Source organism: Centropristis striata, chromosome 12 (assembly GCF_030273125.1).
Source record: "Centropristis striata isolate RG_2023a ecotype Rhode Island chromosome 12, C.striata_1.0, whole genome shotgun sequence".
NCBI classification, from domain to species: Eukaryota; Metazoa; Chordata; class Actinopteri; order Perciformes; family Serranidae; genus Centropristis; species Centropristis striata.
Genome location: NC_081528.1, coordinates 12,894,976 through 13,016,871, shown reverse-complemented (window position 1 = coordinate 13,016,871; position 121,896 = coordinate 12,894,976). Strand labels below are relative to the sequence as shown.

The 121,896-nt window shown below is 38.5% G+C and overlaps 2 protein-coding genes and 1 long non-coding RNA gene across 6 annotated transcripts; all 3 read left to right on the top strand.

The window, feature by feature from the left end:
• Nucleotides 1-2,231: 2,231 nt before the first annotated feature.
• glrbb (glycine receptor, beta b) lies at nucleotides 2,232-32,681 on the top strand. Of its 2 annotated transcripts, none has more exons than XM_059346654.1 (10): nucleotides 2,232-2,485; nucleotides 5,704-5,842; nucleotides 9,317-9,423; nucleotides 10,788-10,855; nucleotides 17,120-17,346; nucleotides 18,872-18,954; nucleotides 19,578-19,718; nucleotides 23,459-23,611; nucleotides 27,043-27,335; nucleotides 31,167-32,681. In XM_059346654.1, the coding sequence occupies exons 2-10, from the start codon at nucleotides 5,721-5,723 to the stop codon at nucleotides 31,461-31,463; spliced, it is 1,491 nt and encodes a 496-aa protein (XP_059202637.1). In that variant the 5' UTR covers nucleotides 2,232-2,485; nucleotides 5,704-5,720; the 3' UTR covers nucleotides 31,464-32,681. The 2 variants fall into 2 exon arrangements, with proteins under 2 accessions (XP_059202637.1, XP_059202636.1); XM_059346653.1 differs by having other exon boundaries at nucleotides 27,043-27,362.
• A 1,462-nt stretch (nucleotides 32,682-34,143) lies between these two features.
• LOC131982064 (uncharacterized) lies at nucleotides 34,144-39,733 on the top strand. The gene is made up of 3 exons (XR_009395348.1): nucleotides 34,144-34,464; nucleotides 36,864-37,037; nucleotides 38,706-39,733. It is a non-coding gene; the product is annotated as an uncharacterized LOC131982064 (long non-coding RNA).
• Nucleotides 39,734-44,540: 4,807 nt separating this feature from the next.
• On the top strand, nucleotides 44,541-102,153 carry gria2b (glutamate receptor, ionotropic, AMPA 2b). 3 transcript variants are annotated; one of them, XM_059345593.1, is made up of 16 exons: nucleotides 44,541-44,898; nucleotides 45,054-45,194; nucleotides 73,885-74,124; nucleotides 84,164-84,360; nucleotides 87,183-87,236; nucleotides 87,330-87,488; nucleotides 89,700-89,867; nucleotides 91,699-91,803; nucleotides 91,973-92,080; nucleotides 92,585-92,791; nucleotides 92,885-93,252; nucleotides 94,898-95,096; nucleotides 95,512-95,759; nucleotides 97,083-97,197; nucleotides 99,293-99,541; nucleotides 100,073-100,292. In XM_059345593.1, exons 1-15 carry the CDS (start codon nucleotides 44,814-44,816, stop codon nucleotides 99,536-99,538), a joined length of 2,640 nt encoding a protein of 879 aa, XP_059201576.1. In that variant the 5' UTR covers nucleotides 44,541-44,813; the 3' UTR covers nucleotides 99,539-99,541; nucleotides 100,073-100,292. The 3 variants fall into 3 exon arrangements, with proteins under 3 accessions (XP_059201576.1, XP_059201575.1, XP_059201574.1); XM_059345592.1 differs by lacking the exon at nucleotides 97,083-97,197 and adding an exon at nucleotides 97,695-97,809 and having other exon boundaries at nucleotides 44,544-44,898; nucleotides 99,293-99,427; nucleotides 100,073-102,153; XM_059345591.1 differs by having other exon boundaries at nucleotides 44,544-44,898; nucleotides 99,293-99,427; nucleotides 100,073-102,153.
• Nucleotides 102,154-121,896: the final 19,743 nt, after the last annotated feature.

Below are 121,896 nucleotides of genomic sequence, written 5' to 3'. Positions count from 1 at the left end.
AACTCCATCATATTAGCAGCTGTCGACATCACATCAAGCTGATCTGAGCCCAACACACACACGAGAATGAGCTGTACTCTTACTGTCTTTGGGCAGAAAGACACCAGCAGCAGACAGCTCCGCTCCCTACAGAATACTTTTAAGAGGCACATCAATCAAGTGTCGCATAAAAGCCCTATACATGCTTCATAAAACTCCTTTAACTCATTGTTTTTATATGAAATCGATGAAGCCATAATAAGAGATACTATGTGGTGTAAGTGTTTGGTCATTTGCCAAATGTTTTTAAGGAAGCCATTCATTTATTTATCACTCACTAACTGTTAGGTGACTGTTCTTTAATCGATTCACAAGCAAAAGCCAGATGTAAACAGAACAGTCACCCACCTGCAAAAGAATAAACACAGCACCCATCAACCTGCTGTCTACCGAATGGGTGGATGGATGTGTACTTAAACTGACAGACTCACACCATAGCTAAAAGCTAAAACTGAGTTATGACCTTCACAAAATGGCTCTGCACCACAAGGTCCATTTAGTACAATAACTGTTCTGGAGTTCAGTCATATCACATTATCTTTATCTTTATCAGCAGATGTACTATGTCACCTCTTTGTTCTCCATCTTCTGATGAGGATATGATGCATGATAAGATGTGATATGATTGAAAGCTCCCGTAGATAATGGGCCTTATTTTCTCCAATGTTTATATTATGATGGTTTGTTTAATCAGTTATACAGTTATACGTTTACCAATTTGAAACATCACTTCTATCAACAACACTCAGTATGCATTTAGCAAAGAGGACATTTTTTTCCCCAAAATCTTTCCTAATCTTGTTTGATGTATTATTTCACTTGCTCAACAGTCCAGGGTGTGTTCAGGCTGTCCCGTATTTTGTGCTTCTTAATGTGCCACACATTTTCAAAGGCAGATAGTTCTGGACATCAGACAGGCCAGTCTAGTACCTGCTCTCTTTTTCTTCAAAGTGGCTTGGCACTGTCTTGCTGAAATACGTAGAGACGTCCCTGGCAAAGATGTTGCTCAAAAACCTGTAAGTACCTTTCAGCATTAATGGTGCCTTCACAGATGTGCAAGTTAGCCATACCATGGCACTTACACACCCCCATAACATCACAGATGCTGCTGCTTTTGTACTTTGTGCTGGTAACAGTCTAGATGGTCCTTTTCCTCTTTAACCAGGAGGACACCACAGCACACTTGACTACTTGGAATCTCTTTTCATCTTAGAGGAGCCCGGGCCCTGAGAAGTTGGCAGTGTTTCTGGACTTTTGGCTTTCATTTTGCATTATAGTCTTAACTTAGGTTTGTTAATGCAGCGATGAACTGTGTTTACAGACAACAGTCTTCCGAAATGTTCCTGAGCCCATGTAGTAATGTTCTTAACGCAAACATGTCTGCTGTTAATGCAACACTGTCTACAGGATCAAAGGTCACGGGCCTCCAATTTTAATTTTTGGCCTTGCCACTTATGTGAAGAGATTTCTCTGGAAGAATTACGTAATAGATTGTAGATCATGAATTCCTTAAATTCCTTGCAATTTTATTTCTTTATTTTGACTTCAATATATGTCAGAAAGCACATTATTAAATTCTGTTTTGTTTATGTTTTACACAGCGTCTGAACTAATTTGGATCCGGGAGTGTGCAAATATTTACTGATGTATTGTCAAAAACGCCTAAATAATATTTTACTTATTTATGAGTTATTCATTTTTGTCATTCACTTTCACATTAAGGTCTAACGATCATTAGTTTTAAAAATCACATATAAATGAATCAATGTAAAGCGATTCTGGTCTTTCAGTACAACCAAATTCATAATAATAAATATGAGTGGAAGCCCTCAGTCTATATCACCCGGGCCTGAAGGAGCATATTGCATCCATAATTTGCAGCCTCTCTCTGCTTTATGATCTATCCAGCCCTCGCTTTTCACGTCAGTCTGCTGCTAAATACCACACGGCCACAGCCATAAATAGTGAGGCGTTTGCTCTCATCACGTAAATGAGAGCATCTCTGTTTTCCTTTTTTTCCCGGCCGCCACGTCACGTTTGAGCGTTGAGCAGCCTCTGTGTATGTGGAGGCTGTCCGCGGTGCTGATGGGAGGACTGATGCTCTCCGGCTCCGTGCAGCCGCTACTGCGCATGTTGCATGACAGGTACCACGCAAGCCTCCATCTTGGGCATCCCGTGCTGAGGCGAAAGGGCAGCAGCCATATACACACTGATTCCAAAATAACAACAAACCGGGCGCGGTAATAAAAAAAAAAAAATTGGCAATTTGCCGAGATGTAACTTTTCAACAAATCCATTCAACAAATCGCTTCAGTGGAGAGAGCGGAGAACAGCATGGGAAAGAAATACAGCGACTGGTCTGGAAGGCTCTGTTAACGACTGTTTACCACTGTCAGCTTTACTGCCTTTAGTTTTCCAAGGAATTGACAGGTGACAAAGCCAAACGGTAAGTGGGAGTGCGTGGCATGTTGTGAGATAAACGACTTTGGTGTTATTTATGTGCGTAACGTGCGCTCATGTGATCGCATGCTCGCGTTCATGTGTATTGGCGTCTCCCCGCCGCATCCCCCCGTCATGGTGGTCGCTGTTTGCTGTGTTGTTCACACGCGAGTCCCCCTGCTCCTCTCGTGCTCAGGCTGTGGGCAAGTGTCAAGTGCCTCTGCTACTTACTTTCTTCTTGTTCCAAAGAGACCCAATGCGACGAGCAGCCACAGGTTGTGAGTGCCCCTGTAGCCTGCGGGGGTGTTTTGTATTGGTGGCAAATTAGTATTTTGATGATGTGCATGTAGCATGGGCCTTTCCTCCTGTCATTTTGCAGCTGGATAAAAACACCAGATTGCTAGATTGAACCAGATTGAAATGCTTCATATTTTTTTAAAAAAATGTGATAAATGACATCTTTTATTGTATTACAGTAAACATAAATACCTGATAAATAATCACATTCTCATCATCTTACATGGTTTATTTCTGTGTATGATTATGGTCCAGAATCTGAAACTGCACAGGCTGGGGAAATTGTGTGAGCAGGGCAGAATTGCTTATTGACCTTGGACCCTTGGGGCGCACCATGTAAGGCTGCTTGAGTCAGTGTCAGCCACTTTATGACAAAGCCTCTGCAGTTTTAACATTGCCAGTAGTAAAACACAGCAAGGGCAATGTTCTTTAGTGGTGGCACAGTTGACTCAGGCAGTGCCAAGGTCAATTTATGGACTCGCTCTCTGCTGAACTTACATTTCTCTGCACAGGACTCAGTTTAGTATGGGGTGTGTATGGGTGTGCTCCAATATACTACACATTAGTCGCTCCCATTATAGAAAACAGCCCCTGATAGCACTTTGATGAGGGCCAGAGTCTGGGTAATAAAACATAGAGGAGTGGTGCAACTTGTTTAATTGTAATAAACTTATGTTGTAATATTTTGTAAATGAAAAACTCAGGAGTTGTTATGTTTTTATGACTGCATGAAGCCTAAAATACAGTGCTTTGGACCCTGCAAAGGATCACATGATACATTTAAGGGTGCACGGGTTGAGACAGGAAAGAAGAAGAAACAATATTTCTGCTGCACAAAATTGTGCTGTAGCTCATCTGGACACTTCTGTCAGTTCACATCCAGGCTGTACACTGTGTTTAATATGTACTTACCTGTGTAGTGGGTGGATTTTAACAGGGTAGTGTTGTCTCAAATTGAACACAACTTTGAACTTTGGCAATAATGATGATACAAACCAACAACTTCTTGTTCTTCTTTTTTAAATAGCAAATTACAAACAGGCAGAACCTTTTTGCCAACATTTGATTGCCAAAATATCTGCAGGCTTGTGTACACACTTGACAATTATATTGCACAGCTACTGCAGCTTTCTCAGCTGCCATTTTCACAAGTTTGTTGGACGTAACCAAGATGGCACTCTGTGTTTGACCATTATCAGCACACTATTCAGATACTGCATTTTGCCATATTTTTGTGTGAACGCACTTTTTCACTCAAAACAGCAGGTGAAGGTTCGGCAGAACATAAACTGAGATGCATTTTTATTTTTATGGTTTTTCTCTTTTTTTTTTCTTTCATCAGAAATTAGATCTTAATGTAAGTGAAATAAATGCCAAAATAGGCGAACGGAAGAAGAAATTTTTGATACCCACAAACTCATTTTTAAAAACTTTCTAAATAGGAAAACAATTTAAAAAAGGCAGTGACTCTTTGGCTAATCTGCTCACAACTTGAGGATATGTCATTTGTGATGTAGTGTTAAAATGGGGCTTGGTTCTTCTAGGGTTAAAAAAATCAAGAATTGGGGATTAAGTACCACAATATGCTGTATGTTCATGCCAATGGTCATATTTTGACTGACCTCAAGAGTTTAAAATGTGTCTGGGAGACTGGAGTTGCTGGTCAGAGATGAGCATTGTCATGTAGAGAAATGCTTGAGGGAAGATGGGACAGAGGAATTGTAGGTCACATAAGAAGCGGTTTCGAAGAAATGTGGTTGGCTGCCAAATGAAACATTCCCCTTCACTCCAGCTGCTGCCATCTGATACGTGCGGGTCAGTGTTGAAGTATGTTGCCCACTTTCTCCTCCCCAATGGTAACATCAAACAACACCACTTTTTGCAGGAATATTCCTGCAGAACAGAGCAGTTGAAACGATTTCCACTGGAGAAGATGATGATCAATGTGCAGGCGAGGAACAGTCAGGGAGTTACTGGGCCAAGGCAGTGAGAAAGTGAGAGAGAGTGTCTCTGTCTAGACAATAAACTGCTTCAGTTAATATACAGTCTTGCTGGAAGGGGTGGGGGGTGGGGGGTACTGTTGGCTTAGCTGTGGGTCTCAGTGTCCCTATGCAATGAAAGGGCACTGGTGTCCTAAATGGGGAATGAATCACACAGGTACTACGGCTGCGAGCTGATTAATGGCCCCTATCAAGAAATGCAAAAGTGCACCGCATGTGCTTAGAAGTGTGCATTTGTATATGTATGGTTCTGTTACTGTAAGACCTGGCTTTGGATTTTCTAACAAAGAGATTTATGGTAAACACAAAACCATATTATCTCCTACAATTTAGTCTTTGTTGTGCGAGAAAGGATTGAACTATAACACCACAGCTCTCATAGATCAAACAAAATGATATCGTTTATAAAGATCATGATAAACAACTGTGGCAATAGAAAAGGGAGCTGCATGCAAAAACAACATTATTATGCCTTTTTCTGCAGGTTCTTGACTGATGTAGAGGATGTTTCAGGGTCATGTTGTCCTGACGTGTCCTGAATGACCATCGTTATTCAGGTGCATTACTCCGCTGATTGGATTTATGCTTGAACTTGCACTACTTGATTAAACCATGTCACATTGATTAATTTATATTTAAGACATCTACTGTATGTGACATGCATTCAGAGTAAATGGGAATGTGTCGTGTCAGGAAAGCAAAGAGGAAATGTCACAGTGCTCAGGAAATGCTTTATACTCCCACAAAGGGCGAAGCTTAAGCAGCCTCTGTCTTCTGTCACATGTGCAAATGAATGCTGAGATTCGTTGAATGTGACGAGAATGCAATTCATTTTGGTTTATTTAATTGCGCACCATTAAGGCTGAGAAATTTAAATGCTGTGGCTCCTTTCCTTTTATTTAAACTGTTTGTTTTTCTTCCGCCACAGGCTCATCTCACACCAGAATGGGTATTAAGAAGCTTGCCATCTTCCTCCTGGTACTCTCTCTTTGTCTAGAGGGAGGATCTGCCAAAGAAAAAGGGACAAAGAAGGGAAAGAAAAAGGGGAAGCAGGTTTACTGTCCATCGTAAGTATGTGATAAACAACACCATGGGCTGTCGACAGTGCAGATGACAACATAAAGTGCTTCATGTAGCCCAACCTGTTCTCATTCCCCACTCATCACATACGAATGCGTGGCCCTTGGCATCACTTTTTAACCCACTGGGTAGCCCTATGCATTTAATTGTTATGCTCCTCAACAGTTGCAGTTTTAAAAATGTGGAAAACATGGTTAATGTTGTAAAAGAAAAAAAAACTACTCAACAAAACAACTAAACCTATTATCACTCCTAACCCTGAATCTCTTGGTGCCACTCACAGGGCTCCCTTAGCTCCCTTTTAGCATTATTTTTGATTTTGGAATTTGGAAAGCTTCCTGAGGAATTAAGGAAATGCAAGTTAATGGAGGAGTGGAGGTCGGGGTAGATGGGAGGGTTAAACAAACAGACTTTTACCCAGGAATCAGTGTTCAAATCCTGCATGAACCCGTCAAAAACCCAAACCACAACCTTTTCTAACCTTAGTTCTTTTGCTTCAACATAACCAAACTTGTGTAATTTCATAACATTAACAACATATTAAAATCTGTCAGACTACCCTGCATGTAAAACACTGATGCTAAAGGGGAACTTGTGCATTACAATGTGGTCAAGGGCTCCTGAACAAGCCTCTGTATGTGACAAGTTTGGAGAAAAAGTGAGTCAGACTGCTTGGTTTTGTTTAGTACTAGGTCATGGTTTAACATAATGTTTGTGAGGTAATTTAAATGGTACTTGGACTACATTTATATGGCACTTTTTTAGTCCTTGCGACCACTCAAAGGCTTTACACTACAGACAACACTCATTAATCCATTCACACACACATCCATACTGGTACCATCTGTCACCTTCTGGAAATTCATCCATACACTGATGAACACATCATCTGAAGCAATATGGGGTTCAGTATCTTGCACAAGAATACTTCGACATGTAGGCTGCGAACGTTGGGTCAGTGGCGACCACTCTACCAACTGAGCCACAGCCGCCCCATGTAACAATTAAGTTACATAGCCTACGTAAGTTGATGAGTCAATGTGAACAAGTCAACGTTGACTTGTTTCACATGGGACATGAACAGCGTTCTCCAGGGTGAAGGTCATGTGTTTGTTTGACTCACCTGTCCTCCCTGTCCCCCTCCCTACGTGGACAATTGCTATGAAACTGTCAATTAGGAACAAAGAGCATCCAATCAATGTCAAACACGCCAAATGCACGTAGTGTTAGACATACTGAAAAATTGCAATGTGACATGTTTTCACATTTTCAACTTCTTATTTACGCTTGTCTGACCATCTGCACCTATCTGGTTACATATGCAACTGTGTTAAATAAAAAGGTAAGTTGTCAGGTCATGGATAAAATGAAAAGTTCTGTCTTAAAACAGAACGAGCATCAACATGTCCTGACATGCCTTTTGGACCGTCCATTGTCTCTCTGCCATGGAGAGCTGCACCCCCTGCTTCCTTAAATGGTAACAAATGTCTTGACAATGAAAGTTCGTGAAATGAGGGAGAAACCGTTTGATGTAGTCCCAGTATTGGCAAGTGTAAGCTGTATGACATATTTCGAGTTTAGTGCCGCGGATGCCTTTGTGGATCAAGGAACCCACTTGGTTCCAGTTTAGCTGTTGTGCTTGAGGTTGTCAGAAGGGTCTGTTAAAAGAGAGAAAAAAAGAGGTTTAGTGGATGGGAATTATGTGTTTCACTTTGATCAGAGGAACCGCAGAACATACACACTCTGCGCAGCATTCCTGTAGAGCACTTTAACTCATCCTCAGTGCATGATAAGGTTTACATAATGATATGTAAAGTGCTTTGAGAAGGGGAAATTCTTTGGCAGGAGAATCATTGCCACCCACAAGGAGGCTTTCTTTTTCTCCTTTCTCTCCTGCCAGATCCTGTTCTCCCCTTTCCATCCTTCCATCCCATTGTTTTTTCATCAGTCAACCTCAGACAACAAATGATGTTTGGCTGAATGTCTCTGAAAGTCACCGCTTTATGTTATGGCAGTTATTTTTTGCAGACAGCTGTTTCTTGCTATTTTGCAGGATGGTTCAAAGGGAAACTTTCACTTTGGTTAAATAAAAAGTGGAAATACACAAAAGAATTATACTGTTTATCTTGACAAGTCTTGTGTACCCTTTGCCACCCACATGGCAGATGCATTGAAGGGGATAGTATTTTCAAGTGGGGTTGTATGAGGTACTTATCCATAGTCAGTGTATTACCTACAGGCAGTTGGCAAGCACCCAGGTAGACAGCAGTCCAGACACAGAAGCTAAGCAGTGTACTCCTGTAGACGGGGACAGCAGCTAAATGTATTTTAGCCACCTAAAAAAATCAATATCAGTTTAAGTGTAGGCTATATTTAGAATATTTCCAGCACTTTAACTTGCCATCAGACAGCCATTTACGACAGGGAGCCGAAGCTATTATCTGTGCTCTCTGCAAAGCATCCAGACTACTTTGAAAAAAAACAAAACTGAAATTTTACTTTGCAGGACATTGGAGTTTCTGGTCTACCGCTGCCTTGATTGGTTAGTTTGTTTGAGTTATTGTGCGACTTTGGTGTTTTAAAAGGTTATTTCAGATTAACGGAAAATCACATGATAACACAAATAAATGAACCAATCTTGGCAGCAGTAGACCAGCAGCTCCTGTGTTCTGCAAAGTAATTACTGTTCATGTCAAAGTGGTGTAGAGAGCAAAGATGGATATAATGGCTGAAGCTCCACGTTGGAAGGGGTTGCCTGACAGCAAGGTAAAGCTGTGAAAATATTCTAAATATAGTTGCTGCCCCCTTCCACAACACAGCTTCCGTGCCGAAACTCCTGCCTGCTTGGGGGCGTTCCAACCGCCATCTACTGTAGATAATACACTGTCTATGGATAAGTACCTCACACAACTATCACTTTAAAGGGTTTTTACAAGGCAAGTATTGAATATAGAAAATGGGGCAACTGGTCCAGTTGTTTACTTTCAAATGTACTTGTTCATTCAAGCATTTGACCCCCATATGTTCATCAAAAAAATCAAAAACAGTTTTCTTAGACAAACCAGCCTCAGCTGTAACACATTTAATGCTAAATATCAAATACTATCATGACAACACACTAACATGTGAAAACATACCTATGACCTATGACCATATTAGCATCCTGATGTTAGCATTTAGCTCAAAACACAGCTAAACCTAAATACAACCTCACAGAGCCACTAGCATGACAAAAATGATCCCAAGGATCACGTCAACTTCCCCAGTCAACACTGCCTGCATGGTCCAAATGTTAAAAGCTAATTTAATCCCTAACTGGTTGCTCTTTCAGGTTATAGTTTAATCAAAGAGTATACAGAGCAGAAGAGGGTGTGCTGTGCATCTGCACTCTTCATCTGCCAGGAATTTGACCTGCTAATGTAATCGTGCTTCAGTTGGCTCTCTGTTTTTCTTGTTTGCAGACAGCTGTCATCTGAGGATCTGGCCCGAGTCCCTGCGAATTCAACCAGTAACATCTTGAACAGGTTACTGATCACCTATGATCCCAGAATAAGGCCCAACTTCAAAGGCGAGTCTCCTTCCCTCTTCATCTGTCTCTGCCTATCCTTAATTTACATTTTTGCTGCACTGCTGTCATGCTAATTAAGGAAACGAGTATACTATGAATATGTACCTCCAGATTTCTTCCATAAACTTGGTGCAGGGGCAGGTATTTGCATAAGTGGTGCATGAGGCAGTAATGAAAATGAATTTTGTGTCATGCATACACTTGCATATTTAACATACTACTACTTCAGCACTGTTACATTGAGGCGATGCTCTCGGGTTGGCTGTATTTCCTTAAGCACAGTTCAACATGGGGTTGACTGACACGCACAGCCTGTTATGGAATGTCTCAAATCTTAAAAAACACTAGAAAGTCCAAAGTTTGTACATTATATTAACTAATGCTGCTATGTCAAATCTCTACCTCTAGAATCTGCCACTGTTTTTTCATTCTTTACTGTCCACCAAGTATCCATCTTTACAGTGTTTACAGTGCACTGTAAATGTCACACTGTACCAGGCTTCAGTCTCACAAAGACAGCCATAAAAATAACAAAGAGGTGATTGACGACCTCCAGTACTGACTGATGGTCTTACCAGTCTTCAGGTAGTTTCCATCCCATGGCCCTTGGCAGCAGAATCTGTATCTGGGACTAAATGTTTGATGTATTGTAAGCAGAATCGGCTCCCTCTCCTGACTGCCCGCGACTCGTCCAGCAGCCAAACATCTGCTCTTGATTTCAGGGTGGGCTGAAAGCTCCCCGTCCATTAACATCCATGTCATAATCTCCCAAATTACATCCTAAACTGTGCCTTGTGCATTACTCTGCCCAGAACTATAAAATGGTGAGCAGCTTTTACGGACCCTATAGGGAATTTCAAGCTTACACCAGAAGTGTTTGTTAAATATTATTTAGTTTGCTTGGTTGCATTAATGCAAAGACGATGCCACCTCTACATTATGCACATTCATTTTGCGGATTGCATGGTGGAATTTATCTTGTAAAACTTCTGAGCCTCCAGTAAACACCTCAAAGGAAATAATTTATTCAAAAGAGGGTGAGCAGCATGCATTCATCAAGGGTTTTATTAGTTTATGCTGAAGGCGTGTGGAGAAGTGGAGAAATGTGCTGGTATACAGTATATGTTTACAGCAGAGAGGATGAGAGTGGTTTTCATTACTTTGCAATGTTGATAAAGTCCCCTGATCAGTAACAGAATCAATTGAATTACAAGTACAATATGTTGCCATAAAGACTTACAGGGTTTTACAAAGCATACTGACACTTACTGTAAGCTACGAGCACAGTGCTGCTTGCTTCCGATGCAAAGCAGCTGTAAAACACTGCACACTCAATACTACAATCTCTTCATTCCTATTTCCAGGTATCCCCGTGGAAGACAGAGTGAACATTTTCATCAACAGTTTTGGCTCCATCCAAGAAACGACCATGGTAAGAGTTCACCTCAATCCCACTTCAGCCTGACAGGATTGAAAATCAATAAAGCTGCCAATCAGGCGCAGTGGATTCGGCTCAAAACTGCTTTATCCGACAAGTTTTAAGAGGCATGCATGAGCATGTTTTCCTAGACGGTATCAGGCCATTTAGCAGTAAATCATTATGAAGACTGGTTTTCATGCCTCATTTATCTGATGGCTTAATTGCTGATAAAGAAGTGCAGTTTGAATGCTAGTGAACAGATTAAATTCAAGGACGGCGCCAGGTCGACTCTTGATCACTTAAGAAACAATAAAGGGAACATTCCTGGAGGTTTCTAATGAGCCTGGCCGACCGGTGTGTTTTAATTTAAAGCTGCTGGGAGGAGCCAATAAACATAAGGTGTCTCTGTCGAAATAAATATGCTCACTAATGTGACAAGATAATTGAAATAAATGCAGTGCGGAGTGACAGATTCTGCAGTTCGACTTGATTCTGACTCATAAACTCCTCTATGGAATGCAGCTTTACAGGTAGTAATCATTTCATAATTGAAAGTACATTTAATGCAGGCACTTATTGGACCTTTAAGTCACTTCATTGGTCAAAATCCAAATCTTTTATGTTAAATTTTAACATCAGGATACCAAAATGATGAGCCAATTTAGTTTTTGTAAAAATAGTCAAATGAAAAAAGAAAAAAAAGAAAGAAACAGAATAATAGACTTGAAGAATAATTCTGAATCCTTTTAATAGACAAAAAAGAATTAATTAGATTTTTTTTTCAAAAACAACTGAACTAACAACTGAAATGAAGACATAATTTAATGTGTTTGCGAAAGCTGTCAAACTGCTATCAAATGCAGCGCTGCTGGCGAATTCATCTACATTCACAATGTGAATATTCTGGCACTGTCTGGTCATTGGGATTCATGCCAAATACAGAGGACTTTAAGTTGTTATGGGAAGCAAACACAATTTTCACGCTTCTTTTCATGGCACTTTGCTTATACTCCAGATAATCCACAGACCTTGTTATGAGCAGTTTCATGTAGGAACAAGAGAAAAAATATGTAGTTTGGATCTGTGGGCTGTGTGGCAGCTGAGATACAATTTAGTGTCTTTTTTGCTTCTTGCAAACCTGCTATTTTTTTTGTGAATAATCCAATTTTTATGGAATATACTCCTAGCCTCACTCTTAACAGAAAAAGATGGAGTACTAAATGTGAGACCTTTGCTCCTAGAGTCCTGTTGCAGGTCTGGGCAGTGTCTCGGTCCAAAGCAGTGAGAAATGTTCTCCTACTTCATTTCATGAGGAGTGACACTCGGAACAAAGCCTTAGATCTTGGTACTGGAATTGGAGCTGCATGAAAATGAACTCTGGAAATATTTCTTTGGCTGCAAATCAGCAGAGTGTGTCCGCTTGTAAAGTCTTCCAGCGGAGAGTTTCACACCAGAACCAATTACAGACCAATTAGGATGATAAATGCTGACAATGAGAAATCCTTAAAACTCAAAAGTATAGAAGCGGGGTTATGCAGATGGTGGAAAAAAATTAAAGAACAATAGGAGGAAACAATAGAAAAGAAGGAAGAAAGAAACGTCTGTTCACTCCTACATTCAGACTGATTTTCACCCGGTGAGGCTCCCATTGGACCAAACACAATTCTGTAATTAAGAATGTTTGTGACCTGGTGGCCATGTTTGCCCTGCTTGAAAGGATGAGGAAGAGACAGGAGGAATGAAGGTCGAAAATTCGAAGAGAACAAAGTTCAGAAAATACCGGTAATCAGAAATTTAAAGGCAGTGGCAAAAAGTCGAAGAGAAGGGCAAAGGGATGAGAAAGGGTAAAGACCAATGTAAAGCGAAGAGAAAGTGAAAAAAGACAAAACCAGACCGTAGGATATCAGAGAATTAGATAATTTAGCCAGGAAAAGTTGGAGGAAGAACTGTAAGAAAGAGCAAGAGAGAGGAAAGTCTATATAGTGGAAGGGATACAGTGAGAAAAAAAGCAGAGAAAAAGTGAAGGTAGCACAAGAGGGCAAATAATTAAAAGAAAGAGGAGCCAGGAGAAGGTAAGAGATATGATCGAAAAGGAAAAAGTAACAGTCGGGACTGAGACAGAGAAAGAGCGATGAGGGTCCCCAAGATAGCAAATCTGTCTTCCCTCCAGACGGCCCAGCGTAAGACGCAAAGAAAATGAAAGTGAGGAAGGTTCAAAAACGAATCCAGGAGGAGAAAGAAGTGGCAGCTGCTCACCTCTCCCCCTCAATTTGTCACTCTGTGTGGTATCTGATCTCAGAAATCCTTCTCTCATCATTAACACCTCCTGAGGCCAAACACCACCTCCCGTCCACTCTAGTTAACATTTCTATTTTCACTTTATGATTGTATCCATCAGGAGGAAATAACTAATTTGATGTTGTGAGGTGAAATAAATTGTGGCAGTGTGTGTTTTTTTAATGCTTCTCAGCTGGAGTTTTCCTCGTTGATTACAGCGAGCGGTCGTGTTAAATCTCTCCGGGACTGAATGCAGTACAGGCAGCTTGATAGTGAGCCAGAGGGAAGATATATTTCCTTGTCTGCTTTTTAGAAAGGCGAAGGTGTGGGAATTGGCCTGCGTCTCTGTCAGACAGAGAAGAGCCGTAGAGCAGTAGCTTTTCGTGCTGTCGCTCGAGGACTGGTTGGACTTTGGAGTCTAAAATTAGGTTGTATAGAAATGACAGCTTGCTTTTCCAAAAAAATAGATATCAACAATATGACCACTGCTCCTTCTACCCGAAAATGTTTACTGGCAGAAAAGTAAAGCACATTCTGGACTACAGCTGAATTTATAAACCATCCTAAGACCATTGTGTATAAAATGGAGCGAGCTGAGTTCTTGAAATAGTTCTTGCCTATTTATAATGCATATACCACAGAGAAGAAGGAAAAAGTGGTTTCCTGACTCATAGACATTGTGCATGTCCATAAGCATGGAACACAACGTGGATCAATCATACATCACACATTGTTTTTTTGCATTATGGTCAGGAAAATTATCTGTGTACACGCTGTGTAAACTGGATGTAAACAGAGGGACATTTAGTTAAATATGGCAGTTATAAAATCAACACTTGCACAATGCTGTGTCTTATTGCTTATTGGAGAGTACTTGAGGGTCAGACATGAACTATGATAAAGGGTGAAAATACCCCGAAGAGTTCAAAGAATGCCAGTGCATTTAGAATTTGCATGTGTGTATATAGATAGCATAAAAATATAGAGAAAAAGAATTTGGTGTATTTGCTGTTTCAGTCCAGATGAAGGGTTTTATTGTGAAAAGTGTCAGAAAGAAAGGAAGAAAGAACATTTTCTAAAGGGCTGACCACACAAAGAATGATAACTAGAAATATATAGATGTAAATATTGTTCTAACTCAAGTGGATGGTGGAGTCCACACCACAACTGTTGAAACACTGACAGCCAATCAAAATTATCAGTGCATCACATTTAAATCTATACAATAATAAAAAAGTGTAATGCATTAACAGCATCTCCCTTCTCGCCTCCACGACTGCAGCCTTATTCTTGGTAACAATATTCTTAATAATAAGAATAATCATAGACAAAAGCTAAATTAAGTGCTTCAAATCTGCTGTTTCTGACTGCCTGTGTCATGGAAGCTAATTGATGGTGTTCAGGGAACAAGATAACAGAAGTCGAGGGACATGTGGGGCTCCGACACAGCTGGAGCGTGCAGTGTGTGGTGTTCATCATTGTGGATGCTCACATCGTTATAGTTGTAGTTGTCATTGTTATCCTTCTTGGTGTGGCTCTTAGCTCCTGTCTGTAATGTGGCTTGACATGGGTAAATTCACAAACAGCTCAGTCCAGTGTGTAGCTGGATGTACAACTGTGGTTTCCCAAAGAACTGATGCTATTAAACCACAGTTAGGTCACCTGTCTCTCACTGTCAAACCTGGCTGTTACTAAAATAGTTTCCAGTAGGAAAATGTTTTGTCAAGAAACAGGTTGACGTACATTTCCATAAAATGAGACAAAACTTTCAGAAAATATGACGTGTGACATGTCAAACGCTCTGCCCACACAATCCTAACAGCCTAACAGCAAATACATTAGATATACTTTATCAGAAAAAATAAGCAGTGCAAGTCCAAAATAAAAGTCGCAAAGCTAAGATGGACTGCTTCAGGCAAAGGAAAACATGGAAGAACACCTGAAGGGCCAAGAATGACGTGCTGCAGGACTTCAGCCAAGATAAACTTAACTCAGGGTGAGGCTCGACATATTGTCTGGGATAAGATCCAACTGAGGGAGCTTGTTGTGGGCCTGTGTCCCACAGAAAAACAAGATGAAGGAAGAACCCTGAGAGGGGTTTGATGGTTTGTGGCATGGTGGCCAAAGTTGGAATTGCAGGTCCTGTGAGTCAAGCTCATCAGTGATGAAGAAACAACAGCATCAGACACAAATTACTGACAATTTCAAATATTAGGTCCATTGCTTGGTTAAGACTACCAAGAGTCATATTACAATATAATTTTCATGTCATTCACTTGGGACAGCAGTTAGCCAGACTCAACCAGAAAGAGACAATAACATGCAGATGCATAATTTAAAAGAATTATTATTTTCTTTACACTGATTGCCTTGAATTTGAATCCAAAGTAAAAACAACACCTTCGATCAGGGGTGGCCAACCTGTGGCTCCAGAGCCTCGTGTGGCTCTTTAGTCTGCCTGCAGGGGCTCCCCATGGCTGAGACATAAAAAATGATATAAATATTTTTACATTAAAATATTCATTTATCAATGGTGTAGACCAAAAGCTATTTGAAAAAAGTTTTGACATTTAAGTCAACTAAAATATGCTTCATAGCTTACGAAAGTCTCCGGCCCGGCGCCTTAACCTTCAAGTTTTGCCAACTTTGAGTTAAGTTTTGAGTTCCCCAAGATAGACTAGTTTTCAAAATCATATTAATAAATGCTCAATATGACTATTAACAATGTTGGTAGGCCAATTTAGACTTATTAGGCTGTTTAATTTTCATTTTAGGCTCAATATAAGGTTTGCGGCTCCATTCCGCGATTTTCTCTTTTTTTTGGCCAACAGTGGCTCTTTAGTTAGTAAAGGTTGCCCACCCCTGCCTTAGATACTTTTATTCTATTCTAGTTCCATTATTTCGATTGGAGAAGTTTATCATCATATCCCTGTTTTGCTTCTTGCATCCAGGTGAAAGTTTCTGAAATGCCTGCAATCCACTCTGTTGTCAGTATGTGAGAAAATTGCACCATTTTTAATTTGAAAACAGAGTGCTTGAGTGCGGAGCATAAAGCAATGATAAATGTTGGCTTTTAGCACACTGCTGCATTTAAAAAAGGCAACAAATAATATAAAAACTGGAAACAATGAAGGGATGGAAGGGGGAAGGTAATTTCTTAGCCAGGAACAGGAACACCCACACACTCATACAGCTGGTATTTTGGCGGCTTTATTTGACATGTCATCCATCTTCACACTCAGCATTAATAGTCCCTTCCTAACACCTGGTCCCAGAACAGCTTGAGGCACGCCATCAAAGCAGCCACACAGAAAAAAAAAGTGTCCCAGAGCCTCACTGAGTCATTCCCACCAACAAGAATGTGGAAGTTTCACTAATAAGCTCTCTAATGAGGCATTGGTTGGATCACATGTTGCTGTATTGATAACATTTGACCCTTGGATTGTGTTTTCTGTCTGTTGACTGCTTTAAAAGTAGATGTCGTGAATGTTTTCTCTGCAGCTGTAAAATATCACTCAGCATGTTAAAGTGGTCTGTTGACGTGTTTGCTGTGAGAAAATGCTGCTTGGCAAATACTTGAAAGACCTAGAAAATGTAAGCTGTCAATAAGGTGTAACCACTGTATCCTGGAGAAAGTTCACTTTGTTTAAAAAGGCAGTGCAGGAAAGGCGCCAACAGGAATGTCCACTTTTTTTGTATTCTTTAACTACACATCAAACCATTGGAATCAGAGAGGTGTCTGAAATGTTAAAAATGCTTTTTGAGTCTGGTTTTGCAGTGTTATGGAGTAAGAGCTTGAACAAAGTCCAAAGGCTGTGAAAATAAATGCCTCTATTTTGCATTCTATCTGGGCACTTTCCTTTTTTAGAGCTTCATATAAAATGTAAATAAAAAATAAGCAATTAACCAAATTCCATTCAGAGAAGTTATTAATCCATTTTAAAGCACCAGCTAGTGGCTGATAACTTGATGTTTTTTATCTGTTATTGTTCCAAACAGGATTACAGAGTTAACATCTTCCTGCGGCAGCGGTGGAATGACCCTCGGCTAAAGCTACCGCAGGACTTCAAGTCTGATTCTCTCACCGTCGATCCAAAGATGTTTAAGTGTCTCTGGAAACCCGACCTGTTCTTCGCCAACGAGAAGAGCGCCAACTTTCACGATGTAACCCAGGAGAACATTCTCCTCTTCATTTTCCGTAACGGAGACGTCCTCATCAGTATGAGGTAATGCATTTTTATTCGATTTTTCTTTATTTTCAGTGTTTTCTCTGATAAAATGTGCAAATTACAGAAAATATTTAAGGTATGCACCTCTGATTTTGATTTTTTTGTACTTTTTTTTAAATGAATGTAGGTCACAAAGGGTTTGCAAATAATCACATTCTGAATTGCATTTTTTATTTTTATTTTTATTTTTTTTATAGTGTCCCAACTTTTTAGGAATCAAAGTTGTACATGCCATGTAAAAAATAATAAAATAAAAAATATTAAAATAATAGTTTCAATTTGCTAGAATTTATTATTGGAACAGAATTCATAATTTATATATAAAAAAGTTATTGCATAAACTATTAATGTAAAATAGATTTTTTTTCCTCAGTTTAATTGAATTACATATTTTTTTCTTTTTTGGTTAATGTTAGTCTTGGATGGGAATTTTGAATGAAACTTAAATGAGTAAGCCTACCAAAAAATTAATAAATACATATTTGTCTTTAATGTAAAGACATGTTTTTGTGCAATATTTTTTTTATAATTTCAAATCTCATGCACATCGTCAATTCGATCATTTTCGTACAAAATAGTTTGAACTGTTTTTCTAGTGTAAAAATCCAAAATTATCAAAACTATATTTCCCCCTGGGGTAGCTTTGCTGTAGTTCAACTTCTTCCAGTGTGAAAGTGTAAATGACAGCTTCCAAAGCCCCAACACTGATAAAAACATTTTGAAAGTGCTAGAATTGCTCCCATGTCAGCTGAAACATTGTCATGGAATGGATGTGCCACTCATTGCTTATTAGTTTCAGGCAAGACAACACAAAATAACTTCAAAACAAAAAAACAATTGGCCAACATGAACACAATGTCAGGCAGAATTAATGACAATTCAATGGCATTATCAGGCTCAGTGCAAAGCTTGCCTAATGTAGCTTTAAATATGTGTGTACACAAGACTAAACAAGCACATCATACAATTTAAGGCCTTATTGCATAGGACTATTACCTGGGGACGCTAAAGTGATCATGTAATAATTGACCATTTGTGTTTTAAATGCACTCCAAATCTACATGATTATTTTACTCCTGTGTGGATCTCAGTCAGTTAGGGGAGGCTTGTTTCCTTTATTTATGAGTTGTTCTTTTTCTTTTTTTCTGGGTCAAGAATCATTGAGGCTGCAGACTGCGAGGGTGAAATTTCCAAAAGATAATGAGACTGTTAGCATGCATAGCGTTTGGTAAAAAAAACATTTTTATCGTCCAGTGGGCTCAACATAAACTACAACTCTCTGTTGTGTAAGGCTTCAATTGTCTGCTGAAATAATCCTTTTGAATTGTCTGTTATTTTGAATGCAACATATTTTGTTGTGCAAATGCACCAAAAGAGTAAACCTTTAAATCCTACAAGATCTTAAGGTAATACTGGTGTCGTGTAAACAAGGCTTTTATGTGAGCGTAAGTGGATATAAGAGGGTAACAAAAGCACAACACAATGACAATCTGAAAACAGAATTTTTTTCATCCTCCTCCAGGTTGTCTGTGACTCTTTCCTGTCCTCTGGATCTCACACTGTTCCCGATGGACACACAGAGGTGTAAGATGCAACTAGAAAGCTGTGAGTTTCCCTGAAATAATATCACCTGAAACCACCTATTACATCCCATATATTTGCTCTGTAAATGTCATTTCAGTCAGACTTTAACCACGTCTACTTGTTGGTATTTAGGTAGATACAGTATTTATGAGTTGGGAATATATTTGTTGTTTTTATAAAATCGTTGTTTTGGGGTAAATGTAAGCTCTTTGCTTGTGTTTAGAAGCCAATTTCACTGGCGAACACTTAGAGAAGTGGAATAAATCATCATATTTTAAGTTTGTTGTGAAAGTCTCACAGCTAATTGAGCTTGACTGTGGTTATTGCATCTTGTTTACAAAGCAGTTTAGACTCAAATAAGCAAAATAACTTCAAGCCATTTCCCTCTAATGGCTAACCCGACTGCTGAGACATATAGTTTTCTGCCAGTCTGTCTGCATTTATATTATATTTCTGTGCTCTGATTGTATGTTTCTCTTTCTGAGTTTTCTTAACATGCAAACAGATATTGTGGGCATATAGAATGTATATTTACACTGTTTATGTATATATGCACTTGTGTAACCACCAGTGTGGTTTCAGCCATGTACATATGTGTGTTTGTGTGTTCACTTTTTTTGTGCCTTTGTACCTCTTTTATCCAGTTGGCTACACCACAGACGACCTGCAGTTTATGTGGCAGACGGGAGACCCGGTGCAAATGGATGCCATCGCTCTGCCACAGTTTGATATCAGACAAGAAGATATTGATTATGGGAACTGCACCAAATTCTATTCGGGAACAGGTACTGTCCTTGCTGTGAATCCAGTTTTCTTACACATCAACAGGAAGTATCAGAAATTTAACTCGAAAGAAAATAGATATTTGGCCCATTTTTGCTAGTACTGGGTATTCCTTTTCAATTTGGCACTAATGAAAGACTTCAAAGTGAATTATTTTTCAACTTTTTTTCAGCTTTTCCATCAAACACCATGTCTTGAAGCTGAAAAGGGTTTTCACTTCAGTGCTGTTCATCTGTTGGGCATTCTTTTCATGCTTTATCAATTATTCTCTCTGAATTTAAGTTATTTTGTTCTGGGTAGACTTAAAGCTATGTTGTCCTTATAAAATACAGAACCCTAATATGTTCATGTGCATATTAGACACTCCTATCGACCAAGTTTGTTTTGTATGTCATGACATTGAAAAAAATGTTAGATACTAGTGGGACATTCTCTTTGAGTTGTCCGGTGGCGTGCTGTTATCCTTCTGGCTTTAGCCATCATAGAAGTGGTGTTATAGGTTCTTAGTCAAAGAAAGCAGAGGAGTTTGATGGGTCTTTTTGTGAATGTAGGATTAGTTTCATGCCGTTGATTGAAAGATGAAATCTTAGCAGATCAGGTCGTGGGCAGCAAGCTTCACAACAGATAAGAACCTTTAGTTCTTATCCTTTAGTTCTTATCTGACGGAAGGTAATGATGTGTGACTTTGTTATTTTGTTGGGTAAAGGCCAATCATTCTGCTTCCTTTTGTAGACGGAAATCCAATTCCAACACCTCAATAATGAACAGGGTTGTAAAGATGAATGGTGGGTTATTTTGCTTCGTGAAGATGTAGTCTTTAAAAAAAAAGAGAGCAAAGATGTGTATGCACTGGTGTTGGATCATAAAACCAACTGAAATCACAAAGTGAAACATATTATGTGACATTTATCCAGAGATATTTAAACTTTCCACAGTCAATGTTACTCTCTAAAATAAGTAATAATTGAGAACAAAAATCACAGTACATAATAATGAGCTAAAAGTATTGTAAAAGAATCACTCTGGTTCGTAGATTGGAGGCCCAAGAGCAAACACACACTGGAGATAAAGTAAGGTCTCAATACCGGCCTTTATTTTTGGTCACAGGTAAAATTATGCAGATCTGGTGTCAGAATCACATAATCCTCGCAGGAAGGCAGTTAAAGTGAGCCAGGAACACTATAAAAGTTTACATTTTATTCGTCTTGGGCTAAGCCTGTCCATGTACAGAAAATGGACGGATCGACACCAATTCTATTGGCCAGTTACTAATAACAACAGTTGTTCACGGTGTTTGTTCTACACTGTGTGTGAGAGTGTGTGTGTGTTGTCCTCATAGGCCTGTAGCTAAGAGTTACCAAGTCTAAACATGACAGCTGAAACTAAAACTGTGCCATCTATGAGAAAAAGATTACAAAATCACCAGTAAGGTGGAAAGTCACATTTACTCTACACAGCATTATAATTATCCATATATAACAATCTACACAGCATTATAATTATCCAAATATAACAATATAGATGTTTGTCTCTTCAAACATTTTGAGTTCCAGGAAAACCACATGTTCCTGGTTAGTCCTCTTGTTTCTTTCACATTCAGGTGTTCCTGTGAACCAGCATCCACAGCCAGCACGTCCTCATACCTCAACAACAGAATGGGTTGTTTGCTAATAACTCCCAAAACAACATTTATAACAGTTCGTATTTAATGTTGTGAAACAGTCACAGTTTGGTTAGATTTATGCATCAAAACCACTTGGTTAGGTTGAAGAAAAGATCATGGTTTGAGTTAAAATAATTGAACCGAACATGTTACATTATGTAAAGTATAACTGACATAAACAGCAGTCTCCTTGGATGAAAGCCCTGTTTGTTTAATGCATCCATCCATCCTGATATCCTCCCTATGTGGACCTTGTTGCCCTTTATACTATGTCACCTGATTTGTTCCTTTGCTCCCGTGATAATTACTACTACCACTAGTCATCACCACCTAACAATAAACATAATTATAGTTCAAAATAAGCTGCTTGGAGAGCAGTATGGCCATTTTTTGTGAGGATAGTCTGTCCACAGCTCTACCTCGAGCACTACTGAATGGAAAAAAAGTTACTGAAAATGTCATTAGTTATTCATCTCTGTCAAGATCAAGGATTTAGTTTGAGAAAGCTCCATATCATTAATTTAAGGGGTATGTTTGGACATCAACCCTTGAAGAATTATATGTGCCTTGTGGAGTTTTCTTACAAACAACCAAAAGCTCATTTTAAATTTGTTGGTACTTACATTCATTGGTAAATGCATGAGTGTGTCCTTGAAGTCTAACAAAGGTGTGGAATGCGTTTCTGTCCTCATGAAACATTTGCCAAACTGTTTTTTAGTGTATAGAATCAGGTTTTACCTACGTTCATGTTTATTCATGAGCAGTCTTCTTCTGTTGTTCCTGCCTCCAATGACACAATACTTGTGTCTTATAACTGCCACCATGTCAATCAGCAATTATCAGGATGCACAAGTCATCTCTTTGTATGGGAATCTAATTTGCATTGTACAATTTTACAAAATGTTGTGTAGCTACATCCTATAGATGTTTCCAACATGTTGGCTGGAGGTAGCTACCATGAACTAAAGTACAACATGTCACTCTGGCCCTATATCCAGGGTGCTGGCAGGGCTAAAAAGTATTCATATAATAATATAGAAGAAAACCTACCATAAAGGTTCTGGTGCTGTGCCATACATGTATTCAGACCAATGTGAGTACAAAATGACATTCGCAATGAAATGGAAAATCTCTATCAGCCAACAGAGCTGGTATGACCTCAGTGCTCTCGCACTTGGGAGGCACACTGCTGGCAATGAGTCAGCCTTTTAACGGGTTGCCATGGCAACCTGGCCAGACACAAAGATCACCTCTGTGTACGACTGGTTCGAGCCTGCTCTCCGACACAGGCAGCCCTTATACGCCGCATAAAGCTCACCCAGAGATCCCCGGGCTAGTTAAATATTACTTCAGCCCATCCACTCTAGCATCCCATTGGACCCACCGGCCAGCCTCAAAGAGCAGAAACACAACGCTGCCGGAGGAGGTCTGAAGCGTATTGATGCCTATCCCATATTCCTTTAAGTCCGACTAATGAAGACCTTATTTCCAGCTGAGATGGATTGGTTAAAATTGATCTTTTATGAATGGAAATGAATGCCGTGCTGTTAAGAATAATGATGTTCTGAAAACAGGAACATGTTCCTAATCGCTAAAAATAGGAACTGGCAGAGGACAGATCTAGGTCCCCTGCTTAATAGGCATGTTATGAATTGGAAGCAGTATTTTTTGGGGTGTTGCCCTGAGCGTTCAAACAGGTCTCAGCAAAGTTAGATGAAATGATGTTAAAGTCGTTATTCCCGTTGACCTTTCTCTTTCACTTCTCTTTTGTTTCCTCTATTACTAATGGTGCACACAGCTGTGCTTTGCCTTGTGCCGGTGCGGAAGGAAGGAGATCAGATACAGGACTTAAACTGGCTGCAAGCTTTCCTCTCAATGCCGAATACAGATTTAATATAACATGTAGCTATAGTGACATTTCTATCACCTGATCAATTCCAAATCAGGGGCAAGAAATTCCCATCCAATGATACCAGTTTCCAATCCCTGCTTCTCATTTTTTTTAATTATAAGGCAAGCTGTGTTTCTCGTTGAAGTTTACTTAAATCATATCTGACCATAATCTCCTTCCCCCTGCAGGGTACTACACTTGCGTAGAGGTCATCTTCACCCTAAGGAGACAGGTTGGCTTCTACATGATGGGTGTTTACGCCCCCACGCTGCTCATCGTGGTCCTCTCCTGGCTGTCCTTCTGGATCAACCCTGATGCGAGTGCCGCCAGGGTGCCTTTGGGTACGGATTATTTGATCAATTCCACCACCTTCCACTGACATTTACCAATACACATGTTGTGTAAATATTCCTTTTGCTGTTCAACCAGGGTCGAGTGCATGGTTGGACTTGGATCAAATGCAGTGTGGGTGTTATCGAGTTAATTAGGTGTGAAGACTCCAGTCGTAAAAATCCATGGGGAAAAGATTGTAGTTGATCAAATAAAACTCTCTCTGTAGGATTTACTGTATAAGTTTTAAGGGATCACTTACATTGGGACCCCAATCATCTCCATCATGACACCATCAATCACTCTGACAACTTGAAGGACTTTATCTATCAAGCATGGTGCCATGTCTAGTGTTGTTTCATATGTCGTAAATCACTGAATATAGCTGTAATTGACAGATGAGGCCTATTGCAGTGGTGCTTCAGGTAAGTTAGTGCTTTAAAGTCAAAGTGTTCTTGTGTAGGTCTAAATACATGGGGTTTAAAGTGAAATAAGGGCAGTTTTTCTGGTTGTTCCATGTAAAAGTGATTTGTTTTCAGTCATTGGAAACAACCTTAGGCTAAAAAGGCTGATTTCAACATTTCTACACTTACATACATGCTAATATTACTCTATGCTCTATTTCCAATTTTCCCTGTTTATGGATTTATCACACTCTGTCCTCCATCTGAATTTCACGCATTATAATAGTGACGTAATTGCAAACAATGTATTGGGTTTTTACCGCAGTTTGTGACACATGGCCTGTTAACTGCAGTAGAGATGTATGTCCAAAAGAAAAGCCCACATTTCTGGGCACACCATCTTTAAACATTTAAAGGCTTGGATATCAACAGCTTTTTGGATATGTGTAAATATCACAACACTGACCTTTTCAAGAAGGTGGTTGAAGGAATGAAAAAGGGAGACTGTGTTTGCACGGATGAACAAGTCCGCCACCAGTGGAAAACTTTGAAACAAAACTTATTAAAGAAAGAAGCAAAATGGCACGAACCAAGTCTATATTTTATAATGATAAACAACATTTATTGGGGAATGCATGGCTGCATGTTAATAGGAATATTAGTGGAATATTAATTTTCATTAGTCATGTAAACCGCTTAATAGGAAAAAAACTTTTTTCAGGAATACAGTCAAAAAACTGATTTTGTCCATGTAAAAACACACGTTACCGTTTTCTATCCAGCCTGTTTCCCTGATTAATTGTGATGTGATGCTCGCTTAGCCACATGCTCAGATTGCCAAAATGCAACAACATTTACTAAATTTTGCTGGCTCCATTAGGCTCAAGTTTAAAATATGCAGCTGCAAGGCTTTGTGAATAAAACAAGCGCAAGCTCTTGTGTTCCTGGTAAATCTTTATGTTAATCGGCAAGGGCAACAAGAGTTTTTCAGGAGACAGAAAGAACCTGGAGACACTGAGCTGGCCAACTAGGTGCACCTGATCCCTATTAACCCAAATTAATGAAGGGGTGTGCTGAGGCGCACGAGGAGCAAGGCTGTGTTTCCAGAGTGGGGAGCACACACAATGTGTCTAACCTGAAGAGGGTCCAGCTAGATTACGAGACTGTTAGCCTGAGCCCTGAGGGGATGCAAGAACAGTTCGGTACTGCTGGTGCTTAATTTATGGTGTGTTTTTGTTTATGCACTGAATAAATCACAGGCGAGGAGCAGGGGAGCTATCTCTAGTGTCCCTCTTGCTTACAGCGTTGGCTTTTGGCACAGGCCTAGTTCCACCTGCATGATGAAAGAGGGGCAGAAGCTCTTAAACTAGGTTCATACACTCTGTTTGGTCCAAATGCAAGACAGATTATCCTTATTAGAGCACACACTTCTCACACATCTTCATTCTTCACCATTTTATTCTTTTCTTTTCACCAAAGTGTTATTTTTTATGTCTTTATTTGTCTGTGCTTCATACATATGAATACATTTCCAGTACACACAGGCTGACACTACACATGGTAGACATGATATGTGCTTGCTGGAAAAAAATGTCCATTCCACTTCTTATTTGTGCTACTCCTCCATAATTTAACCTGTGTGTAATATGTCAGTGTCACCCACAAACAGCATCATACAGGCAGTTCTATGTGTGCAGGGCTGCATGGATAAGATAATCCATTGTTATCCCGCTCCAGTCGTCCACTGCCTCCTTTTTCTCCATCCTCCCCCCAGTTGTTTATCACCACTTTCATCCCATCATCACTCCAACTCCTCCTGGAAGCCTCCTCTGACTCCTCTCTAAATGGGATCAGTCCAGGTCAGTCAACATTTAGGTGTGGGGACTACGCTCATTTATTGCTCTTCTCTGTGTGTATGTGTGTGTTGGCCTTTATGTGTGTGTTCATGTGTTTATTTAGCTGAGAATGTGTGTTTTTGTGCGTTTTCATGTATACTCAGGGTGTTTTCTTTTCACATAGGGGGTGCGAGCGAATGTTATAGTAAAAATGGGCTTATTACGGCTGAACAGAAATATGTTTTTCTAGATTTTCTGTCTTAAACAGCATTTAGGGTTTATTTTGTACATGCAGCTCAGTGTGTCATCGGGGAACAAGGCAAACAAAGCTATTTTAGAACCAACACCCTTAAGGTTTTTCTCTCTCCATGGATAACAGGTGGGCTTCCAGGATGACAATGCTCTCTTTAACAGTTCGTTCTAGTGAGGAAGGAGCAGTTTGATTAGAAATCCTGAACTCCGCATGAACCCTCCCTTGATGAGTGTCCATAATGAGGCCTGGAGGCAAAACCCATCGGTCATTCCATTGTATTTATTATCCCTCTAAAGAATCATTACAGGAAGGGGAGTGAAGCCATTCATTGGTGCTTATAATACCATACCGAGAGAGTGGTTGTAATTATATCTGCTGTAGCCCGAAACAGTTGCTGCTGTGCAGGGGGATTCTCTAACCTGTAATCCTGTTAGCTATCAGAGATAAAAACAATTTAAAATTACTGCTATTAAAGGCTGTCTGGGCTCTTTGGAGACGTCCTAATAAAGAAGGTAAAGGAGCGGTCATGAATTTCTAATTGCAGTCATGTTCTCATAAACCCGGTGTGGATGTGAGCATTTTATTATAGGTTTTCTGCACATTGGGGGATTAATTTGTTCAGTGTTTGGTGCATTGAAGAGGAAATGCATCAGTTTTTTCTCTCAGGAGGAAAACTGTGGATCCAATGGTTTCCCTCAATGGAAACACAAGGAGCAGTCGTGGGTATTAGAGTTGGGAATTAAAACTAAATTTTTTTGGCCAAAATAAAAAAAAAAGCTTGACTGGTTAGTCAGAATATCACCATGTTTTACCTATTCTTTGATCTGATAAATAGATTTCAGGAAGTTTAGAAACAAGCTGTATTGGAGTTACAATTAGATCTTTTTTAACATCCACGTTCCTCCTTCTTTGCTGACTGACAAGGTTAATTGTCTGCTCTTCCTGTTTAGGCATCCTCTCAGTGCTCTCTCTGTCCTCTGAGTGCACCTCCCTGGCTTCAGAGCTGCCCAAAGTGTCCTACGTCAAGGCCATCGACATCTGGCTCATCGCTTGCCTGCTGTTTGGTTTCGCCTCGCTGGTGGAGTACGCCGTGGTTCAAGTGATGCTCAACAGCCCGAAGCGCATTGAGGCCGAGAAGGCCAAGATAGCATCCAAGGAGAAGGCGTTGGGAAAGAGCCCCGCTGCAAAGAACAACACGGTCAATGGGACCGGAGGGACGCCGCTCCATGTCAGCACTTTGCACGTCAGTGGATCTGGTTTGATAACTCAAGTGTGTTTGTCACCATTTACGCATTACATTTACTGTATATTCTCACTCAGACAAACAAAACATCATGCACATTAAATCAGGGGAATCAGCTCTTTGCAGTGATAACACTACCTCCTATATCCATTAAGAATAAAAGGCAAGTTGAGATCTTGCCTCATGATTAACAATTTTCACTTTTTTGCCACTAACTAAAAAACACTAAGAATAAAAATGTCTTGAAAAAGAGAGAGAACAAATTAAAGTTTTTCTTCCCCAACAACCTCATTGTTGATTGCACCTTTACAGTGTTAGAGTGTACACTGCTGAACCAAAGCAGCATGACTTGGTGCAACAAGCAAACAACAGGGCTCAGGTGTAGCCAACAGCTGGCATACTGATTCAGTGGCAACATTATTATTCATGTGTGCAGCAAGTATGATAATGGGTACTGTGGTGCCAACATTTTAAAATATATTCATCCCAAATGGAAATAAGAGAAAGGAAAAAAAAAAAGTTTTTTCCGGAGGTTTTTTTTCTAAAGCATCATCCAATCACATTGTATTGTTTAGTTCTGAGGATTATAAAAACAACAACATACATGCTCTGTACTCCTCATCAAGACAGCAAACTTTATTACTTCCTTCAACCTAGATAAAGGCAGCACTACCAAATTCTCACCTTTTGCAATAAAAGCCCTAGACATATACACTGTGTAATTATTTACCAGAGGGAACAGCTGGAGACAGCTGGCACAAACCTATTTGAACCTTTTACTGAACAAGTGTTGCAACTATTGCAAATTTGCAACACTGCGATTATGAATAGTCTTGACCCAAAATATGTCCCGTAGAGTATTTTGCATTTTCGTGTTGTTAATTCGGCATAGCCTTAGTATGTAAAGGCCTGAAGGCACAAAATGAACTTACCCTAACCCTTCATATACAGATAATTACTCTACTAACTATTTAATATTACGTCAGATTGAAAGCAAGAAAAAACAGCTTGGCGTTTAAAGGCTTTCTGTTTTCCATCATGCTTAAAATCTCGAGTTGCTATTTTGACTTTTTTGTGACTGCGTTTTTCCTAATAGGAACGTAGTCTTATTTATGCATCTAATTTAAATACAGAATGAATTGTGCTTAAAGTCATAGTATAAAGAATGTCCCCTTTAGTGTTGATGCTGTACTGTAGTTACACATTTCAGTTATGGTGCTTTTTATGTTGCTTTGTGTAAGTGTGTTTATATGTGTATTTATATAATTCCAAATAACTTCCCACCTAGAGCAACACACAGTACAATGACATATTCCAGATCAAACCTCCTCAGGCAGATTTGTAACAGTGAGACACAGAGATCTAATCTAAATGCTAAACACAGAATCCCAATCATTAAGAATTGGCATTGTGTCTAACACACTCATACACACAGCTCAGTCTGGGCTCAAGTCTGACACTCACATGCACGTCATGCATGCAGTATGTTGTGTGGGTCTTTCAACTGCACGCCTAATTGAAATTAATTTACCTCAGAGTCTACGTTAGTCCGTACCACATTCTGTTTGAGAGGATTACATTATTCCATTGAGGTTTAATGGGTTTTCTTGTCAAAACCAAATCAAAATAATGAAGCTCTAATGAGCTTAATGACTTCAGTGAGTAAGCATCCATAGTCTGATTAGATCCTGTTCACCCCGCAGGCCTTCAGGGAAGTTGATGAAAGGGATTTTTTTGGACGACATTTAGCTACATCCTTGTGCTGATAGTTCTTATAAGCATTGTTTGTCCACTGTGATCACACATAGAGGGTGTAGAGGAGTAACAAGACTCCAGATGGGACAGAAACCATATTAGGCAACGTTGTCGAGCACAAAGTAAATCTAATTTTGGCTCCAAAATTATTTTTTTTCTCTCTCTTAAAATAACAGTAGTTTTGATTTATCAGCATGAGTTCTGTCCAGGCTTCAGCATCAAACAGATCCTGTACTGGGTTTTCAAAGTGTAGTCTGTTTTCAGTCGAGTCCAACAGTCCTCATTTAAATGTTCCTCTCAGTTTAGATGAAACCTACCTGCTGAGTTTAATGACGTCTCAGACACAACGATGCTATTGTATATGCACACAGCACTTTTTTTTTGCAATCAGACAGTCAGAAAGTGGAGCATTTATTTGTCTTTTGCCAATTTGAGATTGTTGAGTGTGATAGAGTGATTTGTGCAGTTTGGTCGTCCATAAGGAATCTATAGAGGACATGGGTGTTAACCAAGGACAAACTGGACCACATTTAGAAGTGTAACAGATGGGAAGTCTATATCTAGCCTGAGTCTGATAGAATATCGTCTATCTTGTCAGAGAAACTAATATTGAATGTTGTTTAAAAGGTTTTTTCCCCCTACAATACATTTATATATTTGGCCAACTGTCAGTCTCCTTCCTAAAAGCAAATAAGTATCGGATTGGATGCCAGATTAAAAAAGGGCTCAGTCAGTAGTGGATGTCTGTGCCTGTGTCTGTGTGTTGTGGTGGTATATGTATATGTATCTATTAATACATATCTATCAATATAGCTATACCTCTTATTATCGAGTACACCCATACACAATAGACTGATACACAGATATACCTGTAGGGGACACAGAGAGGTGGACAGAGGGGACAGAATTTAATGGATGAGGTGTGAATTCCAGAAATCAATGCCAGCATTCTGTTCTATTCTGAGAAGCAGGATGGTGCCCTTTAACAGTAAATAGAGTTTCAGCTGATTTATAGATTTATTTTGTCCTGTAATGTTAAGAGACAGAAGATATCAGAATGCATGGCCTGACGAAGACCTTGTGGTAAAGTGTTTATGACATTACAACGACATTAGACTCAAAAGCAGAAATTAGACACACATCAGGTAAAATCAATATCAGAAGCCATCAGCTATCTGTCTGAAGATGATTTAGCCTCTGGGGCCAAGGGGGCAATATTTCTGGGTTTCCAGTGCAGCCAGTGTATATCCTGATAATGGATTTCTGGGCCACTGGTCATTATTTACAGTCTGATTAGCAGCTTTAGAAGAGAATTGAGTTGCAGTTGAGAGCTAACGTGTACGACCTGATTGTTTCTTTGCATATGAATGCAGATAAATACAAAAAAAAGAGCTAATAAAAAGCTATATCATTGTCAGACAATAACTGATGGCCAGTAAGCACTAAAACCTGCTCATTTGTGATTGGTCAGTAGTGCTCAGACTAAAAATTAACATAAAAACATGGATACCAACATTTTGTCCCCATTACTCCAAATTATGCATTCATGTTCAGATATATGTTTATAAAGATTAGGAACATTAAATAGACATTTTACATCAAGTTTTAAAGCAACGCCAAGTAACAATTAGTAAATTAGCGAAGGCAAACAAAAACAGGCAAGAAACAGGCAGGCAGGTAACAAGGACAAGAGCTAGAATACTCCTGCTGCTATAGATGATGTGGCAAAGGGGACTGGTTCTGTACTTAGTAAATAAAGAGGGAACGAGGGCATCTATTCAACATATTCCATTCTACTGCCTTTAATCACTATTTTTTCTAAAGAATATTTATGCTGCAGAATGGAATAATCTTTGTTAGTGCCTCTGCTCAGCGTGCATAACTCTTGCACAGTAATCATACCCCTCAGTCGGTCCGTTTTAAACCACTTTGGTCTGGTTTCACTGCCTCTGGGGCTGCCGGCGGTGCCTTCAGACCATTAGTCTAATCCTACCTTGGTAAATATGTTTAAAATGAAATGCTTCAGGATTTAATAATCAATTCTGTTTTCCCCCCATGTTGTTCTCCTACACCCAGGTGGCGGAGACTCGCTGTAAGAAGGTGTGCACCTCTAAATCAGACCTGCGGACCAACGACTTCAGCATCGTGGGTTCGCTCCCGCGGGACTTTGAGCTGTCAAACTTTGACTGCTACGGAAAGCCCATCGATATTGCCAGTGCTCACGGCAAATCCCAGGCTAAGAACAACAAGAAACCTCCTCCTCCGAAACCAGTCATCCCCTCTGCTGCTAAGAGAGTCGACCTGTACGCCCGAGCCCTCTTCCCTTTCTCCTTCCTCTTCTTCAATGTGGTGTATTGGTCAGTGTACTTATGACTATTCCCGAAATATCTTGTATTGCCAACTCCCGCCCCCACTTCACTCCCCTGATTCTTTATTGATTACATTTAAAAAGTTTATTCCAAAGTGAACATTGAGTGTGTTTTAATGCACACTAGCATCCTGGTTTTCAGTCTTATCCTGTTTTTTAAATTTTCCTGGGATATGGCATTTACATGAAACATAAAAAAAACCCCTGGTTATTCATATCCCTGTATACATGATAATTACTGTATCCAGGTTTCTGATCGTCTGCCTGCAGGTATTCTCACTATTTTAGCCACTATCTTCTATACTATAAATGTTCAGAAACCTGGATAAGGTGTTAACGTGCATATTGTTTCTATCAAAGTACTACAACTAGCATATCCAGGTTTCTAAAACCAGGATGTTTACATGAGAAACAGATAACCAGGACACACCAAAAACCAAATATTGACCAGGATGCACATTAACGTGCACGATAACGCACTCAGAGGGAAATGTGAATCCTACCTATACAAGATATTGCTGAAAAGAAAAGAAAACTACTATGTATTATTAATGTTATTACATTTATATTTAAATAAAAACAGACAACTGTCATTCTTTGTGTAATAAAAAAATGATTATAACTTAATCTTTATTTAATTAAAAAAGATATATAGCATATTGTATTGAAATACCTAATTTATTGATAATGGTACTTGAGAGGCTAATACAGGATTGCAGATAAAACTGTTGTGAAGATCGATTGTGTGACACCTGAGCAGAAGATGCACAGATCTATAAAAGAGCATTTGTAAATAGCTGTTTGATTTATTCACCCCCTCGCCAAGGGGGAGTTTGCTCGCAAGTTTAATAAGTTAATGCATTTTATTTAAGCTTCGATGCAAAGTGTAACATTGTAATTACATTGCATGTTGAAAAAATTGCATGTATATGAATCTAAATATATCTATAAAGTATTTATTAAATTTATTATTCCTATGATTTGCTCTTGAGGAGATATGGATATGTTGAAACACTGTTCCTGTTCAGATGGTTATGTGACACTGCCACCTTTCCAACTAATGAAATGTTTGACATCACCCACCTGTAGTGTGTATAAATGGGTCACCAGTGAGTTGGGACCATGTGTTTGTGAAATTTACAAGACAAATAAATGATCAAATGTCTTTTTCACCATTTGATGTGATTAAAATTTAACACAGAGATTTGAAGTCTCTAACACTGTGTTTTATCTGGTTTGGATTTTTCAGACTCAGTCTTGCATTTTTTCTACATTTATGCATATTTCTGATCCTCACTGGACTTACAATAGATGGGAAAAGCCTATATTTTTATAGCAACTGCTCTTTCCTATGCTGACATGCATCCTACACGTCTTGCAACCACACATCTGTTTCTTCCTCCGAGGCTTGACCTCTCCTAATCAACCATCGCCAGCCAAACCAGCCATTTATTATTCATGTAAACCTGCCTGGAAAATGACCCCTGACTATCATTGCGAGACTCCTCATATGAAATCTGTCAGCTTAATGAAGCAAGATAGATGCTGACCTTATGTCATGACAACAGGGTCATATTAATGAAGTTTGAGACAAATTGGACCAGGATTGCATATGTTTAAAGAGCAAACTTGTCATTGCTCAAAACTTTTTATTTTTTTTTGGTTGGCACAAAATAAGAAAACATGATTTTTCTCTCCTCTCCCTCTCTGTCTGTGGCTGCCATGGTTACAGACATGGGAAAGGATTTTTGTCTGTCACCACAAAAGAGTCAGAATAGGAGTCAGACTGAATATAGACTGAAGTCGAAAAAGCCTCTAAAAATCACAGATGCACCATGAATCATCAAGAGATGCATCTGTTTTCACACATTAGTGAAAAATGCATCTAACATGTTTAATTCTGACTCATATGAAGACTCTTTTTTTCCAACTCTGACTGAATGTGAAATGAGAAAGATTTTGCATTGCAGTGCCCTCCAATGGCCAAATCTATATCTGTTTCATGTAATAAGGAGATAAAATGCCCTCCTGGGATAAAACCAGATGTAGTGCCAGGCTGTGTGTAAAGTATGATAATGGCACTGCCGGAGAGACTGATTTCCATTTCATTCTAAAGTCAGGTGTATGCACTGAAATGTGTCCAGTTTGGCACATAAAGCCTCATTTTAGAATATTTTTTAGTCTGAGACGATGTTGAATTATTGATGTCAAAACCCTTTAGAAGAGCTGAAGTGATGCATGTTAGTAGTTGATTTTTCTCAACACGAGGAATAGTCTGATGGACTGGGTCTGGGTTTTTAAAATGCTGTTTAAATAATAATAATGATAATAATAATAATAATAAAAAGCTTTTCAGTCAATGGCTTCATCTCAAGGTGTGTTTTGGATATATTTTCCGAGAAGGCATTAAAATTAGACACATTTCAGAGCATTTATGCATCCGACCACCACAATCATTATTAGGCGATATAATTAGGCGATTAAAATATCTATCTATCTATCTATCTATCTATCTATCTATCTATCTATCTATCTATCTATCTATCTATCTATCTATCTATCTATCCATCCATCCATCCATCCATCCATCCATCCATCCATCCATCCATCATTGTCATGCTATTTTTTGACCATTAATTACAATAAGGGCGCCCCGGACGTGACGTGACTCGGTTTGTTTGCGCCTTTATTTTGCAGGAAACGTGAAAACAATGAATTGTGACAGCTTTATATTTAATGCGAAAAGTCAAATAACATGAAACGCGATATCGCAAAACCTGTTGGATTAATAGGGTGACTTAAACAGTCTAAACTGACAACTTTGCAGACCTGCAATATTCAGACACCTACAACTACCTGCTCAACTTTCTTTCTTCCTGCTATGGAGGGTTTACAAGGCTACACAATCCTGGAGGGCTAGAAATGGATGAAATCTGCATTTAGACCTGGACCTGGGTTCATCTTTGGAATCTACTGGCTAAAAATGACTTTGTCCTCAGTGGAAGGGTGAGTGTTGCTTCAGTGAACGTTAGTTTAGCAATCGGCGCACTAACTTGTAGGTAGCATGAGCTAGCCCAGTGGTTCCCAAAGTTTTTCTACTGGGCCCCCCTTTTCTATCTAAAAAATACTTTCAAGTCGCCCCCCGGCGGCCTCCACACAACAAGCAAGAATGGTCTTGACATATTTTTTCATCCTTCTTTTTTGTATTTGTAATATTTCGAGAAGGGTCATTATCTGATTAAACTTTTACCACACTGTAAAAAGTGTTTGTAGAAATAACAGTAAAACACTGTCAATTACATCAGAAATAAAGTAAATCAAAGAATAGCACCAAACGTTTAATTTTTTTCTGTCATAAACTAGAAGGAACACACAGTTTTGCTGTAAAAAATATAACATTTTAATGTAAAATTAATGGAGAAATACCATGATGTGTGAATGAATGACACAATTACGCTAAAATAACGGGAATGTTCAGTCTAAATTACAGGTTTTGCTGAAATTTACATTTAAATTTAGAATAGAAAACCCACTCACTGTGTAACCCTGGGCCTCCCCTGGGGGTCACGCCCCCCAGTTTGGGAACCACTGCTGGCTAGTTCTGGCCCAGCCTCATTTAGCTTTAAAATAAACGGCAGTTATCATGAGAGAGCCATTCATGTTTTATTACAGGTGAATCACATATTAACTGCTCCTCAGGTGAAGCCATGAGTGGTGATAAGACTGTAAGAAAAGTCTGATAAATTAATAATATATTATTATATTCACTACCTGACAGTGGTGGAATGTAACAAAGCACATGTAAGTAGTTTAAGAATTGTACAATATGAGGTACGTGTACTTTACTTGAGTATTTCCATTTAATGTAACTTTATACTTCTACTTCACTACATTTTGAGGCAAATATTGTACTTGTTAATCCACTACATTTTACTGCCAGGTCAAGATTCATCATACAAGCCCTGATCAATATAAAGTGTTGTTGTTTTTTTGTTTGTTTTTTTAAATTAAACCACATACTAGTATATTAAGTAGCTAAAATGAGATCTATATTTACAAAACTAAAACACTGCTTTCATAAATGCATCAAAATAAGTAATCTAAATATATATTTCGAATATACAAAACAATGTGAGTGAGGCCATTCTGCATAATAAGAACTTTTACTTTTGATACTTTAAGTTCATTTTGATGCCGATATTTTTGTACTTTTTGCTTCGATTGCAGGACTTTTACTTGTAGTGGAGTAATTTTGCAGCATGGAATAAGTACTACAAGTTATATATCAGATGTATATTAATATTATGAAGCAAATTTGGACGAGGGACATGCAGCAACAGTAAACAACTCAACGCACCTTTTAATGTCACTGTATTTGTAAAACTTAAACTTGTAAATTGGAGCAGGGTTTAGAAAAGGTTGCCTATTGTGCTCTGTGATAATATGCTTACATACCATAATCACAAGTAACCTCATCAAACAAATGCATTATTAATGTGCGAATGACCATGTACAATATAATTACATGAGTAGTACTTGTAAGGGATGGTAGACTCTGGTGGTCCTAGTGTTAAAAGCTGTTTAATATTTTACTCTTGGAGATTAGCTGAGGCTGTAACCTTAAACAAACTTGTCAAATATTACAGTGTGCACCAGCTAATAGACCACCAGTAGTGCAAGGACACCCTATTAAGAGGTTTAATGATTAAATTCACACCACCAGTTCAGTAGATGTATCAAAAACAGTCCTTGTCACTGGTGTGACTCATATGACTCTTTTTGTGTGTGTGCGTGTGTGTGTGTGTGTGTGTGTGTGTGTGTGTGTGTCTTGCATGCTCCACCCCCGCGACCCAGCCCCCTGCGAGCAGCACAGTGCAGTAACCTATATCACACAGGGCACTTTCTAATCCAACATGACCTCTCACCAGGCTGCCACCCAGGCCACCAAGAAAACCCACCATGACAGTCAGGCAATGATTAGTGAAGGAGCAGTGGGGGAGGAGAAGCCACAGGGCTTATTGGAAGCTCATTTACTGTGAATGAGGCTTTCACACACCAGTGTTGTGCTTTTACAACCTTATCCTAGTAAATAAATACAGAGTAAACATTGAATTTCTATTGAAAGTAAATATCATTTTCGTGCCACCATCCAATGTAATGTTATCTTCTGTGTTGTAAATCATTTTCTAACAGAATATAAAATTGAATGAAGGCAGATTTTAATAGTGACAATGCTTTAACCAACCATTGTTACCGACACTACAGTCTCTTCTTTCTTTCTTTGCTCACTATCATTTTTGTACAATGTCATGAGTGAATTGTCACGGTTTAAGAGCCATAATAGGTTATTTTCCCGAATGCCACAGTGGATTTAAGGTCAGTCGCAATTTCCCATTCCCTCACAGGCACAGTGGCCATTTGATGGTAGACTTTTTGGCAGAGCTGGAAATGTGGAAAGTCTAGAAAGTGTGGAGGATGCCATTTCCTGTGGGAGGTCGAGGTGGCGAGGAGCTCAGTTCCAGCCAGCCAGACTCGACCAATCTGTAAAACAGCCATGACAGCGGGTCCCGTCATTACAGGTTAGTTCTGCACGAACCAGAGAAAAGATGGAGTGGGGGTGATGGTGAAGGTGAAACAACACCAAGTCTGAAAAGCCTGATAGTGGAGGAAGTAGAGAGAGGACGTCGAGAAAATGTACCCTTATCAAATGACCCTGTTGTGTCTTACAATGTCTGTAATATTTAAAATGTTTTCTATTTCTGCATAGCGTCATAAAACAATGACTGCTGAGCTGGAAACATGAAAACCATCAAGCAGCAAGGGGTTCAGGAGGATGATCATTAGTAAAAAAGGCGGAGGGAAATTAAAAACAAAATAGATGCATGAGATGAAATACACCGTGCAGACAGCTGGAAACTATTAAGCTTGTTGGTGAGTGAATGAATGCTGTTCATTCAGCGCTGTTCAGTTTGAGCACAAATATTCTGCCGGTTGATATTTTTCAGCGATTAACTCTTTGTGATTTTGTGAGTAAATATGATTCAGGGACCCATTATACGCCCACCTTTCAAAGTATGAAAATGACATCTTCATTTTTGGGATAAAAGTTCTGCTATGATCTTAAATCTCAGCACGTCAACATCCCTTAATAACATCCTTTGAATGTATTACTTGTATGAAAGGACTGAATGGGTTTTGTGTGATTAGTTTTGAAGCTATCATCTGATCCGAGGCTGAATCAGTGTTTTAGAGGTCAAACTATAAGTAGAGCCCGGTGCAACATTGGTACGGATTGAATGCTATTGACGTCAGCTGATGCAGTCAAGTGTCCAGTCTCAGCACTCTTTCTGACCTTGAGACCGATCCCTGCAGGTTTGACTCCCCAGAACTGTTCTAATGGCAGTAAATGCTTGCCTTAGCAACTTCTCTGTGTGTTTGAAGGCCATGTTATGTATTCACATCACCTTTTTACTTTACTCTGTCACTGTCTTGTCAGCAGTGACTGTACTATAACTCACAGAGGCACTGCTGGTTTCAAATTCCTGATCAAGTGATGCAGCATAAAGAATCCCCCCCCCCAAAAAAACAACATGTCAAAATAAAGTGCAATGGCTAGTTCAAATGGTGTTTTTGCTGCATTTTTATTTCAAATTTGAGTCATGACTTACAGTAGATTTAGCTACAAATGTGTAATCATTACTCAATACCTCGTTATACAAAAGAAAGAAGTAAAATAATTGGAGTGATACATAATGCAAACATAATATGCTCCATCCAATGGATTTTGTTGTGCTTTAGGTGCTGCTGTGCTCAGCTGTTTAATAGCACGGTGCACTTGGCAGCAGTAGTTTGCCCGAGGTAATAAAAATGTTATTGCAGAATCAAATTACAGTAATATGCAAATGTATTTATCACCAATGCATCATGTGCATTTTAATTCACATCCTGCATAAATTTGTCCAATTGTTATTTAGAAGCTATTATTATATTTGTCCCGAGAGAGATGAGTGTTAAATTTTTAATACTTCATAATCAAAAACAATGTTTCCATTGACTTATATGCGTGTAGCACAGTGACTACAGTTACCTTGTGCTTTAATTTCAGGGTTGTTTTTTTATACGTGCAGTTCAGCTGGACAGGACACTCTTACAGTTGTCGATTTTGTGTGTGTGTGTATGTGTGTTTGCAAAGTGTTAAAGTGCAGATGTGTCTGACATACAGTGTATTCCTGCTCGATGCATATTAGGACAAGCTCCACCCTTGTGAAACGTCCTGACAATAAAGAAGACAATGAAGAAAATTGATGACACAGCTGCATTTAAAAAAAAAAAATATCTGTCCAAATTATAAAAGGAAGCCTAGAGATTCATTCTCTGAGCTGTATACTCACTGCCTTCCATTTTCTTCATCTTAGTGGCTTGAGTATTGAGCTCATAGCAATTTATTTTTGATTTAAAAGAAGAAGTAAATCTCCCGAGATTCTCAACAGACTCATTTTTGAAGGTCAGTCTAAACATAATTCTAAAATGTGGAGGGAAAAAAACAAAGGAGATAAGAAAGTAATTTAGAAAAAAATACTTCCTTTTAGGCTCCTCGTGGACTTCCAGAGAATACTAGCGCTCCTCAGTTGTTTCTGTGTATTGCAGTTAATGACGGCAAGGGAATCATTAAAATCATTAAAATTGTGCTACCGAAAGGTCATTTGTTGGATCCCCATAGTAACAGCCAGTGTTTGTCCATCACAGGCTAAGTGTCTTGTTGCAGAGCCCTAGAGTACGATGCTAAAATGCTACCCATTGTAAGCCTCTCTACATAAGAGCACAGACTAAATGCCAGAAATGTAAATGCTTTGTAGGAAGCAGTTGTATGGGATTCCTGGGACATATAAACTTGAGTGGTGAAACATCTCTCAAAAGGTCACTGACTTGGTTTGAGCAGCTACAAGTGTTGTATTCTTGTAAATTGACTCAGAGGTAAACATTCTCATGCAGCCAGCGGTTTTATGATTTGATTATAGTTACTCTCATTGCACTCTGAAAAACTCATTAGGACGCTCTTTCGGCATCACAACGGTTAAATTATCTCGCAGGCTGCAAACTCAGTAAATTGGCAGAATGTGCTGTAAGATAATCAAACTGAAATTACATTTCAATCTAGCAGCAGCAGAGTGATTCCATGCATGACCGAACCTCCAGACAAGGTCAAACAGATGAACATACAGTATGTGAATATATGTGAAACACAAGCAGCTGAGCATGCCATGAGTAGGATTTACAATGAGAGTGGATATGAAAGGAACCTGTCCAGTTCAGGTGGAGTGCAACAGGTAGAGTTTATAGTTAATGAGACATTCTGGTATCAGAATCTGAATCCTTTTTATTACCAAGTAGGTTATCAAGGAAATTTGCTGTGGTGCATTGGTGCAAAAGAACAAAGTTCTTAGTTAGTTAGTTATAAATGTATGTATTAAGGAAACAAGTACTTTGAGTAAAGCTGCATAAAAAAATATATGAAGAAGTTAAGTCTCATGTTCATAGTTGGGAGCATTATTCCTTTCCTTTGGAGCATATTCTTTAAAATGAGACTTTATTCATACTACAGTGGGGAAATTTAGTCGTCACAGCAGCTCAAGATACAGTCATATATATGTATATATAGAATAAAAAATAAGACATAAACATACATAACATGCATACATACACCTTATACCTACACCTTATACATAAAATACTTATTTGGCATATATATATATATATATATATATATATATATATATACTAGATTCTTGCTGTATCTCAAGATGCATCGTGGAAGGAATTGTGGAATCACAGGATCACATGGAAATGTTCTCAGGCTTCAAGTAATGTGTTTGTTTCTGAACCACCAGTGGTATGGACCAATTGGCATCCTGGTAGGAGCTACTGGCAGTTCCAGGCAGGGTTTAGGTTTGTGTGATGACACGGAGAGGCAAGTGTAGATGCTGCAGCAGGATCACTTATATCAGACCTAGAATGTATTTCTTTATTGAAAGAACTGAAGGCTTTTTTCATTTGGAAAAGATGTTTTCGCTCTTCTCCAGACTGGCTTCAGCAGCCAGTGTTAGATGTGATAGACAGATGGTTCATCCATCACCTGCCAAGTACTTTTTTGAAAGTGCTTGCCCTTTCTGTTTAACAAACCATCTGGCGTGTCAGGAGAGAACATGGTGACATTGCTATAACAAGGTATGGCAGTGTAAGAAATATAAGCTGTAAGACGAATCAAGCAGTAATATATACAATTGCTTATTTCCAAGACATTTCCTGGAAAGAACTGTAAATGTGCCTTAATTACAGAGAAGATGGAGTCAGTGATCAGTTACCACACTTCCAGTTAATTCATTCTAACTAATTGCAAATGTAACCTTGAGAGTTTGTTAGTCAGTGAAAACATGCAAAAATGTGAAATGTGTTGAGAAGAAAGTATACTATATATATAATTTATCAATTCCCATGATAAATAAATATCTATTCAAGTTTAAAACCTTCTAATCAGCCTCTTACTATAAGTGAAGAAGTCCAACAAAAACACACTAATTGTTCTGCCAAAATGAGATTATAGACGTCTAAATATGTATTTTGCTTTTTGCTTTTCTTAATTGGTAGAGGAAGAAAAGGTATGTCACATTGTTCTAAGGAAATACTTCAAGCTTTCAGGGAGCTTAAAATAGAGTAAATGTTTTGACAATGTCCTTCTAATTAGCACCAAATTTAATTATTTTCTTGTGGAAATATCTTGGACATTTTTAAAGGAATATTTCACCCCCAAATCGATTCTTTGTATGTTATTTATACAGTAAGAAAACTTGCATGGACAGGTAGTGTGAGACTGTTTATTTGGAAGTGTTAAATAGTAAGACATTAAGAGGATAAATGAGACTCGGGTTATGCTTTTATGAGTTGTGTGAGAGATGGTTAACAGAAGTGATGATATAGTTTTGTTGAAGTTTAAACGCTGCCCCTGTTTACTTCAATTCATCAAGCATTTTCTCCATTTTATTTGGATTCTTTATTCTTTGTAGAGATATGCAAGAAAACGTTTTCTTTAAGTATTTAATTGATATACAAACAATTGTTTATGTGAAGTATTCCTTTAAGAAAAGACTCAAAAGATGTATATACTGACTTTGAACACAGACTGTTTGAAATAGTACTGATATTTCAGATGCTTTAGTGCTTTAGATGCTCTCCTTATATTCAGTTTTTTCCCCCAAATAAAGCAGTTTTGATATCTGACTAAACTTTTGGCTTGTTTGAAAGCTATCTGATTGTCTGCTTTTGTGTTGCAGTCTCACTGTGTGCCCTGATTTCAGCAGCTACTTTGGCGTCTACTGTGTTATATCCAATAGATATGATGCCAAATCAAGAAAATAGGACCCATGTTATGATGAAACCAAAAATGTCCTTTAGATTCCCACCAGAGTGTTCTCACAGTGCTAAAAGACTCTTTGCAAAGCAGCCAGCGCTTCATGTCCGTGTGCTGTCCGTGGTGCTGAAATCTGACACACACTGTTGCTTCTAACTGCCGCCGCCCTGAGCTTCCACTCACTCTCCACCTCATTAGTCTGCTCCCATACTGCTATCTCACACTGTCCAATGATTAATATACATCTGTCCGTGCAGGCTGAGATATGCATATCATAAAACAAGGGGACAGGAATGCCATTTATTTCCTGTTGATGTGTCTGTGAGGCAGCTCTCTCCCATTTAACCGTGTTCAAAATGGCAGTTACAAGCAGCCGTGGATTTGCATTAGATTTGTATGCAGAGGGTGGAAATAAGCGCTAGATCAAAGTTAAAGAGGAGATTCATTTGATGGGTATTCCTGGAGGGCATGAGTGATGGCCTCCAGCTGATGCACTTGATGAGTTTTCTCAGTATGAAATGTTGGCCTTTAACGTGCTTTAGAGGAGACTTGTTTTTCAAGTGACCGAAAAACATTTGAAGGTCTCAATTTAAATCATCCAGTCAATGTATGATTTTGTTTCCTTTCTGACATTTTGTCAATTATGCATACTAGGTTTTAACTTCAGTGTTTTCAGCCTGGACCTTATTTTCCCTTGTTTTTGTGTCTAACAAGCTGCAATGTAATTCTCCCGGGCAATTCATCTGGATGGATATTTTTCTAAACAGTCATGAATCAGTTGATATTTTGCATCTACTACTGGCTTATTGATGCTTTCATGTTTACTGATGCTAGGTCAATACGATAACTTAGTCAATAATATCTCCTCCTCTCTGTCTGCAGCAGGTCTCTACGCTCTTGCAACAGCATTTTTCTTCAGGAAAAAGTGCTTTAGTATAGGATTTCTTCTCCTCTTTGCCTTGCAGTAGTCATCCTGGTGAAATGGTCGCTGCAGACCCAACGGTCTTCAGGCCCAGTGTCTGGACCAGGCTGCATGAAGTGTTGCTTGACATTTTGCTCGCATAGTTCATAAATGAGCACACACAAACCATTGTTTGTATTCCAAATGTTTTGTACAAAACTAAGCTTTGATTTCTGTATTAAACTCTTCACGGCACTCCTCTTTATAACTCTCAGTCACAGTTTCACGTTCCAAGTCACAAGACTCATTTTTTTATAATGTTTTGAAAATCTGAGCCTGTCAGTGGCAAAAACAAGCACTTTTGTGCGTAAATTGATGATGCACAATGGTCATTTGCCTCAGCCCAGCTGCCAGCTGCAGCGCTAGTGTTCAATACTGGACCAATTTCAAAAATTATTGGTTGTTGCCATTTGTCACTTTGACGCAAAAACATGGGAAAATAAGATCTGGGTTGAAAAATACTGACTATGCCCATTAAGGTTGCAAATATCTTTAGTAATGTTCCGTTTTGCATTAAAGAACTGTGAGGGGAGAAATGGCAATGGCATGCCTTCCAGATGGTTAAAATCTGCAGGTTAAAGGTGTTCAGCACTTTGAGTCACTGAATTAAGACTATAGTAAGTAAACATTCAATGTGACTGTGGAAACTTTTGGACATATCATCAGGCTTTAGATGTCAAACACAGATGTCAGAGACATGTTGTCATGTGTCTGATATAAAGCTGTTGCTACAGTTGCTACTGTTGTAGCTCCAGTGATATAATTAAAGACACTTTGACCTCATATAAGGTCATAAATCTGATGCCTGCAAGAGTAAAGTGACATTGAACACCTTTTATCAGGCTGCTTTCTCTTTATGAATTGATTAGTTGATGGACAGATAATGTGTTTTGATAATCCCTTTATTGTTTGAGTCCCTTTTCAAGCAGACATGGTAAAACATTCTCTGGTTCCAGCTTCTCCATTTGCTGCTTTCATCATTCTCTTGAATATAGTGTCCGTATAAAGCTGTTTGAATGCATTACCTTGACTATTAATCTTGAAAAAAATACACATATATTAATTGAAAATTTGAAAAAGTGTTGGTTGCAGCCCCAACAAACTGTAATGTAATGAAATACAAACACTTAAGTTACAGAAAATGTGCATTCACTCATAGACACAGTGGGGGATCTACAACTGTGTTGGTGAAGTATAAACATTTAAAAATAATAATAGAAAAACATTTAAGTCTGTTTATTGGAATATTGACTTTATATCCCAGGGGTTTGAAAGGAAGTAAGGTTCAGTTAACACATGTTTGGATTGGAAATGACAAGATTAAGACCGTTTATATGAGGTTATTGGTTTTAGGAGAGTTAAGCATTGACATAAAAGAAGAATAACCTGTTGAAAAACTGTGAGTCTACACAGGAAGGTTCACAAAAGCATCAAACATATCTAACTGCACACATTTGATGACTATGATGTTATGAATGAACAATGCTTCATGTTTTCATGCTTTAACGTTGCTAATAAAACATTTCATGTCTAAAACAGACTGAAGGTTTAATTCCCAAGTGTGTAGGGTGCACTGTTGTCGCCAAGTGATCGCCACTCGGCTCTTTCCGTCTCTGTCCGCCTTCTCATTAACATTCCTCACTTGTGGGTGTGATGCTGAAAGGATCTCCGGCGCGCCGAGCGGAGACGCGCAGTGTCTCTGTGCGTTTAGAGGAGGTATCAGCTGCCGGCAGGAGGGGAGCGACAAGGAGGAGCGGAAGCAGAGACAAGCAGACCTACATTGCAGGCGACCATTCCTCCACTGCTGGTGTCCTTTCACAGCTTTAGCCACCTGCAAACAATACCCCGCTCCTTTTCGTGCATATTTCCTTTTTATTTATTTTTTCTCCCCAAGGCTGAAGCTCTCCAATATGTGTCGGATCTAACATCTCCGGAGACATCGAGGAATAGCAGACTCCCCTGGTGGATGTGGACACCTGAACTGTGGACATGGAAAAGATAGTGAATTTATCCGTTTCAGTTCTGCTGGTTTTATGGGGATGCGCGCTTGGAGGCTCGCCCAGTGTTCAAATCGGTAGGTATCCATTAGTTCAAGCCAATTTGGATAAAAAGAAAGCAGCGATTTTGTGCGTAAAATGCTGAGAAAACGCTAGGAAAATGTTTTTTTTTTTGTTTTTTTTTTACAACAACATTATGCAAGTGTAGATTATGTTTGCATTTCGGTTTCAGGGGGACTCTTTCCAAGGGGCGCGGATCAAGAGTACAGCGCATTTCGGATAGGAATGGTTCAGTTTGGCACCTCGGAATTCAGATTGACGCCCCACATTGACAATCTGGAAGTGGCGAACAGTTTTGCTGTAACCAACTGCTGTAAGTCTAACATCTATTTCCCCTCCTTTTTTAAATCTTTCTTACTTCCTTACTACTACTACTAACAACATAGTATGTGTTTTTATTACGAGTTGATAAATGCATTGATTATTACACTTAAGATGCAAATCTTCTGAGCTGTTTTATCGACACACAGCCCAAACATTCCCATCTTTGAAGCTGGGTAGTTGGGGATGAACGAGCATCGTGTAGGCAGGGGGGAAAGTTGGTTTCCACAGTAACAGTCAGTCACATCCATCCCATTTCCATTCCTTCAGATTCACAGATCAAACATCCCTGCAAAAACATCGATCCTGCTCGTTCTTCTCATTCAACCGAGTGATTTTGACTAAAGTGAGAGGAGAAACAATTGGACATGGACATCAACCTATCTCTTGTAATAAATGTCATTTCTATAGGCTACCAATGCTAAAATCTGACTTTTTTCTTGAACTGAAACCGTGACTTTAAAGGAATGTATTGTATCTACCTCTCCACTTTAATTGGATTTTTTCTCTCTTATGTTTCTAGAAGAAAAAAAAAGGCTAGATAGGACCTGCTGAGATGGACATTTTTTGCAGTGTTTACCGATGTCACGTCTTTTACCAGCTCAGAAGGAGCGGTGTTCATGCATTGCTGGCTCCTATAGGACAGCATGCATACACTGATTTAACATGAGGATTAATGGGATGCGATGAATTAAGAGCCGAAGCCCTATAAAGGTTGGCAGATCCTTTGGAAACCTAAATCACGTCACAAAAACAGCCTGTTTCACATCCAACTCCATCACTTCGTTTCACCGTTTTTTTCCCCGATTATACATCGAATACTTTTCAGTTTTAATCTTTCTTTAGTGAAAAGAAACCAAGACGCTGACTATTTTCTTTCATCAAAATGCAGCAAAATGGGTTCTAAGGTCGCTGTTTTTTAATAGCCACGACTCGTACATTTCATTAGGCGGTTGCCAAGCGACTACTCCTCTCAACAGTCCCTTAAACATAAATCAAACGCTTCTGATTGGTGCGCGCACCGCTCCTATCGATTTCATTACCATATAAAAGCTTCCTTCTTGGCGAACCTCTCATCCGGCAGATCACAGCCAGAGCCATGTTGATGTTCAACATACCAATAACACTGTCCCCTGTTTCAAGGCACAAAACACTGTGTACCATTGTGAAAAAAGAGGTTTCTTTGCTAAGATTTTGTTTGGGGACTCTGGAAAATGTAGTTTTCTTTCCATTGAGAGCAGAAAACTACAGAAATATATATCCAAAAGTATGACATTGATGTTTTATCATTGTTTGATTTGTTTTAAATGAATCTCACATAATGCAAAAGTGCTTATTAACCATATGTATGGACATAGCCTATGTATGTATTTCCCCCCTAGTGTGTTTCTTACCCCAAATGTGTTTGTGGTATTACATAAACATAATTCTGACTATAAATTGTTGCTTATAAACACCTAAATTGGTCATCCTAACCTGAATAATGTGCCTAATTTAGACAACTTTGGGTTTTAAGTCTGTCTATCAAATTATTTTTGCATATAATTAATTAACTTACTATAATTCCTTCAAATGTTTTGATTCTGCGAATGCTCCACAAAGGGCAGGAAGTGAACCAAATGCAACAAGTCATAAAGTAAACAAAGCAGTTTAGAAAATGTAATTAAATAGCAGAAATAAAAAATTGTCATTTATAATTTATAGAACAAATTGTGACTTATGGCTTCCACATATCTGTCTACAGATTAACTTGATTACAAATCAGGTCATGTAAAGTCAGAGTTATGGCAAAATCACTGTAATTCAGTGCTTTTATATAGGTATTTAGGGTATTTTGTGTGTGTGTGATTAACTGAATCTCATCAGCTGGCAGTTGTGATATTTCCGACTGGTGGGGTATCAAACTGTGAGGCTGGTTCACTTCCACTTCAACAACACAGTTCAGTTATTGTTGTAACGTTTAAACGGCAAACCTGCTCCCCAGAATGGCGAATGAGTGGGTATAGAAAATGAACAAATGAATGGTAGATTTGTGATGTTGAGCTGAGTGAAAGACATCAAAAATTTAAAAGGCTGTGATTATTCTAAAGGGTTTTTTTGTCCCCTTAACACAGCACCCAGGCTGAATGTGTGCACATGCATACCTTTTAGATTTTCTAAAATGTGTTTTCATGAACTCTACCTTCTTCCTCTAATCGACTGCATGAGTGGGAGTTAGCAGTAGGAGGGGTGAGGGTAGCTGGGGTGAGATGAGGTGGTGGGGGGTTCTTTTTAAGCCGGTAGATGGCAGTCTGCTTCACAATCCACCTCCATGAGTAATTATAGTGCATTAACACCACCACTTTTGCCTTTTGTTAAAATGTTCTTCATGAGACAGTACGCAGTGGGGAGTAAAATAAGAAATATTGAAGCTGAAATGGCATATTGAAAGCTAAAACAATATAACTTCAGGTCCTTGAGCTTTCTGTTGAGCTCCAGGACTTGTCACACACTCCGTTAGGAAGGAACTGCAGCTTCCTGTGGCTGTGTGTCAGGTGGGAGCTTTCATTTTGGATCCAACAAAAGCAGATTTGTTTTTAATGAAGATGGAAACATGGGGACATGTGAGGCTGAATCCGATTTTATTGAAGTGGACTATAGAAGCTAAGTGACACCTTTGCCCTCACAAGGTTGCTTCCTAAAACAGAAAATAAAAACATATTGTTATGAGTGAATATCATTATTCACTCAGTAACACAGCATGCTTTATGAAATAGTATCTATTAGATATTTGCTGACTGATATCATATATTAATTTAAATAATTGCATGCTTTATTGGTCTGATAAAGTTTATAAGTCTTGTATCTCCTTGCAAGTCCAATATAATTCAGTAAAGACATTATTTAAGATTATGAAATAAGACTCAGAACATATGAATCCATAGCCCACAGACATATCACACTCTGGCTGTACTTGGCCTGTGCGGCAGCATACTTCATCAGTGCTGTGTGTCAGAGACAGTGGGAGGGAGGATGATACATTCCTCCATCAATAACAGTTCATCTGGACAGGCCTGCATCTGCTGCCAAGACCAGGGGAGTCATTCGGACTGTGTGTGCGCATGTACAAATGTGCAGTTATATTGGTGTGCTGTCCACCCAGAGCAATATATTGAAAAGATTCTCGTTCAAACTTCCAAGAATAGAATCACCTCTGAGACTCTCTGTGGTTAAATGACTAATGCAGCCGAAAACACCACACGGCTGTTGAAAATAATAGGTATTTATGGGGCCATGTTCTGTATCTGTAGGTACAGGACAAGATTTTGGTATTGTAAGCATTCTGGTTTCTGTCTTTTTAGTATTGACAATCACATTTGAGCAGGCATTGGTTGCATACATGTAAAACAGTCAGTGTGGAGAGCAAAAAAACTGGCTAAAATACAATTTAAGAAACCATCGGCTATCGTCTGACGACAATTTGGCTTTTTATTAGCTTTTCTTTTTATTTATTTGCATTTATATGCAAATATCTACACACTTAATATACATTAGCTGAAATATTGTCTTGACCTAAAACACCACCAAAAAGTCACTGAAGTTATTAATTGGATTGTAAGCAATGACTGGTAAATAGAGACAAAAAGTCCTGGTCTGGATATCAGAAATCCCATATCTGGATATATGCTAGAAACCCAGAAATATTGTTAGTTGCACTAAGAGGTTAAATCATTGCCAGACAACGGTTTGGCAGCTGTCAGGATGTTATGTTGTCAGGTTATGCTAGCACTAGTTAGCTTGGTGAGCAGGGAGCATCCATGATTCAAAATGAACAGCTGACACCTAAGAGTCTTTTAGCACAACCAAACACTGAACAGAATATTGTGAGGAAAGCAAAATGTTACCATTTACTGTGATGGAGACCATAAACTCATAGGGTCATTGAAAGGTCACTTGTATGGCCATGGGTCACAGAAAATTGAAGTCGGCAAGTTCATTCTTGCTTATGCTGAAGTTTATAACATCAATGTGAACAGAATCACAGATTGCCAAAAGACAAGCCAAGGTTCTGCAATGAATAAAGAAACCTTATATAGTATCTGTTGTTTAAGCGTGTTATTTTTTGTGTGCATGTGGATGTGCCGTATCAGTGATATCTCCAAACCCCCTGAAGTTTGGGCCAATCAAAAACCCTGATATTCCAGAGGAAATATTCTTTTTGTATTTGAAGGTCCAGGTGTTAAGACCCTCAGTTACGCGGACCCTAACATCCAGCTTGGCCCTCCACATACGCACAGCACAGGCCAGATTATCAGTACAGTGGATACACAGACATAAATGTATATTGAATTTGAAATGTCCGTAGTTATATAAAGAGTTTGTTCCATGTTTGCATAAGAAAAACCATTTGACAGTAATTTTCATATTGAAAGTTTATTCATGCCAGTAATTCAATTAAAAAAGCGGAAATAACACGTTATGTAGATCCATTGCACACAGAATAAAACATGTCATGTCTTAATTTATTTAATTTCTTTATTTATAAAGAAAAACTAAAAACTAAAATTCAGTGTCTCAAAAAATTGAATATTACGAAAGACCAATTTTAAAAAGTATGTTTGAACTGGAAATGTTGGCCTATGAAAAGTATGTCATCTATATGACTCAATACTTGGTTGGGGCTATTTGACTTGAACTACTGGAAATTGACTTTTCCATGACATTCTAATGTATTGAGATACGCCTGTGCATACAATCTGACTTCTTGTTGCAAACAGTGGAGTCGTCCCCTGTTGGCCATTAAAAAGAATACAGGTGTAAGACTGCTTGGTCTTGACAAATCAAGAGGTGACAAGATGTTTCTGAGAGGTTGTGAGATAATTATCTCGCTTGTAAATAATTAAAAAGGAAAAAGTATTTTCTCTACTCCTAAATTCTGGCCTCACATTATTATTCAACTTATTCAAATGAAACAAAAAGGGAAGTCATTCTTCAATTGAACTCTGAATTCATAATTGTTCACCCTCTGATGAGGGGTCACACGTAGACATCGCTCTGTATTAAAGGGTCAAAAGCACAATTTGTTGAGATCTCTGAAGCCAATATTTAGTATGAATGTCCAATTATTGGACTGCAGAACACAGCTACAGTTTTTTCATTTTACAAAAAATATGCCACCTATTTTGGCAACTTTCATGTTACATGAACGACTGAGGCAAACATCACAGCATCTTCCTCTCTACTCACACCTTTTTTTGTAATTGGTCAAACCACCTACAACACTGCAGCACAGGATCATTGAAAGGCATTCTGGGTACCATAGCAAATTAATAAATTATTTGTATTTTAATTATATTAATGTTAAACAGCAGTGTGAACTTATCTACAGTCTGGATGAACTTTTCTGTTTATGCATGGAAAATGATGCATATTAAACTTTCCACCTGGCTATGTGCATGTGTGCCGCATGAAACTTTATATTCTCTATACCATGCGACTTTGCTTTTATTTCTCCCACGTCCTTCAAAGCAAGCCACCTTCCCTCTGTGAGCAACAGAACAGTTTGAGGTCACTGACAGCCGGCCGGCGATTTAACACTTCAAAGTTCTAGTTTGTCATGGTTGAATCATGTCATACCGTAATTTCATGCATCTACATGCACATAGCATCTCAGAGACGCACGCATTCAGGGACCTTGCTGAATGATCAAAAGCTTAAAGCATCCATATATGCGCAGCACAGCATTGGTTATAGCCAATTTATTGTTCACACTTAATTAAGTGCATTCTCCTCCAATTCAGAGGGAGCTGTGAAATATTAAATAGGCCTGGGAGCTGGCCGGTCAGAAATGAGGCTAAAGAACCCTCTGTGGATCTTTGCCTGCCCTGAATACAGCCCCCAACCAAGCCCTTATCACTCTGTCCTCAAAAAACACAAGACTGAGATAGCATCAGTTACAGCATGATTCCAAGGCTCTCAGCTGGAAGTCCCCTCATGTCTCATATCCGATGACTTACTTTGTTCATTGCCTCCGTGATGAAGGTGGCTTTAAAGCCTTTTTGCCCAAAGCTAGGCAGGAAGAAGACTTGTTTGTCCTCCAGCAATAGTGCATTTCAGAATCCACCAGATGAACAGACTACATGTTTCAGCCAGAATAGGACCTCAAAATTATGACTTATTTACTAGATGGACTATCAAGACAAAACTAAACCTCACACAATCTTACTGTCACTACGTCTTGTGTGTGTTTTAGCACAAATTTGATGGTTCACTTTAGAAATATGTTTCACAGCAAAAAATAAACCAAACTCACCATAACTTAAATCATTTTGCTACTTGCTGTTTTCCAGAGTTTCAACTGACAGTCTAGAGTTAATTGAGTTTCTTAGAGTCAACTCAATTGTCATCACACAACATCAATTTGTATGTTAAAATGATGAGAACTGAGTTGACTTCATTGGTTGATGAAGACTATGATCTGTGGTTGAAAGCCCTTAGAAAAACGGCTAGTAAGTGAACCTTGAGTTAAAGATGCAATGTGTAAGATATGACCAGAATTTAATTCAAATGAACTGACATTACAGAATGTAAAAAAAGTAGTAAAAAGTTTTGGTAAGACGTCTCTGTGTCGTATTGCAGAGATATACTGAAAGTAGCATGCTAACCAGCTAGCCTTTGCGTTTCCTTACTTATAATACTACTTGTGCCTGAAGAGGCAGTAGTGTGTCACTGTAGTGTCCAGTCTGCCCTCAGATAGGACGAAGAAGTAAAAATAGCTACACTGTTACATCAGTTTACAGATTTACACCTAAAACTAAAATGAAGTCCTACACTCAAACTCAGATTCTGCAATTAAGAATCTGTTGCAATGGATGGGTCCTGGAAGCGTCTAGCTGCATTTTGGTGGAGATTCCTCGCTCGGCGGAGGCGTTTAATAAAATGAAAGGAACACACAACAGACACTCATGTTTGAAAATGTGTCACCTGTTTGAAAGTAGAGTTGGCAGCAAATTCAAGCACTTTATTTAAAATTTTAAAAAATTGAAAACATCCCATTAAAACGCAAGTTTTTTCAAAGATAATGGAAGTGCCATTACTACAATTACATCAAGCTGAAATACTGCCTCCCATTACCATTATTTAAAGAATATGTTCATGCTTAACTCCACTGTTTTTTATTCCCCTTTTGTTGTTGTTAGGTTGTTTTCTTAGCATGTAGCATATATGCACATTGCACATAAGTATCCAGTTACTATTCATCCCCGTATCGTCACAATGAAACACCGCCACTTGATGCTAAATATCGTTTATTCACGATGTGACACAGAATCGATGCAGCTTGAAGCCACCTAATAGGCTTTCAGTGCCAGATGGAGAGTACCATCCTTTAGCTGAGCGTGCTTACAGCACAGAAATCCAGCTAGGAGTTAGGTTTCATTCATTAGTTTACAGTGTTACAATATAAACACATTTCTCTCGTGTCTTAGGTACCAGCGCTTTGTGTCTGGCACCAGTGCCACAAGACTTATTTCTTTGGATGGCAAAGCAAGATCAAGAGATTGTCTCCTTAGAACACAGATCCTTATCCTAAAAAGATGTAACCAAAGCTTTATCCTTGGCCCTATATCTAGATGTCCCCTCTCATATCTTTCATTTGAAATATAAAAACAACTCGTTCATTATTCTACAACCTTTTATCAAGCCCAAAAAGCTTGCACGGCAACAACAGCTACAACACCGACAACGCCACTTAGTCTCCCTGTTTCAGTATGTGAATAAGTCAGGTTTCAGAGCGGGGCTGTCGGCGCAGCAGAAGCCAAATCTATCATAAGAGTCAGGCACTGTGTCGTGGAGAGGCAGGGTGGCTAGAATGATTATAGATCAGCTGTCATCTCAAACTCATCACTGATAAGATGAAGAGCATCGTTTCACAACTGCATCCATAAAGCTGGAGGTTGAATGGAGGTTCAGTAGCAGCTTCAAGACACGTAGAAACACCAGCAGATGGTCATATTTACATTTCAGTTTAAAGATTCAGTGTAGAAAAATATAAATGAATAACCAACCAAGACAACCAAGGTAATTTGACAAAAAAACAACAAAAAAAAAACCTTCACACACATTTCCTTAAAAACAGGATCAAAAACTGAGAAATTTTATTTTATTGCAAGTAATCTTAATATATATATATATATATATATATATATATATATATATATATATATATATATATATATATTTTACAAGTAATTTAAGTTAATTTAATTTTGAATTGTATTTCATTTTTGCCATCTTTATAGTTTATGTACAGGAAAATTATCCATATTATTATTATTTGTATTTTAGAGTTCATAAGCAGGTGGACTTTGAATATAGTTTGATATTTACTGTTTTTTCTACAAAGTAAAAGCATCAGTAAAACACTTTTTAAACCAAGCAAAAAATGTTTTATTTAAAAAATCGAACTGTATGAGAACAGGACTAGCTTTTCACAGGTGTTACTTTAGGTCTATCTGAATCAGACACTCAATTCTGTTGTCAGTTTGAAGTGAGCTTAACTGAGAATGAGTCAAATCTCCTTTAATTTACTTAATAACCTTTTCTGTTGAAGTGGGATGCTCATTGGTATGCATAGAAGAGAATCTGTCTTTCCCATCATTGTGGTGATTAAGATTTGATCTGGTTGCCTTGTCTGGTCTTACAGGGTGTTCTTGTCAAACTTATTAGGAGTTAAGTGTGTGTGATTGTGTGTGTGTGTGTGTGTGTGTGTGTGTGTGTGTTGACAGAGAAAGAGAGAGAGAGAGAGAAGGTGAAAGATAAATAAATAGGTAAAATAAAATGACTTTTCAGTGTGATAAGCAGAGCAGGAGAGCAGTGAGCAGACAGACAAGTCTGCATGCTCTAATTGTATGTCTCCCTGAGCAAAAATGTAAATGTATTGTAAATCTAGAGCGACTGTCTTTAGGCTGCCTGTGTCCTTTAAAAAGGGCAGAATGACTCAGGCTAAAGGTGGATACAATCGGGGGAAAATCTTGGAGTGCCTATATTTTGACAGCAGAGAAGGTGTTTGCCTCCACTGTAACCAAATAATAAGGATATTAATCTTGTAATACTTTAATTCATAAAGAGTACATTTACTGTATTTAAATGAGGGACAGGGCACGGCAACAACTGAGAATGCTTTGTTCAGCATTATACATAATGATTTCACATTTTCTAATTAGAAGCATAATTCATTATTCTGCGTAATGTTGACTCACATAAACTGTTTTCCCACCTGCTTAACCTTTTGTTAAAGAATGAATCTCTGTAAAAACCTACATTGTCATGCCTCCAAACAGCCCCATAAATCAACATGCAGGGCTGATGAATACATTTCCTTGAAGGTCTGCTCCTTTTTTTTCCAGGCCTTTCTCTTAACTTTGTCCACTTAATTTAGAGCTTTGATCTCGTTGAAACATTTCTTTATATTGTCAGCGGGGCTGCGAAGAAATGTCTGTTTTGCAGACAGTTCTATTGTGCTCTTGTAGGAACTTGTCCCTGATGGTTTGCCTGCTTAGACAAAAGGTCTCATCTGGACTGTGGCCAACGCATCTCAGCAGCTGCTGGCTTGTCAGTTGCATTTTCTACAATCGTAAAGACATTTTTTCATGCATCAAAAGGTGCAAGCTGGGAGACTGATATTAAAGTGTCCCATGTGGCCTGCTCCTATACATACTAAAGAGACAGTTCACACTTAAATAAAAAATACATATGTTTCCTCTTACCATTAGCGCAATTTATCAGTCTAGGTTGTTTTTTGTTTGATGTCAACCTTTCCTGGAATATAATGTAACCTTATGGCACTTCATGTGTGGTGCTTAAAACTCCATACAAATTAAATACATTATAAAACCTCAACAGCAATTTGTCTTTCCAGCAATCAGACTCTGAAACCTAAAGACCTTGTTGTGAGCAGTTTCATGTAGGATCAATTTTCTTTTTCTGGTGATGTTCCTTCATGAAACTGCTCACAACAGGGGTTTGAGGTATCATTTCTCTAAAGAGATATTGCTGCTGAGTTTTTCTGATTCTTTTTTTTTTTTTTGAGGACCACAAACCAGGTGTCATATTGTCCCATTATATTCAAGAGAAGGCAGATCTCTACGAACAATATCTCATAATACTCATACCAAACTCATACCAAAACAATGTAGATTAATAAAAAGAACGACGGGTAAGAAAAAAAGAGTTTTGATTTGGTGAAGAACTTTCCCTTTTAAGGAAAAAAACAAACATCTTGGTGATTTTCTACACATTGTGATGCATTTCAAGGGTTACTTTGTTATGACATGTTGTAAAGCTGGACTCATATTCTCTTTGTCTGCCTTGTCTTCTATAGTTTCTGATTTCCCACATTTCCCAAAATAACTTTCATCATCAGCTTCAGAAAACAGAGCCGAATTCTATTGAAGGGGAGGGCAATCCCAAAAGCAAAACCTAAATTGTTAAGAGGAGAGAATAATAAAAAATTAAAAAATCCTTCTGCAATAGGTATCTGCGTTTCGAATAGGCCCTTTTCTCTGCAGACATTTTGACTTGTCACAATGGGAGAAGCACGCATGTAAGTAGTTAAATTAATGATGGCACAGTTCCATTTTGCTGCTTTGATTTTAGGATGCTGGTATTGTGAATGCTGGCTCCCTGTCACTCTCACTCGGGCGCTTAAATAGAACAGAACCATTGTTAATGTTATCAGTGACACTGTGATTTTCCTACTATGACAAGTTGAAATGTCTGCTGTGAAACAGACCTGTTGTTGAAGGGTGCTGCAAAATGGTGAGTAGAAAAATTATCTTTTTTTAGAGTCTGATATTTATATTTATTTATGTCCCACAAAGGTTATCGACTTAACCCACCTTGATATGTATGATAGATCAGTCAAAGCTAATTTAAATCCACCTTAAATTAAAATAAAAATAGGCAACATGATGAAAAAATCACGGCACAATGTGAGAATACATTTTTGGAAAGGATCATGAAATGTTCAAACGTGTTCTCTCTGAAAGCTTGTTTTATGTTTTATATTTAAGTTTCTGTGTGATCTGTGTTTAATCTGGCTGCAGGACAAACTTCCCCCCCCGGAGACAGTTAAGCTTCCAATGAGAGAACTGTTTATTATGATCACAACCGGATGACTGAAGTTTTGAGTGTTTAAGAGTGAACTCTCACAGGAAGAGTGAATTTGGTTTTCAGCCATGTGTCCGTCTTGCTCCCCTGCTGCCTGGCACTGAGATCATGTTTGTCCACATTAAAGGAGCCGTATGTGTTTCCCCATATGCAGACCAGTAGGGCCACAATCTGTGGGTGCATGCTTTGATCTCCCCCGTCCCTTGGGTCAGTCAGGGATAGATTAAGTGCAATGTAAATGGAGTTCATGGATTTGAACAGTTTGAACAGGTTTTTTAGGGTGGCTGTGCAGCAGATGTTTCATTGTATGTTTGTGTCAAGAAGGTTTGTGTGGGGGTGTTGCTAAAAATTTCTGTTTCTTTTTTATTTATTTTTGTGTCTATTATCCTCCTGCTGCTCACAGAGATAGAAAAAAGAAAAAGAGCAATCTGTCCCCAACTTGCAAGGTTATTGTTATAGCAATTAAAAAACGAAGAAAATAAACAATAACAGCAGAAAGGGGTCCAAAACCACCAAAAAGTTAAGAATAAGATAATATAAGATAATAAGATTACTCAACTTCTCTGTTTCAAATCTGTTTTGTTTATTACTTGCACTATATCTATTTCATATTTGGATATATCTCTGCCAATCATTTGAGCATCAGCCAGAAAAACTGAATTCGAATAACACTAACTCTCTTGTATAGACAGAGGGCTAACTAAATCATTTCATTTGAAACAGAATCATCACCCTGCATACTATTACTATGTGATGGCTAGACAAAAACAGCAACAACTTTAGAAATAAAGAGCCACAGACTTTGAACTCTAAACTACATTTGATTTTTAGCCAGCGTGTCCTTACTAAGAGCTGGGAACAGGTTTTATCCATGCAAGCTGCAGTTACCAGCAGAATGTGTTTATATTGTGTCTTATGTCTTGTGCCAAGCAAACATTCCTGCCTACTTTATATCTATAAAAGCTGGTGATGTGGTGTGTGTATCATTTGTAAATTTCACTGCTCTGAGCACCACAAATGAAATCATCATCACCATAAACTCGACATCATCTGCATGGCTAGATACTATTACAGCTGATTAAGAAAATGTTGCTTTTTTATGCTGATGAACTGGCTGACTGACTTAATGGGCCATTCAGTAGCTCTTTATCTTTGTGGACCTCCAGTGGTATTACTGTAGTAGAAGTGGTTAGCAGAAATGGCAACAATGCTAACAGTGAAGCGCTTAATCCTCAGGTTTTCAAGAACAAATTAATCAAACCCAAAACAATATTGTACAGTGCTTTGTGCAAAAAAACAACTAAAGCCTAAAATATAGCAGATAGCATATTGAATAGCTAATGTCTAACGCTCAGACAATGTAGAATTCAACAGTGAAACTAATTCAAAGAGGGATCAACCTCAAGGATAGACAAGTATGTAACCAGTGCTCGTTCATGGACAATGACACAGATAGATGGGAGAAAATGAAATAAATACAAGTGAGATATGACGAGGCAGACACAGATAGGACTTGGGCCAGCAGCAGACCCACAAAAGCTAGGTCAGCACCCCTGTCCACTGGCAGGTGATATAATTGTGTGTAACAGGTGTGTGAGAGAGGGGGCAAACAAACAGACATGTACACACACACCGAGCAGCTATATTCAGCCACGTACACACTCAGGCAGCAGGCAGGTAGATAGTGTTCTGTTGCAGCAGGCAAGAGGCAACTCAGGACTGCTCCTAACTGTCATGTCTAATTTAAACACAGTGAAACTGAAGTCAGACAAGAGGCTGTCGGTCCTGAAGTGGACAAGAGGAAGATTGGTCATGTACAGGTGGGCTCTGAGTTTGGAACATGATGGGTTTCGACACACAGTATGATGCAACAGTCAAGTGCAGCACACGCAGTTCAAAATGACACAAGCTGGGAGAAAAAAACTGCCCACACTTCTTAGCAGCTCTACATCGCTCCTGCTGTGATAAAACAGCAGGACAAACACTGGGAGAAGGGGGCAGCCGCAAAAAATATCTGACATTTTCTGATTTCAACATTTGCTGGCCAGAACGAAAACAGAGTAATGGCATTAAATCCAATAAAATACCTCCAAATGTTGACCTTTTGTTCGCTCTTAGCTGTGCCTATAGGATTCCAGTTGATAGACACAGGGATTTTCTGATTTGTATCAGGCTGTTACCTCCGCCAAGGAGGTTTAGTTTTCGGTTTGGTTTGTTTGTTGGTGTTTTTGTCTTGTCTGTGAGCAGGATTACGGGAAAACTACCAGCCCAATTTTTTTTTTGCAGAATTGTGTACAGATCAGAATTACAGAGCAGATACACAAATTATTTTTCACTTTTGTTAACATTGCGAGATAGGGCACTTGTTCTTCATGGACATCTGTGCTCTCCAAGTGCCCTTTTTACTACTTGCACCCTGGTGAAATTCATGGCTTTTTCACAAATGCAAAAATTGCAAAATATTGGAAGACTTATCAAAGAAGGGTAATAACTTCAAACTATCTTTAACATTCAGCCTTTCAACTATCAACACCCAGCAGGTCAAGATTGATTAAGTATTTTAGCACTAATATTAGTATTTTTGTAAAGTTTGATGATGATGATATTTTTTGCGCAACACTGATGCAGTCTTATTCCTAGTCTGAACCAAATGTATTGGAATACCTTGCCAATACCGCCGGTTCCCTCATATAACATTTTGTACTTTAGGTTTCACAAGAAACGTGATGCTTACCTTTAGTGCTTTAGCCTGACATCACTCATAATTACTACGGCCACTAGACGGCGTTGCCAACAATACTTCGAATACACTGACAACAACCTGCTGCACCTTCTAGAAGGTGGAGTAGGCCCTACTTGGCCATACTTATAGTATGATAACTGTTGATGAACCCCCATTCAGTAATCCAATAATGACTGAATTGTGGTGGACTTACTGACTGAATGGCTATCCCCAGTCTGATAAGGAAACAGAAAAACCAGACAATAAAACAGTGTTTTGAAGGAGATTTACAGTCTGATCTATACTACAGGCCAATATAATGTCAATAGAGGGAATTAGAAGATATTCATTACAAAGATATAGACAAAGAAATAAGAGGACTCTGCCAGTAGCCATCCCAATTGCCAAATTGTTATTCAGACGTCATTACAGAAACTTGGCTCAGTTTATCAGCCTCCATTAAGCTGCACTTGTTCAATCAAGGGAAGTTTGACTGAATGGAGTTCGGAAAACACCTATTGAGAGTAAAACCATTCATAATCTTCACTATTTATACTACATTACTATCCTAATCACACTTAATACCTCGCACTGCTTTACTCTATTTTTTCCTTTCAGCCATGCAAAAACATTACTGCTGAGAAAAATATGAGTATGTCATGGTCCACTGTTCTGTCAGCATAACAAATTCTGTTTTGTGTTGTTCCTGCACAACAAAGCAGCCGTCTGTACAACAGGGTTGTTTGTCAAAAATAGTCAGATTTGCATGAAAATCCCCCCCACACTGAGGAAGACATCAAATCCCATGAAAGGGCTGCAGCTGCAACCTCAATCTTACTTTTTAATGCTCACTTTATTGTTGAAAACCGAGGCCTCCGGAAGGTCACAAGTCCATCTGCTTCCTTTTGAAGTAAGAGAATTGTGTAATCTCCGTCTTTCTCTACAGGATATTTCACTGGCACTTCTTTAAAGCTTTGACAAAGACACAATGTCAAAAGTGTTTTAAGCAGTACGAGGGAGCTCTGTGTATTAAATATGAAGACATTCTCAGAAGTTGCTGTCCTCCTCTCATGTTTCATGCAAATAACAGTCACTGTGTTCCCATCAACTCCTTTCTGACATCCAGAAATGTTTAATTATGTCGTGTCCTCTAGAAAGTGTAGCATGGTATAGTATAGTATACTGTTCATTTTGGCCAGTAATTTACTGTATTTAAAAAAATATAAGAGGCATGCTTTCATTTCTAATTATCCTGTCTTATAAGTATATCCTATAATATTCAAAATAAGAATCCTCCATGTTTTCTGTTATTTGCTCCTTTTAGTTTACAGTTGTTGCTGTGATGTCAACGCAAACCTTACCTTTTTATAAACGGTACTATATGCTCATACTGTAAACTTCCATAATACTAATTCGATTTATACAATAACAAAGTCTTTCTTCTCGAAAGAGAAACTCAGAACAAGAGATTGGTGTAAATCTATGTTGGACTTTTCCACTTAATTATACAAAAACTAATTTAGTCTTTATACTATTAAGTGGAAAAAGTAATTCCACCCTTCTTTATTATGTTGTACCCTGCCTTTATTAGATTAGGTTGCCCTGGTCCCTGGTTAGTATTCATTTATTAAATACATGCTTTTATTTGATAAATAATAGCAAAGACTAATGTAGAATGTAAATCAACCGAATATGATATAATGGCAAAAGCGGATACTTGATTTTGGAAATAGTTCTCCCCCAACATAAATGACCCCACAGGTTATTTGACAAGCAGTTTATTATGACCCATATCTACATTTATTACTTGGCAACAACCTCTAGTGGGCGTAGTAATAATGACCAGTGAGTTAGTATAAAGAGCGACAAAATTTGCGTAGGGAGAAGATTTGTATGATTGGATAGGTAAAAAAAACCCTAGGACTTTCACCCAGAGGTAACGACACTTCACAGCGTGACACATTTTTAAGTAACCAACATATCTACAATAGGTCACTTCCAGTATTATGGTTGTCCTTGTAACTACTTTACTTTTACATGCATCTATTTAACCTTAAAATGTATATTTTACAACGCCCGACTAGGAACTGTTTAACCATAACCATAGAGAAGTAGTTTAGCCTAAACTGAACAAAACTATAGCCTTTCGAATGAAACTGAAAGTGAATGTAACGAGACAGTGACCAGCCGTTGAATAGGCTGATTAAAACTGATTGTACCTGCTAGAAGGTGGTATCTACTAGCCTATAGTAATGGGAAGATAAGTGCTGTCATCACTGCTGCAATAGAAGTAATATATCTAAGATTGCATTCATAATTTAAAATGTAATTTTCACCACATGATGTCACCTCTGAATGTATAAAATCAAGCAATAAAGTGAATGGATGATAGATAGTGTAGATGGTTACTTGAAGGTCAGGGACAGAGGGAGGAGCTAAAGGCCATGAAAGCGGCGAGGAGTCAAGGGGTCAAACGGAGACGGAGAACTGATGAGCAAGTCACTGAAAGTGACCCCGGGAGGTGATATTCAGGGGGGGCAACTTCCTCCCCCTTCCATCTGTGGCTCCTCTAATGAGAAAGCGAGAGAAAGAGCAGAATGAAAATGTGAGACAAACGGGAGATGCACCTAAATATCCAGCTTATCTGTGATATAAAATGTACTCTAAACGGGAAGCATCAAAGACAGGATCATGTGTATTGTCTCTTCTCTCTGAGTTGCTCCTTATTCATCTTCAGCAAATGCTCAGTGTCTGGTTGCTATGGCAGCTGCTCCCTCAGATGCTGGATGAAGCTGTGTTTTTATAGATGTAACTAATTTTGCTCGGGCGGGTTCCAAGATCATTAGAACATAGAACAGCAGAACTGAAGTCTGCTTTGGTATTTCCACTAAAGGTCAGTGGACGTACGGCATGTTTTATTACAGGAGGCAGATGAAATGCGAACAAAGTAGCCGTATGTGATGTATGGGTTGGCTTCCAGGAATCAATAAGGCTGAAGAATTCTGTATTGTGCTTAGTGGGATGGATTGTTGTGTGTATGCACTGCAACACAGCATTCTCTTACTTCAGATCTAAGATGTAAGCCTGAGACTGTTTTTAAGGCAGGAAATATATAAAAATATGATCAAAGCACTGCATAATTATCACAAATAACCTACTAATTAGCCTTTATAGACAGATGCTACTAGTGTTTTTTTAACCTCCTCGCACGATTAGATGTCGCTTAATCAGAAGTTTGAGTGTCTTACGTTGGAACAATAATAGTTTTGGTGAGGAATGTGCAGAGTTAAATCAGCATCCATTAAAAGCTGTCTCTTAGAAGTTTCAATCCAGATCAGTGTTTAAAAAAGGTTTTCACATGGCTGAACAGGGAATTACAACGCAATTGTCTTGATAAGCAAATTACTCTGAGTGCAACTCACTCATCCTCACACATCACTGAATTGAAGTTTATTTAAAGGTAAATAGCTTTTCCTGGCTTCATTAGAATATATCAGGACAGCTAGGTGCTATTATTTGCATATGATTAGTGTCATGTCACTAACGTTAATGCACTTTTACAAATTCAGGCGGCAGAATAAGAGAGGGAGATTTAAAATAAAGTGTTTTTCAATTGTTTTTGAGGATACTTTATTACTTGTATGCTGTTTTAAAAAGGGATCCGACACTGATGCAAGTTTATTGTAGGAGATGTTGTAAAGGATTTTTACATGTTAACAGATAACCCTGGTGACATCTCTTGGCTTATTTTTTCAGACTTGCAAAATGCTCCTCAAGACCTACAGAATTATACAAAATGTATGCACTGTTTTAATTGGAAAAAGTACTTATCGTGAGTAGTACATTGACTTTTATGTATGACATCAGTGGGGCTGTTTTTATGTTGTTCATGCTATTGATTGAAAATTCACAGGAGAAAAGCTGGCTGGTACAGCACATTTTTAGCTGGCGGTAAGTGATGCAGCTAGTCAGCAATCCAGCTCAGTCAATATCTGTCATATACAGGTTGTTCAGGCAGTTTCTGAGGCTCCACGCGCTCCTTACTCCCCATCCCTTCAGCTGAAGTGTTCAAAAGTGCCGAACAAAAGGCTAAGCTAAAAGGACGAGTGGGACATTGGGGGTGTTGTACAAGCATCGCATAGTGGGTCTTTATCGTAGAGAACATTCATCAGACTCTGTTCTTGTGAAACCTACATCCTCCATCCACAGCCGTCAGAAAGCCTCCAGGAAACAGGTCAGTGAACAAAGCGAGAGAGAGGGAGAAAGAGGAGGAGACAGAGAAATAGGATGGGAGATGGGAGGAGGAGGGGGCAGTCAGAAGTTGATAAGAACTGAGCGGCACTGTTCTTCTAGAGACCAGCTGCCGGAAGAGATGCTCGGAGGCAGACAAAAACACCTCCCAGTGTGCCCCGCTGGCCCACAGTGACACCTCCCATAAGTCTCCCTATCGGCCACGCAGGACCGTGACTGAGAGCTGTCACCCCGGCAGCAGCTTGTGGTGCTGCAGTGCATCTATTTCTATCTTGCATAAATATTCAAATGTATGTTTGTCTTGCCATATAGGAAATTAGAAATCTAAAACCCTTTACGTGCCTTTTTTATGATAATTTTGAGGAATGTCTTGAAACAAGTAGAGCTGTGAAGCAGGAATCGCTCTTTTCTTCAGCTGCGTTCACAGAAATGACATTTAAAGCCTCAACACTACATGAAATAATGTGTTGAGGTGAATATTTTCTGCAGCGCACAGAGGGAACATGGCTGAAATATGTTACCCTGGCAACAGTCTACAGATGGATTGAAACCAGACCTTGTTGTTACGGGCTGCAGACAAAGCTTTTAGAAGTTATAACACACTGCCTACGCTCCATAAATTTCATAGCTTATTGATGAATATTTTGCCTCCCCTATGTGTTGCAGGTTCCAGCCTGGTGGAGCGTACAGTATAAGGTCCTTTAACCTAAAGAAATCCTTTGGGAATTGTCTGAATAGGGATTCAGCTGAAGGCTAAACAGTGTATTAATTGAGACGAGAATAGAAGATGAAAGTCAAAAATTGTTTCTGGTGTCAGAGCCTCAAGTCAGAAATGTCTCTGTCTGAGCTGTACAGATAAGGAAGCAAATACTTAATAAAGAGAGAGTCTGATATTACAAGAGGAATACGGCAATGATGTTGGTGTTAAAAGTTTCTTTGAGTTGTCCTTGCGTCGGTGTAAGACAGACAGGAGGAAAATGTGTTGACATCACCCAGAGGAGCAAAAACATGTTTTCTGAAAGCTTGAAATGTGTCTGCTGCAGAGAATGAAGTAGAAACATAAAAAATATATTTTATTAGGAGAGTTCACTAATTCTGATGCTGAAATTTAAATAGCTTTGAGTTCTCATGCATGTTTATTAGTGAGCTTTGGAGGTGACGGTCGAGTTTCTGACCTTTGTCACGTTTGTCAATATATTTGTCCTAACGACCCATATGAGCTTTCGTCAAAATGACTCATAGGATCGTTTCACGGTTTTAAAAAAAATATTGTCATCATATACATGTACGGATCATGGTTGTAAAAAAGGCTGCAGTTTCTGTAAATTTATGCTAAACATAATTTAAGATATACAAAACCACTTATCTAGGCTCAGGGCATAAGACTTCCTGGTAAGGCGTTATAATGGACAGTTAAGTCAATTAAAGTACGTAAATGGTGAAAAAGTTGAGCATGAAACACTGGACACTTTTCACCCTCAATGGGTGCCATCGTGGCTACACAATGGAAGGGAAATGACAACCAAACTTATCAAAACGTTGGCCAATGAAGGAAGTGCAAATCATTTTTCTTTACTTTTTAATACAAAGCGAAACATGCAAACAAGCCTGAAGATGAAAGCGTCAATTGTGGTCAAATGTTGGCGGCAATGCTCGGCCCAGTTGGAAGTTAGAGTGTTGAGTGTCTATTGGAGCCGGCACTATCCTATAGAAATACATACCTGTACTGTACACAGTATGCTACATGGAAGTGTACTCACTGAAGTATACAAATTGAGACACAGCATGTAAATGTGTATTTCATCAAGTTCGAGTCGACTCAACATACTGTAAAAAATTAATGCTGATTTAGTTACCAGGGCAAGTTTTTGCAGGAATAACAAATGTCATAAGTTGACAGTGAATATGTTGCTGATATGTTCAATATAGAAGCATATTTTGATGTACCCCTTTAGTCAGTGCCCCTGCCCATTATCCCCAGCAAAAAAGTAGCATTTGTATTTTTTTCAAAAACATTTTTTTTCGTGTAGTATCAAAGGGAAAAAAAATTATTCTGCAATAGACTTAAGAATAAGTCTGGAGATGTTGGCTGGGTAAAGCATGTAGTCTTGACACATGGGACTGCGGTTCTCATCCTACTGTATTATCTTACCAGCAGTCGACATCATGTTGTTTTGAAATCTGCAAGTAAGTCAGTTTTAGTTGCCTAAATTATAAATAAATCCCTCACACGTTGTTTTTAGTCGTTTTGGAGCACTTTTTTTTTTAGAGGTATACAAGGTCAAAATCTAACTGTACAGCAACTATATCAGTGACGAATGTGCTCAGGTTGCTCTGACTGAAGAGGTGGTGGCTTTAAGCCGCCTTGCCAACTGGTGACAGATCAGTTTTACATAAAAGCCCCAAAGCCCATAGGCCTTTTCTCTGTGGTGAGAACAGGAGTGTTGGAGAGGGTGAGATATCTAACAGTCAGTTCTGTTAGCTGTGACTGGACTGCTGATGATCATCACCACAGTGACGTGATCTCTCTCTTTCTCTGTCTGTGTGTGTGTGAGAGTGTTAAACTGATTTTGCTGATGCACTGGGTCTCTGTTGGTCTTCTATTAAATATAGGATAATGTTTTCCACTGCTGATTTAATGAATGCACTCTGTGATCATTTGATCTGCATAAAAACCCTACAGGGAAGACTGCAAGTAAACAATTTTCTCTTAGTTTTATTATTATTATTTCCTACTTATTTTTCACTAACTAATTCTTCAGGAAAATGACTAATTTATGCCAAAGTTTCCTATAACTTTAAGTCTTCTAAGAGTTGATTAATGTGATCATTAAAACCCAGCAAATGTGGCAAAGCTTAAATATTGTCAATCACATTTACACAAACCAAAAATATTCGTAAAATAACTTTTACTGTGATCAAACACATCTGTAGGTTTTGAAGTTTTCATTTAAGATGATCAAACTAACTTAATTTGCAAAGAAGTGAACACAGACATTGATAAAAAAAAATATATAGTTAAATTAGCAGTTCCTGCCATCCTCTCTTAAAACTTCCCACTGATGCATGTCATATTAGATGTCAGCTGAAAGTTTTGTTAGAAGTTAATTAACGCAGGTTTAATCTTTGATCAGTGAGAGAGCAGCAATGTAAACAGTGGTGGAGTGGTTGGAGATGCTTCAGTGCCATGGTGGTGAAAATCAGGTCAGCTAATTGGGACAGCTAAATATATTTCACAGGGTGCACCTCCCCTCTGAAGGTGAAACACAGAGTCAGAGTGACGGCTGCGACAAATTTAATATGCTGCTGATAATGAGGTGATTAGGACTTTCTGATGACCACAGAGCGTCTGATGAATGCTTATATATATGGATCAAATCATGTACAGGGGCTGCTGGAACAACTTGAAAGTTTTAAAGACTCTTTTCCAGAGTCCAGCCAATAATTTGATTTAGGCAAGGCAACACAAACAAAGCTGACCTGCTGCTGTATATCTTCTCTTTATATAACGATATATAAATCTGTTGCACATTTCAATAAAGTTGGTGTTTCTTTCAATATGACATTGGAGGGAAATAAACCGGAGACGTTGCATTGTTTCTATTTTGGTTATATTTATCATGTAAAACATTATAAATATGTATAAACTATTAATTATTAGGTACTTCAAAATGTGGCATTTTCAATATCAAATTAATCCATTAATCAATATCATATATCCACAGATAATTTAATATATAAATTAATATTTAAAAAATCATTAATCTTGAAACTTAAAACTAAGTTAATGAACCAATAAACTAATAAGTAATATGAAGGAAGAGTTTTTGAGATAAATCTATTTGCATTAAATGTTTACTTCCCTGTGGAAGTAAGAGTAGAGTCACTTTGTGTGGTTATTGATATGGTATAAGCTCATTCTGTTGGATTTTAAAGCTGCCTCTGATAAACCAATCAGCTAAATCCCAACAAGGTATGAATGTTGGAAGTATTGTTTTTCACTTTGTTTGCATACACAATGCATGACTGGACCACGCTCACAACACTTGTGCATACTGCTACAAGGCAAGTGCGTGTGTGTGTGTGTGTGGAGAAACTAAACAATTCCACTTGTAGGCAGTGTGAAGATAAACAGTATATGTACATAAGGAAGCATCAGCATATGCAAAACCCAGTTATTTAAGGACATTATTTTCCTTTTGGCTTAAAGTTCAGACACCACCATTAATGGATCCCACATTTTTATAGCATATGGTGGTCTGCAGGCAGAAAGCAAGCGACTCACTAAAGAGTGCCCTGTTTCACATTCCATGCATGTAATTCTCAAAGCAGTTTTGATAAAGAAGTCGTTTCATTGCAAATATTCCAGTGCAGAGAGTGTCGTCGCTTGGCCATCTTCTATTCCACTTTTAGAGAGCTATTCTCCTGATATTCTTCTTCTTCTTTTTTTAATAACTGAACATTTTTAATGACATTTTAAATGCAGCTGCATAAATCTAAGACGCACAGTAATGATTGTCTGCCCTGCTCTTGTTCTACATACACAACTTTCTCTGAGTAATAAACCTTATGTTTCACATTATCCTCATCATAAGGCTCATTTCCTTCCACATTAATGGTTTACAGATGAGAGAATTAAAAACTTTCAACAGGATTTTTTTAGACAAACCAGACATACATGCACAAGTGTACATGCAGTGCTTTATGCACTATTGTCTGTAACTACAATGTCCGGATTACAAGTCCCCGAGTCGCCAGTGTGTTTATCGTGCTTAAACATTCCCAGATTAAATGAGAACTGCACCCCCCTCCCCATTTTATCTTTTTGTACAGAAAGATAGATAGGGGAAACTCTGTCTATACCACAGCTTACAGACCCAGCAGTGAGCAGAATAATAAGATTTGTTTCAACATTTTGCTCATGGTGACTAATTAGGGTGACCTCATCAACACTAGAAATAGAGATTTACCCAGTCAGTCTTCTTTTTTTCTGTGTTCGAAGGGGGGATTTCTGAGGGTAAATTCTGCCTGGTTTCATTGAAAAGCAGTCAGATGTGACAGAGGCTTAATGGCTTTTTCCACAATCTTCTAAAAGGTACTGTTTGTGGCTGGCTTTTCTTCTATAATTAAACATTTCTAAATTTCCCTATTGAAGAGGCACATGTAGATGTCTCGCCCATGAGAAAAAACCTTTTTATTCTTTTGCTGCCACGTCTCAGATCCAGCAAAATCCTCTCTGAACACCCACTGCATGGAGAAATGGGAAGCGCATGGCTTCTGGATGTGAATTACCATATTTGGTAATAAAGTAACATGTTGTCAAACTGTTCGCTCTGGCATAAGCTGCAGCACAGTCATGGGGATATCCAGTCTCAATAAGCACGGGCTCAGAGAGTTTTAATCCTAGGCAAACTCAGCAAGCTCACCAGCGAGAGAGAGCCAGCAAAGAAAGCCTGAGATACATGACAATGGACAGACATGACACAGGGACAGAAGGAAACTCTACAGCTCCATTAGCTTCAGGAGGCAGCAGTGAGGGGCGCTAGAATAAGAAATGATTCTGTTCTATGATGCCACGATGTGATTTATTTTCTTCTTGGAATAGATGTGAGCTTTGCCAGGCATACAAGTCCCATCAGTCTCATGTTTTGTGGCATAAAATATGACATGAACTTGCATGAACTTCTGTTTCATGTGCTGCACCAGATATGCAGAGGATGTAATGCTTCAGAATAAAGGAGGATGCAGAGTCCAATGGGAAACAAAGGATATGCATACATTATATTTTGTTGGTTTAAAACATGGCACAATGTTTCTGCATTGCCTAAGACAGAGAGCCAGACAGTATCATCAGTGTTGTCTTTTTTTCTCTGCTGATCTGATAAATGCATGCTCTTATCATTAGAGCTGCATTAAAAACTTACTGTAAAGCCTGCATTAAACATCTTTCTAATTTTCTCTCATTTTTTCCAGTTATTATTTCAACACATTCTTAATTTGAAGGGCTAACGACTGCCAAAGTTTCTTATAAAATTAACTCACTGAGTCTAAATGTTGTTGCAGATGCAAGATAGAAGATAAGATGCAATTATAATACAGAAAAAATCATTAAAATAACAGCAAATGATCAAACATTGGCATCTGTAGGATTTGAGTTTTTTCCCAAACTAAATTGATTTGCAAAGAAGTGAACACGTAAAAAGCAACGTTTGTTAAAAGTTCAATTACCAGTACCTGTCATCCTCATCCTAATTACATTTCATACAGAGTTTTTTATTTGCAGTTACTTTGTTCAAGTTTAATCTTTGATCAATGACAGAGTATTACTGTAAACAGTGCTGGAGTCGTTTTACTTTTCAAAGGAATACTTTTATTAGTTCTTATAGTATTAGAAAATGGGTGAAAAACAGAAAGACAAAATCCAGATAAAAGTCAATTTCAAAATCACAACTACTCTTTCGATAACTAGTTTTCTTATCCCATGTTCATCACCAGGATGATGTCATTTACTGTTTATTGCTATGGTTAGCCTCTTTTTGCAGCAGGAGACAGTTAAGTGCACAAAAATCTGTCTAAAAATCTATTTAGGCCAGCTGATTAAAACCAGTGAAATCACTAAATGAAAATTAAGTTTCACGTTTCAGTGGTGGAGGAAGTGATTACACTATTATAACTAAAAGTTCTCAGTAAGTGTTAGAATAGCTCCTGTTTAATACATAATGTTGTTGGATGACACCTCGATGCGTAAGCAACATTTTACTGTTGTAATTAGTTGTATTGGAGCTAATTATAACCAAAATATACTGTCCAGTAGTTTAATTACTATATATCCTTGCTTAAATGTTCACTAAAGGCTTTATGTGTGCTAATTAAAATCTGCAGAGTAACTTTAACTGTGTCAGACAGATGTAGCAGAGACAACGTTTATAAAGTGATATAAAATGGATGGAAGATTTTACTGTCCGTTTAATTATACATGTATAGAATTGCATTTATAATGCATATTTATAAGACCTGCGGGATGACCACAGTGCATAAATAAAGAACCACTAATTAACTGTAACCATCTAACCTCTACATTTAAGTATTGTGGTTGTTTTAAGTGACAAAATGATCATAAAATGTTAAATTAATGGAGAATAAGAAATCACAGGTTGATCTAATAGTTCCTTCCTCACTACTAGTTTATTTCACTACATTTTGAGGCAAATCTGGCCTAAAAATCTGATTCCTGAAACCAAATTCAATCAAACTTTTTAATGTTTTTGTTCAGTTCAGTCAGCTGTTACCCATGAACCCACGAGCCATGACTTGTTTAACATGTAACCTGACCTCTCCTCTGAGGAGCGTCTCCTTTCCATCACTGAATTGTACAGAATCACTTTTCAATTAGATCACGACAGTAAAATGGACAGACACACTTTGGGTTCTATTAGCTCCCAGTTAGACAAAAGTGAAATTAGATTAGTGAGGCCTGATCTCTCTGTGGTCACATCACCAGCCACTGTCAGCTGCTAAAGAGATTAGGAACGGTGCCACAGACTGATGGAGGTAACTGGACTGCCGCTAACAGTTTTTCTCGGACCACTGTGATGAACATTTAATTGCTGGAGTTGACAGATCAGTAAAGATTTTGGCAGCACATATGTAGATACCAGTGGTGGATAAAAAAAATCTATAATACCCCTGTTTATTTCAACCCATTCTTGATGAGCTCTGCATGTTTTGGGACTCTGAGGGGTAAAAAATGTAAGTTGACTTGTGTGTGGAGAAGCTGGATTTTAATTAATGGTTCATATACCCCAATTTACCCCAGACGAAAATCTGATTTTCGAGTGAATAAGTTACACTCTTAATGTCTCACAAAGTACCACTTGGTGTTCTTGAGTAAAGCAATTAACTTACTCTATTGGCTCACTTACCAAGAGATTGTACATTTAGAGTGGCTGCCAAGGATGTATTAACCAGCAACAATTAATTAATTTGTCATTAAAGAGCGACTTTACTGGTGAAAATCACTTTTCTGCTGAACCAGTGCCAATGCACCATGACATCATTGTTGGTAATGGAAATGTTGAAACTTTGAATCAGCTTTTCAGCATAGTGATTCTTGTATTTTCCCCTTTTGTATTCATACGTATATGCCACTATCCTACTTTGACTACCACTTTGTGCACAGTAGGGTGCAGCCAATCAGGAGCTGAATGCTGCACTGTAGAGTTGCAAAGTGGGAAGAGTTGCTGGTTACAGAAATATTTTACCCAGTCTGAATTCTTATTCCAATTTTTGGTGCCCATTGAAACAGAAACACAGGGGTCTCATGGTTACTGTAGCTTGTTTTGGGCCGCCAGTTTAAATTATTTTAACAGATTTTTTTATGTTATTTTTTTCTGTTATTTTTAACAGATTCCATGACCTTGGAAGAGCAGATGGCTCTAAATACTACAGGAACCATGAGCCTAAGCTGCTGTTGCTATGGAAAAGAGGCGTGAATCAGAGCTGTAGTGAATCCAAAAAGCTCGTCATTGTAGTGGGAACAAAACACTGTGTCATTGTTGCCAAATCCATCCAAAATGTACCAAATTTAACCTACCTAATCTCAAAGTGAATTAAGTCAAGATGCAGTTATTTTCAGTTTTCTAACAAACGTGACTTTTAACTTTTGACCGCTGATATTAACTAAATCATTAATCTTAACATAGTCATGCATAACCTACCTCAGTTAGTTAGTGTTGGAGAAAGGTCAGGAAGCCTTTATTATGACTTTGCTAAAAAAACAACAACTATAGACTACTGTAAAAAAACTATACTCCTGCAAAATAGATAGCAGAGATGAAGGAAAGTGTGGGTCTTATAGTAACAAATGAGAGATGCATGTCCATCTATCACAGTAGAAGTACTCTGTCTTTCACCTTCTGCACTATTGTCTATGCATAAAATAAAATGGACTTCTCATTCAGATTGCCTGTAGGTGCCTGAAATAACTCCAACCTTATAACTCTATTGGAGACAGAAGGAATTAGTTTTAGTTTAATTTAACTTCTTCATGGTCCAAGTGAGTCTGTCTTGCTCAGCGGGGACAAAGTTTGAGAATAGACAGAGACCGAATACTGCAGGCCGCTTGATTCATTCGCCAGAGACAAATTTTAATGAGCTACTGTTAATGTCCACCCAAACTTCTCTAATGAAGCTGCTCTGTGCTTAACAGTACAAGAAAGTGGCTGTAAAGAGTACTCACTGTGTGTACTGTATGTGTTAAAGCAAGAGATTGAATAAACCTTTCCAAATCCCCTCTTAACATAAAGGCAGAAGAGCAGGGCTTTTATGTGAATCTGATACATTCCCTCACTCCCATGTTGCTAAGACCACAGCAGCCACTCTTTATGCTGCCCAGCATGCTCCAATTCATCAATTCTAGCTGCCACAGCCAGTGCAGAAGTGGCAAGATGCCTACAGTACTTACACCAAGCCAGCTAATATCTGATGTATGGACTCCACTTCCCTTTGTCAGCAAGTCATCCCAGTTATATCGTGGAAAAAGAAGTGCCTCATTAGATTAATTAAACTGAAGGACACTTATGTCCAAGTCAATAAGCCTGATTAACTTACATTTGATCAATACGTATTTACAAGAAACATGCCAATCTGCTGACCCCAGTACAATGTCTGAGAAACGGCCTGCAACCTCAGGATTACTTCGACATTCAGTATTCATGTTTATCTTCGGTGCCCTTTTCTGGTCTGTGCATAATGAATGTTGGAGGGCAGGAGAGGTACTGTACTGTAAGTACCTGAGCATGGGTCATGAATTATTGAGCAAAGGTGATTTTGCAGAATCAACAAGATGAGGGCGTAATACAAATAATCTGATGCGAACACATCATGAATGCTCACCCCAAAATGTTCCTAACAGAGCTGATCATTTAGGTTTAAAGACCTCTAAAGAAGATGTATAAATACTGGGTTATTATCTAGTATTATATAGGAAGCGGTGAAGCTGTGAGCATATCTGCCTTGCCACATATTCTCCTAGGGAAAGTCTGAAAGGGTTTTCTGCCTGAGCAGATATCAAACTGAAGACAGCACCATTACAGCATATCATGCTACAGTCCAGATGGATATCCCATATGAAGAATTAATGTGCAGTTTTTGTGAATGCTGAACGTATTCAATGCAGCTTATTCCCACTGTATCAAAAAGTCATAGGGCTACTCATAAAACTTTCACAGAGTGAGTGGTTGTATAGTGGATCTTTTACTGTTTGAAGACAAGCACTCCCATGGCAGAGCTTATGGAGAGCTATCTATCAATCAGCCAAAGGAGAAAGCGAAAGAGGCGACCTTTAACAGTTGTGTGCAGCCCATATGTGCACTAAAGGTTTGCAATAAAGGTATTGGATGTTTACATTGTTGTGAGTTATTGCAGAGAGCTGTGAATGCATTGCAAATAAATGTCAGAAGACTTTGTTGTTCTGACTAAATAATTCCTGACATCAGGATTTAGAGAATGTGTGCATAACATTAAGCAACACACCTGAACAAATGTCTTCCCTCTGCTTCAGTCTGTTCACAGTTCTCAAGAGGAGTGTACGCCATTTTCGGATTCTATGACAAGAAGTCTGTCAACACCATCACTTCATTCTGTGGGACGCTCCACGTCTCCTTCATTACGCCCAGCTTCCCTCTGGATGGGAATCAGCAGTTTATCATCCAGATGAGACCTGATATCAAGGGGCCTCTCCTCAGCCTTATTGAGTACTACAAGTGGGACAAGTTTGCCTATCTGTACGACAGTGATCGAGGTAAGTCATGGACACTCTCCTTGAAAGATCTGATTCCACCAATGTTGGTATCATGAAATGACATGGTATACATGAAATCTGCAGCTGTATTCAGTGTGTGTTTCCATTGGAAATTGGATTGGGACAGCATGACACAGTTTAATGACAGGCAATTATTTCTACCTTGATTGAAAATTACGTCTTTCGTTTTAACATGACATCAGCCAGTGCCCATTGCCTTCACAATGTAATTAGGTTTGACCTCATGCAAGCTAAAGATCGTGCTCAAACTGCTTATTTCTGCTTATGCAAAACCCACTGTGTGAATTTAACACAGCACAGGTAAACCCAGGTAAAGGGCATTTTGGGTCCTGACAAAGAGCTTGTCACATTCAATCAACTATAGCACCTCCTGTGCTTGAGAGTCTTGTTTTTACATAATATCAAAGTGGAGGGAGGCAGACAGAGTCATCTTTGACTCACAGTTGAGGTGATGTGCCCTGCAGTTGAGGACTTTCACACTCCATAGAGCCGTGATTTCTTTGCAAAAATATGTTTTTAATATGGACACGGATTACTAAAAAAGTTGGAACTGGCTTCACTGAAACTGTTTGCATAATTGCATAGAAAAAGATGCATTTCTCATCTGTCTACAGACAGCCAGTTGTTTAATATTTTGCAGTCGAACCAAAGGAGAGACTTTAAATGCAAAACATCTGAACCGTTAAACAGGAAATGAGCCGGGCTTCTTTTGATAGGTTCCTTTGGACTCGTGTGGCTCTCACCAAAGAGTTTATGTTGGAAAATAGGAACTCTCTTTTCTGCTTTGCTCTCAATATCCAGTTACCAAACACACCAAGAGTTTGGATTTAGGAGGCAGTATATCAAATTTTAAAGTTCACTCTACCAAACAAACAGGTATTGTTTAAAGGCACAATTAGTAGGAGTTCCCTAAAAAAAAAAAACAATGTGCAAAATCAATGTTAGTCATCACTTCTGAACCACTGGATGGTTGTAACAGTGTCTGTATCTGCAGGGAACCCTGCCTACTGTCTTTAGTTTCTCTTTTCTTTTTTTCTTTTGCTGTATTTGGAAAGTTTCTTGGCATGGGATGGCTAACACTGTAATCAGTGTTTTCTGACTCGGAAGCACTGGAAACTCTGCTAAATTCTCCTATATGTACAAAAATTCTGTTTACTGGCTAGACTGAAGATCACTAAACTTGCTTGGTCACTAGATGTTGTTGAGTGGCCAAGTTTGAATGTTGTCTTTACAAACCACAACTGACAACTCCTACTCATTTGGCCTTCAAGTGTAAGCATGTGTTTCTTCTTCATGTTATTTAAATATTGATTAATCAAACATTCTTGTGCACATGCATATTATGGGAAGGGATTATCAAATACTGCAGTGGTCACCAAAGTCATAATTTGTTTCCATTGGAGGTTTTACTTATATTGAACAATCTGTTGTTTTCTGTATAGGTATGGTTTGTTGAGCATTGAATTTATGTTCTTTTTCCAGCTCTGTATTGCTTCACATTCACACCTGGGAGCTACCCGGTCTTGTACATTTGGCCTCTGTCAATGGTGCTTTTTAGTGGGGAGACAGATCCTCTCACACTAAAGACACACACACACACACACACACACACACACACACAAACACACACATACACCCAGTTGGTTCATAGATTTAAACTCTCCCTCATTGCTAAGCATCACCAACCTCCTTGTCTATCAATTGGTTAGTATCGTTATTACATTTATTATTTATTAGTCTGCACATTTAAGTCTTATTTTGCAGTCAGAAGTAAAGCCTGTGCACCTGTTAAAGCCTGGATAAGATCATGGTCTGATTTTATGCAAGATGAAAAATTATCCACCCTCAAACTGTAATATCCAGACATACTTCATATTCAAATCTATTCCGTCTGTATTCTTTGATCCCTTTCATCAGTGACTTCTTTTTCCTTTTTTTCAATTCGACACTCATAGAAGTCTGGAAATTTTTAATTTAGCAGACATTTTCCTTCACTGTCTGAATGGTTCTTCATATGCTTTATCAGCCTTCATTTTTTTTTTAACCTTTTTTCCCCACTTACATCTCGTGTCTGCATATCAAACAACATGGGAAGCCGTGTGTTAAGACGATAATGGTTAAAATAAAACATGCGATTTCTGCTTGTGTTATCTCTTTTTGCTGTGTCATGTAACTAATTTGTTGTGTCATCTGCTAATTGTGATTCTGTGACTAGCACCCTTTGAGAACAATGCAGGGGAAAGGAAATCCCTTCCACAGATAGTTTCATTCTATTTTAATACTGTTACTGTAATGAAAGAAGAGAATTAAGACCTCAGTAGTATCCAGTTACAGTAGAATAACATTATCAGCTCTTTTTTTCCTTTCTTTCTGTCTTTCTGTCTATGGATGTTCATCTTTCTGGTAACACTTCTTAAGCCCTCTTACTTACTTGTCATTATAGAAAATAATTCTTTTTTTATTTATTTCCTGCACTCTAAAAGTAGGTGTTTTGGGATCCCTTTCAAAAAAGCACTTTGAGGGTGTTGAATGAAACTTGATGAAGCCCAAAGATAGCTTACCAGAACATTTAACTAATGCACTGAGTGGCTTAAAGTAATAGCAAGTGGGATCACTTAGTTCTACAACATAATGTTTAGACTGGATGCAGTAGTGCCAGTGGCTTAACAGGGATTTAGTGCATTTCTGCTCCATATTACCTCTTAATGTATCGTTTCACATCACTTCAACTCTCTGCTGTACCTTTTCCACATGCTCCATATATCTATAGTATCTCCTTTATGCTTTACCCTCCCTCTCTACTCTTCTCTCAGAATCCATTGCTAATCTTCCAAGTCATCCTTGCTTCAAACTGAACTAAATGTTGCCCCTTTCCAAAATGAGAGGGCAGGTTCCAACCAGCTGTTTTCCATTGTCCTCATGCTAATGCTAGCTCTGACCTGCTGCCTCTACTGTACGTCCGCGATGGCACTAAAGAGCCTGTTGTGCATATTTCATCATTGCATGGCTGTCTAATTAGGTCAGTGTGATCCACTCATTCCCATGGCAACCGAAGTGTGGAGGGAGACCAAGAGAGAGAGGGAAGAAGAAAGAGAGAGAGAGATTGTAAGTGACTGAGCGGGTCAAAGAGAGAGCCAAGGGAGATGAGGCAACAGAGTTGCCACTAGTTATGATGAATTCTATTAGCACATTGAGACTAATGGATGTACCAACACAACCATTGTCAGCTGTTGTCAGTAAGTCAGTTTAGATAATGGATGCACTGCATGTATGTGGGTGGAGAGGCACTCTGAGCGTTGTTTTTGCATTCATTTGGCTCACTGAATGCTGACATGTTCACAGTCGGACTTTTCAAAAATGAATTTTCTCACTAAATCTAAAATTGATATTCTAGTACTGATACTTAAATTGATAAGCAAGGTGTGTTCTTTATGTATACAGAGAAAACAAAGTGTCTTCAGCATTCCTGTAAAAGCAGCCCAGTATCCTTAGGAATTGTGCTTGATTCTAAACCTCACAATTTACATCCAATGCCAATGTTTAATGCAAATGCAGTATGTGGTGAGCCCTTCCCCCACAGACGTTTTCCTGCCACCCTTAGTCAAGCTCTAACACTGAGGCTGCTATAATCAATGTTGTTTTTCAGGGAATCAAATGACTGTGTGTGTGTGAAAAAAAGTAGTGACGAACTTATCTGAGTTCCCTCAGCCCAACAGAGCTGTCTGAGAAGAGCCAGTGTCTATGGCTATAGCTGGTGAACACAGTGGAGCATTTAGTGTGAATATTAGACTTATATTAATTGAGTGGACAGATGCGACGACAGTTTAATTCTTATGTAACATTACTTATGCTTGATATTTAAAATGTGCTTTTTTGTGCCCCCAAGTGTCCAAAAGAAATCTAATATGGTGTTTTATATCAAGGTTTTGCCAAGTGGTAGGGTTATAGAAAGTTAAAACATTTTACTTACCTAAATATGTTTTCTTACTTTTATTGACACTATATGTAACATTTAGATGGTTGAATATATTAACTTGTATGCTTCACAAGATTTAGGACCTTTGCATCTGTTAAAATACTGAACAAATACAAAACATTCTGTCATGACCATCTATGAGAGGATGCATACTCTACTACGAATACTACTTTTTCTTCTTCCTAAGGATACTACCATTGGCAGATTCAAACTATTTCTTTAATGGCAGCGCTACATGCAATATCCTTCAAACAGAGGCTATAACCACTTACCAATTAATTTAACAATCATCCTACCAACATATTTATAATACAAGGACTTCTGATTGGGCTCCCTGTGGACCCCCTGAGAGTGTGTGATACCCTAATTTAAGACCCATCGAAACATTTTACCTATCTTAAAACTGCATGGGCTGCTTTTTACTGGAGTCTCCAAGGACCACAATACATTGGTACTTTGAAGTAAAGTGCAAATTAAAATGGAAAAAGACCACAATTCCCAACTGGGAACAAATTGATTGACAAAGTCATGACAAATTGGAATGATAGAATAAAGCCCCTCTCGTTTTAATGAGGGTTAAGTAATACTTCAATTTATATTTTGCAGCAAGTGAACATGTATACCTGGGGAAGGATGTTGGACCTTCCCCACAGTGAATGAGCGAGGAAACAATAGCTCGAAGCAAAGAGATTATAGCTGCAATTGTAGGTATTGAACTGCTTTTCTGTATGCATTATGTATGAGCCTTTCCTTGCCTAATTTGAATAGTTATGCATTACATTATGCATATGCTTAAACAGTCACATACAACTACTCATTGAGATGTTGTTGATCAATGAGCATGAAGTTAAGCTTTTAAAGTCAAGGCTGCTTGTGCGATCACTAATAGAGAAGAGATAATCTGCTCACTGGGAAAAGGGAAGTTATGATTTACTCTTACTCCAACATTACAGTTGTGATTACTTCTGTGCTTTGTATAATTGCTGAATAACAAAATGCTTCTTTGCACACTAGTTCATGTCTCTGTATCCTCCTCTGACCTTTAAATCCAGGGCAACTAGGAGGTAAATGTGAGGTCACATAATGTCTTTCCTCCCAGTTCAATGGTAGCAGCATGTCTGTTTTAATAGATGACATAAGGTTTAATGCAAACCAAGACGTAACATATGTCTCATTTTAAACAGAAGTGATAACAATCCATTATTGTCCAAGGGGGATATGCATAAAGCAGTCTGTGAACTGCAGAGAAAATAAGCGGAGCCAAGTCTCTGCTCAACAACAAAGTTTGTTTGTTATTAAGTAATCACAGGGTTCATTGTACATATATATATAGATAATATCTGGAATCATCGATGTGCAGAAGATTGAAAAGAAAGCCTGCTCATTAGAATTGTGTGCAGTGGTGTACTGACCATTTGATGATTTGATGGCTATTAACTCAGTGGTAAAGATGCCAATGAAAATGTTGCTAGTTATATGGGACTTTAAAGGGTCTTTGAAGGGATGGCTATGGCATTAAAGGAAGAAAAAAATCCTTTACAACAGCAACACGTAGAAATGTTTTCTTGAAGTGCCTACGAAACTGATAATACACCTTCATTCCACCCCAGTAGGCTACATTATCGTTGAAATAGGATTGGGCAGTAATGCATTACTAGGCCTATTTGTTTTCAGATACTAATCCTAATTGTTACTTCAACATTTTGGCAGTTAGCTTGTTTGCATTCTCACCCAGATATTAGTGTTGTTTGTTCAGTGCAGAAACTTGTCTGAGAGGTGTTAGCTTGGCACGGGGCCTGCAGGTAGAGGGATTAAGCAAGCCAAGAGAGGAGGACTACACCTTTTAATGACTCCAAAATTGTCTTTTTTGCATGCTTTGTGTTCTTATCTGTCTAGCTAGCCACTGGTAAAACTACATTCAGGAATAACCCACGTTAAGATCAGAGATCTTAAGAGAAGAGTTGTAGTCTGTGTAAACCCTGAAGCTTTTATGTGAGAAAAAACTACTGGACTGCAGTGTATTTGCAGAGGCTAAGCTAATGTTAGCTTGTGATGGTGAATGAATCCCTCCAAATTGTTGGCTGGCTGCTTGGTAAACCAAAATGCCTAATAGTGTATTTTTTGTTTAATAGAGAAGGTGGGACATGTGGGTCTGAAGGCTTTGGAGCTTTTGGAAGTTACATTCTATCAAGCTGGACTTAATAACACAAGTAATGTAACACATATTGAAACTAATTAATTTTGCCAATGAATATTTAATAAAGTAATTACTTGTTCAGTGGCTTATACAGAATAAGTGATTGATTCCACTTCAAAAAAACTTGCCCAAAACCTCTTAGCAAAGGTAAAATGACAAACTGTTCAAAGCTTCATACATTTTTTTATAGTTTGCTTGTGGCTGTTTTTACTCATGGTTAGGTCCCTTTCAGCAATGAGTTGAAGGAAAAACAGGGTTGCTACGATTACTTTGTGCCCCAATTTAAAACAGTGATAAAACATTGTCTTAGATGTTTAGTAATGTAGTTTTTATGATCACCTGCCAGTCAAACAGACACTTGAAAGGGGCTTATCAAAAATAGTACACAAAAAAAGGTTGGGAACACACTGCCTTTAAGTTGTGCATTTTGTTATTTTCATTAATTGTTTTTACATTGTAAACTGCACAATTTGAGTGTACTAGGTCATAGCGATTTATATGATATAGGCTACAGTAAATGTATTCATGTTTTTATCAATATACACCTTTCTTTTAATGAAATCCAGTTGGCACTATATATCTCCGTTTGGGTCAACATAACTCTGCTGCAAGTAGGAGAAGCTGTAGTTTTGTAGCAGCTAAAATGAGTAGCCTCCAGTTAAGAGCATTAATATAGAACAGTGATGAGGCTGCTAGATGAGAGCCAATCTAAAAATAATGAAAGCACTATTAAAAATACAAAAATCACCCATTATAATAAGACATTTGCAATGTGAAGGCATACTGACAACAGATAAAGCCACACTGACATGCATGATTCAAGGACAGCCCCTCACATAATGTTCAAAGAGACAAATCATGTAGAATTATCATTTAACCTTAACCGCCATTAAGGCAGAATCCACCTTTACGCTAACATTTTGCTTTCGTCCTTGCTTTATCTTCTCTGTAAATCACTCTAAATTCTAATTATCTCATTTAATAAGCATTGATGAAAGAGTCAGATTTAACCACAGCATAATGACCTTACTGTAATTATGATGTATAGTTCATTCAGATAAAACTGCAAGCCTCCATTTTCCTCCCCACCATCATAAAACCAGTGCCGTGTCGCATGAAATTGATTACATCTGTAATTCACCTCACTGTAGCGAGGCGGAATGAAACACTCAACCTTTTTATCAAACCGCTCTCGAACTGCCCTCTGCAGACCAGGGATCAATATCAGCAGAGATTCAGCTGTGAAACTAGATAGAGAGGGTGATAGGAATATAAGTTCAAATGGAGACTGTAGTCTTTGCCTTTAACAGACTTCGCTTCAGATTGATGGAAAGGTGCTGCATGTAATCGAATTACTCACAAACGGCAGCATGTGTCTGTTCTTTGCTGTATCATTTTGTTTTATTGGCTTTGGGTTAAAGAATGAAACTGGTGAGCGTTTCGAATGGTATTGATGTAAAGATTGTTTTATAAAGACCCATCCTTTTCTATAAAGAACAGGGGTAAACCGCCTCCAGCCAGTGTGAGAGCTCCAACTTAACATATGTAGTCATTTTATTGGTGGGAAGCCAGTGAGGGATGAGAGAGGGGAGAAAGAAGCCACATGGTTGACTGCACCTTCTCTACAGGCCAAGTAAAGGGGGCGAAAGGGGATTGACATCCACTTAACTGAGCTTGATAGTTCATTCTTTCTCTTGGAAATGACAGTTCAATCAGGGGGGCAAGAGTAAAGAAAAGTGTCTTTTTTATAACAGATGATATTTGATAATTAAGTATTGACAGAAAGTCTTTGGTGCTTGGACTCTACAGGGTGATTTAAAAGATAAGTCCTGCCAGTCCAGATACTGGTAGTGGCTGATGATTCTGCTGGGACCATAGACTGTATATGAATAATGGACAAAGTCTCCAAGATGTCTCCCTTTGATGTGTGGACTCCAGTTTTAGAGCCTCAAGTTTGGCATGTTGGCCATCAGTTTTTGGTTGTCGCCTCTATGTTTTTTTGCAATCAGCACATGTGCAGCACAGATCAGGAGCAGGAAGGATGCCATGCTATCAACTAAATGTTTGTTTTAGCTAGCTAGCTTTGTTAGCAATGGGCATCCATTATCCAAAATGGACAGCAAACTCCTTAAAGTGTTTTTTAGTACAACGAAACACTGAAAAAGCAACACTAACCAAAATGTTATAGTTAACTTTGATAAAGTGCTCTCAAGCATACCTTGCTTTATTGTCTATTTTACTTTAAATGGGACCATAATTTACAAAATAAACATCATGCTGTCTTGAAGAAGACTCAAAACTAGCAATTGAGACCCTAAATCCATTAGGAACATTTTTTTCTGAAGTAATAAATGAAAAGTAGGGTCATTTTCCTATTCACTTTCATCCAAACTGATTTCTTTTGGCAACTGGTGGAGTCACACCGTTGCACAGAGGTTGCAGCTTGGCATGGACTGGCTAATAAGGCTGATGAATCTGACCGATGATGGGGAGGTGGTAATGAGGAGATGGAGAGATGTGCATGACAGCAACATGAAGAGAAAATCATATTTAAGAAGAGACAGCAGCGAGATAAAAGGGTTACAATGTATGTGTCACTGTGCTCCTGGATAGATGTGACCACCTGATGGGAACAGTAGATAACACATTGACAGCCCCAGACAATGACAGCAAGGAAATTATAAGTGAGCATGTGTGAGAGGAGTGAATGGCAGAAAGATTGGGATATGAAGCTACAGACCTAAGCCATGCAAAATAAAAGTATTCCTGACTGAACTTTAGCTAGAGGTTCATTTATCAAAAAACACCTCCATTCAAGGTCTGTTTACTTGCTTGTTCTGGAGCTTTTCAACCAGATCATGAGCAGATGAACTTTGGTTTAGTGAACTCAGTTGAAGCCGTAGAAACTTTCCATTATTCTGAGCACTTTCAGGACTCCATAATGATTTAAACATTGAGCATAGCAGTTAATTCTTGACTTTTTAAACATTGAAACTCCTCAGAATAATGAATATTGATGGAAATAATAGAAGTTTGAACAACTATTTCTATTCCATGACAACTGAGTAAATGTAATTTGCTGATGATGGCTGTGTAATGTGCTGAAAAGTTGAAGTGGACTTTAAGTTGAGATTGTTTTGGCAAGTACTAAATTATTTTTTTTAAATTGTTTATAAAACCACACAAAAAATTGTTCGAACATAAATCCCCAATATAAAACTTTTGCTACTGATGCAGTCAAGTGTATTGTTAGACGCGATCTCCTCCCACATGTTGGTCAGGTTCATGCCAGTACACCTGTGACTCATCTTGATGAGCTCTTTATGTAAGGCATTGAGTCTCTGTAAAACCTCCACAGGGTTTGAATAAGCAGACGGTGAATAGTCTGAAATGAAAGAACTGTGTTCACCCGTGGTTTTGAATAAGTCCTGTCTGACACGTAATTTGTTTTGACTTTATTTTCATATCGTTCTGCTTCTGCTGTTTCGGCTCTGTTATTATGACTTTCGGTCTTTGTGGCTACTTTTAAAGTTTGTATGTGGCTGTGCCCTTAAAGTAAGCCCAGACAAAATGATACAACCTAAAATACTGCATTATCGGAGAGCTGGTTTCAGGGAAATCAGGAATCCAATGCATAATTTGAGCAAAAAAGGCAAAGACACTGTGCAGAAACACAGTGCACAATATCTTATTTGTTCCTACCTTATCGAGGCAATACAACATTTTTGGCCCCATTTTTCTGCAGGGTATCTCTAAAATCCCAAAGTACCAAAGCATACCGTGGATAAATCACTCAGACAGAGAGTACAGATAATGTTTTAATTATACTTTATTTCTGTCTGCAGGCCTCACAACGCTGCAGGTTGTTCTGGACACAGCAGCAGAGAGGAAGTGGCAGGTGACAGCCATCAACGTGGGGAACCTGAAAGACGAGAGGAAGGACGAGGCTTACCGCTCCCTGTTCCAAGATTTGGAGAACAAGAAAGAGAGGAGGGTGATCCTGGACTGTGAGCAGGATAAAGTCAAAGACATCATGGATCAGGTAGAGTGGAGAGTCCATAAGCTTCATATGGACACTGTAAAGCATTTTGTCCATCCTTCTTTATAGCAATATCTAAAATATAGACACCATTATACCACACCAAAAAGCAATCAGCAACATGTCTGATTATTTGAACCTGATAAACCATGAGTGCAAAGCTTAAATAGCTGCAGAAATGTACCAAGAACCTACAGAACTCGTGTTATCCTGACATGATTTGGACAGCTTTGTTACAGTGTTAGCACAGTGGTATTGGTGTTGTTGTTCTGTCCTTCTTTGAAGTGTCAGTAAGTGAAACAGTTTAGTATTTCATGCTGACACCAGACTTTCAAGCCAGTGAGGCGTTCTGGGATTCAGGTAAAGGAATACAGGATGCTGCTGCCATGTTTCCAGCTGCTGGAACAAATAATGCACTTACTGTTCCGCGGCAGCCTGCTGTCAGAAGTCAGACTGCTGTGGTTTGCACTGGTCCAGTTTGACTTCTTTTAACTTTATCATTCCACATTTATGTGGCTTCTGGATTTGGTGTTAAAATTTAATTCAAGATCGTGGTAAACAGGCTCTGGTTGGACAGGGACCTAGTATCTTGTATTTTTCCATTTATCCACTCTTTTTTCAAGAACATGGAAGGAGACAATGGAGAAAATAATAATACTTTACTTGCTGCCAATCCTCTTATGGTCCTTTCAGCATCTCACAGCTTTGCTACATACAACAGACTAGTCATTATTTATTTAATTTCTAAGGCCCCCGGCTGGGTTTCTGCTATGATCTACTGCTGTTTCTACAGGCAGTGCCTTAAAATATTTTGTTGATGTCGGTTTCCTTTTTCCAAAGCTGTCGTAATACAAATTACCATTGCATATGATATTAATGTGATATTTCTGTAAAAGTGTTCTTGAGAAGTTTTCAGTGTTGTCTTTAAACAATCTACTGATTGTGTTATCTGGTTCTTAATAATGTGGTTAATGAGGACCCATCTGAAATTGTGACCACATTGTGATTAATAGTGGCCACTGTAAATGGAAATTTAAAGGGCGTTAGAGAGAGAAAAGTAATTAATTAATTTCACAACAATACCTGGGGCTTTTCACAATATATTATTAGCCCAGAGCTATCCATAGCCCTGGGCTAAGACTTGACCCTGGGATAACCAAGCCCCTTTACATACAAAGATTGTTAACTGAGGGTTAACCTACGCTCATGGCTATACATTTCACACTGCACTTCTACTAGCTTTGGCTTAAATGTCCATTTGAACACATTACTAACTTGTAATATTCCAGCAATTCATTGTACTTTAGCCCAGTTTCACACTGGCAACTCTTAGCCCCATGTTTAGTCTGTTTTCAGGGGATAACCCCACAGACTCTAGGCTAAACCTGCTCTGAAGCAGGGCCAGCAGGCCTTGGGCTAAAGTCGGGGTTAGCCTACTTTGGATTGCGCCAGGATTGTGCCAGTGTGAAAGCTTCCTTTGCCCCAGGCTAACAGCTCCCTTAGCACCCCCAAAAAAGCCTAAAAGTTTGTAACATAAGCCACCTTAAGGTACACGTAATACCAGACTATGTAAAGTAAATCACACCTCAGTCAAGCCAATAGATGAACCAAAACATACACTTCTACTAACTAGACTACAGTCCATATAACTGAACAGAAAATAAAGCTTGATTTGACATGATTAAAGCAGAGAATTTGGAACACTATTCTTTATATCTGGTTATAATATTTAATTTAAAAACAGCTAATAAGACGGGAAAATAAAACTAAAACTAATTACATGAGAACAGAGTCTGGAAATGTGAATAACTCCTTCAATTTATCAGCAGTGTTTTTTGAAAATAATGAGCGAAAGCAGGAAATGCTAACAACCCCATTGTCTTTTAATTGCTCCTGTAGGACAAAAGTGATATTAAGCCAAAATATGTGCATTTGATACAGCACTTACAAAAAACAACATTGTCACATGGACCTGGCAGCCCAGCAGATGCAGAGAGGCACCAAACAATTACACTAATTGTTCATTTAGGCTGTAAACAAAACTGCAATTAAAGGCAAAACAGATGCACATAAACAGGTTATATTTACTCCACCTTTTACCCAGGAGAGAGGCTTATCGATTAGCATTTAAAGCACGCCAACGTCTGTTTAACCGGATGCTGAGTGAAATCAATGCCCACAGCCCCGGCGCCTGTTTATCTGGGGAAAACAGAATCCGTTCAGGTGGAAGTTTCTTGCCTCATGTCAAAGACATTTATGTAGGAGATACAAGACATTATTATTCAAATCTGCTTCAAGTAGCGGTCCTAACAAACGGAGGTGCCAGTCAAGCAGCGGGATTAGTTTCAGGTGTTTCATTTATGTAAGGTACAGGAATGGTACATAGCTGAGATATTTCTGTTATTTTCTGCTTTTCTGCTCGACTGATAAGGGAAGTGTTTTTGCAATTGGATATCTCTGTCTAGCAGTATTTGTGAACACCACAGTTTTTTTTATTCCCTGATAATGGCCAGGACTGTCAGCCATGTTAGTGTTGTTAGTGACAAATTATAATGTCTGAATGTAATGGTAGATTTGTAGAACTATTATTAAATTTATGATTGTTCTATCTCTGGTTGTCACACTACAATGACGAATAGCGATACCGAAAAAAGCTTTGGAATAGCTAGTAATCACATGTTAAGTGATTTTAAAACGGTATTACAAAAGTCAAATTGTACAGAGGAACTTGTTTCAGAGATTTTTATTATGCTGTGTTGTTTGCCTGAGAGTTGTTTCTTTATTCCAGTGTAAGCTAATGCTTTGTGTGTCTCATAACCTTGCAGATCATCACAATTGGCAGACATGTTAAAGGCTACCACTACATTATAGCCAATCTGGTAAGTTCACAACTTCTATAGCCGTGCAAGGATATGTTGTATGTTTCTGTAATGTAAAGAGCTAATATCTGAATCTCAATTTTATGTTTTCAGGGTTTCATTGATGGGGATCTGTCCAAAATCCAGTATGGTGGTGCCAACGTTTCAGGCTTTCAGATTGTTGATTTTGATGATCCTTTGGTGTCCAAGTTTGACCAAAGATGGGAGGCTCTAGAAGAAAAGGAGTATCCTGGTGCCGACAGTAAAATAAGAGTGAGTTTATGCATATGCCCGAGTGCATGTGAGAACATTTCTATTTTCTTTCCATTTTTATACTTGCGGGCTGGGTTTGTTGCTCGAAAATGTCTTTGTAAGCACTTGTATGCGCCACAATTGCTCTAATGTAAGTAGATTGTGCTGTCTCCATCTGCATCACTCAACTTTACAGCCACATTACACACTGTGTGCATTATTTAACACATCCCTGAGTACAGCCTCTTATGCACTGTTACACAAGCACACATACATTTTCCCTTGAGTGCTACCATGTTAAATCCAAATGACATTATTCTATGTCCATGTACTATCAATGAAATCAGGATTTTATTGTATTCAATCATGGAAATTATGTATTCTATTTACTGCCTATAGTAGCCCTTTAAATGTAGCTTATATAGGATCTCTCAAGCTAAACTCGCCCCCCTTTTTGTCTCCAAGAGACACTGTAAAGTACTCACATTTGAAATATCAGGTGTGGCCAAAAATATTCTTCCACCTTCTGTCTGCAAAGTTGTCAAAGTTAAAGATCTTTTTTTTTATTGCCACAAAGCCAGACCACTGCGAGTTGTTCAAGTCAGGGAGAAGAAGCACTCTGAGATTTACAACGCAGAACAAACTAGTGCAGCACAGACCATGAATGCAAGAGAAAAAATAAAAACCCATTAGACATATAATATGCACTCTAATTAGGACAAGATGCTTAAACACCAGAGAGGATAATGAACAGGAGGTGGTGTGTGTGTGTGTTTAGAACTTCAGACGAGGATACTTTATTTTCAAAGAGGCTAATGTTGGTCATCCTTATTAGTTGTTTGATAGGTGGATTTCAGGTATTAAGCCTATTTTGTCAACTAATTATTGTAACCTGAAAAAGTTGTGACGTCAAGGTTGTGTCAAAGATCCATGGTTTAACTTGACGCAAAGACTCAACACATCTTATGCAGTTTCCCTCAAACTATTGCAGATATACATGGATGCTGTTGAGAAAAGTCCCAAAGTCATCTGCAGTAAAGAAAAGCATCTCATTCGTGTTAATTGAGACCCCACAGATTTTCTCTTTATGCCAAAGTGGAATAAAGTTGTTGGGAAATGTGTCCACCCATAACAAATGACAAAAATAACTACGTCCTGGAGTCTATCACCAGTGTTAGATCTTTTGCTTGAGGACTAAAATTAAGTGTTTTTGTTATGGACTATTTTGGAGCTCTTGTGAGTATTTATGGTAGCATTGGGTTCAACTCAAAATGAACTACAGTGCCCATGTATATTAGGTAATGAAAGAACACGTGATCCAGTGCAGAACAATAGCGAAAGAGGAATGAGTTCTTAAACCAAGAAAAGTAAATTAGCATGTTAGAGCCCTGGGGTCTAACCTCTTAAACTCAATGAGGATTTTGAATGGGTTTGTGGTTAGCTGCCAGAAATAAGGTCAGTGGTAAACTCAAGCTAAAGAGATGTTCGTGTTTTGTTGTACGACATAAAATACAGTAGAAAATACCCCAACTTGTGATTTTTTTTGTAGTTTTTACTTGTCCTTAAAAAGGCAGTTGCTAACAAGTGGCTAAATGAGACTACAGTGGTTGTTGGAGAATATAACATCATCACGGACGGGAACTCTCTCGCTAGTCTGCCTTACAGCCTCTAGTCATGTTTTTCAGTGCTCTTGCAAACTCTTTTAAATTGTAGATTAGGTTAATAAACAATTTACGGTTTCCCTAGCTTGCCAAAACGGCTAGTTAGCTTGTCGAAGATCGTCTGCAGCTAACAGTAGTGACATCATTCGACCGTGGAGTAGTTAGCTATAGCATAACATTAGCTTTTTACTTCTGTCGGCAGCATTAACGCTTTAAACATCATAAAGTGGTGTTCATTCATGAAGATTATCCTGCTCAACAAAACACATAAGCATCAGAAAAGTGTGTTTGCCACAGAGCTTATTTTCTGCAATGATCCAAAATGCAATGTAAAAATCCCATAGACGAATTCTCAATAGACCACAGGGCAATATTACTTCGGGTTGGCCTACAAAAAAATTGTCATTTTGTTTGTTCTCTATAATGAATAAAAGAGTTTTAATCATGCTTGAACAACAACTAAAGTTGAATGTACAGGAATAATCTATATCAGAGATGGGAGAAAGGTACCATTATGATCAGGGATTGGAGAACACTGTTCTCAACATCTTTTTCCATTGTCCTGCTCTAGTACACGTCAGCATTGACCTACGACGCGGTGCAGGTGATGACGGAGGCCTTTCGCTACCTGCACAAACAGCGCATCGACTTCACCAGGAGAGCCAACAATGGCGACTGCCTTGCCAATCCCGCTGTTCCCTGGGCACAAGGAGTGGAGATCGAGAGAGCACTGAAACAGGTAACACGTTGCGCATACACACATTCTTTTGTTGGTGAAGACTTGTTGCCATGGTAACAGCAGATCTCCCTTAGGAAATGCATAAAACACCCACAGAAAGTATTTTCACAGAGATTGATTAAAGGCTGATGTTTTTCATCGTTCATTTGGACACACACACAGATAAACTGGCAGCTATTCTTCAGCAGAGAAACAGAGGTCTACCCACAGACCTTCCTCTGAGCTTTAAATCACGACTAGATTAGCTTCACTGCTGCTGAGAAATGAAGCCTGACAGCCAAAGTGAAGCCAAAGTGTTTTTAAGGTTGTAGCTACAGGTTCTGAACTGGGAATACAAGTCAAATTTTAAGTGATTCTGCCTTTTAAGCCAAGAGCAACTGATAACAGATCTCAAAGCAAACTCTGGACTATAGGTACTGCTATTCATATTCAGAAAACATTTACTTTATCTGAAATGACATCCTGGGTACTACCTGGAGTATCTTAGAAGATAAACTCAAAGAAAAAAGTACCTCTCAAATAAATTAAACACATTTTTTTGGATAAAAACACCTACGATGTTGCACCAAGGGTTCAGGGTCGTCATCTTTTAGATTTCCATTCGAGCAATCAACCAACTGACAGGATGCTCAAAGTTTCTTGCTTTTATCTGTATCTCTAACACTCTGTATCTGACTAATGGAAAGTCCTTGATATCTGCCTATTGGCCAAGAGGCACTGTGGAGGTTGGCGTCCATAACCAAACTGTATCCGGAGTATGATTTTTGTGATGATTGGAGCTTTGGAGAGAATATCTGACAGACCTGGTACTTATCATAGACTGTATACAAATAATGGACGTAGTTAATGTGATGTCACCCATTGGTTTGCAGGCGCTGGTTTTGAAGCATTGAGTTTGGCATTTTGCCCATCGCCATCTGTTTTTTGCAACCAGTGCTTGTGCAGAACAGATTGGGCACCTGAAGAACATTAGGTTATCACCTAATGTTACTGCTAGATAGCTAGCATGGTTAGAAAGGTATCCATAGCCTATAAGGTATAGTGTTTTTTAGTCCAACTGAACACTATAGAAGACAATTTTCAGCCACTAAAATGTCCCAGTTAAATTTGATCAACTGATAACACACTGAAAGGATCAAAGTTCCAAGATGAAAAGACACTTTGGTAGCAACCTGTCAATCACAAGGTAGCCATGCACTGTCTCCCCACCTCTTTTTCTAGCGTTGCAGAACTATGCATTATTTATTTTTTGCCTTGCTGATAAAATATTTCAGATGATAAGCCAATGTTTTATGAACAACAAATAAAATCAATTCTACATGTTTGCTTGGCCTCAAGAATATGTGTGTTTTGGTTAGATGCACTGTATTTAAACATAACTGTGTTTACAAGAAGACTCCACGGGATACCTTTAAGCCTCCTTCTGGTCCTTCCTGCTTTGTCCCTTTTGTTATTTAAGTTGGCTGACAATAAGAGAAAAGAGGGAAAATATTTTTCAAGTGTCTCAACACATGCTGCGATCTCCTCTCCAATCTGGACAGCGATCGTCTCCTTGTGTCTTTCTGCTGCTCGGCATGAAACCCCATTTGAAGTCATTAAGGATCATGGTACTTCCTTTGTAGAGGAGGAGAGGATAACAGAACATCCATCTCCACTGAGCCTCATAGCCCATAGAACTTCAGAGACTTCCTTCCTCTTTGACCATTGTCCAGTTACCTGTTTCAATCAGGATTCAGTATTGATGAATTATACAAAACACGTCAAAAAGCTGTTTTCATGTTCACCCAGTTTGAAGATGCCATGTTTTAACAGTGTGATTTCTGTCTCTCAGGTGCGTGTGGAAGGCCTAACAGGAAATATCCAGTTTGACCAACATGGCAAGCGAGTCAACTACTCAGTGAACATAATGGAATTAAAGACTAACGGTCCCGTAAAAGTAAGCATCTGGATCACATCCTTCTTTTAAAATGAAATTAAATACATGTTATTTAATATAACTGCTTTAAATGTTATGGATGGTGATGAGGATCATATTGTGTAATAAGGCAATCGTACAAATTGAATCTTACACGTTTTATTGATATTTTTGTTACTCCTCCCAACAGATTGGCTACTGGAATGAAGTGGACAAAATGGCAGTCACCAAATCTGATGTCTTTGCAAATGACACGACAGGAATGGAAAACAAAACCGTTATTGTCACCACCATATTGGTAAATATTATAATACATGATTGCATAAATTGCATTAACTGATTTAACTGTATTTTAAGTGGCTCCCTTCTGGTGTTAAGTAGCTGGGGAAACAATTAGCTCCTGATACAACATATGGTGCCACATTTTTAAATGCCAAGAACAGCCTTAATAATCTATATTTGGTTGAACATTATAACTCTGTTTGATTTAGACTGAATTGGACTATATAGCTGAAGTATTTTTAATCTCACATTCTCCATTAAGAGGGTAATAGATTTTTTTTCTAGTGTAGCACACCACTTCTGCATGAATTGTGCCTTCGGATTGACATCTAGAATAACACCAGGCCATTAATTCCTTTTTACAAGTACAATATGTGCTTTGTTTTGGACTAGTGCCCTCTTGTTTTCATAATGACCTGCTGGCCTGATGTGAAACCCCTTGTTTTGCAGCTGTTTTTAACATTGTAATTTAAACACCTTGTGCTGAGCAGTGTTTTCTGTTTTTGTCTTTGTCCTTCAGGAAGCTCCATATGTAATGCTGAAAAAGAATGCTGACCTTTTTGTAGATAATGAGCGCTACGAGGGTTACTGTGTAGATCTGGCTGCAGAGATAGCGAAGCACTGCGGCTTCAAATATCAACTGAAAATAGTGGGGGATGGGAAATATGGAGCCAGAGATGCAGAGACCAAAATCTGGAATGGGATGGTTGGAGAGTTGGTGTATGGGGTGAGTTGTCTTTAACAAGAAGTAACTTAATTCCTTGATTGACACTGCATGCCATTTATTCTGATTATTCTGATTTGTCCTTTGGTTCGATAGAAAGCAGACATTGCAGTGGCTCCTCTGACCATCACTTTGGTACGAGAGGAGGTGATTGACTTCTCCAAGCCCTTCATGTCTCTGGGAATCTCCATCATGATAAAGAAGCCTCAGAAATCCAAACCCGGAGTGTTCTCCTTCCTGGACCCGCTGGCCTACGAGATCTGGATGTGTATTGTTTTTGCCTACATCGGCGTCAGCGTGGTGCTGTTCCTCGTCAGCCGCTTCAGCCCGTATGAGTGGCACACTGAGGAGTATGAGGACGGGCAGATCCAGACCAATGAGTCGACTAACGAGTTTGGCATATTCAACAGCCTGTGGTTTTCCCTTGGGGCGTTCATGCGCCAAGGCTGTGACATCTCACCTCGGTAGGTTAGAAAAATCAGCCACTGCTCACTGCTTTCTCACTTTGATTAACCAAAAATAACCAGTAACGTCATGCATTTATAACTTGGAATGTAAGTGTGCTTTTTCACATTTCACAGTCACAGTTCAGAGAGGTTATTAGCAGCTTGTGATTTAAAGTCAATAAAGTCCGTTTCCAGCTATGCTAGCGGTCTAATGGTCCAATTTCAGTGGAGTTTTCTGTTTGATAGAAGAGGATCAATGGATAAGGAGGGGATTCACTTTTCAATTCACTGACATTTTTATATGTCCAACAATTTTGTTTGATGAAAGTACATTTTTTAGACCTCATGAGTCAAAAGTCAAAGCTGCAACTATTTTCAAATTACTGCTAACAAGCTAATTTTAGCATGAGCTCATGCTAAATATTAGCACATCGTACTAAAATGCTATATTTGAGCATGTTACATTGTTAGCCTGCATGCTGAATACTTGCAAGGTGTTGTCCAGTAGGTTTTAACATGTATGTTGACATACTAACTGTAAGTTCACATTTATGGTTAGCATTGCGGCCATATAAACTCTTTTGACTTAGCCAACAATAATTTTTTTCCACTGCCACACACAAGGCAAAACTTTTTGCTTGGAACTATAAAAAATATTTTAGAAAGCCATTCAACACTGTTGTTTTGTGGTCGGTAATGAGCTTTGTAAACCTCATAGGGTCACTACAGAGGCTGTAAATATTTGAACGTACGCTGGGTCAGTGGGTAGGAGCAGTCCTGCTGTGCAGTAATTTATTTATCAGTGGCTAAACAATGATGTCATCCCTCCAGATTTACATCCTGCAGGTCCTGCAGGTCCTATTTCCACAGTGCTTTCATATATTAAGGGAGTTAAGTAGATGGTCCTCCTTTACTTTTATATATATAGTTTTAATACATAGTGAGAGCAGACACTTGTTAGTAAAGTTAGTCATGTATTCCAGAGGGATGAATCAACATGTCTTCTGCATCTCATGTTGATGATGTAAGGGATGTCAGCATGACTCCAGATCACAAGACAGTGTTATATATATATATGTATATATGTGTATATATATATATATATATATATATATATATATATATATATATTGTCATATAATGTTAGTTTGTTTCTCCAGCTGAAGCGACGCTGTCCTTCCTCTATTTTAAGTATTTGTTGAGCTTGTTTTATGTCTTGGAGGCATGTTATTAAACCCTAGATAGAACCTCAACATATTACTTTTAGTATAGATTTAATATTATTGCAGACTGCAAAGGGGGCATCATCTTCAAAATTCATTGTCTGCTGTGATCAGGAGTGGGAATAAAACACTTTCTGTGGATTAATTTGTTTGTTAACACAGTCTTCACAGTATGCAGGATTTTTGAAAAAAACCAAAACATGTCTACCATCTAATGATTGAATAAGTTTGCTAAAATAATAGTAATAACCTGACAAAATCCATCGTTTGCTGTCATTCAGGGTGTATTACTTCACTTGTTTTTACACAGTTGATCACATCCACTTACTAAGGTTGCAGAATCTTTTGTTAATGCTGGATAATTTGTTAACACTGTGTGAAGTACCATTGAATGATAAGAACCAAAAGTGAATAATTTTCTTTATTTCTCTTTCCAACAGATCTCTGTCTGGGCGCATTGTCGGTGGTGTGTGGTGGTTCTTCACTTTAATCATCATCTCCTCCTACACCGCTAACCTGGCTGCTTTCCTGACAGTCGAGAGGATGGTATCTCCCATTGAGAGTGCAGAGGACCTGGCAAAACAGACCGAGATAGCCTATGGGACTCTGGACTCTGGCTCCACTAAAGAGTTTTTCAGGGTGAGAGATAGAGTATTTGTACTCTACACTGAAATACTCCACTTCTCTGTGAAGCACGCTCCTCTGCTGAAAAATACAACTTGGTGCAGGAAATGTAATCTTCCTTTAAGGACTATCTTGAAATTCCAGTAGGTGTTGAGGTTTTGTCCAAAACATGGACAGAAAATTGAGTTTCTGAGGCCAGAAATCTGCACCTGGCAAAGCAATTTTGAAGTGATTTTATTTATTTATTTAAAAAAAAAAACCCTGACCAATTCACAAGAAATATATTTTATAATGGTCATTTTAGGCTCTGAGGCAGTAAAAATCAAATCAGCATTGCATACAATCTTTAGAGGGAGATATAATGTGTCTGGAAGCTTTCATAACCAGATTGTATTAACAGGGTTTCTTCTATTGTCTTTCTTCATAACAGCGCTCAAAAATTGCCCTCTTTGACAAAATGTGGACATACATGCGCAGTGCAGAGCCCTCTGTGTTTGTGAAAACCACAGCCGAGGGGGTTCTCAGGGTCCGCAAGTCGAAGGGGAAGTATGCCTACCTGCTTGAGTCCACCATGAACGAGTACATCGAGCAGCGAAAGCCCTGCGACACCATGAAGGTGGGAGGCAACCTGGACTCCAAAGGCTACGGAATCGCCACGCCGAAAGGATCCTCATTAAGGTGGGTGGAATAGTATAACAATGTGTCCAATGTTGTTATAGTATCCCACCTACCCTGATGTAGCTTTGCTTATTTGTCTCTGGTTTGTATGAGGAGATGAGGTAAAGCCCCTTCCCCTTCAAATTCTTTAAAAACCATTGCAATTTATTGTAAGTCGATAAATTGCAAAAAAAAATGTTTAGTCATTTTTTTTGTACACATTTGAATTTCTGAAAAATTTGCTGCAATAGTCTCCCAAATTATTACTAAGAATGATTTTCAGACTATATTAAGACTCATTCCTCTTATCCAGGCTGGATTTCAGCTGGGTTTTAAAACCTATTCTAATTAATTACCTTTATATATATAATTTGGATCTTAATTCGAACCAATTCAATTATTGCTTCTCCCATTTAATCCAAATTTAGATTTCTCTCCTATAGTCTATATGTCTAGTATTGTCCTAGCTTATGTCTTTTCCATGTTTCTATATGCTTAATCTTTTTGCCATGTTGTTCTGCTTGTTTTCTCAATTGATTAACTTTGAATGATTGATTAGCTTGTATATATATATATATATATACATATATATGATAAGATATTTTAGGAATGTATAGTTAAATGTCTTTATACTGTGTTTTGCTAAACCCTTGCAGTACACTCATTTTATTAATGACTTAATGAACATTTCCTTTGTGGAAAGAAATTGGATGTAACAAAATTTGTATAGCCTCTGTTAATTGTGGCACTGCTTGGGTTTCAATATGTATATAAAATGCATTGTTTAATGTTGATTACTGAAGCCATATATATTAAGATAGCAATAGAGTTTTACTCACTGTGCCCCTCAATTGGATCAGTTGCACTAAAACTCCCTCCATCCCTAAACAGTAGATATCTCTAATTTAATGGGTAGTCGGGTTAGATGGTGATTTCTTTAGGAAATGTTGCATGTTTTTGACATATTTCCATGAGGTCTAACCATTTTTCCCCATTACTGCTGTTTTGCTGTCTCTCTTTTAGTGGAGTCACTTGCCAGACACTGTTATATGTATGTTGTGGATGTGAGTACGTTGCTGTAGCCACTAGTCCCCCTAGTCTTAGCACTCTGTCCTCTCTGTTGTGTTACGGCTAAGCTCTGCCACCTTTGACGAACATTCATGTTACAATCACATTTGATTACATAAGACAGCTATTTTGTTATAGAACTACCCAAATATCATGAGAGGGGGGGAGGGATCATTGACATAAATCTATTTTTTGAATATCTAAAATGAGGGAGTGATAGACAGACAATTGATAAGTGGCTCACCCTGTCTTACAAGTATGTTTTATCGTTTCAAGAAATGCGGTTAACCTCGCAGTACTAAAACTGAATGAACAAGGCCTGTTGGACAAATTGAAAAACAAATGGTGGTACGACAAAGGAGAGTGCGGCAGCGGGGGAGGTGATTCCAAGGTCAGCCCCAGTGAGCAAAGTGATGGGTAACTCATTGCAACTCCCCAAAAGTAAGCAGCAAACCAGCACAGGATCCCAATCCACACTGACAGCAGGCCCGTCACCTGCTGAATCAGCTGCACAGCTAGCAACACTCAGCAACATGAATCACCTACACATTCTGTAGCTGACAATCAGGTCTCCAAACAAAGTGCAAGACACATACCACGAGTTCATCAGCTTGGACTCTTCCCATTGGCTCACTGTATTGGACGTACAGTATATCTGTTGCCCTTGCTGCTTACTTCCGGCGATACGTTAATGCACATTTGGCTCTGCAAAACTCGCTTTTGCTTAGGCCAAATGGCGCATCAACGTCTATCGCCACTGCAACGGACAGAAGAGAAAGAAATGTAAGAAAGAGAATCAAAGACAGAAAAAAAAGTTTAATCAGTGTAAATGTAATAATAACATAAAATAACATTGATAATGTTATTTATGTTATTTTCCACGTGAAGAACGCCAGTAAACCTTGCGGTATTGAAACTCAGTGAGCAAGGAGTCTTAGACAAGCTGAAAAACAAATGGTGGTACGATAAGGGTGAATGTGGAGCCAAGGACTCTGGAAGTAAGGTTAGTCGCTGCAGGTTCTATGTGATTCAAGCACACTCATAATTATTAGTGGGAATGACCCCATTTAAAGTAATGATAAATCATTTCAAGCAAATGCACAAACAAAGCATGAGATGCCTTGGTAAAATGTAATTTACTAATGCCTGCAGACCTACTAATGATTAATACCATTTATATTATTTTATAATACAGTAATGCATGCAATGTCATTCTTGAAATGTGCACTCCTTTATCAAAATGACCCGTTAAATCCTCTTTTTCCAGCTCCCCAATCTCCAAAGGAAAGCTTTTTTCTTACAAAAAAGCTTTAATGAGATATTTTATGAATTAAAAAAAAAATTCGGACACAGCTACACAAAGGAAATGCTCACAACACTGAATATTGAAATCTGACAGTGATTGGCTAATCTCTGGACCATCTATAAAGGGTGTCCAATGGTGTTAAATGTTCTCTCTGTTGTATTTGTATCGCTGTCTTTCACTGTGTAGTACTGTGTGAGTCTTGTGTTGTTGTTGTTTTTGTTTGCGTGGCCTCGTGTTGATCTTAGTGTGTTATTATGGAGTTCACTCTGACAGTTCCTCTTGAAATTTATCACAAATAATGAGAAATCCACCATTAAAAAAAACACAAAAAAAAACAATTAGCAAACCGCTCCTTCACCTACCTTTTTCTAGTGTCATGAAATCAATTATTAATGAAATGATCTATGAACAAACAGAAAAAAAGCACTTTGTTCTGAGTGATTCTCTTTCCCCAGTTGGTACTTGTTTCTTTTCCTTGATAATTGATACTCACCTCTGTCTTGTCACTTAAATAATCCCAACTTTTAAAAACATGTAACTGTAACTATGTTGTCTATGGCTGTCATGTTGTCACTTCTCCACACACAGAGATATTGTGCACCACTTTGAAAAGGTAGAGCCCTATGTATCCATTTGGCATCCACCTTAAATGAATACATGGGTGTTTCATAGGCTAAACCAAACCCACTGTACTGTATGTGTCAGACCCCAATTGGTTTATTACTAAGCTGTCTTCCTTCTTGTCTCTGTCTATAAGTAAAGGTCTTTGAGCACGTTTGTAACAGCTTAGCCCTTTGTTATGGGCAACCCATGTAAATGGTCCTTGTACAGTACAAATTTCTAACGTAGATCCACAACACATAGACTTAATATGCACTGCATACAAACTGCTGCTGCATTCCATTATGATTACAGTACTAACCTTACCCACTACATTGCTTTAAATTTACCCCAAATGAAAAAGCACCTGTGTGTTATGTCTTGTTATTTTCTGTGCTTTTTAGATATTATTGGCTGTCAAAAAATGTATTATCATTATTAGATATAGTGGTGCATTCTTGTGCATTTTTAGTTTTTTTTGTTGTGGATGTGATTGTGTTATTCATGTGCATTTTTTAAAAATCTTTCGACCTTTCACCCTTGCCCCGCTGCTGATCTCTGTCTCGTGTGCACTCCGCAGGAGAAGACGAGCGCCCTCAGCCTGAGCAACGTGGCTGGGGTCTTCTACATTCTGGTCGGAGGACTCGGTTTGGCCATGCTGGTGGCCTTGATTGAGTTCTGTTACAAGTCCCGAGCCGAGGCGAAACGAATGAAGGTGGCAAAGAATGCACAGAATATTAACCCAACTTCCTCGCAGAATTCACAGAATTTTGCAACTTATAAGGAAGGTTACAACGTATATGGGATCGAAAGTGTAAAAATTTAGGGGGTAGGGAACGAGGTTTTCATAAATTCCCCCCAAATGCACGCTTTTTTGGCTCCATCCGTTCCATCCTTCAGTGTTAGTGAATGAAGAGGTTGGCCAAAGGATCGTATGTACTGGTGATTTATGATTTAATGAGAGAGAGAGAGATACCCCCTTTTTAAAGATTAAAACTGTGTTTGTCCATTTAAGTTTCCTTGCTATTTGAAACCATTTTCATGTATGACTGTTGATGGCCATGCTTGTTAATACCTCTGTCCTAGTAACACATTTCAACAATAATGCTTGCAATGAACATGCATTAGCCTCTACATGATCATTTAAATCTTACATTGTGTTACTCATGGAGATCATATTTCGTTCTCATCTACATTGTCATGTTTTCAACATTTCTAATCTTTTAAGCTTACACATGTGAAGATACTCTAACCTAACATGTTGCTTCCTTCTTTGTGTATGGATACCTGTGTGTGCGTGAATGTGTTAATGTTTGCGATGGCTTGTGTCTGCGTGTACACGTGACCTTTGTTCGTTTAGATGACCTTTGGGGACGCCATGAGGAACAAAGCGAGACTTTCCGTCACTGGGAGTACTGGGGAGAATGGTCGGGTGATGACTCCAGAGTTTCCTAAAGCTGTCCACGCTGTCCCTTACGTGAGACCTGACATGGGACTAAACGTCAGCCTGACAGATCTGTCCTGATCAATGAGAAACTTCTGAGTGCCTTACAATGGTTTCAATAGAGTGATTTTTTTTTCTCTGTCCTACCCTTCCTCATTCTGTTCTGGCGCTTTTTCTGTCTCTGTCAGGTGAAAAAGGAAAGGTGGGAGATGGAGGCTTCATTTTTGTGTCTCACAAAGACTTGTATTGTTGCTCTCTGTCTCTATTTCTCGCCGTATAAAACACCTCTCTCTCTCTCTCTCTGGGTGGAAATACATCTCAGAATATAAAAGGGAGGCTCTTTTTTTCTAAACTGATGACACCACGCTTTCCTAACTGTCTGGACTGGACTGAGACGGAAACGAGAGCTTGATTGACGGCAATGGCTGCTTCTGGGAGTTCAAGAGTTTCAGTCATCTCAACTGTGTTTGTGAGCGAGTGTGTGTGTGTGTTTGTGTGTGTGAAGAGCTTGGGGGTGAAGATGTCGTCAAAAAACACACCGTTTCTGTAGCCACCACCGCCAAACAGGATTTTCAAGCACACTTGATATCATCTGCATTAAGATGTGAAACTGTCCTTTTTTTCTAAGAAAATCTAAAAAAAAGTTTATTGAAAAAAATATTTTTATGTATTTTCACAAAATAGCTTTTAAATAAACTTGCTTACATACTGGTTGGATATAAACATCTTAATGTGTGAGTATTAAGAAAGAAAAAAAAACTAAACAGCTTCTAGTTCCATATTTTTAAAGCCAAATACATTGCATATGGGGCTGAGATGTTGAAATCATGTAATTAATTCCTATTCTAAACTTTCCTGTATATTTTATTCTTTAACATTTGGTGTTGATATGAAATATATGTCAATGCTTGACATTTGGAATCAATCCTTCTATGTTTTTCTTGTTAAGAGTTGGTGCAGCGATTTTTGCTTTATACTTTTGTCTATTTGTTTGCTTCAGTGCTTTTGTTGTTTGTATTTTTTCTGATAAGAACCAGGGTTGTTCTACTTTCAAATGGGAAATTGACCAGTTTACATGCCATGAATGCAAAACAGAAAAAAATATATAGTATGGTCTGGTATTATCGCATCACATTTTTGAAGTGACATCAAAAAGAGGCATCAACATCCACATGGTTTTAAGTGGTGGTTTTAAAATGCCAAATAAGTTAAGAGTGCCAAATTCTAGTGCCAGTAGATATGAATATAGTCTTAATATAATCACTCACTGTCATCTCAGTGAATGTAAATGATACATTCTGTAACTTTTGTAACTAGATGTACAGTTGGTGGCAATGACAGTGCTAATACAATAGCCTTTACGCTTTGTTTTCCAGTCTCCATGTATTTTGCATTGATCTGACAATAAAAGTAGCACCAGTTGCATGTTGTTGCCGCAAATACTACATGAGTTTATTTCATTACTGCCAAACATGCGTTTTCATTTTTAATGTTGAAGTTGTGAGGTTAATTGTTTGAAATTGGAAATACAATGTTAGACATATATACAATATATACATATATACATATATTTTATATAAAAAGTTTGAATATGAAAAATTATAGCCCCTTTTCATTACGGTGTCAAAGCTACTCTGCTTCCATTAAATACTGAATTTGGGTTTTTATTCAGAAAATACAGTATTATTATTTTTCAGTTATGCAGTAAGTTATTTATAAAACTTATACAGACTAGCACTTCCAATTACAATATTTTATTTTATTTTATGAAATTGACCTTTGAAGAGTCCTCCACTGCGACACAAAGGGAGGCAAACTGTATTATTATTATTATCACTGTTGTTTTTGTAATCGACAATAGAAAACATATACCGTAGTTGCTTATCAATTTCATTGCATATTCAGGCTATTCTCACTGACATTTTGTATATGGAATGTGTGCTAACTTGTTTATTTTTTGGGACTCTTTCTAAATAAAAGTGGCTGATCTCTTGTTATCTCTGTGTGTCATTTATTTAGGATAAGTTGGTGTTCATCCTGTGGACCACAGAATGGTGCCTTATTTGGTTTCAATGAGATGGAACATGATTACCCTATTTAAATAAAACCACAGGTTATTTTTGTCTGCAATCGGACTCATGCAAGAACAACTCGTTCTGACAGATTTGTTCTTAAGTGGCATGTTAAAGTGAGTTGAGGAGAGCTTGCTGATTCACCAATTTATTTGTAATTAGAATTTTCTATCAGACATAAACACAATTTACGAGACTTATTCTAAGAGTTGCAGTTTTTTAATTAATGTATTGTATATTTCATTAATTTTAAGTGATTTTGAGTTTGAAAATCCTATATAAATTGTATAAAAAGAGAGGAAAGTTAAGATAAGAATACAAAAATGTTCTTGCATGAGGCCCAGTGAGTGTCAGTAAGTAATAAGTTTATCAAACCCAATCTAATCAAAGGTCACCCTTTGAGGTAATTTTCTTTTTTTTAACTGATAAGGCTATTGGTGGAAAGCTACAAAAAACTAGAAAGCCATTATTTTATTATATTAATGAATATGCTGAATGGCTGTTTGGTTCAAAACAGAAGTTATCATTATTTAGCTGATACTAAATGGTTTAGTTAAAGGCCTAAACTGCCTTTTACTTCCTGAAATAAGATTGACAAATATTAATTATTAATAAATAATAATAATAAAATTGAATTTTCCCAGTCGGAAACTCATTTTCACGATTATTCCTACACAACTCTAATGCAGCATGTCGTCACCTTTCTCTCTGCCTGTGATTGGCCCGCAGGTGAACACTCACTACCGGAACTGTAAATTGGACTGCTTTTCTCGAGTTTGTCCGCGTCTGTTTTAATTAACCGGTTTATGCGATGACTCAATTCTTGTCTCTTTGCAGTGCACCATTAAAATACTAATTTACTTTAATCACAAAACATCAAGAGCAACTGACATTAAGTAATTTTATCAAGTAGCCTGTGTTGCAGCCATTAAGGAGTCGACCAGCGCTCCAACAGCCTCAGGTGTCCTATGCTCACCTGAGCAATGCTGCTGTCACCGCTATGGGATTTTAGCCTGGGTATACCCATACTGCCTTGCGCGCTCGAATTTCATTTCGAACCTCCATCCAGTCTCATTTGTGATTAGTCTGGCGTTAGCCAGGCTAATGGGATTTAGCATTCAGGGAGCATTTTCAGCCTTCTGACTTTCTTTTACCTGGCAGATGTTTTTGAACATGAAGTTTAAATTCACACCAGCTTGGTTTAATTAACTGACATTTATTAAACTGGCCACACAGACATTTTGGACATCAGCAAGGGACTTTATCTCCTCAACCTCATTGGGAATAACAGCAGCAGCAGCACCACCTGGCTAAAGGTAAAGTGTTTGATTTATTATGTAGGCCTACTGCTGCAGCATTTAAACCTTATTTTAATATTTATACCTTTTCTGCAAAAATGTTTTTAGCTATGCTGCTGTGTGCTGTGCAAACTTGGCTTTTAACCGGTGTTACGGTTAAGCCACAGACCATTATTATAGCTGCGACTTTTGACAGCTGTTGAAAACAGGAAGAGAAGCTGCTTTCTTGATTGGCTTTACATTGCAATGTAAAAAAACAAAAACAACAAAAAACAACTTTGAGTCTGTGTCTGTTGCACATATACACTGAAAAACATTTACATTTACTTAAAAGCTAGGCAAGTTTTTCCACAAGTGTTTGTAATCTTTACTCAGGCTGTTTCTAAGTAATATTTATTTAATAGAACCACTAATTTTTTAAAATGAAAATACACAAGTAAATTGCAGATTCACTGATGTCCATCACTTACATTTTACTTGAAAATATCAACTAATTAAGCCAATGAACTGGTTTAGTGAATATTACTTGGAACGAATGATACAATTTACATACAAAACTGAGGACACAGAATAACAAACAATCACTAAGTAATGCACTACATGAAAATCTGCTATTTTAAAGTAAAAGCACTGAATTCATATTTTTTTGTAGAAGTTATATAGACGATTGAAATAATAATTAGAAGGCCAAAAAAAATTTTTTTTTCAGTGTAGATGAGCTAATCTGCACTTTTATCCGTAGAAAGGCATTCTGCTGAAAGTCAACAGTTAACACGGTCACACACACATACAACTATTTGGATGTTTGGATGTTCTTGTCTGGGCTCATGGAACAGTTTATCTATGCGAAGGCTCAGCTGTTTGTGTGTTCTTGTCTGGTGTGAGATGGGGCCTGGCGGTTCTGTCAGTTGTGTTTTACGTTGTAACTTTGTTTTTGCTTGTTGTCCTGTATTCGTTGTGAGTATGTTGTTTTATAACATTTGGTAGTAATTTTTCAATAATTAATTTCAATACTGCAGTCTGTTAGTCCAGGATCATTTGATATATGTCATCAGCTGGTACCATTTGTTGTATCCAGGGCCACTTTTCATGTATTACCACCTTGATTATGGCCCAGGGCACTGAATAAGACTCATAAAAAAGTGTTTGTGTCTGTTAGAATGTTGTGATTTCCCATGATCCTTACTGACTGATTCTCGATCCCCACATGTGCCAACCCATTTTTAAAAAATCCCAGAGTTGTCCCTGATGAAAATCAGTCACAATAGCTCCCAGAACGTTTTTCTATTTTGTCATTACAGTCCTGTTTACTGCCCTTATAGTGTTTTGTTCACAAATACCTCCCATTATGTTTAATAATAAGTTATATGAGACGAGAACTAAAGCTCCACAAGCTTGCTCATCAAATTTGTATGATCAAGGTGACAAATGAGATGAAAATCTTTGAAAAATATATATATGTACCATCGACTCCTGTCTCATAACTGTCTGCAAACCAACCTCTTTTTTGAAACAGTTAAAGTGAAGTTAATGGACTACTGGTGTGCAGGGGGTTCAAGGCCCACTAAAATGTCACAGTTTTGGGCAATCCCAAATAAAATGTGACAATCAACAGCCCTAGATTAAAGTCCACCAATAGCCTATTTAAAGTTTTGGCAACCACGACTGTAATGAGCAAAATTCACTGACAAGCTAGCATCATAGTGCTAAAAAGTATTCAACAACATACTCTCTCCATGTTTCCCTCTGTAATGAGGGACTACTCTGGCCACAGCTGCAGCCACTCTCTGTGACTCCTCTTTGAAGTTATTCAATGCAAAAGAAGTGTGTGTGGTGCAGATGGATTCACCGGACTTAACATTGGATTCTCTGATAGACATTTAACTGGGAAAAAATACTGATGCAGTCAGAAATGTGATAATTTACAGCAGCATTCCCAGCCCTCATGGCCACTGTAAAAACACAAGATATTAAGATTTATTTTTACTCTTCTTGTAAATACAGGATTTTGGCCACCACCAACACCATGGTAACTAAAGATTAGGCCTTTGTAGAGTTTTACAGTCCACCGAGGAGAGTAAATCTCCTAGTTGTGAGAGTAAAGCAGTCGGGTGATGAGGTGCCTTATTTAGTCCTCCCTCCTTCTGCCGAGTGTTAATGAATGTCACATATCTCCATGAAGATGCTTGACTTCCCTCTGCTCCATAAAGATAATCCCTCTTTTCTCCCCGTCAGCTCGTATGTTCCTCTCCACTTCTTTGTATTCATTTTTCATCACACCTCAAAGTTAACTACATCATATTAAAATCATGTCTGGCTACAGTAGCTCTTTATAGTAATATAATTATAGTTTCCTAGGGACTGCAGATCTTGAAAATGTTTTATACATGTTGTATAGCCCCTGTTTCTTCAGCACCTGTGTATTTCTTGTGGTTGATTTTTTTTTTTTTTTTTTTGAAGATTTCTTTTTGTACAACACAGAGCAAGTAGAGACCCATTTTTTCTCCAATATTTACAACACTTGCGGTTACTTGGAAAAGTGTTGTGTATATAAATTCCAATTTATTCCAAATTTTAGAAAATAATTTCAAAGAAGATTCAACTTTCAACTTCAAGACATTTTTGAGTTGTTCCCACTTCTAGCCATGATTTTGCTGATTATATAGAGCTGCAGGACTTATGTTATATTTTATATATTTCAGTGAAATATCAGGCCACATCGAGTAAAATTTTAAAATAGCAAAAAATGCCCTGAAATGGCCTTTTGGGGTTCAGAGGGTTTAACACTCACAACAACCTAAATGTTCCTACATAACATGGGTCATAATACTGTATATTAATTTCATATCCATCATTGTAGTATTTGTTAAGTGGGAGAAAAATGTGTACGGAAACTAATTTTAACTGTTGCATTCGGTTTCTAAACAGTACATTCAGTGTTGATGCCCTACAAAACAGAAACTTGGGGGGAAAATAGATTTTTGTCACCAAATACTCACCAAATCATTCTTTTCCACGAGGACAGGCTTGTACGTTTTGACTTACTTCAATTGTAGAACCATGTGTATTAAATGGCAGTCACTCATCTTTTGTTGTGAGGATTCAGCTCTGATAGTTTTACTCTGAATCCATGTCGCGTTATGATTCCAAAGTGGCTTCCCGTTGGGAAGAACAATCAGGGTTCACTGTCACTGTTTGAGCTCATCCCAGATTTTTCAAACTTTGATGTTTTTACCTACATACTGTACATTACACTGTGCATATGTGATATGTTGTACTCATGGGATGGATCACTGTCTTGAAGAGAGACAGGAGCACAAACACTTTGACTTTCTAAAAAGCCTCTCTTTGCTCCAGGCAGAAATCACTCTCAGCTCCCCCGTCACACTCCACCTTCACTTCTCACGTATCCTGATCTAAACACCATCGTAGAGGAGAGGAGTTGCTCACTACCTGGTACTGAGTTGGATCAGCAGGCTTATAGTTAGTGGACACATCTGGTCAGCCCAAACATAGTGAGGTTTGGGGCCAGGTGGACAATTCTTTGAACTCAGGTCTCATCACCAACAGTCCTTTTGTTGACATTCATTTGTGATAAAAACCCGTTAATCTCTATTTTTGTTGTGGAAAGAGGAAAATATCAATTCTTGGCACGATGAAAACCAAATAGTACAGGGCTTCCAAACAAGGAAGGTTACTTGGAGGAGGGGCCGGCTTTTAAAATTGATGTCTACCGAAGTTTAACAGCGGTGAGGACATCTCCTAGTAAGATTGTGTGATTTATAGACAGTTTAAACAGTCAGAAAACACATGCGTATATATGCAAAAATATTATCCAAGTTCATAAACTAATAGTCCTTTGGAAGATATTTCCAAACCAGAAAAAAGGCAAGTAAATGATGAGCTTCAATATAAGACCATCTCATAAGATGAAATTAAATGAGAAAAGTAGGTAAAATCTTGTACATTTGGAAGATTGAAATGTGCAGGACTTTCTCTCCCTCTACAGCTTAAAGGTGTTTAAGTATTAAGCCTCCCTTTTGTATATCTTCTTGAGCCTCATTCCTTTAATAATGGAAGGATTTAGTGGCAAAATTAGATATCCATAGTTTTAAAGAAAGACCTATTCTCACTAAAAAATATTTTTTCTTATAAAACAAAGGCATTTATGCTTTTTAATACAGAATACAAACTAGAAAAAACATTTTTTTTCAATGTTGCGTATACCTTTCCCTGTATTTCTACTGAAGTTCCTTTCCTGTTTCAGAACCATATTGCTGTTTGACTTCCACCCAAAATAAATATATTTGCATAACCCTAATCCGTCCAGCTTCTGTAGTTTTAGCCTTTTCTTTAAGACCAATGAGTCTTTAAAGGTTAGGATTGTCCCTCAGCAACATGGTAAACAGTTTTCTCCTTTATGAAAGTAGCTCCAGCCTGAGGTTTCATGCCATTTATTGCTTTTGAACTTTTTATATGTGGAAGATGGAGTAAAATTATCAGTACTAATGTAACTAGTTCTACACATATGAATATTTATGTTGTTGACTTTAGAAAGTGAACAAGCCTTTTTGTTTTTCTTCTGTGTGGAAATGACTTATTGAAGTTACATTCCCCAGGAGCAACGCTATCATTCCACCAATCAGTCTCACCACCTTTGTGTAATCAAGTGTGCTTATGGGCCATTAGTTCAGCCAATCACAGCACGGAGGGATGGTTAACCAAAATGAATCTTCACCCATGTGAGCAATGATCCTGAGAGGAGCCAGCTCTGTCTCACTCTCTCTCTCCCTTCAGCAATTCACATTGCTGGTTGTCAATGGATGTTCAGATGATGCTCCCTTGGCTGAAGCTAATGATGACAGAAGGTACACAGGGAATGGCCTGAATCTGCCACCTCATATAGGAGACGTCAATAGCGCAGCCAGGGCGATGCTTCATCTTCAGGTTTATTAACTAAGGCCTGACTGGCTGCTGTGGCCTCATTAAAATGCACCAATGAAGAAATGCTCACACAGCATTGATGGTGCAGATTTAAGATGCAAGAGATTTTTACTACCGCAAGTGATTGCAAAAGTTGTCAACTCATTGCCATATTCATTGTCATCTAAGTACTTAAAGGAGTACTTTGCCCTTCAAATGACCATTTTTGCATCAATTATTGTCTTCTCAGGAAAAGCAGTGCACTTGCACAAGCCTGAGATGCAAGCGAAAATGTTGCAAATAGATGCAAAAGATTTGAAGAGTTTTCAAAATGACAGTAATTTTTTTTAAAGTTTGAAACTTTCCATGGGAATTAACGGGAATTTATGGGAATTAACAGGAATTAATGAGCATAAACCAGAAATATACAAAATTGAAGGTTGGCCCTCAACAGGGAACTTAAATATAGTTGAAAAATATATATTTTAGCAGAATCTTGACTAAAATATCCAGATTTCATGCAAGTACACTTGAATATCTGCTGTTCCTCAATCACATGCATTTACTGCAGGGCTACTGAGGCCACACCCCTATATGCACTGTGCATTCCTCCATTACATGTTCAATTATTGGTTTAGATGTTCAATTCATTTACATTTCATTTGAATGGGACTTTTTTAGAGGGGTAGGGTCTCTTTTCATTTAACATTTTGAATGGGACTTTTTGAGATTTTTAGGGGGGGGGGGTTGGAGAAGACAAGTAATATTTAACTCAACATTCATGTCTTTGTTGTTCAATGAAAGAACTGATTGTTCAATAAAATAATTGATGAAGTTATACTTAAAAATAAATGTCATGTTTTTTTTATTTTGAATATTTACAAAATTTCCCAGCTTAACTTCCCACAGAAAGTTTCTGGAAAGTTTCTGAAAATGTGCTGGACATTTTCCAACCTTTTGCAGGTTAGTGTAACGGCATTCTTCGATACATTTGCTGTTGTTAAATGAGCCCCCCATTTACTTCAATTCACCAAGCATTTGCTCGATTTTCCGGATTCCCTGTTCACCATGGTGTCATGCGAGAAAAACACATTTTTATTTAAAATTTTAAGGTCACATAGGGTGAGCAATTGATATAGAAAAAGGCATTTTAAGGGTGAAGTATTCCTTTAATAAAGCACTGAATGATTGATTTTAACCTTTTGTTTCAGTAATTTGACTGAATGCCATTTTTCTATAAAATAATGACGTTGTTTATTTTCTTATTGATTCATTTTATCTCCACTTCTATCCTGCTACATTTTCAGTGACATTTCTGGTTTGTCTAGCAGCTTAGTAGTCGGTCCGCCAGCTAAACTTAATGAAGGTAACCTAAATATCACCAGAATGCAATCAAGGTGACAATTTATGTCAAATTAATATTGACTGGATTCCCCATTTAAGAAGCCAGTGACATGGAACATATCATCGTATGTCAGATCTTGAAAAGTAATCAATTCCAAAACGTCTGCTTCTGAAATGACAATGATAGCCCTGCCATTTAAAACAGCAGTTCAGGTTTACTGTGGTACAGGATAAAAGGCAGTGTCATGTCCTTTCAGCACCTGAGCTGGTGAGACAGCAATGCTTAAACCGGATCACATTAATTTACATCACAATGATTCAGATGGCAGTGGACAGGGATTTGTTTGTGCCTTGCAAACCCCAACAACAAAGTGATGTTTACAGACGGAGCAAGATTATAAAATGTAATGTCCAACGTCTCCGTTGGTGGAATTATTTTTTTTGATAAATAGGTCACACATAATTGTTTAACCGAATTAATTGGAACCTGGTTTCACTGTAGGGATAAATAGAATTAATTTTATCTCATAAGAAGCAGCCTAGAGATGTGGAGTTATCCCTTTAGTCTGAAATTAAGATCTTATCAGAATGAATGTTTACTTTAATTCTCTTTGCATTTGATATTATGACCTGGTCTCAGATCTCTGATGCTTTAGCAATTTCAAAGTTTTTATTGATCTGCCTCAAAGACAGTTCACAGTTCTAATTTTATATACAGGAAATTCACAAAGATTTTTAACTGTGGATGGGATAGATGATAATTGATTAGCCCTTGGAGTCAATTAACCCTAAATGTCTTCCCCCACTAGCACATGAATTATCTTGTTGTCAGGAAGAATGTGTAAACGAATTAGTGTTGTGACAAGAAAAAGGATGATACCAAAACCATTCAATCTATAGTAAAATACGGGAGAAGAAAAACAGCATCTATGACACACACTATATTTCTGTTATACATTTTAAACCTATCATAATCTCCATAAACATGAATACAGAATCTATAAGCAACAGGACCAAATTACTGTTACTGAAAGTGTTTGGGTTAATGTTTGTAGTCCCTTTGGAGTCCAAGTAGTGTTGACCAATTGACTGAAGTTAAATCTGGGAACCCATTGATCTGATGGTGATTTCACTTTTTATTATTCGCTCATTCATTATCCTTAACCACAGGGGGGCTGGAGCCGATACTGGGCGAGAGGGTTGCAGGTCACAGACACGCATATAGACAAGCACTGATGCTCTCATTCACACCTACGGACAATTTAGAGTCACCATTGAAACCTGAGCTGCATGTCTCTTGACTGTGGGAGGAAGCCGGAGGACCTGGAGAGAAGGAATGCTCACACTGGGAGAACATGCAAACTCCACAGAAAAGAGCTGCAATCCTCTTGCTGTAAGGTGAAAGTGCTAACCATTAAAGGCTGGCTTTTTATTATCTTTTACAGTGAATGTTGTTTCAAACTGTAAACAATAAGAAAGTCTTGGCCAGGACATCCAATATACTGGCTTTATAAAAACCCCAGAGATACGGCACCATGCCAACAGAAGCTCATCGTCAGACCAACAGCTGATGGATCCTAAGATTGTTACTTTTCTGAATAATATAAAAATAATATGTGTATATTTGTTACAGTTGCTGCTGTATAAGAAATAGAAGTACAAATAAGTAATTATGTAAATAAAATAAAGTTACATTTGCACTATACTAATTATACAACCGCAATATCAAACACAAATGCAAGTAAATAGATAGAGATAGGTACAAATAGATATTTGGAAATAAATAAATACATTTAAAGTAAATAGAGATGTTCAAATAGAAAAAAAAAGCGAAACATGGAAAAATATATAGAGAAATATAGAAATAAAAATAGATTAAATTGAAATTAAATTAAAAAAAATTGAGTAAATAGAGAAATGAACAAATGGACATAAAAATAGAAATATTAAAGTAAAAAAATGGATATACTGAAATAAATACAATGAAGTATTGTATTATATAATACATTCATAAAGAAAAAAAAGAGCAATAGTATTGCAAGATAGGTAATAAAAGCAACTTCCACTGCTGGTCCCATTAGCCCCCAAAGCTGCATGAACATGAAAAAGAGGGCCCACGTCTCTGAAACCACATCTTTGCTTTGAAACTTCCTACAAAAAAAAGACTTTGTTTGTACTGATGAGGTTAAAAACCCTGTTTTATCCTCCAGAAAGTAAATGACAAAGTCCCTGATGATATATTGAATATAGTGATATTCATTTATTTTGTCTAAGAGACGAACAAAAGTACTGAAGAGAAACGGAAAGGATTAGAGATAATATTATGAGTTGGGGTACACCTATTAAAGCCAATGACATTTCCAATGCAGATGTGACATTTCCGGTTAATTTCTGCTTGTATTATGCACAGGCAACAATAGAATGGTTCATTAGTGTTTACTCCATTCATTTGTCTGTAGCTCTAATGAGGGGAGAAGACAACTCTTTAACTGGAGGTAGTCTAATCACCACAGTGAGTGATTAGAACCCCTGAGTGACTACCAAAGCATCTCGCCACACAGAGCAAAGAAGAGCAACATATTTCTGAAGCAGTCAAGGTGGTGGGTGGTGTTGTGTGCTGTAAAACAGTTATCCGCTGGCTGGGTTGTCATGGCAACAGTGTTAGCTGGGTTTCTCATGTTCCAGTACAGCGTGTCATCCCTGTAGCTGCACGTTGGTGCACGAGGAGGAGGAGGGGGGCTGCTCTTACCATGCATACCACCATTTTAAGTCACCCATGAGGATAAAACAAACAGCTGTTGTGTTTTATCTGGTGTATAATCATGTGTGATTCTGGATAGTGTGACGGTGAGGGGTGTTTCAAAATGAACCGAGAGCTTCTCTCTTGAACGAGGTCGAATACATTTCCATGGTAACGCTCCATGGCAAGCTGTTGTTCTGTTGTTTTCTATCGCTTCAAGCACGTCGAAGGTGTGCGAGCGGCTTCGAGGTGGCATTTCTTCTGCAAATGTCACAGATGCAACTTAACAGACGCAGCAGCTGTGTTTAATAGCAGTGACATTCAAAATAAAGCAAGCTGCAGATTTGCACTTTGATCACATTTGTTTAATTTATGAGAGTCCCTCAGTGCTGTGACAGGTTAAGCACTCTATGTGTTGCGATCAATCAGATGTCTGTGTGTGTCCAAAGATCCGTCTTTATTTCCATTTTCCCAGACGGAGAGAGTAATTTGGTAATGTTCAAGCCAGCAGCACAAACAAAACAAAAACAGCAGTCAGAAACAAACAATTTCAATCTTTTCTCTCAGTTTATTAGTGGAGTACGTTTCTCCCTCCCCTTACAATTTTTTGCATTGTTCACGCTCACTTGTTTGGCAATGCTGGCTGAGCAATAAACTAATGATCTGTCTTGTAATGTTGTGGGATATATGACGATGTACAGAGGGAGGCCATCCTGAGATGCTGCTGTGAGCTCACAATAAAAATGGATAATACCAACAGATAAAATTTAGCTCAGAGAAATGTGCTGTATTGATATGCACTCTGGATGTACTGTGTCTTCGAGTTTTATCGAAGCCAGGGAACAACCTAGTGTGAATAAACAATATATATATTTTTTATTAATGTACAAGTATGCAACCATCAAGAGCTAACAAGACACTCTGATGTTGACACGATGTTGACAATAAGACCTTCTTTATATAATACAAAATCCAAATTAGTCCATACAATTTTCTTTATAATAGAGTTAGCAAACATTTCTCCAGTTTTTGATCATCTGTACACCAAAATATTTCGACTTTTTCATTTTAAACTTACACAATAAAGTGATTAACAAATGTAGAGTGCAAATGCAAAGGGGACTTTCCGCTTCTACCAAATGATATGTATTCTGTTTTCTTGAATATTTCTTAATCTGCCAAACCTCAAAAGCCAGGGAAAGAATACAACTAGATGTTAAATGTGTAATATTAAGATTAAGATTCCACCGGACGCGTTACAGCAGCGTCACGTCAGCACCGCGTTCGCCGTTGCAAATAGGTAACACTCTAATCAATGAGAGCATTTCCACCGGGCGCGCTGCATAACGTTACAGCAACGTCTCAGCAGCGTCTCTACGCGAGCAGACTTCTATTTCTCCGCGAGACGCTGCCAAACCGCGTGAATCTCAACAGAGCAGATCGCACCAGACAGGAAGTCCGACTCAGAATCAACGTAAAACACTTCCGCCCCCTTTCAAAATAAAACACAATACGCAGTTCATGCAGCCTAAAACTACTTCACATCAACATTATGTTATGACCAGGGCACCAGATCAGCAATCAATCAATCAAAGGGTCTCAGAGGATCGGCGACACGGAAGACAAGAGACTGATTGTTGAAGTGGAACATCATACAATCATTTATGACATAACATATTGTTTTTATAAGGATAGATGGTCAGATCAACAGATCTTTCACGTCAGAGAAGCAAAGTAAGCTGTTGGTTGTTGTTGTTGTTTACTTTATACACACAGTTTATCCATAGACTGTATAAATAGAGTTTAGAGTTTATCACGGGATCTCGCGGTCTCCCGTATGGTCAGGATTAATCACGTGATCTCGTGAGCTTGTGATCTCGCGTGTATACGACCGTCTCGCTAAGCTGACGTGACGCTGCTGTAACGCGCCTGGTGTGAATTGACGCTGGGCAGAAAACGCAGCAAAACCGCGGTGGAGCCGTGCCGCTGCTGTAACGCGCCCGGTGGAAATCCCCAGTCAGTCCCACAATGGGGAAATTCGAACTCTGCATTTAACCCATCCTTTTTACACACCAGTGAACACACCTTGCAGCAGTGTGGGGGTGTTATGTTTAGTCCTTGTCAGTCCTGGGATTCAAACCAGTACCCCTACAGTTACAGGCCAGATTCCAAACATCTAGGACACAGACTAATAATAATGTATAATAACATCCACAGATGCATAAAAATGTAGGTCTGACAAAACAAATTTAAACTGTTTTTCTGTCGACAAACGTGTAAGTATGCAGTCTTGGGACTCTACTGAAGTTTTGCACTACACAGACTTAAGTGATTCAATTTCTGAGGTCCTCTTTTTGGATAAAAACCTAATCCTCATCATTCACTGATGGACAAATGTTTTTCAGCACATTTTAAAAATATTTGTAAATGTGCATGTAGCCTACATGCTTTGTCATAATGTTAAATATTCAAAAAAGAAGCAATGAAAACATCAAATACTGCTGAGTCAAAACAGACTCCCAATCCAGCAAAATGCCACCATAAGTTGATGCACTATAAATGATAAATGAAGGAAGTTCCAAAAATAATGATGACTGCAATAGGTAAATTGGTAAACAACATTGCAGCTCTACTGAAGAAGGACAAATTCTGCAGCAGCTGTTTGGGGTGTGCCACAGTCGGTTGCCATCTGTGCAAAAAAAAGTCTTGAGCTCTAAAAATCAGTCCTTCCCTATATCCTGTCCACTATTCAAAAACATTGATTCTTATTGATAAAGACTTGCAATTTGGATGTATTTTTTATTGTTTTTAATAACAGATTGCTGTGTGAGCTTGATCTGAAATGTTTGTCTGTCCCTGAGGCTGAGTTCATGTCAAGGTTTCTCCTCATTTTTTTTTCTTAATTTCAGTTGGAAATGACTGAAATGGTAGCCAGATATCTGAGGCGTTAGCTTCAGTAAGCGTTCAGAAATGGGACTCATTTGGTTTTCAAAGGAAGATTCCACTCTCAGACAACGCCATCTGCCTCCGAATGCCTTGGTTGCTGATGGAACTGGCATTGTCAGGGGTGTTTGGGGAAATGGACCTCTCGTCTGGGAAGATGGATCTACCATGTCCACTCAAGACCACTGAGATTAAATCTTTCATCACACTGGCTTGCCCTGATTTATGTAGCCTATGTAGATTGCAATGCTATTCACATGAGCAAACTGCCTTTCAGCTATGCATGGGCAGAGGCCTCATACTGCTGCTGATCTGCAGCTGTGTGTGTGTGTGTGTGTGTGTGTGTGAGAATAAGGGTGAGGGATGGGCGTATGTTTATATGTGTGTCTTTGCTTGAGTGCACGTATCTTTGTGTGGACCAGTTTGAGTTTTAGACCTTTACAGTGAGGAAATGTTCGAATGTGGCCATTACTCACTGCTTCAAAAGGCTGTTCCGGGGTCACGGATAGGGTTAGATTGGGTTTAAGATAGTGTGAGTGGCATTGAAGTTAAGGTTAAAGTTATGGCTCAGTCACACCAAAAAGTGGCTAGTAAAATGTATCCATTATTTTCTAAAAATAAGTTCCAGAAACTTTTGTTGTATTGATTACTTGCGTAGCTAGTTGGTTAACGACTTTAGTTGGCGAGCCACCCAGCAGCACACAACCTAGTGCTTTTTTTTTTTTTTTTTTACATAAAAACACACATTCCGCCACATACCATATACCCCAGTGATCATAAAAATACTTCAAAGCGGTAAGTGGGCTTACTTTTTCTAAAGTGCATCATAATACGTCCTACCACAAGTTCAAGGCTTTTGAACTTCAATAAGTCAATGTTTCTCATACAAAAAATGGCCAGGGAAAGCCACTCAAAGATAATTAATTGGTCAGTTGGGTCTGTTACCTCAAAAATAACCTGCTTTGGAGTGGTTAGGTGTGCAGTATACCCAGTGGTGGAATGTGACTAAGTGCATTTACTCAACTACTGTACTTAAGTACAAGTCTAATCTCTATTCTAAAGTAAAAGTATGTTACTTTAATATTTCCATTTTATGTAACTTTATATTTCTACTCTTTTGAAGAAAATTCACTTTTTTTACTCCACTGCCTTTATCTGATAACTTTAGTTACTTTTCAGGTCAAGATTTTACATACAAAACATGATCAATTTAAGTGATTAGACTTTAAATTAAAAAAAATTAAACCTCATGATGGTATATATTAAGTGGCTAAAATGAGCCCTAAATTAGCTCTTTACAAAAACGGAAATACTGCTTTCATAAATGCATCAATACAGATAATCCAATAATATATTTAGAATATAGGCTTCGATCTGAGAGGTTCATTCTACATAACTACTTTTGGTACTTTAAGTACATTTAGATCATGATACTTTTGTATCAGTGTAAGTTTTGAATGCAGGACTTTTTACTTGTAGTGGAGTAATTTCACAATGTGGTATCAGTACTTTTACTAAAGTAAGGCATCTGAATACTCCTTCCACCACTGAGTTTACCATGCCAATGTACTCCAGTAAGGGAACCACGGTCACTACACTGAAAACCCAAAGTTAAACCGGAAGATACCTCATTAACCCCAAATCCTGCCAGGACAGAGCTCTGGGCTTTAGGTCCTATGGATTGTGTCAGTGTTGTCGTCATGATTTATTTATCTCTCTAAAGTTCAATAATGTATATATTCCATACAATTCATGTATTGGTGAACATTGTTTTCTTTTTTATGTTTTCCTTTTTTATATTACTCTGAGCTCAGGTGGAAGCATGTAGGTCCCCGGAGAGGCATTGACATATGGGCTGGCTCGCTATGAGAGCCAAGGCAGAACAGAAGGCCGACACTTGGCAGGGGGGGTGAAGGTGGATTGACACTGTTGTCATGGATGGACGACCACATATACAGTCTCCTCACAGGGATTCCAGCTCTGTTTTCACCCCCATAAACACCTCCTCAGGTGGAGGCCCATTGATTTTCTTTCAGGAGGATCTAATTCATTCAGGGAGGAAGCCTGCATGCAACCCTGAAATATTTTCAGAGAACATACCAGCAGTCAGATGATGCTCTGTGATGAAGTGGTCGGAATGAAATTTGCTGTGTTAAACCACTGGGAATACTTCTCTATAGAAATAAAATAAAATAAATTAGATTAATGGATGGTCAAAGAAAAGATTGAAAAAGAAAATGAAAGCATGTCAACGCGAATCCAAATAATAGAGGCATAACATTTATAAAAACGTGTGAAAAACTCAAATAAATTCTCGGAAGGATCCTGTTGTAGAAATTATTATTGCACTCTGAAATATTGTTGCACTCCTGTACCAGGCAGTCCAGCAGAGATAAAACCAACATGGTGGCAGAGATAAGTAACAAACCTTCAGATGGCAGTAAAATCCATGTCTTAAGTTGTTGGGCACAGATCCACTTATTAAATCCCAGATCTGTTCGACAGTAGCCATCTCCAGAGACGCAGCTGGGCACAGGGAAGAAGATATGACAAACAACATAAATTGAAAGACTTGGGATGGGTTCTCAAAGCCCTCTAGACTAAAAACTATATTAATATAATTATTAATAAATTGCTTGTCATAGGATGAAAAACAGCCCCTCTGGGACAACCCCTCCAGCAACGTGCTGGTACTAACCACCTGGCGTTTCCCAACTGGATTAACGGTTCCTTCTGTAACGCAGCAGCATATCTGTGCAGCATGGTAGAGAATAGTGTTGGACAAATTCTGGGCATGATGAGCTGCTAATATGAAATAAAATGGAAGTGTAGATGATAATGTTTAATTCGCTGCAGTCATTTTTAGCATCATGTTTGAAAGATTTACTTCAAGCAGAAAATGTATCGTTCTTTGTATTTTGTCACTGTGCCTTTCAAGTCTTTTGTATAATAACCTGTGCACACATTGCATTATGTACCCTGCATGAACATGAAACAACGGAGAGATGTGCAGTATCATGTCTGTATCATGTCCATTAGTTCAGAACCATGACTCAAACCATTTATTCAGAACCCTATGAAAATGTGTTTTCAACATCAATGAAGGTCCATCAGAAGATGTCTGAAAATGCATGGTTGTCTATGCAAATTATTAATAACATGACTTAAACCAGTGTTGTCAAAACTTGATGAAGCTTGTTGAAGCTAACATAATGTCCATAAAGCATGTCATAAAAACTTTGATTCTGACTATTCAGGGGCTGCCTATGAAAGGCTGAAAAATATATATTTAATTATCATATTTTGGAAGCGTGCTTATTATTATTGTTTTTTTGTTGTTTTTTTTAGATTCTTAGATTCCTCCTTTTTTCAGTAGCATGGAAAGCATGTATTATCTTGTTTGCTGTTGCCAACTCTAGTTGTTTGCCTGAGGAACAACTTCCTCACACCTGTCAGCATGCACTTTAGTGAGAGGGGTGTAATGCAGGTGGATAGTGAGAAGAACATGCTTTCTTGGTGGGTGGAAAAAACCCATAGCTAGGGGTTCACACGGTTCAGCAGGATGATTCCCATCCACAAGGGGCAAGTCAAAGCACCATGTATCCTGGCACAGGATGCAGTCACTCCTTTTCCAGTTTGGTTGGCCGTGACCAGTAATCACTGAAGCCAAGGCCAGCCTCATTTTCACCTCTTATATTGCATCTTCTTCTCACTGCTGAAATGAGAACATAAACTATCAGCAGCAACAGAAGTGCAATGTTCTCTTTTCTTTTATATATCTAAAAATACTGAAGGAAATAATGTGCTCTAAAGAGTCATCAGGAAGATTTTTCATTTTCTTGCAAACATGTTGGAAATCAACTTTCTTCATAAGGTCATGGCAATTCCCATGTTGGTGGCAGCAAACTTGCTAAAGTTATTTATTTGCCCATGTATTGGAAAAGGTGCAAGTCAACAGCTGAGGGTGCTGGGAGGTCTGTCAGCAGCACCAGGTTTTTGGCACCGTCGCAGATTGGGGAGCCAGGGGGAATATCCTGCAAGGTGTTATATTGTTTTCTTGTCTATGTCTACAGGGGTTAGGTACAAGCACAAACACACGCACACAGAGGTTTGACCTAGCTTTGCAGTATTAGTGGGCCCCAACAGTCCTGGCGCATTGTGGCAAAATGTGGATAAGAGGCTGAATGCATTATTAATGACTGATCTATGATCCCATTTAAAATGATCATCAGAGCCAAGTCGAGAAAGGCAAAACCCAGCTGTGTTATCCAAGCTGAGACTGAACCTGTGGTCAGATTACGTAATTTCCCTGTCTATGAAGCTGAAGGAAAGTAGATGACAGTAAGCATCTTAATTCAAATCACTTGGCTCAGTTCAGTTCAAAGATGTGTAGTCACTGTATTGTCTGGTCACCATGAGTGGAAGTACAGAGCATAAATGAGTTTTTGATATGCAAGACTTTTTGGCATCAGCTTTCCGGTGAAAGATTTTGGCCAGAGGAATGTGGTGCTTTCACATTTGGCTTGTGTGCTTCTGTTCAAAGACACTCTAGTGGGTGTGTCTGTTTGGTGAGCTTCATTTGAGCTGTCAAGTGACCAACTGCACCGTGACCACCTGAAAAAGTGGCGGGTCTCGGTCCACCTGTTCCAATCAGGTGCACGACATTTGTGGTGTATAAAGCAGACAGCCACAGCAAGTAGCTGTTCTTTTCGGTATGAATTCAAAGTTGTTGTTTTTTCAGGAGTTATTTGTGGCTAAAATAAAGGCAAAAAATTTTGAATCACAAAGTGCTGATGATGAAGGATAACACAGAAAACCGTCCAATTAGTCCAAGAAGTTTGGACACTGCGTGAAACTAATAAAAACGGAACACATCAAATTCAAAATACAGAGTGTGCAAAATGTTTTAACAAAAACAAATGTTTATTATTTTAAACATAAGAAATGTTGTCTTTTTTGAATGTGTCACTATATATCAAAAAGGGTTAGCAAAATTGTCACATTCTGTAGCCCTATATGTTTTATACAATGTCCCAACTTTTTTGGAGTTGGGTTTGCCCAAGTGGTGAAGTGACAATATATAAACAATCAAGAATTTCTACTGATTTAATTTCTTATTTATCATAAAAAGCAGGCATTTATTCTGATCGGAAAAGCTGTTAAATATTTCTCACCTTTCACATGCTGGTGTGCAACACCTATCCAAATTCATCTCCAGTTCATACAGATAACACTGAAATACCTGTGGGCTGCGTCCCCGAGGGTTCAACTTTAAAGCTTCTTAGTGTCAGACATACAAACACACAAGGTAGTCCAGACGGCAGAACAGCCCCACCTTGTGTGAAGCCTGGCACTCAGTAGATTTCCGTCTGCCAATGATGTCCCCCTCACACACACCACCCTCTGTAAATCTACAAACACACACATGCACACAGTTCCCCAGAGGGTGATGGATCTCAGCCGCTCCTCTCCTCTGTCAGGCTGTAATAAGGCTTCCCATGCCTGCAGCCTTCGTCTATTTGGCCCCTGATCTATCAAGCCCATGCCAAGGTGTCAGAACCTATTAACCAGGAGACCCAGGGGCCACACCCATCAATATTATGTTTACGCTCATTGCTCCAGATAAACTTCATCCATCAACATTTTTCAAAGACAATGCAGAAGACACATGCACAGGATAACACGGGTATAAAAAATATGTAGGGTCAGGGATGGACGACCTGCTGTGACGTGACAAGGCCTGTCCTTGAAAATGGCACACAAGAGTGGGTGTCCTGTGTTGTCTCATCCCATTGGTCATTAAGAAACATATGTGTGCTGTGTGTGAGTCTGAGTGTGTGCTTGTGTGCATGTGTGTCTATGTGCGTGTGTGTGTGTACATACAGATGTGTATGTGGGGATGGGAGGGGTGGGTTTTGTCATTTTTATTGTCTGTTTTTACTCTTATTTTTTGTAAAGCACTTTGTGTTACATTTCTATGTATGAAATGCGCTATATAAATAAAGTTTGATTGAAACAATGAGACATAGCCATGTTGTGCTATATAACAAAATAAAGCAGCTATAGATTCTTCTGAGAGGAAGGCGAAGGGTGAAATGTTGTGTTTGTGTGAGAAGGAAATGCAGTTGTTATGAGATACAGACCGGCATCAAACAAGTGAATACCACAAGCATAGCACAAGATTTGAAGCAACCACTGTCTGTGCAGACTTACAGAGCTACACTGTGGAGGTGGACAGATTGTGACGACAGGTGCTCCTCAGCAGTTATCTGTTTCTAAATGGAAACCCACGCCAACCCCCACCCACCGCTTTATTCCTGATCTAGCCCAGCACTTCTATTTATCTCAGCATTAGACTGCTCTTTCCTCTCAGGCTCCGTCTCTCTATACTCTGCCACCGAACAAAAAAAGACTAACAAC

Coding starts and splice junctions, on each gene's coding strand:
- glrbb (XM_059346653.1), top strand. CDS start 5,721: ATGGGTATTAAGAAGCTTGCCATCTTCCTCCTGGTACTCTCTCTTTGT. Junction 17,347..18,871: donor GACGTCCTCATCAGTATGAG/GTAATGCATTTT, acceptor ATCCTCCTCCAG/GTTGTCTGTGACTCTTTCCT. Junction 27,363..31,166: donor GATCTGGTTTGATAACTCAA/GTGTGTTTGTCA, acceptor TCCTACACCCAG/GTGGCGGAGACTCGCTGTAA.
- gria2b (XM_059345592.1), top strand. CDS start 44,814: ATGGAAAAGATAGTGAATTTATCCGTTTCAGTTCTGCTGGTTTTATGG. Junction 84,361..87,182: donor TCAAAGACATCATGGATCAG/GTAGAGTGGAGA, acceptor ATAACCTTGCAG/ATCATCACAATTGGCAGACA. Junction 92,792..92,884: donor TTGGAGAGTTGGTGTATGGG/GTGAGTTGTCTT, acceptor TTGGTTCGATAG/AAAGCAGACATTGCAGTGGC.